The sequence below is a fragment of the Mesoplodon densirostris genome, chromosome 2 (assembly GCF_025265405.1).
Source record: "Mesoplodon densirostris isolate mMesDen1 chromosome 2, mMesDen1 primary haplotype, whole genome shotgun sequence".
Lineage (NCBI taxonomy): Eukaryota > Metazoa > Chordata > Mammalia > Artiodactyla > Ziphiidae > Mesoplodon > Mesoplodon densirostris.
Genome location: NC_082662.1, coordinates 49053236 through 49194744, shown reverse-complemented (window position 1 = coordinate 49194744; position 141509 = coordinate 49053236). Strand labels below are relative to the sequence as shown.

Below are 141509 nucleotides of genomic sequence, written 5' to 3'. Positions count from 1 at the left end.
TCATATCAAATTTCTTTCCATTCTGTGTACACACCAAGCTATAGTAAGCCTCTGTACTCATTCTCCATTGTTCTCATTGTCTGGAACTTCTTTAGTCCTTGGTACTCTCAATCACAGTCTGCCTAACAGACATAGTTTCAAAATTCACCTCCTCTATGCAGGCTTTCTTCAAACTCCCAGATGCATTTGACCACTTGCATGTAATAATGCTGCGTAAATTACACTTAATTAGATCCATCACTGTACTTATCTATTTATGTCTGGGTCACCATTTGACTATTAAGTCCTTGAGAGCAGGCACTGTGAACATAGTAGGCATGAGTAACAAATGAATGAAATCTCAGTTCAGGCATAACTTTATCTCAATTTACCTATCCCCTCCTAGGCAGCACTAAAGGCTTCTTTTGGTTTATTCCTATAAGGCCCTCTGTCACTTCCGTTCTAGCACTATATTGTGATATAATACTGTATTTGTTCTGTGGGATTGTTTTTTCTCCCTTTTTGAGAGAGAAAAACATTTCTCCCTGCCTGAAATATTCAAGGGCATGGGTTTTATCCTGTTTATCTTTGTATCCCAAGCACCTAGGTTCTCAATAAATGTTTTAAGAATGTATTACTTAATAATTAAAGAGCTATCTTACCTTTTAAAGTCTTATATCATGTAATCATGCCCATCTTTTTCCACCTTCACAAAGAATTCCCTAATCACTCTTGGCTAGAATTAATCTTTTGCTCTGGCATCCTATTAAACTGTAGCTATATCTCTTCTGTGTAATTATCACTTTCTAGGATATTATTGATATACAGTATCTACGAAAGCCGAACAAGAAAACTTTTATTCTTCATTGTATGCCCATACGTTGTGATTCTCAACTCTTCTGTGTACTGCTGCACTTGGGTAGCACACACCCCTACCAATTCCTAGAGTACTTGGTATAATTCTACCCTTTCCCACTGGAGAGGAATGTAAATCACTCTTGAATCTGATATGGTTTATTTTGTTCAAATAAACAATTATTCTACTGCATTTACACTGTCATTAGTAACTATTTATGATTATCTTTTGCTCCACTGAGGCTTACACATTGTAGGTATTCTTTAAATAATTGCTGAATGAATAAAAGAAGGAAGGAAGGAGCATTATTTCTACTACCAAGTTCAGATGGAATTCAGACTTTGTCTTTTATACAAAATAAGTCCACTCATTTAATCTATTACTATTTAGAGCCAGAAATAATTATTTGTGCAGGTTAGAGGAAGAAAATAATGTCCTTCATAAACTAGATTCTCAAGAAAATAATAGTTTTAAAAATGATGCTTCTTTCCCCAGGTCATGCTAGTCTTGGAAACAAGTAGAAATGTTTCAGGAACTGAGTTTACCCTGAGGTTTTATTGAGTTCTGACCCCTATTCTCTGTGGAACCCATGTGACCCACACTCATTTCCATCTCCCAGTGATCTTCAAAACTGTTTGTCCATCTGGCGCCCTCTGCTGCCATCCTGATTCTCAAAATTAAGGAGGAAGGATTTTTATTTTCTCCTCACGGTGACGACTCTAACAATTGACGAGGTGATTTTGTTCTTTTAGTCCACAGCCCCTGACAATGAAGAGCTTGCAACAGATTTCTCAGGGAAAGGACTCAGCAACATACTAAGGACATCATCCACAAGTAGTCATAAGCAGTATCCCTGCAAGCCATAACTGAATAGCCCAAGTCAACTGTACCTGTCTTTTCTGCTTTCTTCTACCACTTGGGTTACCTTCGCAGGGAACATCTACTTTTCCAAAGATTAGAGGCAGCTTTTATTTCCCCCACTTTGTTTTTTTTCTTTTTCTGTCATCATCCTAGTGCCCCAGAAGGCTTCTCCTGTTACTGAGATAAAGAGAGAAGGGAGAACAAGCCATGTCGTGAGGAGGACCCTGTGCAAATTTGACACTTTGGTGCCCTTGCCAGAATTCGGAAAGTGAGCATGTGGTTGGCATCTCCACAGTGATCCTTCTCCTTTACTCTTTCATTACTTGATCTACCTGATATCTCACATAGATTATGTAATAAGTTGTGTAGAATTTCAGGCGTACTTCGCTACAGACATAGGGAAATGCTAACAATTATGATGTATAATGAAAAACTTATCACAACATTTCTCATGAGTTGTTCCAGGAAAAAAAAAAAAAGAATTCAAAGCTATCTTTAACTATATTCTTAGAAATAGGGCTTTAAGGTTTTCCTCCTAAGGAATTTTTTAAAAAAGCACCTTAAGTATCTTCCTCTCATTTTATAAAGTACATGTCAAGCCTTCTACAAACTTTCAAAGGCCGTTTGAGGAACAATTAATTTTTTTAAATTGGAGGCACTTTTTTAGCTGATCTAATTCACTTTTCTCAAATTTACAACTACTTTTAAATGACTTTTTTTCAGTTAGTTATTATTTGGCTTATTATAAAGTTGAATCATTAGAGGAATTTTTGGAGTAAGTTAAATGCTAATTTTTCAGAGTAGGATTCAAGCCTCTAGGATATTTTAATGCCTACTGTGCTAGATACAAAAGAAGTATATCATGAACAATGCCCTGAAGGCTCTTACCTTCTCAAGGAGAAGACTTATACCCAGGAAACAATTTAAAGACAAGTTACTTATCTTTTAACTCGGGGATGACAATGGCGGCTCATTATATTTCTTTCACCAAACTCTCTTTAGTTACTTAAGAAAGAAGTTACCCGATTTTTTGTTACCTACTTTCATTGGATTTAACATAAATACACTTAGAAACATAGACCTGTAAAAAGAGAGAGAGAGAGAGAGAGAGAGAGAGAGAGAGAGAGAGAGAGAGAGACTGTGATTATACATTTTTTCCACCCTTTTCTTTACTTCTTCATTCTAAAATCTAATGATGTTTTTATGATGCCCACAGGACAAAAACTAAGTGGTATGGTGATTGCTTAGTGAAAACAAGCTGGAAGGCAAAGAGGTTTTGTTTCCTTGTTTTTGTTTTTTGAGACAGAATTAATCAAATCTGTCTGTAATAAATCTTCTAAATCCTGACATTGATTATGTTCCTTGAATCCAAAATTCAGCTTCAACTCTGAGTTCTTGCTGGCAGTGCTCTCTGCATTGGTCGTAAATATGTGCTCACCAGCTCACCAGTGGTTCCTTACTTTCCCTCTTAGTTTGCCAGTTAATTTTACATTTTTGATGTTTACACTTGTTTTCCATTCCTGTTCCATCCACAGTCTAAAGGTCTCAAAAACATCTGGCTCATCCTCACAGGTCCAAAATTCATTCTAAAAATTTTGGGCAGCCCCTAGCAAGCTCCAGGCTTTTGCCTGAGTAAAAGGTTGCCATAGTATCAAGTAAACCAGTAACATGCCAATCTGGCAAGTTTTTTGTCACACCAAGTAATCCCCAACCTTGTCACTCACTAGAATTCATCAACTTTGAAAAGGGATTTTTTTTTCTCTTCCTGAGCTTGATTTAAGAAGTCAAGCATATTGAGTGGTATCAGATGAGGAAATGTTTGGATTGGTAGAAGGAATTAATAGCTTTTATAAATTGGAGAAATAAATTCTCAGTTTGGTTAAAAGTACATTCAACACCTTGTTTCCTGTTCAATAAATGGAGCATTTTCGTGGGAATAAGCCAAAGGTTTTATGAATAGCTCCTTACTTTTTCCCATCTGTTAGAAATATTTTTAAAATATAAATTAAGAAATAAATCCCTACAAGAATTTGTACATGCTCATTCCTTTGCTGTTGGAAGCTCTGTATCATAGGTTTATGTCATGAGTCTTAGCTGAGTCTGTATTTGATAGCATCCTTAGAATAGAATCAATCATCAAGTAAAAACAACAATCTTATTGTATTGCTAATATTTCTCAGCAGTCAGCAAAGATTTTGAGATTTCAAATATTAACTATTTTTAATGACTTTAGTATTCCTGCCATGATATGTCTAAGCTCCAAAGTTAAAATTTTCTTCTGAATATTCCTTATACATCTGATATTTCATGGGGCAAGCTGGCTTTGCTCTGTGCTTTGGATTATTCATTTAGTCTCTAAACCGTTATTCACATTTTAACCTATAAGGAAAAATAAAAAATCCCAAGGTCACTTGAACTGAGAAATCATCCCTCTGAGAGCTCAAAAGTTTTGTCATGAGCAATTCAGTTTTCCACAGTAAGATGATATGCATTTGTAAAAATCAAGAGCAAATTCTGTTTCCTTTTCTGTAGCTACATTGAAATATTTTCTACTCTTGCCACATACGTAGTCTATCAAAAACCAGCCACAGAATTGGAAAGTTGTGGGGAACTGTAAAGATGATATCTCTATATTATTTCTTGATGACTTGCAAAGATGCAATTTTTTATGAACTTAATTTGAAAATACTTCAGTGTGAAGTTTAAAAATACACAATTGAGCCAAGTGAGTTTAACAATAATTTTATAGAAATTGAAAAGTTTATTATTTGTGTTGAATAGTAATAGAAACCAGTTGGCATTCTGCTATTTCCATTTTCATTTCTTTTGAATTATCATAGCTTTCTCATTCCTTTATTATTTTCTGATATTTACTGTGAAGGCACTGCATTATACAATGAATTTGAAATCTTTTTAACCGTGCTAGTATGGTAATAGTCCTTCTGAAAGGCTCATGACTATATAATGTGACTCTCTGAAAGTTTTCCCAGTAAGCAAATCACAAAAGAAATAAATGTGGCAAGAACTCAGTTCAAGAACTGATATTCATTAATATATAGTGAATACCCTAAAGATATTTCCTAAATGTATAAAAACACAGATGTCTTTCTCTGTCTCACACACACACTCACACACACCCAGGTGCACACATGTGCATTCACAAAGCTTATCTGCAGGAACACACTTGAGGTATATCAAACAAAGCATGTTCAACTTATTTTATTTAAAATAACCTCACTGACTGAGCTCTGCCCACCAGAGCAACAGCCAGCTCTACCCACCACCAGTCCCTCCCATCAGGAAGCTTGCACAAGCCTCTTAGATAGCCTCATCCACCAGAGGGCAGACAGCAGAAGCAAGAAGAACTACAATCCTGCAGTCTGTGGAACAAAAACCACATTCAAAGAAAGAGAGACAAAATGAAAAGGCAGAGGACTATGTACCAGATGAAGGAACAAGATAAAACCACAGGAAAACAATTGAATGAAGTGGAGATAGGTAACCTTCCAGAAAAAGAATTCAGAATAATGATAGTGATGATGATCCAGGACCTTGGAAAAAGAATGGAGGCAAAGATCGAGAAGATGCAAGAAATGTTTAACAAACACCTAGAAGAATTAAAGAACAAAGACCTAGAAGAATTAAAGAACAAACAAACAGAGATGAACAATACAATAACTGAAATGAAAAATATACTAGAAGGAATCAATAGCAGAATAACTGAGGAAGAAGAATGGGTAAGTGACCTGGAAGACAGAGTGATGGAATTCACTGCCACAGAACAGAATAAAGAAAAAAGAATGAAAAGAAATGTGAAGACAGAATAAGAGACCTCTGGGACAACATTAAACACACCAACATTTGCATTATAGGGGTCCCAGAGGGAGAAGAGAGAGGGAAAACACCTGAGAAAATATTTGAAGAGAGTATAGTCAAAAACTTCCCTAACCTGGGAAAGGAAATAGTCACCCAACTCCAGGAAGTGCAGAGAGTCCCAAGCAGGATAAACCCAAGGAGGAACATGCCGAGACACATAGTAATCAAATTGACAAAAATTGATGACAAAGAAAAATTATTAAAAGCAGCAAGGGAAAAGTGACAAATAACATACAAGGGAACTCCCATAAGGTTAACAGCTGATTTCTCAGCAGAAACTCTGCAAGCCAGAAGGGAGTGGCATAATATATTTAATTTATATATTATTATATATATTTATTTATATATTACTCTACCCAGCAAGGATCTCATTCAGATTCGACAGAGAAATTAAACACTTTACAGACAAGAAAAAGCTAAGAGAATTCAGCGCCACCAAACCAGCTATACAACAAATGCTAAAGGAACTTCTCTAAGTGGGGAACACAAAAGAAAAGGATCTACAAAAACAAATCCAGAACAATTAAGAAAATGGTAATAGGAACATACAAAATTATAATTACCTTAAATGTGAATGGATTAAGTGCTCCAACCAAAAGACACAGGCTCACTGAAAGGATACAAAAACAAGACCTATCTATATGCTGTCTACAAGAGACCCACTTCAGACCTAGGGACACATGCAGACTGAAAGTGAGGGGATGGAAAAAGATATTTCATGCAAATGGAAATCAAAAGAAAGCTAGAGTAGCAATACTCATATCAGATAAAAGAGATTTTAAAATAAAGAATGTTATAAGAGACAAGGAAGGACACTACATAATGATCAAGGGACAAATCCAAGAAGAATATATAACAGTTATAATATATAGGCACCCAATATATGAGCACATCAATACACAAGGCAAATGCTAACAGCTATAAAAGAGGATATTGATAGTAACACAATAATAGTGGGGGACTTTAACACTTCACTAACACCAATGGACAGATCATCCAGACAGAAAATTAAAAAGGAAACACAAGCTTTAAATGACACAACAGACCAGATAGATTTAATTGATATTTATAGGACATTCCATCTGAAAACAGCAGATTACACTTTCTTCTCAAGTGCACATGGAACATTCTCCAGGATAGATCACATCTTGGGTCACAAATCAAGCCTGGGTAAATTTAAGAAAATTGAAATCATATCAAGCATCTTTTCCAACCACAACGCTATGAGATTAGAAATCAGTTACAGGGAAAAAATGTACAGAACACAAACACATGGAGACTAAACAATACATTACTAAATAACCAAGAGATCACTGAAGAAATCAAAGAGGAAATCAAAAAATACCTAGAGACAAATGACGATGAAAAACACGATCCAAAACCTACAGGATGCAGCCAAAGCAGTTCTAAGAGGGAAGTTTATAGCAATACAAGCATACCTCAAGAAATAAGAAAAATCTCAAGTAAACATTCTAACCTTACACCTAAAAGAACTAGAGGAAGAAGAACAAACAAAACCCAAAGTTAGCAGAAGGAAAGAAATCATAAAGATCAGAGCAGAAATAAATGAAATAGAAACAAAGAAAACATTAACAAAGATCAATCAAACTAAAAGCTGGTTCTTTGAGAAGATAAACAAAATTGATAAACCTTTAGCCAGACTCATCAAGAAAAAGAGGGAGAGGACTTAAATCAGTAAAGTTAGAAATGAAAAAGGAGAAGTTACAACGGACACCGCAGAAATACAAAGCATCATAAGAGACTACTACAAGCAATTCTATGCCAATAAAATGGACAACCTGGAAAAAATGGACAAATTCTTAGAAAGGTATAAGCTTCCAAGCCTGAACCAGGAAGAAATAGAAAGCATGAACAGACAAAGCACAAGTAATGAAATTGAAACTGTGATTAAAAATCTTCCAACAAACAAAAGTCCAGGACCAGATGGCTTCACAGGTGAATTCTATCAAACATTTAGAATAGAGCTAACACCCATCCTTCTCAAACTCTTCCCAAAAATTGCAGAGGAAGGAACACTCCCAAACTCATTCTACGAGGCCACCATCACTCTGATAACAAAACCAGACAAAGATACTACAAAAAAAGATAATTAGAGACCAATATCACTGATGAATATAGATGCAAAAATCCTCAACAGAATACTAGCAAACAGGGCTTCTCTGGTGGCACAGTGGTTAAGAATCTGCCTGTCAATGCAGGGGACACGGGTTTGAGCCCTGGTCTTGGAAGACCCCACATGCTGTGGAGCAACTAAGCCTGTGTGCCACAACTACAGGAGCCTGCCCTCTAGAGCCCACAAGCCACAACTACTGAGCCCGCATGCCACAACTACTGAAGCCTGCGTGCCTAGAGACTGTGCTCTGCCATAAGAGAAGCCACCACAATGAGAAGCCTGCTCACTGCAAGAAAGAGTATCCTCCACTCGCTGCAACTAGATAAAGCCTGCACCCAACAACGAAGACTCAAAAATAAATAAATAAAATAAATACAATTTAAAAAATACTAGCAAACAGAATCCACATTAAAGGGATCATACACCATGATCAACTGGGATTTATCCCAGGGATGCAAGGTTTCTTTAATATACACAAATCAATCAATGTGATACACCATATTAACAAATTGAAGAGCAAAAACAATATGATCATCTCAATAGATGCAGAGAAAGCTTTCGACAAAATTCAACACCCATTTATGATAAAAACTCTCCAGAAAGTGGGCATAGAGGGAACCTACCTCAACATAATAAAGGCCATATACGACAAACCCACAGCAAACATCATTCTCAATGGTGAAAACTGAAAGCATTTCCTCTAAGATCAGGAACAAGACAAGGATGTCTGCTCTCGCCACTATTATTCAACATAGTTTTGGAAGTCTTAGCCACAGCAATCAGAGAAGAAAGAGAAATAAAAGGAATACAAATTGGAAAAGAAGACGTAAAACTGTCACTGTTTGCAGATGACATGCTACTATACATAGATAACCCTAAAGATGCCACCAGAAAACTACTAGAGTTAATCAATGAATTTGGTAAAGTTGCAGGATACAAAATTAATGCACAGAAATCTCTTGTGTTCCTATATACTAAAAACGAAAAATCAGAAAGAGAAATTAAGGGAACAATCCCATTCACCATTGCAACAAGAAAGAATAAAATACCTAGGAATAAACCTACCTAAGGAGACAAAAGACCTGGACTCAGAAAACTATAAGACACTGATGAAAGAAATCAAAGATGACACAAACAGATGGAGAGATATACCATGTTCTTGCATTAGAAGAATCAATATTGTGAAAATGACTATACTACTCAAAGCAATCTACAGATTCAATACAATCCCTATCAAATTACCAATGGCAGTTTTTACAGAACTAGAAAAAAAAATCTTAAAATTTGTATGGAGACACAAAAGACCCCAAATAGCCAAAGTAATCTTGAGGGAAAAAACGGAGCTGGTGGAATCAGACTCCCTGACTTCAGAGTATACTACAAAGCTACGGTAATCAAGACAGTATGGTCCTGGCACAAAAACAGAAATATAGATCAATGGAACAGAATAGAAATCCCAGAGATAAACCCACACACCTATTGTCAACTAATCTATGACAAAGGAGGCAAGGATATACAATGGAGAAAAGACAGTTTCTTCAATAAGTGGTGCTGGCGAAACTGGACAGCTACATGTTAAAGAATAAAATTAGAACACTCCCTAACACCATACACAAAAATAAACTCAAAATGGATCAAAGACCTAAATGTAAGACCAGACACTATAAAACTCTTAGAGGAAAACATAGGAAGAACACTCTTTGACATAAATCACAGCAAGATCTTTTTTGACCCACCTCCTAGAGTAATGGAAATAGAAACAAAAATAAACAAGTGGGGCCTAATGAAACTTAAAAGCTTTTGCATAGCAAAGGAAACTATAAACAAGATGAGAAAACAACCCTCAGAATGGGAGAAAATATTTGCAAATGAATCAATGGACAAAAGATTAACCTCCAAAATATATAAACAGCGCATGAAGTTCAATATTAAGAAAACAAACAACCCATTCAAAAAATGGGCAGAAGACCTAAATCAACATTTCTCCAAAGAAGACATACAGATGGCTAAGAGGCACATGAAAAGCTGCTCAGAATCACTAATTATTAGAGAAATGTAAATCAACACTACAGTGAGTAATCACCTCATACCAGTTAGAATGGGCATCATCAGAAAATCTATAAACAGCAAATGCTGGAGAGGGTGTGGAGAAAAGGGAGCCCTCTTGCACTGTGGGTGGAATGTAAACTGATACAGCCACTGTGGAGAACAGTATGGAGGGTTCTTTAAAAACTAAAAATCGAATTACCATATGATCCAGCAATCCCACTACTGGGCATATACCCTGAGAAAACCATAATTCAAAAAGTCACATGCACCCCAATGTTCATTGCAGCACTATTTACAGTAACTAGGTCATGGAAGCAACCTAAATACCCATCAACAGATGAATGGATAAAGAAGATGTGGTATATATATACAGTGGAATATTACTCAGCCATAAAAAGGAACGAAATTGGGTCATTTGTAGAGACGTGGTTGAATCTACAGACTGTCATACAGAGTGAAGTAAGTCAGAAAGAGAAAAACAAGTATCCTATATTAACACATATATGTGGAATCTAGAAAAATGGTACAGATGAATCAGTTTGCAGGGCAGAAATAGAGACACAGATGTAGAGAACGAACATATGGACACCAAGGAGGGAAAGCGGGGGTGGAGGGGTGGGCGTGGTGGTGGGATGAATTGGGAGATTGGGATTGACATATATACAGTAATATGTATAAAATTGATAACTAATAAGAACCTGCTTATTAAAAATAAATAAAATTAAATTTAAGAAATAAATAAATAAAAGGAAAAGAGAAAAAATAAAGTAAAATAAAATAACCTCACTGAGGGAAGGAAACATGAAAAGTCCCAGTAGAAAAAAAAATGGGGAGTAGAAAAGCAAATATGTTAGTTCTCCCATGTCAGAAAATATAAATAACTTCACACTTAAAGAAAGAAACAATAGAACAATGTTTTCTGGGTTATGTGTGCATGGATTCGTTTAGTCATTCAATAAACAGTCATTGAGTGCTTACTCTGTGCCAGGGATTTTACTCAGCCTCGGGTATACAAAGATAATGAGTAGTGCTCCTGTCTTAGAAATGAACAATCAGAAAGCACAGTGATAAGCAACATGATAGAGGTAAGCACAGGTGCAAAGGAAGCCCCAAAGAGGAATGAACGTGTTTTGTTTTGTACTTTCTTAGATTTAATTAATGTATCGGACTTTATTCTCTCAACTTCCACTCTGGCTCCCAAACAATAATGTCCTTGGTAAGTAGCTGTTCAAAGAAATATTAAACTTTTACTTACATTTGCAATGATTTTTTAGTATTTAACTCTTTTTGTAACTCAGGGATATGACAACTTTATAATCGGTAGTCATGATAGAGAGTGTTAATATTAACTCTCCAATCCCCCTTCCCTCACAATGGGAGGAATGTACTTCCCCAGGGACTTAGCCATGTGACTTGCTTCGGCCAATGGAACGTAGGCAGATGTGACATACACCCCTTCTTTACAGAGGTGTTAAATATGCTTGCACAATTTGACAAGGCCTCTTGAGCTTCTGACCTCTGCCAAAAGAAGAGATTTCCTCAGATAGTCCTAGACTGAGAAAACGCACAGAGCCCATCAAAGCTGTAGGCAACTCACAGACCTATGAGTATGAAGTAAACCTTTATTAGTATAAGCCACTGCAATTTGAGGTTGTTTGTTACTGCAGCAAATAAGATTAATATGAGTCAAACTTATGAGCACACATATGTGAAAATAAAAGGCAAGATATCTGAAGTGATTTTCAACACAAAAAAACAAGCTAATGTTATACACAGATTGTGGAATATGCTCCATTTGATCACCCTTAACAGAATGTCAACTTTTTAGTACCAAAGTGTATGTAAGTATTAGGATGCAAATATTCGGAGCCAGGCAATAATCTACAGGTATGTCTATATATCTGTATGATTGTATAAATAATTAATAGCTATGTATCTGTCACGATTCTCCTTAGATTATAAAATTCAAAAGGACAGTGATTCATTTTTACAATAAAGTTTATTGCCATTAATCTAATGCAATGCAGAAAATTACATGAGGTAAGGGAGCTTCACTGTAATAAAATAGAACTTTAGGCTTATTAAATGGTTCAGACGGTTTTCATTATCCACCAATGACCACAGGAAACAAAATTTAAAGACCATGTTTATGAATACAATGCCATACAACTATACACTCGAATATGTGTGATAATAAAAATAATAATCATACCAAACACGAGCAATTTCCTCATTTGTAGCAAGGTTGTAGTTCTAACACTAAGAAAGACTTCTTGTTCAATGCTGTGCATTAGCAATACATCACAAAACTTGAAAATCATCTACAACTAACACTCATTTATATTTCTGCTATTCTCACTACAAAGTATTTGTGATTCTTAGTTATGTGGCTATCTCAGAACAACCTCAGAATTCCAAAATTAATTATAATGTTGAAGATTTGTATGTGTGAATGGAGGGAATGTAACCATATAAAACATAGTGATATTATGCCATTTCCAGTATGAGTATTTTTATATCCTCTAAAATCATATTTTTATAAATTGAGAAATGTTTTATAAGCACAAGTGGGATATAAACTTCCTTCACAAAGACATGTATTGGCTCGTTCCTGAGCTATCTGGTATTTTTCATTGAAATGTGTATTATTTTTACAGCTGATTTTTGCAGTAGTTTTTCATTGTACCCTGCAGATGTATTAATGTGTTTTTATCATGATGACATCTTATTATAAACAAATCCATTTTATGTTAAGCTTATGGTGTTTCCCCCATGCTTATATTAAGAGGAAGTGGGAGACTAGTTTCAATCCAAAGAAGTATCTGTAATAGTCCCTCCAGGAGTCCATAGTCCCTGTAGACCCTTACCAGCTTGAGGCTGATTTTATTTTTTGGAGTGGGGCAGGGTGGGAATTGAACACAATTATCTAAAATACAAACAAATGTGTATTTTCCCAAAGTTCCTTGGATCAGAAAGAAAAAATATGTTTGGGATACACTACACAGATTTATTTGAATTCCTTTGCTTATTCCAAGTGAACCCACAGACAAATAAATGAAGCTTATGGTTGCACAGCTGGAGACTTATTACTTCTTCATTTTATAAAAATAAAGCCAAAGGTGATTGTGTACCAGTTGGTCTGAATTTGTACATGTAGCAAATAGGTAATGAATTACTTTCTCCACTTTCTCTAGGTACCGAATAGAAGAATTTGTCATAAATAAGTCATATACTGGATGTAGGAGACTTTTTGAGTGGATATATTGTCCATTCATTCCTTGATTTGTTCCTTTGTCCTTTTCTTCATTTACTTATTCATTCATTTAAAAAATAATTATTGAACTCTTCCTGTGAAGTAGGCACTGTGGGAAGTTCTGGGAATACAGTGGTAAGTAGATAAACACAGGAGGAGCCAAAAGACAATTCTAGATCCTTCTCAAATTCACTCATCCATTTATTCACGTTTATTTCAAACGCACAGTACAATGGAAAGAGTCAAACAAACATGGATTTAACTTGCACTTCACAGCCGGGTGATCTCGGGCAAGTTGTTTAAATTCTCAGAGCCTCATCTTTCATATCTGCTATCTACCTCACAGAATAAGAGAGTGGATTACAAACGTAACATATAAAACTGCATTTAATTTTTAATTAAAACTGGCATTTAATTCTCCCCCACCGCCACCCCAAATCTCACCTGTTCCCCACATGTTAGGTCCTAGGGAAATAAAATGGATGGATGCATTTACTATGTGCTTAGCTGTAGCTAAGAATATAGAGAAATATAAAACATGGTCCCTGCCTTTTGGAAAATTACATTTAGAATAATAATGAGTAACATTCATCAACAAAACAAAAAGACATCCTACAGATTGGGAGAAAATATTTGCAAAGGATGTGACTGACAAGGGCTTAATTTCCAAAATATACAAAGAGCTCATACAGCTCAATATCAAAACAACAGGGCTTCCCTGGTGGCGCGGTGGTTGAGAGTCCGCCTGCCGATGCAGGGGACACGGGTTCGTGCCCCGGTCTGGGAAGATCCCACATGCCGCGGAGCGGCTGGGCCGGTGAGCCATGGCCGCTGAACCTGCGCGTCCAGAGCCTGTACTCCGCAACGGGAGAGGCCACGACAGTGAGAGGCCCGCGTACGGCAACAAAAAACCAAACAAAAATAACCCAAACAAACAACCCAATCAAAAAAATGGCCAGAAGGCCTAAATAGACATTTCTCCAAAGAAGGTATACAGATGGCCAAACACGCATATGAAAAGACGCCAAACATCGCTAATTATTAGAGAAATGCAAATCAAAACCACAATGAAGTATCACCTCACATTGATCAGAAAGTCTACAAATCATGCTGGAGAGGGTGTGGAGAAAAGGGAACCCTCCTACACTGTTGGTGGGAATGTAAATTGGTGCAGCCACTATGGGAAACAGTATGGAAGTTCCTTAAAAAACTAAAAATGGAGCTGCCATGTGACCCAACGATCTTACTGCTAGACATATATCCAAAAAAGACAAAAACTCGAATTCAAAAAGATACATGCACCCCAATGTTCCTAGCCGCATTATTTACAATAGCCAAGATATGGAAGCAATCCAAATGTCCATCCACAGATGAATGAATAAATACGATGTGGTATATATACACAATAGAATTTTACTCAGCCATAAAAAAGAATGAAATAATGCTATTTGCAGCAACATGGATGGACCTAGAGATTATCATACTGCTTCTCAAGGGGAGGCTACTGATATAAGAAAATAGATGATAAGCATCTTATGAGTGGTTTAAGCAGTAAGTGCATGAGGGGAGAGAAGTCAGGGGTATATGGTTCAGGACTGTAAAAATTAATAACATTTTAACAGAAATGTGGGTAGTGATAGATAATACAAGACATTTCAGGAAGGTTTTATTTTATCCCTTGAGTATATGATTCTTCTATACATCTAACCCAAATATATTATGCTGGAACATAAACCATTATATTCAGTGGTAATGGAAAACATATATTTAGAAACATGTCATAAAATTTGTATTGTTTCTGATTTATAAAATAATATATGCTAAGCATAGAAAAACTAATAAAATAGCAAAGAATAAAGAGATGCACTTTAAAAACCACTTTGAGATTCACCAACCAAAAAGATAATCATTTTAATATTCAAGAATATTTCCTTTGATTCTATTTTCTATACATATTTTAAAAATATATTTTTACAAAATAGGCAATGTACTTACATGCAGTTTTCAGTCCTGCTCTTTCCACCTAATATATTATCCTAAGCAACAAATGTTGTTTTTTCTTTGATGCCCCAATAGTACCTAACCTCCCTTCCTGCTTTACTAATTCTGTAACACTATTTACATGCTGCACTTCTTTTACTTCTTTATTTTGTGTATCTATCTTCTATTTCTCCCCTCCCCTGCTTCTTATACACATGAGAAAGTAATCGCCATGAGGGTAAGAATATATTTATCCTATTCTCTACTATATCCCCAGTGCCTAGAATAGTGTCTGGCACACAGTGGGTCCTCTCTCTGTGGAATGAATAATGCAAGGAGGAAGGTGAAACAGCACCATCACAGAAGATAATTCCTTGATTTAAAAGTTGGTCAGATACTGTGACGATGAAAACAAATATCCACAATGCATAGTGAATCATTCTTACCTCATATCAGGTGCCCATTTCTAGTTATTCAGGCTAACAAATGTGGGTAGTTGGATGGACAATTCTTCATGAATAATGAATTAGATGGTTGCAGCTTACATGTAGTTTTGTTCTCATAAGGAGTTCTCAAATCTCTTGTTTTTTCAGGCTTTTCTCTTAAATCATCTTCTTTGTCCTGTCTTTTTGTTGTGCCTCATGCATTCCCTGTAATTCTGTGTCCCTAATTTAACAGTTTTCTGGTTTGTTTTCATAGATAACTGGCAATATGTCAGGCATATATACTTTCTCTTTCACCTTGATTTCACTTTAATTGATGTTTTATTGGTTTGTTCAGCTAGCTAAGGCTTGTAATACATACCTATACCTTCAATTAACTTAATCAGTTCCCTACATTACCTAGATATTAGGTGGTCAGGCGTGGGCTCATATGAACTCCTATCTTCCTATCTAATTAAAACCTGGTCATTAGATATGTTTGTATTCAATAGCTCTTTTTCTCATTTTTATCAGTAATGTTTGTTTTTTTCCTAGTCTTTTACATATGTACATAACAAGATACATATAAATAGCATTGACATTTTAACTCGACTAAATGAGATAATGTATATGAAAGTGCTCGATAAGCTTTTAAGTGCTGTACAAAAAATACCCCAATACAATCACCTTGAATTCATATTATCTCAGACTATGTAGTATGTCACATAAACACACCATTCTCTGTGTGAAAACCCTTCATATGCCAGAAGACCATTATCAAATCCTCATTCTAATTTTTAGACTCAATAGCCAAGTTTGCTTAAAATTTCCTCTCACAAGTTCTTTCTCAAACTTTCAATTATCTTTGTACTTTGTGACTTTGATCTCTCAACTGTCTTATTTTTGTTACCCTGATAATCTTACAATTGAACCTCACTTTATGAAATACAGCCATGTGAAAATAATTTTTTTATAAATTGTGTCATTTTACAAATGCACTAAGAATGCTTAAGTTACTTCAAGACCCTTTGTAGAGGGAAAGGGGGAAGTTAGAAAAGGACTTGTGTTTACTGAGCATCTGCCCCACTGCTTTTCTGTAACGTGACCTTGTCACTTAGCTACTGTATGCCCTGGTTTCCTCATCTGAAAAGTGGGGACTCACGGTCAACCCCTCCTGCAGTGGTACCTTTGAAAGCGTGTGGGAGTGTTTTCAGTCCTCACAATAACTGGGGTTGGTTATTGCTATTTAGTGAGGAGGTGGGGTGGAGGCAGAGACACAAATATTCCTAAATGCCTGGGGTGGCCCCTCATAACTGGAAATTGTCCTGCCACAAAATGCTGGGAGTGCCGCCTCTGGGAAACAGATAAGCAACTCCTTACAAATTTCCCTCTGATAAGCTAGTGAACGCTAGATGGCAGGACAGAGTGCTTTACGATTAAAGGGGGGAAAAGTCAGCCTTCAGAATCCATAAGACTCTTTTGTCCTATTAAGATAACAATTTTAAAGTTGTTTTCTGCCCAATGCAAATCTGAAATCCTCCTGCTACGTTGAAAGCGTCTTAAAAATCTCTAGTCAGCTCATCATCCGGATTAGAGGACTTTACCATGACTTTAGAAACAGACTAGTTGATTTGCATTTTTGTCTGTGTTTCTAAAGAATTAGGTGAGGTTAGGGACTCCCTGGTGGTCCAGTGGCAAAGTATCCGCCTTACAATGCAGGGGACGCTGGTTGGATCCCTGGTCAGGGAACTAAGATCCCACATGCCATGGGGCAACTAAGCCCATGTGCCACAACTACTGAGCTCGCGTGCCTCAACTAGAGAGCCCACGCTCCCTGGAGGCTGCGTACCACAACTAGAGAAGAGAAAGTGTGCACGCCACAACCAGAGAGAAGCCCGCACGCTGCAGCGAAAGATCCCACGTGCCACAACTTAGACCCGACTCAGCCAAAAATAAAAATATTAAATAAATAAAATAAATAAATAATAAATAAATCTTAAAAAAATCAAGTATTAGGTGAGTTTAGTCAAATCAAGGAAGCCATATTCCCAGTTGTAAGTTGTATCACATACTTCTTTGGATGTACTTGTCTCTTATTCTAGCTGCTATGGGACCAACCAGGTCTGCATGGGCTCTGACAAACTTCACACAGGCCCAGGTTGAAAGCACTTCACCTCCTGGCCCTGCCTGGTGCCTCTCTCTTCCCATCCCAGGGTTTCTTTGTGTTACAGTCCCTTCTGGACCCTACTAGAGTGCAGACATCCAGACATATAAGACCTGGAAGCACAGGGGGTGAACCAAGGATCTCACAGACTATAGCCAATGGCTAAAATCTTCCTCTCTTCTGCTGCATTCTTTCCTAAGAGGGCAGTCCTGAGAAACACTGCGTCCTGACTCTTAAGAGCACAGTCTTTGGGACCCAGCCAACAATCAGGCTTGGCAACAACTAACATATAGCATCCTTACTTTGGCTTTCGTGCCTTCCTCGCTCCACTCTGCCTGCCCTTTACTCTTCTTCCCTGGGATTGTACTCCTTAACAAAATAAGAGCACCTAAGCCCTCTGCTTCAGGCTCTGCTCCTGGAAGATCCAGGCTAGGACATAAATAAAGTGGAAAATTGAAACCATCATCTGGTTAATTCAGACCAAACTCTTGCAGAGATCAATTTGGATTAATTTTACAAGCTAGGAAGTTAAATTGAGAAGAACAGTAATGTTGCCAATTGACAAGCAAAATGAGCTGTCAGCACCATCCAACCATAAGGCTACATTTCTCTCATAAGCTCATTTTCATATTCTCTGAGATATCTATTTCACAGAATCTCTACCTTCCAACTTCCTATCCCCGTTGCTATCACCTTCAACTGATAACCTCTCTTCATATTGAATGGGGAAAATAGAAACCATCAGATGGGCACTCTGTCATAATCTTATCACTAAGTCAACAAACCCTGCCCACATCTCCTCCTTCTCTCCTATTTCATCTGATGAAGTGCCCTTTCTCCTGTTGGCAGCCAGTTCCTCAATACAGATCTGATTCCCTCTGGCCTTCTCCCAAGCTTGGTTCCTTGTTATTTCTCCCTCCTCCTTGCAACCATCATCTCTCTCACTCGACTGCATTCAAAATGCTCTCCCATCTTCCAAAGACATCCCCTTACTGCACGTAGTCATTTACTACTTCTGTACTTCGTTTCTCAGTCTACAGGGAAAGCTGTCTCCACTCTCTCACCTGCTATCCACCCCTCAACTCACTTTAATTGGGCTTCCACGTCTACCACTTCACTAAAACTGCCCTTATAAAGGTTACCTAGGACTTCTCTGTTGCTCAATCTAATGATCTTTATTGATGGCTTCATTTTAACTCAGCCTCAAGCAGCGGTCAACACAACTCAGCATTCTCTCCTTTAAACACTCTCTTTCCCTGGCCTCCTTTTAACCCCACTTACACGCTGTCATTTTTCTATTACATTTGTGTGCTCCTCCTCCTCTTTCTGGCTGTTAATGCTGTGGGTCCTCAGGACTTGGCCTAGGCCTCTCTCCTCCTCATTACATACTTAGGCATTCTCATATACACACCTGATTTCAAATTATGTTATTTGCAGATGACTCACAAGTATATCTCATCAACCAAGAACTCTCCTCTGACCCTTATTTCCATTTTGTGCTTACTATCTTATCTTGGAATCTCAAATGCACTGCAGGCTCAGTATGTCCAAAAAACCAACTCACTATTTCCAGCCCACCTCCCGCTCTGCCCAACCTGGTTGTCTTTTGGTGTTCTCTGTTTCAATGATTGGTGTGACTGACCACCAAGTCATATAAGCAGAAACGTGGTTAAGGGGGAAGTACCCCCTTAACCAGTCCATCACTAAGGGTGTCTATTTGTAGAGTTTTAAAGTATTTTAATTAATTTAATTGCCATTAAATCTATTTAAAAATACTTCTTGAATCTGTATACTTTGCCACCACCACTGCTACCAGTCTGGTATCTCTTGCCTGGTTTACTCCAGTTCTTGTTGACCCAGCAGCCAGAATAATGTTTCAAATTTCCAAATCTGATTGTCACCCGGTTGCTTAAAATCTTTAAATTGTTTCTATATATTTTAGAATAAAGCAAGGAATCCATAATCTAGCCTACAAATTCTGCATGCTCTAGCCTCTACCTACCTCTTCAGTTTATTTTATTTTGCTCTTTGTGCTTCTCACTCATTGGTTTTCTTTCAGTTCCTCACAATCTTTATGCGCCCTCCTACCACACTACCTTAGGATATGCTTTTCCCTCTGCCTAGAATGCCCTTTCTCTAGTTAATGTCTGTTCAGTCTTCAGGTATAATTTTAGAAATCATCTTTTTAATGCAAGCATTCTCCGACTTTCCAACTAAGTCAAATTCCTACTGTACACTCCATCCTAGGCACCAAGACACCAATAATATGATGTAAGAGAGAACATGTCCAAACAGTTTACAAGGGTTTGAATTAAAGCAGTGGCTTTAGGGATTCAAAGTCAGAACCCAATTTGAAACCTCCCTGGAAAGCAAAATTATTTTAATTTTATACCTATTTTGATGGTGGCAGGGAATAAAAGGAAGGTTGGAGGAAATTTCCAAAAGTCTGACTTGTTCGACTAGATAGAGAGAGGTTATTTGTGGGAAGATGGTAAATTAAAGAGCAGAAATGGATTTCATGGCAAATTAAAGAATGAATGCCAGTTAATATCTTGCAAAATTACATATGTATTTGCTCTTCGACTTGGCAGTTATGCTTCTAAGACTCTATCCTAAAGATAAACTGATGACAAAGTACTGAAAACAACCCAGTGTCATCAACAGGGAATTAGATGAGCATGCTATAGCACATTCATATAATAGAGTACCAAGCAAATGTAAAAAAAAAAGGAATAAAGACATATATTACTATGGCATTACCTTCAGGATATAGTGTTAAGTGTAAAAAGCAAGGAGGAGAAAACATAGTATGTTACCACTTATCTAAAAATGGGAGGAGAGGATTCAGCTATATATATTAGTATTTGCTTATATGAAAAAACAAAATTGCAAACCATATATATCTTGAATAGTTACCATCAAAGCAAGGGCATAAGACTGAAATGCAGAGCTGACAAAGTCTTAGTCAATCCAATGAGGAGCTCTAGAGCAAAGATTCAGGGTTCTGGTTGGACATAAATGGCCAGGCTGTAGTATATTGACTTAGTCTGCTCAGGCTGTCATAACAAAAGGCCATTAGACTGGGTGACTTAAACAACAGACATTTATTTTCTCATAGTTCTGGAGGTTGGGAAGCCCAAGATCAAAGTTGGACAGGGTTCAGTCCCTGGTGAGAGCTCTCTTTCTGGCTTGCAGATTGCTGCCTTCTCTCAACATCCTCACATGTCCTTTTAGTTTCTTTTTCTTAGAAGGGCACAAATCACACCATCAGGGCCCCACTCTCATGACCTAATCTAACCTTAATTAACTTCAAAGTCCCCATCTCCAAGTACCATCTGTCTTAGTCTGTTCTGGCTGCTCTAACAAAATACCACAGAATGGGTAGCTTGTAAATAACAGGAATTTATTTCTCACAGTTCTGGAGGATGGAAGTCTTGAGGCCAGGGTGCCAGCATGGTTGCTTGAGGGCCCACTTCCGTGTCATAGACTTTGTGCTGTGTCCTCACATGGCAGGAGGGGCTAGTGAAATCTTTTATAAGAACACTAATCTTCAGAGTACTGAAGAACCTCTCCTTTTTGACCAAAGCATCTGCCAGAGGCCCCACCTACTAATATCATCACCCTGGGCATTAGTATTTCAACATATGAATTTGGGAGGCACACAAACATTCAGACCATAGCATAATCACATTGAAGGTTAGGGCTTCAACATATGAATTGGTAGAAGGGAGACATGAACATTTAGTCCATAACACACCTTCATTGTGTTTAGTCATTGGCTTGGTGTCACCTGGAAAGAGGAAGTTCTCAGTTCAAAACCCAAAATGAATCCTGAAGGCACTGAACCTGGAAGCTGTCAACTGACTTCACTCTTTACACCTGTAGTTGGACAACAAGCTCCTTCTTGAAGGGAGAGCTAAGTGGTGCACCACTATGACCACTACAGTCCACCTCTTGTGTCATGCAGTCCCTAGGAATATCTCCTCCAGGGTTCTTTGGATGTTTGGGATACCCAGTTATGCAGTTTACTTGTGAGCTTTGGTTCTGCTTATGCTTCATCTCAGATGTAACACTTTCATTTTATGATGGATTACTATTGGGATTGCCCAAATGTATAACTTGGTGGGTCTGACAGAGCCCAGGTCATGAGAGGCAGCTCTGAACACCTGGTCCTTAAGTCCTTAGTGACCTAAGTCATTCCACATCTACCAGGAGCTAGTAACACGTCGGGAACTGTTTTTCAAAAGGCACATAATTCTTTGCTATGAATAGAGTATCTTTGTTCCAGAAGCCCTAGGGCCTACATTGTGAATCTACAACTAGAGATTTCCACAAACTCTACAGGGAAATTTTTTCCACCACTATTTCCAACACATAGGATCTACCAAATGTCTGACCCAAGTGGCAGAACTGCTTGTCCTACAGCCTGGATCTGCTGCAAAGCCCTTTCGTATTCCAGGCCCAACTCAAGGCTGACAGACTTTCGTGACACCAACATAGGGGTGGTATTCCTAGGTGTGGAGTGTACTACCTTCAGAACCTAAAGACCTACCAGGCATTGTGCTTCCATCTTTATAGAAAGGTGCAAGATGCATCAATTTGTCTTTTGCTCTGGAAGAGTTGTTCTGGCAAGTACCTGACCACTGGAGCTTTAAAGACTTTACCGAGGGCTTCCCTGGTGGTGCAGTGGTTGAGAATCTGCCTGCTAATGCAGGGAACATGGGTTCGAGCCCTGGTCTGGGAGAATCCCACATGCCATGGAGCAACTAGGCCTGTGAGCCACAACTACTGAGCCTGTGCAGCTGGAGCCTGTGCTCCACAACAAAAGAGGCCGTGATAGTGAGAGGCCTGCGCACCGTGATGAAGAGTGGCCCCCGCTTGCCACAACTAGAGAAAGCCCTCGCACAGAAACGAAGACCCAACACAGCCATAAATAAATAAATAAACTCCTACCCCCCAACATCTTCTAAAAAAAAAAAAAAAAAAAAAACTTTACCGAAATAGCAGGCCCCTTCATTATCATGGGATATATCTCCCACCTCCTGAAGAACATGAATAACTAGTGTGCTAGCTACTTCTTATTCATCCTGCCAAATCAGCATGAAGTCATCACTGCAATCGATCAATGTGATGTTTTGTGGAACATCCGGAAAGGAAAGCCCTTATCTCTTTTAACTATATTAATGTCAGAAAGCAGAAGAGGTAAGGTAACTCTGGGGGACAAAATTGTGAATGTACGTAATTGTCCATTCCATGTGAACTGATTCTGGTCGTTTTTCTTGATTGGAATAGAAAAGAATACATCCTTCAAGTTAATGATCACATACCATACACCTAAGGCCATAATTAATGTGCTCTTATAAAGGTTTATGTCCAGTCTGTTAGTTGAAATTAGGGTTATTACTTGGTTGAGCTCATAGTAGTCATTCTCTAGAATCTATCATCTGGTTTCTGCAGAGGCCAGACTGGCTGGACACCTGGAGATACCATAGGGATCACCACCCCCGCATCCTTGAGCTCCTTAAGAGTGGTACTAATCCACTCCATCCTCCCTGGGATACCATGTTGTTTCTATCTTGATTAAAGGGTGGGGATGGGGCAGCTTCAGAGGCTTCCACTTGGCCTTCCCTACCTTTGTATCCCTTACCCCACAGGCTGAGGGTTATTCCAAATGCCAAGTATGTCAATCTCAATTATACATTCAAGGATGGGGGGAATAACCACAGGGTGGGTGCACAGGCCTAGTATACAGCTTTTAAGTCAGACTTTGGCCAAGAATCCACTTACTGCTTGGCTCACTCTTCTTTTTTTACTTTTTTTTTTTTTTTTTTTTGCGGTACGTGGGCCTCTCACCGTTGTGGCCCCTCCTGTTGCGGAGCACAGGCTCCGGACGTGCAGGCTCAGCGGCCATGAATCACGGGCCCAGCCGCTCCACGGCATGTGGGATCTTCCTGGACTGGGGCACGAACCCGTGTTCCCTGCATCGGCAGGTGGACTCTCAACCACTGCGCCACCAGGGGAGCCCATGCTTGGCTCACTCTTGCATCCACTGTACAGAAGTTTAGGATGACATTGGGTTTCTAGGTATGTATATTAGCCTGGTTTTTCCAGAGAAACAAAACCAATACGGGGTGTGTGTGTGTGTGTGTGTGTGTGTGTGTGTGTGTGTGTGTGTGTATGTTTACGGAGAGAAAGAGAGATTTGAAGGAATTGGTTCATGTGATTATAGGGACTGGTAAGTCTGAATCCTGCAAGGTAGGCTGGCAGGCTGGCAGGCTGGACATCCAAGCAAGGGTTGCTATGGTAGCTCAAGTCCAAAGGCAGTCTAGAGGAAGAATTACCTTTTCCTACGGAGGACCTATCTTTTTATTCTTAAGGCCTAAGCTGATTGGATGAGGCCCATTCAGACTTTGGAGTGTAATCTGCTTTGCTCAAAGTCTTCTAATTTGAATGTTAGTCACATCTGAAAAATGCCTTCACGGCAACATCTAGACTAGTATTTGACCAAACATCTGGGCACCACAGCCGAGCCAAACTGACACATAAAGTTAACCATCACAATATCGATGTCAAAAGTCAGACCCTTTTCCAATAGTTTAAAAAATGTATTGGTATTTCTCTTTTCCCAAGCAAATGGCCCTAGGTCCCTTTGGGAAAGGTCTGGGGAATCTGAGTATACACTTAGTGTGGTATTTCAGGATCCTTCTTCCTGAAGACAATCACCTCTTTATTCAGTGGTGTACTCGTTATCAACTTATTACCTTCCAGCTTTAAATTTACACATTAATACGTACTCTATGAAAATGGATGGAATCCTTCCTTTTCAGCATTTGTTCTTTACAGTGAGCAAAATGCTAAGCTTTCTCAGTAGAGAGCGCTAGAGAGACATTGCTGGAGGAAAGGGCTTCTTTGACTATTTCTGGCTGCTCAGTGCCATCCTCTGCCCCAGCCTCGCTCCATTTACCAAGGCCATCATGTATACACTGGTGAGAGAGGCACCTGCATCACTAAGATGAATGAACCACCCCAGCCTAGCTTGAGGATCTTCCCATAGCCCTCTCCACACAGACATTGTGCCCTCAGAGCCTACTGCCTACACCAGCATCCCACCTCCTGCTGGCCTCCACCACTTCCCCCAGAGGTTTTTCTTCTACATCCCCGGCTTTCCTGATACAGATGCTGTGCTCTCCAGACATGGCACCCTGACTCCCCCTGCAGGCCATCCTCACTCCCAAAGGGTTGTCTCCCTACTTGCCCAGAAACTGGTCCAGCCCTGGCCTGGGAAAATCAGCACATGTCCCTGCCAGTCAGTGTGTCGCAGCTATACCTTTTCCAACAAGATCTGAATCAGTATTCAGGAGAGACCTCTCACTTTACACGTTGTCTTTTCTTGGGTACCTTCCCTCAGCCTTAGGGTACTAATGTCTTATACTTATTCTTTTATCATAGCTTAATTATTCTTCATATGGAACTTTCCCTCTTCAAATTATGGTGTGGTTTCTGTCTCTTAATTGGACTTAGACTGATATAGAATGGGAATGGTCCCAGAAATTTAGGATTGGGGGATTGGGTAGATCATGGGCTTGAGTGCAGTGCTGAGCATGCTGGTAATGGGAAATAGGATGCTAGTAACCCATGACATACAATGGCATCACAATGAATCCAGCTGTGGTTGTTTGTGATGAAATGCCAGATGGAGCATGTGCCTTGGAAACTTGAGTGTCTACTGTGTTTGACCACTCTGACCGTCAGGTGACTATAAGGACTGTGGTATGGCATGGATTCTTTTGAGCGCACTTCAGCACATACAGAGAAAAAAATGACAAACTCAGGCTAACTCTCAGCTCCCTTATTCAGGGAAGTAGCTTTCTCCTACAACCTGGGCATGCCAACTGGTTTCGGCTTGCCTATGTTCCAGAGGGTTGTCTCCTGCTTTCCCAGCAACTGTGGACCAGCTGTGATCTGGGAAATCAGAGAATTTTTCATCATCTAGTGGACTGCAGCTACACATTCTCCAGTGAGGTCTGAACTCCTGTACTTGTTTGTCCTTTCTTGGTTACTCTCCCTCAGCCCCAAGGTATATTTATATCTTATACTTACTCTTTTATCATTGCTTGATAATTTTTATATTGAACTTCCCTTGTTTAAATCACAGTGTGGTTTCTATCTCCTGGTTGGACCCAGACTGAAAAAATTGGACTCCACGTTTGGTATCTGCCACAGGTCAGAGACTGATCAAGGAATCATCAACTTTTATTGAGGCCACTGTTTCCAGCTCCCTGTTTATCTATTCTTGCTTTGTTTTTATTAGAGGCATAAAGCAGTACCTTTTTTCGACTGCCCATCTGTTTTGCCTCCAGGGACACTGAGTTCTATTAACCATCTCTACAATTCTGTGGGTCAGTATCTTAGATGCTACATCAACTTTGCCCATTATTATGATCATTGTGAGCCTTTGACTTCTGGTGGTTAAACACTACCTGTTGGCCTCATCCCCTTTCCTAACAATGAGCTAAGTTCTCATACCTCTCTTACTTTCAGACCTGCCCTTTAGAGGAAAGCCACCACTAAACTTCTTAGTGATGCAGGTGCCTCTCTCCCTGGTGTATACCTGATGGCCTTGGTAAATTACATGATCTTTGGGACCGCCATGGAACAAAGTCTTCTGGTGGGTCTTTTAGCCTTACATGGTATGCCTACCCAAGCGGGTCCATTGCCTGAACTTTTTATCCTCTCTGCCCACCATATACACAGAAATTCAAGCATTTCTACTTATCTTGGCATAAGCCATTACTTCCTGCAGCCACCCTTGCCGTGAGTTTGCACTGTCGCTTGAGTGTCTTAGAAGGGTGTTACATCCAATATCTCAAGAGAGTTACAGCCAGTATCTCAAGAGAGTTCCCACCAAGTCCATAAACTCTCCCTTATTCAGGTTTATGTTCCTTTGATAAAATGTTCTAAAATGCAGTACCACAGGTAACCCCTGGCTCCACCTGGAACAGGCTTATGAATTCTCACAGTGCCTTTGGAGTACTAAACGTATCCTCTCTTACCAGGCTCAACATGAACTCAGCTGGCTTATGCTATTACTCTGTGGAGCAACTGGCTTGGCAGCTGGGTCCAGGTGCACTGTCAAGGAGAGATCCCTCAAGTGTCTTCCTCTATGAAGAGCATGCTGGCTCTAAGTGAGGAACAGTAGGCCACCTCTGTAGGTTCTCAGGGTTTAGATAAGTCTGGGGAGCAAAAATCTTCAGGGGATATGCAGTTATCTCTATTCCATGGGTCAGGATCCTAGGCTTTCCCAACCAGGGCACTGACATGGGTATGATGGACCTTCCTCGGTTATGTGTTCAATTGTCTTTGAAGTTAGGAACCCTCTCTAGTTCTTTTTGGTCTTAACTTTTTCTGCTTCTCACTGCAGGTGATGTAGGACTCTTTCTAAGATACCACAAAGGATCTCTGGTCTTCACAATTAATTTTCCATTGTTAATTGCCCTCAGCTTTTCATTATCCCTCTGTAGGAGGGAGAACCTGTAAGATACAACTTAGTAACAACTAGCCAATTACGTTATCTTTGTATGCATTGCCTCCCACTCCCATGCTTGAATCATTACACCAACCAAAGAATCCCCTTCACCAGAACATTCTTTCAAGTTACCACCTATGGGTTTTAGCAATTGGGCACAACCTTGGATCAGGGACAATCCATGCCCCAATCCACTGAGATGAGTTTCCTTTAGCCTGAAGAACTTCCTTTATTATTTCTTGTAGTGCAGGTCTGTTGGCAATAAATTTCATGTTCTTGTCTGGAAGAATCTATATTTCACTTTCATTGTTAAAGGATATTTTTCCTGGGTATATAATTCCAGATTGACATCTCCTTCCCAAGAAACTTTCAGTATATTTTTATATGTTTTTCTGGCTAGAATTTTTTCTGACAATGTCTCATATGTGTAATATGTCTATTTTCCTCTGGTTGCATTTAGATTTTCTTTTTACACTGGTGCTCAGTAATTTGTTTATGATGTGCCTTTGTTGTGTGTGTGTGTGTGTGTATTCTGCTTCTTATTTGTTGGATTTCGTGGATCTGTGGATTTATAGTTTTCATCAAATTTGGAGATTTTTCAGCCTTTATTCCTCTTCTGGGATTCAAATTACATATATATTACATGGCAAATAGGCATATTTCTGAGATACTGTAGATTCGGTTCCAGACCACTGCAATAAAGTATTGAAATAAAGTGAGTCACACAATTTTTTTGGTTTCCCAGTGCATATAAAAGTTATGTTTACACTATACTGTAGCCTACTAAATGTGCAATCACATTATGTCTAAAAACACAATATCTATATCTTAATTAAAAATACTTTATTGCTAAAAATTGTCAAAACAACTACAAAAGTAATATCAAAGATGAATGATCACAGATTACCATGACAAATATAATAATAATGAAAAAGTTTGAAATACTGGGAGAATTGCCAAAATGTGACACAGAGACACAAAGTGAGCAAATGCTGTTGGGAAGATGGCACCAATAGGTGCAGGGTTGCCACAAACCTTCAATTTGTAAAATATGCATATCTGCAAAACACAATAAAGCAAAGTGCAATAAAACGAGATATGCCTGTGTTATCCCACAAGCCATTGTAACTGCTCATTCTTTTCCAGTCTTTTTTCTCTGTGCTTCACTTAGCGATATTTCAGTTTATTATGTCTTCAGATTCACTCATCTTTTCTTCTGTAGTACCTACGCTGTTAAATCCATTCAGTGAATTTTAAAAATTTGGGATATTGTATTTTTCAACTGTAGAATTTCCATTCTACTCTTTTTCAGATTTTTAATTTCCTCTGCATTGTATTTATATTTTCCTTTAAATTTTTGAACTGTTTTAAAGCTCCTGCCTACATCTGTCATTTCTGGGTTGTTTATATTATTTTTCTCCTAGTTATGGGTCACATTTTCCTGCTTCTTTGCATGTTTCTTTGCTTCTTTGCAACTTTTCACTGGAATCTAGACGTTGTGATGTTATGGTGCCAGGTATCAATTTTGATGTCTTTTTTAAAAGAGTGCCAAGTTATTTTAGCACTACTACTAAAAAATATCATCCTATGTTTCTAAATATCTCTGATTGAAAACCACATGTATAAGAGTTATGGATTAGGAGGTAGAGGAATAAGTATATGAATGTAAAGTCTCTTTTCCCCTCAATTTCTTTGGTGAAACAGAATCCTTTACATGTACAATAAAACAAAACAGGAACAAAATCAATGTGGTGTGGTGAAAAATGCACAGGACTAGGAATGAGAAGATCTGGGATTTTCTAAAAATTCAATTCATTTAAAATGAAAAACAAGAACAAAAAAACAGAAGAACAATAAACAGATCACCCCAAATCTGGGATCTTGGTCTTTCTCTATTTTAAGCAAGTTCCTTAGTCTTCCTAAAATAACTTCCTGCTTATAAAATGAGGTCCAAACGACAACTAAGAGTTCTTATGGCTCTAAAATTTGATGATGTTTATGCATTAAAGAATTAATTCTGCTGAGATACCTTATTTCCGTGGCAAAGGTGGTCACAGACCAGTTTTGCAACTTGTAAATTGCAGAGGGGAGGAGTGTAGATTTATCACCCTTCTTCCTACTTAGATACAATCAAATAATCTAGAGGTCAGATGACAAAAACTAGGAAGAATTTCAACAGCCTCCCAGGCTTTTTCAGGGGAAGATTTTTATTGGTCTACATGAACTCACAGTCTTGTTTTCCTCCTTAGCTCTCTTTCTGTTTTGATGACTCTGTTTGCCTGGTTTAGAATACTAAGTTTCCTTTCTCATTTGTCTATACATTTTAGAAATGTGAGCATTTCAGTTAGTTACCGAATGTGAAGCATTAATCCTTCATGACAGAATGTAGTTTCTAGGGAGTCCTCCCATTACACTGCTGAAATATAAAACACTTACTGTGAATTGAGCATGTTATTTGGGACTTTATATACATTCTTTATTTAGTCTGCCCAGGAACACTTCAAAGCAGAGCTAGTCTCCTCATTCTACAGATCAGGAAACTCTAGGGACAGAGAGCTGAAGTCAATTGCCCATGGTCACACGTGCTAGTAAATACTTCATCCTGACTCTGTACTAACATAATATCGAGTTTAATCAAATGAATCATTTAGGTAATTCAAGGAAGACATCCATTATCCTCCAAATTAAAAAAAAATTCAGAAACATGCCTATTAAGGGTTAAGGCACTTCCTCAAACAGTCCTAATATTTTCTCCTGTTTTCTGTTTCCTACCCTATCTTAAGAGAGAGTATCTGTATCAAATCTTGAAACCTGAATAACTACTGATTATCCCAGAAGAATGACCTAGAAAGAATACTCAAGGAAAGAACACAAACTTTTATGTGTGTTTACCTTGAGGCAGTGACCTTTACCTTTACTCCAACTCACAGATTAGGGAAATAGACAAAATACTTTGCCCAGATTCAACTATAAGATAATATATTCTTTATGACTATATTACCAACTGAGTTAAAAAATGGAAAATTTGAATTTAAATAATACTGTAAAAAAAAGACTTTTTTAAAAAAAAAGATCAACAGGCTTATCATTCTTATAAAAGATTGAGTGACAAGTCCCTTTGTGTTAACCCTTTCTTTTTGTTACTGTGGGACCACCTTTAATATTGTTAAACTTTCTCAGTGAGGTCACTGGGATCCCAAGCCCCCAAGTGGCTGCCTTTCCCATGGGGTCCTGGATGAAGTTTTCTTCCTGGTGCTACAGCTACTTCAGGTCTCCCTGCTTCGCTGACACTTGCTGGGCTCATTCCAAAACTGCTGCTGCTTCCCTTCCTGGTATCACTGGGAATGGAAAAGGGTCTTTCCCTTCCAGAATTCATAGCTCTGAATTTGGCTCACAAAGGACTTAATAAGTTTTCCCCATTGGCTGGAATGAAACATATTTGACAGTGATTCAATGTCTTGCTTAAAACAATTCCTCTTGTCAAACGATCATATTGACCCCAAGCTGTCTTAAGTCTTTCTTACCTCAAGAAGATTTTACCCCATAAAAATTAAAGATGGGCTTTATCTCCCCTCCACCTTTTTTCCTTGAGGCTTAAACATCTGTAAATTATAAATATATCTCTGAAAATATCCACAGAATTTATCTGGTGCTCCATTCTAAGGCTCTCCATGCTTTTTAACCACATGGCTGACTACCAGGACTGCTATGCTATCTATACAAGACCAGGGGCCTTCATATATGTCCACGTGGATGGAGATCCTAAAATTGTGTAGCCACGTGTTGTGGCCCTAACATTTCATACATTTCCAAAATCTTTATGGACATATTTCTCTGTCCCCTTATTTGAAAATTACAAAACATGCCTCTTTAGTAAAATCCCTATCAAATCTTAGCATTAGGGCCTCCCTGGTGGCGCAAGTGGGAGTCCGCCTGCCGATGCAGGGGATACGGGTTCGTGCCCCGGTCTGGGAGGATCCCATATGCCGCGGAGCGGCTTGGCCCGTGAGCCATGGCCGCTGAGCCTGCGCGTCCGGAGCCTGCGCGTCCAGAGCCTGTGCTCCGCAACGGGGGAGGCCACAACAGTGAGAGGCCCGCATACCGAAAAATAACAAAAAAAACAAAAACAAAAACAAATCTTAGCATTAAACTAGGAGTCAGCTAACCTATTCCATTGAAGAATTATGATCCTTTTAACAGTAAAAATAATGTAATAATAGTATATCTTCTCAGAAGTTAATTTTTTTTAAAGATGATCTTTTTAATATGGTCATTTCAGTCCGCAAAGAATTTCCACATCAATTATCTCATTGTATTCCCACATCAGCCCAGAATATAAGGTCTGCAATTCTCGCTTTCTCAAACTGGGAACTGAGGCTTAAGAAGAGACAGCAACTTGCCCAAAGTCACACAGCTACTTAGTGTCTGATTGGAATTCAAATTGTTGATTCTATTTGCTGTGATATTTCCATTATGCTACTTTTTTCAAAAATTAGAAATATCTTGCCTGTGCCAGAGATAATTCCAGTGATCTCATAGGTATATATAAAATCAAAGGGGGTTTAATGATATTACATAAAAACTCAAAAAGAGAAGAAAAACTATCCACAGATGTCAGAACAGTCTTCCTGGGAAATTTTATTTATTTTATATTAAATGTTTTTTATTTATTTTATTTTATTTATTTTATTTTGGGCTGTGTTGGGTCTTCGTTGTTGTGCGTGGGTTTTTCTCTAGTTGCAGTGAGCGGGCGCTAGTCTTTGTTGCGGTTTGCAGGCTTCTCATTGTGGTGGCTTCTCTTGTTGTGGAGCACGGGCTCTAGGCATGCGGGCTTCAGTAGTTGTGGCATGGGGGCTCAGTAGGTGTGGCTTGTGGGTTCTAGAGCACAGGCTCAGTAGCTCAGTACTTGTGGTGCACAGGCTTAGTTGCTCTGCGGCATGTGGGATCTTCCCAGCCCAGGGCTTGAACCCGTGTCCCCTGCACTAGCAGGCGGATTCTTAACCACTGCACCACCAGGGAAGCCCCTGTATATTAAATGTTTTAAATTTTATTTTTTTATAGTTGGTTGATTGACTCGCTCATTAATTCAGTATACATTTTTGGGGTGTCTGTTATTGACAAGGCAATGAACTGAACACTATGAGAACTGTAAAAATGTGTATGACACAATCGCTGACCTAATGAAATGTACAATCTCCTAGTACACAAATAACTATAATAGCAGACAAAATGTTACAGATGCTACCATAGCTGTGAGTACAGTGTTACAGGACATTAGCAAAGGAGTCTGTTGCAACTGCCTGCTGGTCTCTGCCACCACAGGCACTTTGTATACACCCCAGTCGTTGCTGCTGTACTCCTCCCTGGCCTGAGTGAAGTGATGAACAGCAGCCTCCCCCCTCCCAGGAGAACTTCCAAGACCAGCAGGTATCAGGGAGAGTAGAAAACATCACTCAAGGATTTTACATTCTCTTCTGGGAAACAGAAGCAGTACAACAAACAACTATTCAAGAACAAGATATCACTGGGAGAATTTAATATAGTGCCATGTGGCTGACAGGGTCTTGGTGCTCTGGCCAGGTGTCAAGCCTGAGCCTCTGAGGTGGGAGAGCCGAGTTCAGGACATTGGTCCACCAGAGACCTCCTGGCCCCATGTAATATCAATTGACAAGAGCTCTCCCAGAGATCTTCATCTCAACACCAAGACCCTGTTACACTCAAGAACCAGCAAGCTCCAGTGCTGGACACCCCATGCCAAACAACTAGCAAGACAAGAACATAACCCCACCAATTAGCAGAGAGCCTGCCTAAAATCATACTAAATTCACAGACACCCCAAAACACACCACCGGACACGGTCCACCCCACCAGAAAGACAAGATCCAGCCTCATCCACCAGAACACAGACACAAGTCCCATCCACCAGGAAGCCTACACAAACCACTGAACCAAACTCAACCATTGGGGGCAGACACCAAAAACAATGGGAACTACGAACCTGCAGCCTGGGAAAAGGAGACCTCAAACACAGTAAGTTAAGCAAAATGAGAAGACAGAGAAATACGCAGCAGATGAAGGAGCAAGGTAAAAACCCACCATAACAAACAAATGAAGAGCAAATAGGCAGTCTACCTGAAAAAGAATTCAGAGTAATGATAGTAAAGATGATCCAGAATCTTGGAAGTAGAATGGAGAAAATACAAGAAACATTTAACAAGGACCTAAAAGAACTAAAGAGCAAACAAACAATGATGAACAATACAATAAATGAAATTAAAAATTCTCTAGAAGGAATCAATAGCAGAATAATGGAGGCAGAAGAACGGATAAGTGAGCTTGAAGATAAAATAGTGGAAATAACTACCACAGAGCAAATAAAGAAAAAAGAATGGAAAAAATTGAGGACAGTCCCAGACACCTCTGGGACAACGTTAAATGCACCAACATTCGAATTATAGGGGTCCCAGAAGAAGAAGAGAAAAAGAAAGGGACTGAGAAAATATTTGAAGAAATTATACATGAAAACTTCCCTAACATGGGAAAGGAAATAGTCAGTCAAGTCCAGGAGGCACAGAGAGTCCCATACAGGATAAATCCAAGGAGAAACACATCAAGACACAAATTAATCAAACTATCAAAAATCAAATACAAACAAAAAATATTAAAAGCAGCAAGGGAAAAGCAACAAATAATATACAAGGGAATCCCCATAAGGTTAACAGCTGAACTTTCAGCAGAAACTCTGTAATCCAGAAGGGAGTGGCAGGACATATTTAAAGTGATGAAAGGGAAAAACCTAAAACCAAGATTACTCTACCCAGCAAGGATCTCATTCAGATTTGAGAGAGAAATTAAAAACTTTACAGACAAGAAAAAGCTAAGAGAATGCAGCACCACCAAACCAGCTTTACAGCAAATGCTAAAGGAATTTCTCTAGGCAGGAGACACAAGAAAAAGAAAAGACGTACCATAACAAACCCAAAACAATTAAGAAAATGGTAATAGGAACATACGTATTCATAATTACCTTAAATGTAAATGGATTAAATGCTCCAACCAGAAGACATAGACTGGCTGAATGGATACAAAAACAAGACCCGTATATATGCTGTCTACAAGAGACCCACTTCAGACCTAGGGACACATACAGACTGAAAGTGAGGGGATGGAAAAAGATATTCCATGCAAATGCAAATCAAAAGAAAGCTGGAGTAACAATACTCATATCAGATAAAATAGACTTTAAAGAATGTTACAAGAGACAAGGAAGGATACTACATAATGATCAAGGGATCAATCCAAGAAGAAGAGATAACAATTATAAATATATATGCACCCAACATAGGAGCACCTCAATACATAAGGCAACTGCTAACAGCTATAAAAGAGGAAATCATCTTGCACACCCCCCCCATTATTTTAAAATTTATTTTTGGCTGCGCCGGGTCTTCATTGCTGCATGCGGGCTTTCTCTAGTTGTGGCGAGCAGGGGCTACTCTTCGCTGCGGAGCATGGGGCCTAGGTGTCTGGGCTTCAGTAGTTGTGGCACATGGGCTTAGTTGTTCTGCGGCAATGTGGGATCTTCCCTAACCGGGGATGGATCCCGTGTCCCCTGCTTTGGCAGGTGGATTGTTAACCACTGGACCACCAGGGAAGTCCAACCTCCCATTTTAAAGTTGAAGAAATTGAAGCACAAACAAATGAAGATACTTTCCCAAAGTTCCGTAATCAATTGCAATAGGGACAGAACTAACATTCTTGTCTCCACACCCTATGCTACTTTCACTGATTCACTGGCAGTATGTAGAATACTGTCAGAGGCATAAACAGAGTTAGATTATCTTTATTGGATATCTACAGGTGTGTCTTAAACATCTAGGCATTTACTAATTGTTCACTGAATGAGTAAAACATTAAATTAGTGGTATGTTATTTGATGTTACAAGGACAAATAAAATGATATCTATAATATACATCTGTCTACTTGACATCCTGAACTAATAGATATTTCAAATTTTCCATGTCCAATACTGAACTGCTGATCTTCCCTCCCCATACCTGCTTCCCTCTCAGTTCTTCTTACCTCTAGGGATGGCAACTCCATCCTTCTAGTTACCCAGGTTGAAAGCCTCCAAGTCATCTTTGACGTCTCTCTTTTTCTCCTACCACACGTCCATTTTGTCAGCAAATCCTGTTGGTTCTACCTTCAAAATATCTCCAGAATCTGACCTCTGTCATCACCTTCTTTACCACCACTGCCTTAAATTGACCCACAACTGTCTTTCTCTTGGATTACTGCAATAGTCCCTAAACTAGACGTCCTGCTTTTACCTTTGCCCACATCCAGTCTACTCTCAAAACATCCAGAATGATTCTTTTAAAAGTCAAGTCAGATCATCACTCTTCTGACCCCAGCTCTGAAATAGACTTCCATTTCATTCTGAGTGAAGGCTAAAGTCCCTCAGTGGAAGAAATGTTTAGAGCAGCTTTAGTCATAAAAACCAAGAAGTGGAAGCAACCCAAATGTCACCCAATGGGTGTATAAACAAAAAATGTGGTGTACCCATACAGTGGAATAATGCTTGGTAAGAAAAAAAAAGTGAAGTACTAATATATGCTACAACTTGGATGAACCTTGAAAACATTACCCAAGTGAAAGAAGCCAGTCAAAAAAGACCATATATTATACAACTCCATTTATATGAAATATCCAGAATAAGCAAATCCACAGAGACAGAAAATAGGTTAGTGACTATTTAGCACTGGAGGGATTGGAGGAAATAGGGAGGTGACTGCTAATAGGTACAGGTTTCTTTTTTTTAATTTTATCTTACTGAACTACTGTTGATTTACAATGTTGTGTTAATTTATGCTGTACAGCAAAGTGATTCCGTTTTACATATATATATATATATATATATATATATATATATATATATATATTCTTTTTTTCAGGTTTATTTTGAGGATGATAAAAGTGTTCTAAAATTGATTATATATATATATACATATACATATATATTTCTTCAGCTTTCTTTTGAGGATGATAAAATGTTCTAAAATTGATTGTGGTCATGGTTGCTCGTCTCTGAATATACTAAAACCATTGAATTGTACACTTTAAATGGGCATATTTTTTGGTGTGGGAATTACATCTTTATAAAGCTGTTAAAAAATGGAAGGTAATAGAAGGGAGGAAAGAACATAATAAGAGGAGCAGTGTATGTAAAGACTCCAAATTGGGAAGGAACTTAGTATCTTTGAGGAATACAGGGAAAACCAGTGTCCCCAGAGTGTATGAACAAGGTGGGAAATAAGCTGGAGAGTTAGTTAAGGGGCACATTATGAAGGATTTTAAATTTTATCATAAGCCTCAAAGTTTAAAAAGGATTTAAGGGCTTCCCTGGTGGCACAACGGTTGAGAGTCCGCCTGCTGATGCAGGGGACACGGGTTCGTGCCCCGGTCTGGGAAGATCCCACACACCGCGGAGCAGCTGGGCCTGTGAGCCATGGCCGCTGGGCCTGCGCGTCCGGAGCCTGTGCTCTGCAGCGGGAGAGGCCACACAGTGAAAGGCCTGCATACTGCAAAAAAAAAAAAAAAAAAAAAAAGAATTTAAGCAGGTAAGTGACATAATCAAATTCCCATTTCAAAAATCATTCTGGCTGTTGTGTGGAGAGTTACAAATGGGCAAATGTAGAACCAGAGCAATTAAAAGTTTATTTCAGTAGATAAGGAAGAAAGAATGGTTGATGTTGAGGCAGAGATAAGAGATAGAGTTTGTGATCTACTTTGGAGGGAGAAGCAATGAAAGTTGATGACTGGTTGGATAGAGGGCATGAAGGATATTGGTAGATGGAGATTCTATTTACTTAGGTGGAGACCCCTAGAGGAAGAGTGGTTTGGGATAGTATATTTCTGGACATGCTAAATTTGAGATGCATCTGAAAACAACAAAGCGTCTATGTACATAGGTAGTTTGATACAGAGTCTAAATTGGGTTCAAATATTGGCTCTGCCATTTGCTAGCTCTGTGACATTGAGTAAAATTATTATTTTTCCTGATTCCTTCATCAGGAGATAGCAATACCCCCTAATAGTCAAATAATAGCCTACTGGGTTATTACAGCTTGTTGGTTAAGAGCACAGACTTTGGACCCCAACTGTCTGTTTTGGATCCTGGCTCCACCATGACTATTGTTGTGTGACCTTGGGCAAGTTACTTAACCTCTTTGAATCTCATTAATAAGAGCACCTATCTCCTAGAGGCATTAAATAGTACATGCATTAGATCAGGGATCCCCAACCCCTGGGCCGCGGACTGGTATTGGTCCATGGTCTCTTAGGAACCGGGCTGCACAGCAGGAGGTGACCGGCGAAGCTTCATCTGCCGCTCCCCATCGTTTGCATTACCGCCTGAATCATCCCCCCAACCCCGTCCATTGAAAAATTGTCTTCCACGAAACCGGTCCCTGGTGCCAAAAAGTTGGGGACTGCTGCATTAAATAATACAAGCGAAGTGCTTTGGGCTTGGCATATAAGCCTGATATAAGTGGTAACTATTACTATTATCTCACAGGGTTAACATGAAGAGATGATATAATATACATGAAAGACACCAGTGTATAATAGATGTTCAAAGAATGGGACTAAAATTTCTTTCCTTATTTTTCCACCTGAATTTTGTCTTAATCAAACTTTTAGCTTTTATCCAGATTAGATTAACCTGAGACACCCTCTCCTACTGGAAAGCCCACTATACTGCCCAACAATGTAAGATGGGAGATAAAGCCCGGTTAACATTGCTGAAGAGGGGACAAAGGAAAAAGGAATGTCTAAGAGAGGAGGCACAGTCCAGGCTGGGAAGATAGAATGCAATTAGCAAATTTGGAATTCAGCTTAAACAGTGAAGCAGACACTATAGTTCCTGAGAAAAGGAGAGTTGGGTTGGTCTGGGACACTGGCTGCTAAGAGATGAAACTCCACAGCTGGGTCTTTTATCTGATGAATATCATCAATAAAGCAGACCTCCTCCCATGAGGACTCTGACTTGACAATATCTAAACTTATCATTAACTCTTCCTGAAGTGTTGGTGTGTGCCATCCCAGCTGGTCATTCATTCATTCACTCACTTGTTTGATTATTTAGTAATTCAATTAGTTACTAAGTTGACTATTTACTAATTCAACAAATATTTGCTAAGTGCCAGGCGCTAAGGATACACAAGGTGAAAAAAGACAAAAGTTCTTATTCTAATAGAGTTTGAAGTCTGGTGGAGGAAGACAGGAAAGAAACAAACAAGTAAGATGCATAAATTCTATGGAGAAAAATAAATTAATGGCATCAGGAGAGATGTGGACATGGTGAATAAAGGGCTGAAGGAGGCGAACATTACAACAGAGGGAACATTCAGTGCAAAGGTCCTGCATCTTCCTATCTTTACCCTCTGTATCCCATTTCCCGATCCTCTAACGTTTAAAGAAAGAAAGAAAAGTTTTTGTTGGACTGAAGAAAATAATATACTCAGTAACGCAAGGTATTAGTTTCTTAGGGCTTCTGCATGTCAATTTCTTTTTTTCAACATTATGCCTGATTCATCCATGTTCCTCTGTGTAGATGCAGGTTATTCTTTTTCACTGCTGTATAGTATTCCATTGTATGATATATCCTAATTTATTTAGTCATTCTATTTTTTTTTTTTTTCCGGTATGCGGGCCTCTCACTGCTGTGGCCTCCCCCGCTGTGGAGCACAGGCTCCGGACGCGCAGGCTCCGGACGCGCAGGCTCAGCGGCCATGGCTCACGGGCCCAGCCGCTCCGCGGCATATGGGATCCTCCCAGACCGGGGCACGAACCCGTATCCCCTGCATCGGCAGGCGGACTCTCAACCACTTGCGCCACCAGGGAGGCCCTAGTCATTCTATTTTTGATGGGCATTTGTGTTGCTTCCATTTGTGAGCTAACATGAATAAAGTTGCTTTGAACCTTCTTGTACAAGTCTTTTGATAGACATATGCCTTTATCTTTTTTTGTTTTTGTTTGTTTTTGTTTTGTTTTTTTGCGGTACACAGGCCTCTCACTGTTGTGGCCTCTCCCGTTGTGGAGCACAGGCTCCGGATACACAGGCTCAGCAGCCATGGCTCACGGGCCCAGCCGCTCCGCAGCATGTGGGATCTTCCCAGACCGGGGCACGAACCCGTGTCCCCTGCATCGGCAGGCGGACTCTCAACCACTGCGCCACCAGGGAAGCCCATGCCTTTATCTTTGTTGGGCGTATCCATAGGAGTGGGACTGCTGGGTCATAGGATATGCATATGTTTAATTTTAGTAGTTATTGCCAAAGAATTTTTCAAAGCAACTATACCAGTTCTCACTCCTGTTGGTCCACATCCTCATCAACACTTGATATTGTTAGGATTTTTAATTGTAGCCATTCTGATAGATATACAGTGGTTTTAATTTGCATTTCCCTAATGTCTAATTATGTTGAGCACCTTGTCCTATGCTTATTGGTCATTCATATATCCTCTTTCATGAAGTGCCTATTCAAGACTTGCTCCTCTCCCCTGAACCTTTAAAAATTTGGAGGGTTGTCTGTATTTTTGATTGATTTGTAGTTCCTTATACATTCTGGATATAAATCCTGTTTGCAGATATACATCTTTTCCTAATCTGTCCTAATTGCCTTTTCACTTTCTTACTTGTGTATTTTGGCTGTCATCAAACTTTTTCCGAAAAGGGTCAGATAGAAAATATTTTAGACTTTGTAGGTCATGTGATCTCTGTTGCAACTACTCAACTCTGCCTTTGTAGCCCAAAAGCAGCTGTAGATAGCAATACAATTAAATGAATAAGCATGGCTGCATTCCAATAAAACTTTATTTATGGGCACCAAAATTTTGCATTTCATATACATTTCACATATCATGAAATGTTCTTCTTTAGAGTTTTTTCAACCATGTGAAAGTGTAAAAACCATTTTGAGCTCACAGGCTGTACAAAGTGTGTAGTGGGCTGAATTTAACCTACAGGCCATAGTTTGGTGACCTCGGATGTACTTCATAAATATAAGTTCTTAATTTTAAAATATTTCAATTTGTATCTCTTCTTTTGTCATTATTGTTTTTTATTCCCATATAGGAAATCTTTGCCTACCCCACAGTCATGAATAGGTTCTCCTTTGCTCGATTCTAAAAGCTGTATTTTATCATTCATGTTTATATCAATGATCCTTCTGGGATTAAGTTTTATGAATGGTTTAACTCTCTTGTTTCTATGTACTCAAGTTATTACATGTCTTTTCCAGCCTTATTATGCAGCCCTGCCTTATCTGCTTTGTGAAACTTTCCCTGGCGGCCCTATGTGGAACTTATAACTCTCTGCTAGCCTTTTATTCAACAACTACTTTTTGACAACTTATTATGTACCATGCTAGCCACAAAGGTTTGGCTTTTGTCTGAAGAGTACAGGCTTTTGAAGAAACCAATTAAGTCTTTATAATAAAATGTGATGAGAGTCAGGATAATATTGTAAGTACTTGGTTATGCTTTTCTCCTACTAAAAATGAGTCATTTGAGGAAAGGGACCATAAGCTTTTCATTTGATTATCTCTAGCATCTAGCATGAATTCTAGTGTAGAACAGGTGCTCATGAAAATGTGTGAGTGATTAAACGAATGAATAAACACCCATATATATACAGTGAATAAATACACACATAATGTATGTGAATAGATATACAGAATATGTATACATATGAATTCAGTAAATGCACATAAATGTATATGTATGTGTATACCCACACACAAACACAAAACTGTTCACATCTTCTACTCTTCTTCCCAGACACACACAGCTAAAGTGCCACTTGGAGAAACCACTGATCTTTCCCTTGTGTACCTTAGACAGAGGACAAATTTATTCAGTGTGGATTAATGATTAAAGTCTCAATGGCTCTTGTATCAGACGGCCCAGGTTCAAATCCAGGCTTTACCACTTAGTAACCTCATAATCTTAGACTAGTTTCTTAACTTCCCTGTGCCCCAGTAACCTCATATGTAAAATGGCAAAACCTTCCTCATAGAGTTGTTTAATGAGTCCATACATATGAGATAATTAGAGACCTAATTATCGGTCCTCAATGAGGACAGTAATTCTTGTCTGCTTTGTTCATTGCCATATCCCTAGGTCCTAAAATTGTTTGGTACATATCAGATACTCAATATATACCTGTCACATGAATGATAAATACTGGATCAGGAAAATATCAAAAACTCTGGGCTATTATTATCTCACATATGATATAAAAATTCGGAATTCCCATTACAACCATTCCCCATCCCCCAACCATGATAATTTTCACTTTGGGAGTCCTAGCATTTTTATACAGTGACACAAGGTGGCAGCACCAGTCTCCTTTTGAGCTGTCAGCCATGCTCCAGTTTTACCCATTCTGGAGACAAACTGCCACATCTTTATTTGCAAATTCCTCTGTCCATTCTAGGTTGCTTTTTTTTTTTTTTTTTTAATTTAATGAACAGCATTCACTCTTTGAATTATCATAAAGTTAGCTCTTAACTGCTATAATTTCTAGCTAAAGAAAAGATGACTGCTTGTAGAAAGGTAAACATATTGACATGAATTGAGGCTGCTCTACAGTAATACTACTGTTTCGTGTTCTCAAGCTCCCTCTTTGTAACAAATAACTGCTTGACAAACAATGAACCCAATTCTTGCTTTTCAGTGACAGAAGGTGCAACAAGGTTGTTCCTTTCCAAGTCTATAAGAAAATACAAAATAACATAAAACTTCTCGTCTTTTTAGTAAAGACGCGAAGCTAATTCTGCAGTCCCTCTAAATTACTCTGTGAAATCATGGTTGAGCAGCAGAAATTTCTGAGCACCTTTGAAGTTGTAAAGAAAAGAATTTTAGTTTAGAAATTAAGAGATCTGGAATTCTAGTCCTTCAGGAATCTCCTTACCTCCAATTTTAAGCAAATGTCTTATCTTTCAAAAATTCAGTACCTTCATTTCTAAAACGAAGATAATAATCACTGCCTTATCTACCTGAAATGAGATCAGTGAATGCAAGTGCCTTTATAAACTGTGAAGGGTTCTATTTTACTCCACATGAGCTAATGTTAGAATCATTTTCATTTTACCTTCGAGGAAAACCATTTCTATCCAGTTAAATGGGCTTGCCTCAGTTTTGTCATCTATAAAATGGGCTAATGATAGCAACCCGCCCCCCCTACTTTGGTGAACTGTAAGAATAAAATAATAGGTGTGAAAGTGCCTTTAAAATGAAAGTACTCCCACTTGTACAAGATTATTAGTTTAAGCAACTAGCTTTTTTTGAGTTTCACAAACAATCCTGAAGAAAATAATGTGTAACTAAATTGTCTAAAAGAAATAAGCTTGTTTGATTCAATACCTTGAGAATTCTCAAGAAATTGCACATTTCAAAAAAAGATAGATATAGAGATGCTGAAGGTGTTTTTGCATCTAGGGAAAAATGAATAAAATTAAATGGTACATTCAGAGTTAGTACTGGATAAACACCTTTTAAGATCTCTGCCACATCTTTATTTGCAACCTAGGCAGTCTGATACAAGAACCACCAAGACTTTAATCCTTAATCTATACTGAATAACTTTTAATATCTGTGTTTAAAACAGGTATATTGTAGAAATAAAGTGCTCATCTAAAATATTAACATTCAATTAACATTTGTCAACTACCTATTGTGTACTAGGTATTTTCCAATGTATTATTTCATTATTAATGTTTTAGTCCCCAGAACCAGAGAAAAATGTCAGTCCCACTTAAAAGTTGAGGAAATTCAGGTTCAGAGAGGTTGTTGAGCATATCTCAGATTAAACAGCACATCAAGATGTTCAGGCCTCAAAGCTTCTGCTCCTTCCTGCCTTTTCTCCAGTGTTACTCTGGAGGCCTCTATTCAGTCCAGTGGGAGCACGCGTGATATTGAATCCAACACTTAGAGCAGCAAGCCAACAAGTTTTGTTTAGTAAAAACCAGAGATGGAATGTAACACTTTTAAAGAACTTGGATAAATGGGTACTTGTTAGCCAAAACTTAGGTTTCTTTAAGTGAATTTCAATGGCTTGGGAAACTTGGGCTCTGACCTTTTGACTACACAATTTTAAGTAAAGGAACTCAGTTACCTTTCCCTTAAGTATTTCCAGAGCCAATTCATGCCTTTTCAAAAAATAAAAAATGATTAATTATTAAATGTTAGGGGTTAAAAAGAGAGAGAAATAAAATTATGAGGTAACGAGAGATCTTAGAAATGAAGGCCATTTAAATCTCTTGGGAGGTATCAGTTATGTAACAATGATGTGCTGTGGTTGCCACACATAATAAGTTAATCTTAAAAAGGCATTTATCCCCGCTGATGTTATAGTTTTCATACAGACTAGTTTAGTGAACTGGATGTCATTTTCAGGTGTGCATTCTGGTGGGCTATGTTTACCAGGAATTTAAATTATGTAATTACTTTGAAATGACACCATTCTAAACTATCCAGTCTGTTCTGTTGCATTTTACTTGCTAATTGGACTCTTCAATTTTAGGATTTAAAGCAAAGAGGCCTTCAGATGTATCTGGGGAGGCTGTTTTATTTCCTATTACATAAAGAATGATATTGACACTATATTTATGACTAGTTCAAGTCCATTTTAATGAGTATCTGTAGTGTTCTGTTCCCTTGAAGAGTTATCCAAATGTAATAATTGTTTGCACCCGACTACATGCATCAATTAACACTATGATCTTTTTGTTATGAAAAAAATAGCCCACAGAGCCTCGTAAATGGAAATATAAAGCTCTTATTTAAACATCCATTTATGTTCCCTTTTATTCGCTCCTGGAATAACAGATTTTTATCTTTCTTAATAAGTAGCTGAATTTAATCCAGGGAACCTTTGAAGCCAGAAAGGTTCCTAGTATTCAATCCAGTGCCAGCTGAAGTCTACCATTAATCTTACCCAGTAACTTTAAAGAGACCAACAGTGACTGCTGAGTTATAACACCATTTAACTACAGTAAAAGTCTGGCTTTTTAAAATGTCTGTTCTTAAATTAATAAAAGTCATTTCACAGAGAAGGAAAAACAGACAGGAAATGTAAAGGGAGGTGACTATAAAATTCAAATAATAGAACAGAGGACTCTACAGTGGAATATTAGTGGCTGTCAGTGGCACAGATGCCCTAGGACTTTTGAAACTCAAAGGAGGGAAAGATCAGAGTGGGCTGCTGAAGTTTCAGGGGTTTGCTCTTACTTTTCGTTTGGGATTCCAAAGATGTGGCTTGGTGACTTAGAACTTCAAGGGTGATTATCATAACAAGCAGTGCTGAGTGGGCAAGGGAATACACCAGGGTCCCAGAGTTCCTTTCAGAATGTCAGTAATGGTGAAATCGGTTTTGTATTGTTTCTGCTTTTTTAACATGTCACGAGAAGGTATTTCTCATGGTAAAGCCGTCTAAGGAATTTGTTCTTCTAGTTTCCCTGGCTTTGACTTGCTGCTATTTGTTTGAGAATGCTGTGTCTGATCTGCAGCTAGATACCGCAGCTCCAAAACTGTCTCAGAGATTCAATTACTCTTGCTTCCGGAAGACAGCGATTTTGCCTTTCTTTGCCAGCCCAACGGTTGCTGTGCAGTCTGGACTTAAGCTTAATTCTGCAGGCGTCAGACTCTGTGCGAGGTACCTGGGAGATGCTTTGGAGCTGATAATCTGTAGAGTGGACTAGTCTTTACTAAGTATAACGCCAAATCAGACTGTGATGAGTGCCACAAGAGTGTTATAAATAAAGTGTTGAAAGTGAAGTTAATTCTGTCTAGAGATCAAGAAAGGGCTCAGAGAGAAGGTGACATTTCAGAGTACTCTAAAGCAAGAGAAGCATTTTGGTAGTTAGAGAAGGGATGGATGTGCATTACAGGCAGAGGGAAAAGGAGGACGGGGTGTGGAGTGGGAAAGGACTATTGGAGAAAGGTCAAGTAGGCTGGTGGTGGCTGGATATAGGGTTACTGAACCCCATAACAAGTCAGAATAAAAAAAGAACATGAACAATACAACATATTAAAAAGCTACAACTATTTCTATCTCTGGATGTACAAAAAGAGACATCTGGAAGAAATGCCTGTTTATTGTACTGTGTGCCCAGTTTTCTGCTAGGCACTACAGAAGACAGAAGGAAAGGCCCTTGCCTTGGAAATGATAATAGTCTACCTGGAAGAAAAAATAATTCACATAAAATAATTAATTTAAAAGCATATGACAGCCTCTAAGGCAAAGCATTAGATTGCCCCAAAAACTACCCCCCGTAGTTGTACAAGCAGGCTGGGGGCCAGCTGAACTAGCAGGGAGTTGTAGGGCTTGGGACTCGTTCACCCTGGAAACAGGAGTAAAAGTCATAGTTAACACCTATATACCTGGCACTCTTCTAGGCGTTATATGGGTTAGCTATTTAAGTCTTCACAATTACTCTATTTAGGAGAAACAGTTATTATCTCCAGTTTACATATGGGGAAACCAAGGCACAGAGCCACGGCCAAGATTCCAGTCCACAGGGTCTAGCTCCAGAGTCGTGCAGTCCTTTTCCTGTTCGTATCCTCAGAATTTACCCCAGTACCCCGTGCTGGGTGTTAAGATCTTAAAAATTATTTTTTTTCTTTGAGTATTTTCGGGATAATATGATTCAAATCAAAACAAAGACTTGAAAGCCCCAAATGTGTCAGGGAGGGGAAATGCTTTTGAGCTGCACAGCCTCAACTTTTGCCTGACCCAAGGCCGGCAAGAAAATGTTTCTTTTTATTTATTTATTTATTTATTTATTTATTTATTTATTTATTTATTTTTCCTTTTGTGACAATTTAGTGTTTCTGAACGCTAGGGGCTCCCGGATTCTCTGGTTTGAGAGTAACTTTTCCTTTTAGGATTTTTTTTTTTTTTTTTGAAAGGGGTGGGGGAAAATGTGGCCTTAATTATCCTACGTCTTCGGCTGCTTAAGGAAGGGGCTGTGCTTTCGGAATCTCTTCTGAGCCAAGTAAGGAGGTCCCTCTCTCTTTTTAAAGGACCTCTTGAAATAAAACTGCCGAAAACAAATCCAGGCGATCACAGCGGCAGCTGCGGCGGCAGCAGCAGCGGCAGCAGGAGGAGGAAAAGTTGGAGTTGCGGCAGCGCTTCGGCGTGGCTGGACTCCGCGCAGCTGGACTCCGCGCAGCTCCCATTCATTAAGCAATCAGCCGCGGAGGAAGGTGGTCGAGCGCCCGCGCTGCCCGCTCGCTGCTTTGCACACAGACACGGGAGCCCGGCGCGTCCGGGGCAGCGCGGCGCTGCAGAAGTTTCTGCTCAGGAGTTGTCTCTCTCCCTCCTGGACTTTCGAACGATTCGGGATTGAGGCAGGAAAAGCAGAGGAGCCCCAGGGAGCAGAAAGCACCACCGCCTGCCGTTGGAAGCGAGCAGCGGGGCCGCACTCTCCCGCCGCGCCCCGAGCAGCCTCGGCCGGGAGGCGACCCGGGCGTCTGGGTGTGTGACTGCTGTCGCGGGGCGTCTTGACCAGCGCCATGCAAAACTACAAGTACGACAAGGCGATCGTCGCGGAGAGCAAGAACGGCGGCAGCCCGGCGCTCAACAACAACCCGAGGAAGGGCGGCAGCAAGCGGGTGCTGCTCATCTGCCTGGACCTCTTCTGCCTCTTCATGGGTGAGCCCAGCCCCGTTGTCCCTCCGGCCCTCGGCGCCCGGCGCGCGTCCCAGCCCGACCGGGGCTGCGCGCCGGGCCGCGTCTCCCGGCTGCGCCGCGCAGTCCGCCCCGGGGGCCGCCCGCAGGCTTCTCGCGGAGCCTTCGCGCCGCTGCCGGCCCCCAGGTCCCCGCCCTCCCCGTTCCCGCCGCCTCACCGGCCTATAAAGGAGTGTCGGGAGCGCTGTAGGCTTTCGTGGGCCACTTGGACACGGAATCCTAAAAGCCGACCTCCGGTTGGAAGTCGGGCCAGAATCCCACGAAAGGCGTGGGCTCGGCCTGTTAGGATAGGGGAAATCGGTGGAACCAGGACCCGGAGCCGCCGTAGAGCTGGTTGCCCTCCATCCAAGTAAGATGGATCTCCTGGAGCGCTGCGCTCCCGCCTGGAGAGCGCTGCCTTCCCCCGGCCGAATGTAAACATCCAGCCCTTCCGCCGGGGCTGCCTGGGCCTTTTCTCTTGCCGCTATCCTGAACGCCCCCCCAGGGGTTGGGAGGGTGCTCTCGAGGGGCGTGATGCGGGGTACCGATCCAGCAGTCACTTTTTAGGCGCCTACTGCGTGCCAGGGAGTACTGCCTCTCTCTGACTCGGTGCAATACAGGCGAGGAGGTCCATTTCACCGATGAGGCAACTGAGGCACTGGGAAAGCTAGCCACGGTTCATGCATCGGGACCACAATTAATTGTACTCCCAGAAAGCTGAGGCTGTAGCCCGCTTCTGTTTTCCAAACTAGTTGGAAGGCACAGCTGGAAGAGCTGGAGTAAATGGAATGGAGTGGGAGGGTAAGGAGGATTTATGAACTCGCCCCCGGGGCAGGGGGTGGCTATTGACAAGAATCTACAGGAGTTCCAAGATTGAAGTAAGTGTAGATTTTGTTTTTTTAAAGCGAATCATGGTGTTATGGGAAGCGTAGCGTGCAGGACTTGTCATCAGGACACCGCCACTCTGCCACTTGCCGGGGGTGCCACCTAACTGCCTCTCTGGCCTCAGTTTCCTCATCAGTTGAGTGAGTGGGTTGAACTAGATGCTCTCTAAGGCCCCTTCCTGCATTAAGAACTCGGATTTGGTCCAGGAGCTGTTCTGCCAACTCTGCTAACTGAAGAAACATCTGTGTTCCCTGTTCAGTTCCCTTAAAATAGAACTCCTGCACGGAAGCTCAAGTCCCGTTTGAAATGGAGTTGTCCATGCAGAGTGTGCAAACCAGAGACTTCTTGGGCTGGAGTCCAATGACCCTGTGTTCATGACTCTGTAGCAGGATCCTTACTGAGGTCCATCTGTCCTTGGCTTGACTGGCCATAGTAAATTTTCAGAGTCAAAGAAAGAAGGGACTCTTGGAGTTTAAGAATGGCCCCCTTTAGATATGCAGAGACAGCTGAAGGTCAAATTGTGCTCTGCGGAAGGGAAGAAAGGTGACTGTAGTTCAGGTGGCAAATCCCCTTCCCACCTCTTCGTATCAATTCAGCATTAAAATGTTATGTAAAGGAATTGTCACTGGGGGGCCTACCTTCCTGGAGGCCACTGGCTTCTTATGCACAGTGGGGAGATGAGTACTTAAAGTCTCCTTGCCAAGCTATTGAATTTTTAAGAGACCTTCCCTGGTCCTGGGGGAGTACCAGGAACACAAACACATTGAAGCTGTTTGCTGTAAACTTGTCTGGGGCTTCCCAGTGTTCACTGATGTGTTTTGTTCCCTGGTGGTAGGGTGAATTCTTTCTAGACTGTCTGTTCCCTGTACCCTCCTACCTCCTACTTGGTGATTAGGAAAGCAGAGCTAGAACACACTTGACAGCCTTCAGACAGTTTTATTGTACTCCCCTCCTCTTTCCACGCTTCTGATTTCAGAAGGCAGTCCCACGAGATGGTGTATCTTATCAAAGGAAAAAGTGTGAAGGAATTTGCAAAAAGACACACCTATCAGCTATAGGTTAGCGGGGGACACAGAAATCCCGAGATGCTGTTGTACATTGAAGGTGTTAAGTAAGGTGTATGTTTGCACATTTCAGCTCTTCATCTGCCCCAACTCTCCCTGTGTCCCCTTCAAAGCTAATATTCTATACCTAGCTGTTTGTTAAGTTTACTCACTATTGGCCTCTTCGATCAAATGATTTTTGTTTACTGAAAAAAAAAAAAAGTTAATAAGATACCAGGACCTTGTATTTTACCATAAGGAGCACATAGCTACCCGTTTTAAGGTGTGTGCCTTGCCATTAACATAATGTCAACCAAGTCATTTTCAAAGTGTCTCCCCTATGCATAGGCCAAATTACAATATCACTAATTTAATGCCTCTCGACCACCCTTAATAGGAAACACTGTAAGGTAAACATTTACTTGAGAAATTTATGCAGGAGAACTCTATTTGGCTTCTAAAAGAAAATTATTAACACAACATGTGATTTTAATATTCCACACATCACAGTCCTAAAAAATTGTTTCTACTTGGTTCACTTTTTGCCTGGGACTGTCAGTATGATTTAATTTTTATATAGTGTATTGATCATATGGTCTGGATTACAAGGCCCTAATATATGAAAAAGGGAGACATTTTTCTGTTTATTCTCTCACAGGAATATATACCAAGCTTCCTCTCCTTGTGTCTGGAAAAAATAAAAGCTGATGTGCAATATACATGTTATGTAAGTGGAAATATGCAAGCAGTTTAACTTGTTTCACATACCTTTTTGGAATGTTAAATTCTTGGTGAAAAAACAGAAGTCCACTCTCCTTTGAGGACCAAAGGAATCTGGTGTCAGAGAATCACCAATGGGGGTTTATGCCTCAGAAAATAGGTATCTTTGCCGATTATTGCTTTTATAAACACAATTATGAATCTTTGCATAGTAGTAGTTTTTCTGAAATCGATTTTGTTTTCCTTTCAGTTGCATAAAAGTATGGCCTTCTTTTTTTTTATGCACTCCTTCTGCTCTACCAGGTGACAAGAGAGCAACAGACAATATTCCCAGGCAAGGAGGAATGAGCATCTACTGTCTTTCTAAGCTCTGTTAGCCTCTTTTTCAGATGAATTAGCTTATGTACTTTTCACTTCAACTCTGATGAAGAGATTATCTCCATCTTATAGATGAGAAAACTGAGATTCACACTGAAGTCAATTTGAGTTGATCTCTAATCCTCAGTGAGCATGACTGGAGTCCATCCCCCTTTTCTTCCCTCATCTGAAGAACCCTGAAACTCAGATCATTAGAAAATTCTAAAGCTCGGTTTGCAGAAAGTCCTGCCTCTCCACATTTTCCAGTTAGTCCTTTGCACCAAAGCAGATGGATAAAGGTGGTTCAACTCTTCTGGTCAGTGATACGGTCTCGTCGCCCCAAGGTATCGTTTTGATTTGGGATCGTTCTAACACTAAGTAATTCCCAAATTTTGAGGGTGCCTTTTTACCCCATGAGACAGTGGTTCCAAAGAAAGCACAAATGGCAGTGCACGGCTGTAGCACAAATGCAGGGATTTGGTAAATCCATGTGGAGCTTCTCTGCTCTGGCTCCTGTCTCTTCCTTGTCCCCCTCCCCAGATATTTACTGAGTGCCTCCTTCCAACCCATGCAGAGTCAGCCCTGCTGACTCTTCCAGGATGGTTGAAAACCTGTATTGTCTGGATTGGCTAGTTTCTTTTGTTTTTCATTTTTTTTCTCCTTAGCTCTTCCATCCCTTTCTCTTATACTTGAGATATACCATAGGGGTATAGCTGCCTCTGTGGGAGACTGTTAAAGCCAGAGTTGGTGGCCTTTTCCACTTTTAGCCCTTTTGACTTCCTGTCAATTTGAGATTCTTTCTTTCCCCCTTCCTGTGCAGTTGTTTGGGCTGGCAAGCCCTGTTCATAGCATGATGCTAATGATACCATAGTTGAGGGCTTCTTCCCCGTGTAGGCAGTTATATTTATGGAGACACCCTGCCCTAGGTGTCATTTCAACCTGGTACACATTATTTGAGGAGTGATAATTTGGGGGATGCCTACTGTGTCAGTACTTTGCCAACTCGGCTAATAAGGAGACCCATCTGGTGTGACATGCAGATTCTCAGGCTCCTTCCCAGGAGATTCAAATTCACTAGGCTCTGGACCAGGGCCTAGGATTCTGTGTTTTATAAAAGCTTCTGGTGATTCTTATCAGGCCAATTGGAGAATCACTGTGTTGTTTAATAGCTAATGTCTTAAAGGCAGTTGAGGGAGGGCAGTTGGTTTATATAGAGGGATCGCATATTCGGGCACTTTCTGAATTGTTAGGTTGTCTGTACTTCTCTTTCTGTTTGTGGCCAGTACACCTGTCTTTTCCAGTAAAGATATTCAAGATACCTAGAGATTATCAGACTAAGTGAAGTCAGACAGAGAAAGACAGATATCATATCAAATATCAAAGACAAATACCACATATCTCTCATATGTGAAATCTAATTTAAAAAATGATATAAATGAACTTATTTACAAAACAGAAACAGATTTGCAGCTATGGAAAACAAACTTATGGTTACCAAAGGGGAAATGCGGAGGGGAGGGATAAATCAGGAGCTTGGGATAACCATACACACACTACTGTATATAAGATAGATAACCAACAAGGACATACTGTATAGCATAGGGAACTCAACTCAATGTTCTGTGATAACCTATATGAGAAAAGAATATAAAAAGAATGTGAATATAGGTATATGTGTAACCGAATCACTTTACACCTGAAACTAACACAACATTGTAAATCAACTATACTCCAATTAAAAAAAAAATTAAGATTGTTAGAATCCTTTCAAAAGGAAAAATTACCTCTGGGTGCTGGCCTGAAGGTCTGATTTTTAGTGCAAGGACTTGCTGGTGTCTCCTAACTGCTAAGAGGCTGGGATTTTTATTTATTTTTAAACTGAGTTCTCTGTAGTGTTGTAGGCCAAGTGACCACTTTGGATAAATGAAGTGTTAACTCTATAAATATTTTCTTTTGAGATATTGAAGTTTGTATATGAGTAAACAGTGAAATGAATGAATTAGACCTCTAAAGAGAGCCTTTAAAAGATCAAAGTTAGCTTGGCAAAGTATTGTAGCAGCAACACAAGCTTCGGATTCACCCAGGTCTGGGTTTGAATCCTGACATAAAGTCATCTACACATGTGACTTGGGCAAAAATTATTTAACCTTTCAGGCCTCAGTTTCCTCATCTGTAAAATACAAAAGGAAACCTGTGACACTCGTATATGGTGAAGCTCAGATGAGATCACAAATCTGAAAGCACTTCGAAGAGTTAAAAAACACTAAATCATTATCGGGTATTATGTGGCTATTATTATTCACAGTAATAGTAGAATTTTCCTTTCCTTCCCAGTGTTCTTACTCCTCGATGTTTCTATGAATTTAATATTTTGGCAGAAAAGTAGCCTGAAATATATTAGGGAAAACAATTGTGAAGAGAATCCCAAGAAAAAACCAGACAGAGGGAACACAAATGTTTTCTCTTAGCCAGAGAAAAGCAGTGGCAGGTTTGGGAAAAGTCACAGTGAGGGAACCTCAAGAGTCTTTGGTGGTTACCTTCTTCCCCTCTGGAAGGGACATGGCTATATCATCTTAAGGGAAAGACAAATACACCTTTGTCGGGGAGGGAATTTGGACAAATGGACTATTTTAGTGTCAACTCTTTTTTTTTTTTTTTTTGCTGTACTCGGGCCTCTCACTGCTGTGGCCTCTCCCATTGCGGAGCACAGGCTCCGGACGCACAGGCTCAGCTGCCATGGCTCACGGGCCCAGCCGCTCCACGGCACGTGGGATCTTCCCGGACCGGGGCACGAACCCATGTCCCCTGAATCGGCAGGCGGACTCTCAACCACTGCGCCACCAGGGAAGCCCAGTGTCAACTCTTATATGTGTCTTTTGAAAGCCCAGAGGAAGAAAAAATAACTAAAAAGAGCAACATGATTGAAAATAATCAAAATGCTTGTCATCCAGGGCACTCTCCATATCTCTTGAGGAAGGGAATAACTGGTAGTGAACATATTTGTTCAGGCCAACCATGTAATATAGATATTAGATTCCTTTTAGAGAGGAGGAAACTGCAGTTCAGAGAAGTTAAGTAACTTGCACAATGGTGCCCAGCTAGTAAGCAGTCACTAAATTTTCCAGAACTCTTGTCAGCTTACCTTGCTGCCCACTTTTCACTGCAGTTAATGCAATGAAGACTCCCTCTTTTCTATTCCATTCCATTTCATTTATTTCCATTTTTTTGAGTCCAAGTATGTACAAATATGTTCTGCAGGGCCCAATATAAATAGTTGCAGAACAGCTTGGAGTGTGCTGACTGAGCCTCTCGGTGGACGTAATAAAGAAAATTCCATCGGAGCAATTCTTTAGTGCCTAGATTCATGGATGCTTTAGAATTTGAAAGTACCTTGGGGATTTCATTATGAGCAATACCAAGTCATTTTTTATCTCAGTCAGAAAAATAGGCCTCTTTGAACAGAGGACAGGTGGGAGGTCCAAGGGGGAAGCACAGGCTTTGGAGACAGATAGGTGGGAGTTTGCTTAGGGTTATTAGCTGTACGTGGTTAGGCAAGTTGTGACTGTCTCTGACGCCTCGGTTTTCTCATTTGTAAAATGGGATAATATGTGTTGTGAAGTTGTGAGGCGATGCCTGGTATAGTGTGTGGCGCTGTGTACTCACCAGCTGCTGTTGTCATTGTCACCACGTCCTAGTCAGTGCCCTTGATTCACATAGGAAGACTTGGATGCTTGGACTGGTTAGTAATTGTCTGGTGATAGTGAAAGGGCAGGACCTAGAACCAAGGTCTTGCCTTTATACCATTTTGCTTTTCTGGTATGTACTTGTCAGTTCGAAACTTGATTATCATTTATGAGGTAGTTCTCCAGAGAGCCCTATTCTCATTTTTCTCTTTCCTGGGTCAATTAAAAGAGGAACAAGACAAACAGGTTTAACTTTTAACCCAAATCAGAGGATGATAGTTTAGTGAGGGCAGAGACACATGGGGCAAATTTGAAGGACTAGGCAGTTTTTTTGATATATCACTTTTCTTCCAACTGGCCCTTGTTCTAGAAGGTGCTTATTACCAAAGATCACTGCTGACTGATTTGAACTTGAACAGGCACCATCTTTTTCAAATGACGTGTCCCAGGAGAGAAGAAAGAGAAGTCCATGTTTTCGAAGTGTTTGTTTTTGACTGAGGAGGAAACTGAGTCTCAGATGAAATAATTTTCTCAAGGTCGTGCATGAGTTGGTGGTCCCAACATTCAAAAGAAGGCTAGGTCAGTTTCTGAAACATCCTTGTGAAGCTAATCTTCCTTTAGGTCCAGGTTAAATTATAAATTATGATCTGCATTAAAATTCCCAAATTTAAACCAAACCAAACCAAACAACACACATAAGATCCAGTTGGCAACTTATGAAAGGAACTTGATGATTTCTGTGTGCTTTGAGAATATACACTGCAATCAGAGTATTGGTGGGAAGTGTGTTTTTGAGGTTTGTCACAAATTAACAAAATTATATGCTTAGAGAGTTTTACAGAGAAATGCAAATCAGTGTAAGCGCCTTGTCATAATAAGCAGTATGCTTTGGTTCCTGTTTATGTATCCCTAAAGCATATAATACACATGATTATGTTGACACGAAGGAAGCTGCTCTCACTGATGGTTTCTTTATATCTGGCCCCCAAATTAGCATCAATCAGTATAATTTCTAGAGAGCCTATTTAATTAAGTCTGTGTTTGTACCTGTCTTTCATGTATGTCTTGTCTTCTGCAGTTGTTTCTTGAGCATCTACTATGTGCAACACCCCTTAGTCCCTTCTTCCCTTGGGGTGGGGTTGGTGGGTGGGGTTCCTTGTGCTTTATGAATTCCCACATTGGGAAAGGGTAACAGACTTTTGCCTAATTTTACACACTTAGTGCTGCTGATTTGGGCATGGTAAGGGAGGGGCTATAGCTGCACAGTGAAAAGCAATGAGTTTGCCTGAGGGCTTGGAGCTGGATCTTGTTAGAGAAATAATAGCCTACATTACACGGAGTGGGAAAGGGTATTGCAGCAGAGGGAGCAACGGATGCTGAGACTTAGAAACAAGAACGTTTTTGGGAAGGGTGAGTGGTTGGAGGCTGGAGTGTGAGTGCTGTGTATTTGCATTGAGTTGGTGGGAAAAGAGGATGTTGGGGATGAGGCTGGAGAGATAGTTAGGAGCCAGATTAAAAAGGGGAGCTATAAATGGCAGGCCGCTAAGGGACTTAAACTTTAATTTGGAGGACCAGTGAATGAGGTTGTATTTTCATTTTTATTTTTATTTTTATTATGGAAAATTTCATACAGAAACCAAACACAGTATACACCTAGGAGTGGAATTGCTGGGTCATATGGTAACTCCATGTTTAACTTTCTAAGGACCTGCCAAACTGTTTTTCCATAGCAGCTGCACCATTTTAGAAGTACCGTAAGGTTAGTTAAAATGTGTAAGGAAAAAAAATTACAAAAGTTTTACAGGCAACGTTTGGCATTAACATACTCATGAGCAGTTTTTAAGAGGGGATTAATTTAATCTGATTTGCGTTTGAGGGGAGGGAAATTGGAGGCCAAGGAGGGAGATCAGTTGGGAGGCAGATTAGAGATGAACCTGAGGTACTGAGGACAGAGAGGAGAAGGATGGGTGACAAGGAGATTAAAGGAGATTTGGGGGGTGAGGGGGATGGTGGTCGGGGGGGTGGTTCCTGATCTCCTGGTTGGGAGCCTCTGAACCATGGTGATGCCTCTCTATCCACAAACACTTTAAATGCAGTGTTTGTAGAAGACTTATGAAGCCTGTATTATAGGATTAGTAAATGCTTCTTTATGTTCATAGCCTTATTAGAAAGATGAGGCTATACGTTTTTTATATACATAAATTATTTATTTAAATTTTGCTCTGGAATTTTTAAATTTCTCAAAGCCCCTTAAAATAAATGTGCCATTGGAAATCCTCTTGGTTTAGAGAAACGGTTTTCCTTGAGTTATAATGGTATTTTTAAAACAGTTTTGCTGAGATCTAATTTATGTACCATAACATTCATTCATTTAAAGTGTTCAATTCACTGGCTTTTAGTATATTCACAGAGTTGAGCAACCATCACCACAATTAATTTTAGAACATTTTTATCACTGCAACAACAAAAAAACTGTACCCATTAACTGTCACTCCACATTTACCCTTCTCCTCCCCCCATCCCATGGCAACTACTGACCCACTTTCTGTTTCTTTGCCTTTCACTCAGCATAATATTTTCAAGGTTCATCCATATCGTAGCATGTATGTTCAGCATGTGTGTTCAGCAGGTATTAGTATTTCATTTACTTTTTTTTTTAACATCTTTATTGGAGCATAATTGCTTTGCAATGGTGTGTTAGTTTCTGCTTTATAACAAAGGGAATCAGCTATACATATACATATATCCCCATATCTCCTCCCTCTTGCGTCTCCCTCCCACCCTCCCTATCCCACCCCTCTAGGTGGACACAAAGCACCGAGCTGATCTCCCTGTGCTATTGGACATAGATTTTCAATTCTCATGGTTATATTTACCTAGGAGTGGAAATGCAGGACGATATGGTTACTGTGCTTGACTTTTTGAGGAACTGCCAGACTATTTTCCATAGTGCCTACACCATTTTGGAAGTATCTTAAGATTAATTAAAATATGTATGGAAAAAATACAAAAGGTTTACCGAAGACCTTTGGAATTAACATATTCATGAAACCACTCTAGTGCTGCTTTGTTTGTCAGAGAATATTTCACAAAGAAACAAAGTTTTCAGTCAGTTTAGCAGTGTCACTGGGTTTAAGATGAGTGAGCATAGAACAATAAAGCTGCCTGAGGAATAGATGCTGGGTGGTCAGCTAGACCCCCTCACCCGCTGAGTAACATACTTCCACAAACCAGGGTGTAAGCAGATTCCTGCTTCAGCAAAATGAAAAGCAGCCTTAGATCTTCAGAGTACCCTGAAAACAGTTAAAAGTACAAATATTAAAAATCTATATTCCTTGGGTTAGCTTTACGATATTTTTAAGACCATGAAATATAACTGTAGTTCCTGATAAGGTTGATTTTTTTTTTCCCATCCCCTTTCCCCCCTGGAGATATGGCTGTATACATGATTATCATCTCAAAAATTAAAATTACTGTGCATCTTTTAGATTCGTGTGCTGGATGCTGGGTGATATTAAAGAGTATAAGACACAAGCACAGATCTTTAGAAACTGGTTGGAGTGTCAAGTTGAAAATTACAGTGAAGATTAAGCTATGAGTGCGTGAAAAATTAAACCACATAGAATACAAGAAGGTGAGGAAAAGGCACTCAACCTTTATTATTAGGAGTTTTAGTTGATATCTCACTTAATCTTTCCAATAACAGAATAAGGTAGATGTCAGTAACCGGTTTTGCAACTCAGAGAGGGTAAATGATTTGCTCAGGTTCACACAGCTAATATGTGTTAGGCCTGGGGTTTGGACTCAAGCAAGCCTGACTAAATAATGACAATTGCTAACATTTATTGAGTGCAAGTATGTACCTCTCACTGGGCAAAACAGTGTGCATGCGTTCTCTTATTTAATTCTCCCAATGAGCCTATGAAGTCTTTATTACTATTATCTCCATTGACAGAACTGAGGTTCAGAGACATTAAAAAATAACTCACCAGAAGTTACGCAGCAGGTGAGTTTGAGTTGGGGTCAGACCCGAAAAGTCTGTCTCATGAGGCCATTCTTTTTTTTTTTTTTAACATCTTTATTGGGGTATAATTGCTTTACAATGTTGTGTTAGTTTCTGCTGTATAACGAAGTGAATCAGTTATATGTATACATATATTCCCATACCCCCTCCCTCTTGCTTTGAGGTCATTCTTAACTGCTAGGCTCTCCTGCTTTTGTTCTGCAAGTGTTTCTGAAGCCCAAGTTTTCCCCACTATTCCCTGCCAGCTTTCACATCAGCAACACGTGATGAATTGTCCAAAATGAGTTAGACTCATGATTCTCACCCTGGGTTCTCTGGACCTGCCAAGGTCTGTTAGGGCAATCACAGGGCATCTCGTGCTCTTTTTAGGACTTCAAAAATACCTAACGTGTACTGCACATTTTTCAATGATTAACTTGCCTAGACTGAGAACATCAGCCTCTGCCAGGACTGGTCAAAGCACTGACGTTCTGTGCTTTTGATCTGAATGTGGAATGACACTGGCAGATCACTCTGGTCTTGCTGGTTATTTCCACTCATCAGGGGATGTGATTGATACTTCCCATGCTTTGATTAACAGAAGTGGAGAAATGATTTAAATATAGTTTACCTGGTAAATAAAGACATCTTCTAGATGTCACAGAGGGTCAAGAAGGAACTGCAAGGCATTTTTTTTTTTTTTTTTTTTTTTTTTTGCGGTACGCGGGCCTCTCACTGTTGTGGCCTCTCCCGTTGCAGAGCACAGGCTCCGGACGCGCAGGCTCAGCGGCCATGGCTCACGGGCCCAGCCGCTCCGCGGCATGTGGGATCTTCCCGGACCGGGGCACGAACCCATGTCCCCTGCATCGGCAGGCGGACTCTCAACCACTGCGCCACCAGGGAAGCCCTGCAAGGCATCTTTGATGGTGAAAAGGTTGGACATTCTAGAATGGACAAGCAGCTCTGTGGATTTAGGGCAGAGGAAGCCCGCTGGATCCTGGGAAGGCTTCTTAAAGGAAGGAGAGACTTGAACAAGGCTTTGTCACTCCTATCAGGGAGCACTAATGGGCCTCTCTGTTAGTGACCCTGTTTGTCCCGTGGGCTCTGTCTGCTGTCTTGGTGGTTTGGTGTAACCTTTGGGTCACACTGAGAAATTGTGAGCTTCTCTGGTTAGTGGCTGTGGATGCGGCATCTTCATTAAATGCAGTAAATAGAACTTCCCCCAGTAGCCTCTTCCCCACAAATGACCCACATTGTTGTAAAGTTAGCAACCACTGACAGGAAGTGGCAGAAGTGCTTCCAGCCACACAGTGGATTTCATTAGACATTGGCCCAAAGTAGCTGTTTTGGTCATTTTGGCTTTCGTAGGCTTCTAGGGAGGAGTGGCCTAATACATTCTTTCTCATCCTTGCATGTGTCTTGCTGTCATCTTCGCCGTACTGGATATTTTGATTAAATGCCTGGTGTCTTCTTTTGAAGGAGCCATGTGTATCGCAATCAAAGGGAGGAACTTCTGGCAGGCTGAGATTTTAAAATATTTCCAAAGGTGTCACCAACTTACAGTAGTCCTCCCTTATCTGCTGTTGCCCTTTCCATGTTCTCAGTTACCCTCAGTCCAAAAATATTAAATGGAAAATTCCAGAAATAAACAATTCATAAGTTTTAACTTGCATGCTGTCTGAGTAGCGTGATCAGATCTCTCACTAGGATCCCCAGCTGGTGACATGGTCAGCTACTGACGTCCAACCGTCCACATTGTTATGACTTGATGATGCAGGATCACCCGATACAGATGGTCCTCCTGATGTATCATCAGAAGGTCAGTAGTAGCCTAATGCTGTGTCACAATACCTACGTCATTACTTCACTTTATCTCATCATGTAGGCATTTTATCATCTTGCATCATCACAAGAAGAAGGGAGACTACAGTACAAGCAGATATTTTGAGAGAGAGAGAGACAACATTCACATAACTTTTATTACAGTTTATTATCGTAATTCTATTTTATTAGTCATGGTTGTTAATCTCTTCCTGTGCGTAATTTAAATTAAACTTTATCATAACGATGTATGTACAGGAAAATTCATGGTACGTGTAGGGTTCGGTACTGCCCACAGTTTCAGACATCCACTGGAGCTCTTGTAAGTATCCCCTGAAAATAAGGTGGGGGGCTATTATACTTGAATCTTTTGTATAGCAGTTTTCTCATTTAAATCTGTTTGAAGAGAGTTGCTCCAATGCCATGGCAGGAGGGATGATGGGTCCCACTCACCCTAGTAAACTTTTGCTTTGGACGGTCTGTACTGTAGGCATTGTGTGAATGCAGAATTCTCTGGGGCTGGCTGGGAAATTAAAGTATACATCTTGAGTCAAAGTATTCAAAATACAGGGCTTTCAATCCCAGGGGAAAATAAGCCCTCTTGATCTTAGGGTTTAATTTTCCGAAGGCCACTGACGGAGTTGAAGACCCTTTAATTATAATTTTGCTTTAAATTGGTTGTTTGCGGTTGTGTTGACCCCAGCTGTGAAATCCAAACATTTATTATTAATTAATAATCCCTTTCATTGAACAGTTCTACCAAATGATAGCATATGCATCTGAGAATTTGAACGTAAATATTCTTCTTGCCTCAATTCATTTTTCTCATTCTAGCTCTTTCTTCAGCTCCCCAGCCCTGAAAAGCCCGCAAAACAAAAAACCCAAACCACCCTACCCAGGATATCGTTCTCCAAATGTCAACAGGAAAAAGTCTGGGAAAGGAACATTTTTGAACCCTTGCACTATAGTCAGGCACATTCACGCATCTCATCAAAGCCTACACCTGTGGAGGGGAGATATTGCTGTAACTGATTTTACAGATGCGGCAGTTGCCCTTGGGAAAGGTCGAGGAACTTGCCGGGGATCCTGCATCTGGAAAATGGTGGAATGCCTGAGACAAGAACCAGCCAGCACCTATGTCTCCTCTCTCCTCCCACAGTGAAGACTCGCATTGAAATTTGCACTGACTGCTATTTTCAATAATAAGCATATGAAGCAAGCAAGCCAGCCAGAAATTTTTAAAATGAAATGACCAGACCTTGTAAAGTGTTCAAGTGTGATTTGGGGGTTAAAGCCTTTTGCCCGTTTTAGTATTGCCTGTTTCTTTGTAAATTCCTAGAAGATAGAGATTAGACTCAAAACCTCTGGGCTGGAAGGGGGAAGGGCATGAACTTTGCTGTACATCCCTGGCAGGCAGTCATGCAAGGGGCTTGTTAACTGGCTTGAATTTCACAACAACCTATGGAGGAGGAGGGGGTTGGAGTTCATTTCAGTTTTCTCAGAGCCTGGTCGGCTCTGCCTGTCTCAACTCTTTTTGGTGGGTGGCATAACACATTGTATTAATAATTCAGCTACCTCATCACTAGCAGAGACTGTTTACTAAGATTCCAGGGGAACTGCTTTGCTAGAATCTATTTGGAGCTGGTAGCTTGGACCATGCATCCACTTTGATTGAAAATACGTCACAGAGCATCCCAACTCCAATTCTGTAGAGCCTGAGAAGAAAAGGGCAGAAAACCATGGCAGGAGACTACTTTGCCGATTTCGTACAGAAATGGAATGACTTTGGGGGATAGCAACTTCGGATTGTATTGTTAATTCTTCCTATCGGTTTTCTCCAAAGGAGTTAAAAAGGCAGGGAAATGCAACAATTTGAGTGAAGCAGCCTACACTTGGGTTTAGGCTCTGTGTATTTCCCAGGCTATTGCAGGACTCCTATTCAGCTGGGATTTGAATGGGAGTGTGATTTGCATGAGAGCAAGTGTATAAAGTAGGTCTTTTTTCCCCTTTCCTCAAAGAAGTTTTGTGGCATTTCTTTTTCTGACAGAGTTGGCATGAAGCTTTGACAAACACAGACCGATGGAAAAGTTAAACAGGCCTGAGAGCAAGCCCATTTTGTCCAGATCCTTCACACTTAGAATGCAGAGCAGCTGGCAGGAGGCAGCTTAGATCACAGGAGTCATGGCAAGCGCTGTTCCTCCACTGTGGACTGGTGATGAATGGGAAATGCTCACAGAAGCAAGGGGAAAATGGATCATTGCCTATTTATCATTCTCTGTGGTGGGGGAAACTACAGATGAGAACAGTCCTGGGACTCAGCTGTCCATCTTATCTGTCCTTCGGTATTTATTGAGATAAATACAAAGAGATAACAAAGAAATACTAGAGGCAGATCCTGCCCTCAAAGTGTAGGAGAGAAGATGAGAAGATAGACACACATTCATTCTTGGAGAAAACATGGCCAGGTGTCTTGAGCTGATCATTAAATGAAATTTTAAAGAGTCTTAGAAAGTCTAAGAGGCAGCTCCACACTGATCCTGGGCTGTGTTCCCAACTTTGCTGTATTAGCTGGGTGATCCCTGGCATATCACTGCCACTTTAGGAATGGTAAAATGGAGATGATGATTCATTCCCTGCCTACCTCATAGAGCTACTGAGACCAAGGGTATGGTATCACAAATATATAGGAAAATGCATTGAAACTGTAAAGTCATATTTGTACAATGTATATATATATGTATATATATATATAGAGAGAGAGAGAGTTCTGAATCTGCTCTCTTCCATTCTCCCTATTTCTATCCCATTTTAAGTGCATGCTCATACACCTAGATCTGAAAACATTCCTTTACAGATCTTATTTTTAGGGGGATAGTGTCCCCCCATATATTATTTATGCATTAACTATACAGGAATCGTTTCTCAAAACTGTAATTTGCATCACATAGGCCCTTCTCTTCATGATTTTTATGACCCCTCGTGGACTACAGAATAAAACTTATTAGTATATTTGAGACCCTTCAGAATCTGGCCCCAACCAACCCTTTCTGCTCCCCATTCCCTTCCCATCCCCCTCCACTTCTCCCCTTTATGCCCTTGTCCCATTCTGTCCCATCTCCATTCTGTGGCTCTTCCAGGAACTTTCCCACCAAATCATTTCTCTGCTTGATACGTGTTACTCACCTCTTATAATCAATTCAAGTGCCACCCCCTCTGTGAAGACTTTTCTGATTTCCTCTGGGCAGAATTAGCCCTTCTTTGGGCTATCATAGCACTTTGTATTGACCTTTCTTGTGTCAAATTTTTTGGCTTGTTTTATGGTTTTGTACAGTCCCATCTTAATAGATTATGATTCCCTTGTATATAACAGGTGCTTGAAAAATTTTATTAAAGTCAAGACATTGAAGAAAATGTCAATAAAATGTTATTTTAGTAAATATAGACAAGAAGCAAAAAGAAAAATAAAATTTTTGTTGCTTATCCTACCATAGTACTAAGGTAGCCATGGGCACAGTATCTCTTCTTTCTATAAACAGCTGAATTATTATTAAGTATAATTATAAAGCTAAACACTGGATGCTTAAGACATACTTCCTGCAAATCAGTGCGATGGAATGGAAAAAAGCCTTCGTTTTCTAGAGTTTATAACAGCCCATAATAAAGTATTAACTAACCTGAGAGATTGGGACTATGTTGCTAACTAAAGGCAGCTAGATATTTTAAGTTCAGTTTTGCATTCATGCAGTGTTTTGAACTTGGTCAACAGACTGAATTTGTACTAACCATAATAGCTTCCATTCAAAAAAAAATTGAACTTACCCTAAAAGCCAGGGCTGTATTTTAGGATGAGTGATTTTTCTCATCCTAGTCGTGCCTTAAGGAGAGGCTCTGAATGAGGAGAGCAGACGCCTCCTGTTGGGGAAAGATGCCCAAGCGGAGAGTTACGAAATCTAGGTTTATGTCTTAACTTTCTTTTTTTTTTTTTTTTTTACATCCTTATTGGAGTATAATTGCTTTACAATGGTGTGTTAGTTCCTGCTTTATAACAAAGTGAATCAGTTATACATATACATATGTTCCCATATCTCTTCCCTCTTGCATCTCCCTCCCTCCCACCCTCCCTATCCCACCCCTCTAGGTGGTCACAAAGCACCCAGTTGATCTCCCTGTGCTATGCAGCTGCTTCCCACTAGCTATCTATTTTACATTTGGTAGTGTATATATGTCCATGCCACTCTCTCGCTTTGTCACAGCTTACCCTTCCCCCTCCCCATTTCCTCAAGTCCATTCTCTAGTAGGTCTGTGTCTTTATTCCTGTCTTACCCCTAGGTTCTTCATGAGATTTTTTTTTTCTTAAATTCCATATATATGTGTTAGCATACGGTATTTGTCTTTCTCTTTCTGAGTTACTTCACTCTGTATGACAGACTCTAGGTCTATCCACCTCATTACAGATAGCTCAATTTTGTTTCTTTTTATGTCTGAGTAATATTCCATTGTATATATGTGCCACATCTTCTTTATCCATTCATCCGATGATGGACACTTAGGTTGTTTCCATCTCCGGGCTATTGTAAATAGAGCTGCAGTGAACATTTTGGTACATGACTCTTTTTGAATTATGGTTTTCTCAGGGTATATGCCCAGTAGTGGGATTGCTGGGTCATATGGTAGTTCTATTTGTAGTTTTTTAAGGAACATCCATACTGTTCTCCATAGTGGCTGTACCAATTCACATTCCCACTAGCAGTGCAAGAGTGCTCCCTTTTCTCCACACCCTCTCCGGCATTTATTGTTTCTAGATTTTTTGATGATGGCCATTCTAACCGGTGTGAGATGATATCTCATTGTAGTTTTGACTTGCATTTCTCTAATGATTAATGATGTTGAGCATTCTTTCATGTGTTTGTTGGCAATCTGTATATCTTCTTTGGAGAAATGTCTATTTAGGTCTTCTGCCCATGTTTGGATTGGGTTGTTTGTTTTTTTGTTATTGAGCTGCATGAGCTGCTTGTAAATTTTGGAGATTAATCCTTTGTCAGTTGCTTCATTTGCAAATATTTTCTCCCATTCTGAGGGTTGTCTTTTGGTCTTGTTTATGGTTTCCTTTGCTGTGCAAAAGCTTTGAAGTTTCATTAGGTCCCATTTGTTTATTTTTGTTTTTATTTCCATTTCTCTAGGACGTAGGTCAAAAAGGATCTTGCTGTGATTTATGTCATAGAGTGTTCTGCCTATGTTTTCCTCTAAGAGTTTGATAGTGTCTGGCCTTACATTTAGGTCTTTAATCCATTTTGAGCTTATTTTTGTGTATGGTGTTAGGGAGTGATCTAATCTCATACTTTTACATGTACCTGTCCAGTTTTCCCAGCACCACTTATTGAAGAGGCTGTCCTTTCTCCACTGTACATTCCTGCCTCCTTTATCAAAGATAAGGTGACCATATGTGCATGGGTTTACCTCTGGGCTTTCTATCCTGTTCCATTGATCTATAATTCTGTTTTTGTGCCAGTACCATACTGCCTTGATTACTGTAGCTTTGTAGTATAGTCTGAAGTCAGGAAGCCTGATTCCTCCAGCTCCATTTTTCGTTCTCAAGATTGCTTTGGCTATTCGGGGTCTTTTGTGGTTTCCATACAAATTGTGAAGTTTTTTGTTCTAGTTCTGTGAAAAATGCCATTGGTAGTTTGATAGGGATTGCATTGAATCTGTAGATTTCTTTGGGTAGTAGAGTCATTTTCTCAATGTTGACTCTTCCAATCCAAGAACATGGTATATCTCTCCATCTGTCTTAACTTTCTTATTAACTTACTGGGTCACTTTAGCCAAGGAACTTTTCCTCTCTGTGACTCTGTTGTCTCATCTGTGAAATGGGATAGTTAAATCTTCCAGCATGGAGAATTCTCTTGTTCTTTTGTCCAACTTGGCATTTCCTCTGAAATCTCTAACTCCGTTCCTTAAAATATTATAAAGTTCACATTGAAGGAGGGAGGGAAGGATTTTCTACTTTCAAATCTTTTCTGTTTTATCATATTGCTGTACTTTTTCTTAATTCTGTCCCTTCAAAAGTATTTGGTTCATAGCATTTACCATTGGAAAAACTTAAAAACAATCCCCTTGTATACTAGGACACTGCACATTTGTATGTTTACCTTTTTAGGTATTAATCTGGGTTAATCTTGATTTTCATAATGTTGAGAGGGCTGAGATTGTAGTACCAACATGTCTGATTCAGAAGAGAAAGGAACTAACAATACAGAGCACCTAACGTGTTTTATTCGATCCCTGTGATATCCTTGTGGAATGGGTGGATTACTCCAATTTTATAAATGATAAAACTGAGGCATGAAGAGGTTAGTTACTAGGAATTAACCCCAGATCTGTGTATCTTATTTCAAAACTCAGGCTTCAAGACTATTTAATCAATCTTCCCACTTTCACCCGCATCTGGGGCAATCCCTCTAAACCATCTTTTCTTGGTTAGTGTCAAGGCTCTGCTTAATAATTTCAGTGATGGTAAATTTTATAGCAGTTCTAATTGTTCAGAATATTATGTTAATATAAAATCTACCTTTCTATCAATTTAAGCCAGCATTGGCTATGTTTGGTACTCTGCTGGTAAGTCGTTATTAACATTAATAATCATATCAGTCAGTTTCATAATTAAAAGCTCCTGAATAAATGGTGGTGATATGTCACTTCAAGCAATATTCATTGAGTACCTTTTTTTTTTTTTTTACGGTACGCAGGCCTCTCACTGTTGTGGCCTCTCCCGTTGCAGAGCACAGGCTCCGGATGCGCAGGCTCAGTGGCCATGGCTAACGGGCCCAGCCGCTCCTCGGCATGTGGGATCCTCCTGGACCGGGGCACGAACCCGTGTCCCCTGCATCGGCAGGCGGACTCTCAACCACTGCGCCACCAGGGAAGCCCTGTTGAGCACCTTTCATGTACCAAGTACTGTGCTTGCTGTTGGGGTCTAATGATGAATTGGATGTAGTTCTTCTAGGGTCTTCTAGAGGAGACACTGGTCAGATGCAGCTCTAGAAATACAACACAGACACAGTACAGAGGTAACAGGATCGAACTGGGGGGCCTGGGGGCAGTCTCGTCACAGCTGTTTGGATGGGCAACTCAGGAGAATGCTCTTAGGCACCATTGTCAAAGAAGGCATTGCACTGAAGATCTTTCTTGAGCAGAGTGGTTCCTCTGCCTCAGCTCTAACCATTGGCACAAGGACCACACTTTAGAATAATCTTAGAATGCAGGAGTGGAGGGGCCTAAGCATCAGTCGTTTACCCCTGCCCACTGCCATTGAATAGATGGGAAAATTAGGCTCAGAGAAGCTTAGTCTCTTAGAAAATGAGTAAAATCCAGAGCAGATAAAACCCTTACCTTGTGCAGGTTCCAGTTTAAATCCAATATATGCCATATTTTAAAGTATCCCTTTATGGTGTGGATTTGGTTATTCTGCAAATCAGATAATGACCCCATGTGTCATAAAGCCTTTTAAACCTTAACATAACATCCCAAAGCACAGCAATATGCTCTTATAGTAAAAAATATTCCAAAAATATGATTATGTTAAAAGTGGATAACCCTCCCACCATCCCTCCAAATTCCACTCCCCAGAGGCAGCTACTTTTAACAGTTTGTAGTTCCTGCCAGCCTTATTTTGAATACACAGTTCTTCTCATTGGCATCCACCTTCATCCATACTGGTTGTTTCCTGGACACACCCCACAGATGTCTGCCTTCTGGCCTTGGATCATGCCTTTGCTCTTCAGAGCACCCTCCCCTTCTTCTCTGCCTATGGGAAAGACTATTCATCTCTAGTCTGGTTTCTGCTCATCCCGTACCCTCACTACCCCAACCCTGGGGAACTTTCACCTCCTCATTTCAAGTCCTTCCAGCTGTGACACTAGGTAGCGACCTTCAACCACTTACTTTCTGTTGGGTTAACTTTCCTTCCCTAAATAATGGGGCAGTTGCGTTAGATGATCTTTAAGCTCTGCTGAGGTCATCAAATATAAAAGACTCCACACTTAGGACACTGCTTCACAGTTAGATGTCTTGATCCGTGTTGAATTGCTGAATCCTGTACAGGGTTGCGACATAAGAGGAGAGATAAAGAGATTCACCCTAAGAAGTTCCCACAGTTTAAGCTCAAGAGTTAGAAAGTTTTAAACTTTCAGAGGCCATATGGCACAATGGAAAGAGGATGTGTCCTGGGGGACAGTTCTGGACTCAAATCTTGGCTCCACCATTTGCTAGCTTACAACCCGAGGCCAGGGTTGTAACCTTTCTGAACTTCAGTTTCCTCATCTGTAAAATAAGGACAACAGTTCCTATCTGACAGAGTATCCCAAGATTGGGAGATGCAGACAGTAGGCTCTTCCACACTAATCTCTACCCTACTCTCTAAAACCTTTTTGTTTAGAAACTGTTTTCTGTCACAGTTGGCAAGCTTCACGAGGCATAAGAGAGAGTGCTACCTGGATTGATAGGATGTGCAGTGTACAGAGTATGGATTAGATGCAGTTTACCTGATCTGCCAAAAGTAACTTTGGAGTCCTTCCAGGGAATCATCAAGCAGCTGTACAGATGTAGCTACCTTTCTGTCTGCGCTTGCTGAAGGAAGGTGTTTTCCAATTTGGAGAGAACATGTTGGAAATTTGTCTTTAATACATTCCGGTGTTCTGAGGCAAAACTTGCCCAAGAGATTGAGCAGAGCCTGTGAACCAATATCATTTAAAGTTCATTAAAACTGTCTTTTTTTTTTTTTTTTTTTTCTTTTTTTTGCGGTACACGGGCCTCTCACTGCTGCAGCCTCTTCCGTTGCGGAGCACAGGCTCCGGATGCGCAGGCCCAGCGGCCATGGCTCACGGGCCCAGCCGCTCTGCGGCATGCGGGATCCTCCCGAACCGCGCACGAACCCGCGTCCCCTGCATCGGCAGGCGTACTCCAAACCACTGCGCCACCAGGGAAGCCCTAAAACTGTCATCTTAATTGAATGCAATGGAACAAGAAGTTCTCAGTCTTCTAGTAGCAATTAAAGACTAAAGAGTCAATTTGCAGTTGTTTTTGCAACTCTTAAAATAATACTGTCTCTGCCCCTCCTCTCATGAAAAGAGTTTTTAACTATAGACATACCCTCACATTGAGGATTTTGAAAGCTGTGAGGACCACAGACCTGCTGGCAAAGGCTTCTGCTGCCAAGGCATCAGAGTTCTCAAAAGCAAGATGGTTCAAACTCAGGATGCGCTGATTTGGAAATAGAGTCCAAACAAAGGGCCTTTTGAAGCAGGAAACTGGGCTTTGGCTTCAGCACAGAGCAGTGTGGGATTGGAAAAGTGCCCTGGGACTCGCTGAGGAGAGGAGGCACTATGCGACCGATGGGAGGAAGTATAAAGTTTCTCCATACAGTGAGACTTTCTTTCCAAAGCCTCGAAAGTTGGTTTCGGAAGCTGTTATCTTTCCTCTGTCTGCTTCATCGGCATGCCTCTAAAATGTGGACTTAACAACATGGTATGTCTTCGAGTAGAAAAGGAAAATGAGCCTCCAAGGTACATGTGGACGTTCCCATTCTAGCAAGATGCCTGACCTGAAGACCAGTGGTTTTCTTTCAAGACCCAAAGCAACCACATTCATGAATTCATTCATTCGCTCACTTAATGGCAATATTTACTGATGACCTGCTACGTGCTAGCTTGATGGAGCTATCAAGTTAAACAACACAATTCCTGCTCAAGGAGCTCAACATTTAGTGAACCAAAACTTGAAGGACTTCCCAATGTGTTCACGCACACATGACTTTCCTGTCCTCCATCATGCACACAGGATTTTACATTTGACCTTCCCTGAAGTGAAACTTCTAATACTCACCTTTACAGATATTCTAAACAGCAGCACACTGACCAACGGAAGGAGTCCAGTTCAGGTAGAGAAGGGCTGTAAGCACGGGGGAAGGCTCAGTGATGGAGCTTAAGGAAGAGAAAATAATTTAAATTCTGATGGATTCTATTCTTCATTTATTTTTTCCTGTTCTTTTATTATTTTTTTCTTTTTCCTGTTCCTTTTTCTTTTTTCTGGCCATGCGGCTTGTGGGATCTTAGTTCCTGACCTGGGATTGAACCTGGGCCCTGGCAGTGAACCGAGTCATCACCACTGGACCACCAGGGAATTCCCTGTTCTTCATTTTGATATATCTAAACTTCACCTATTAAGCACAAACTTCCATGACCAGAAAAGACCCACTTCCTGTCAAATGCTTGGTGAGACGGAGCGAGGGGAGTGGAAACACAGGAGTAGGAACAACAGAAGGAAAAGGGTGGGTTTGGCAGAACCACTGGCAAGAGAACTTACGCTGGAGAGCCTGGGAGCTGGAACCCATCACCGGAGAAGAAGCGTGGTGGCTTTGGGTTGTACATTTGGAAAACTGATTTTTCTGGAACAGAAAGGGCTCAAAGATGTGAGGCAAAAAGGGACAACCTGGGCTTCCCTGGTGGCGCAGTGGTTGAGAGTCTGCCTGCCGATGCGGGGGACACAGGTTCGTGCCCCGGTCCGGGAAGATCCCACATGCCGCGGAGCAGCTGGGCCCGTGAGCCATGGCCGCTGAGCATGCGCGTCCGGAGCCTGTGCTCCGCAACGGGAGAGGCCGCAACAGTGAGAGGCAAAAAGGGACAACCTTTCATGTATTAGTGATCTTAAATGTTTGCTCTGTGCCCCAAATGTGTATCGATCATGTAGCCCATGTGTTCGTGTCTTCCAAGAGTCAAGAATCCAAGCTTACTCAGTCTCTGCCTTGTAGCGTTATTTATGTGCCAGTTTACTATTGATTGTTCCTACACAGTAGTTTTACAGACATAGGCTTGATCAACCAATGCAAACATTCTTGAATTCAGAGGTGCCAGGGCCTTGGATCTGCATACAGCTTCCCCTAATATTAGTTGGATGTTGTCATCAGATGTAGGGATGTCTTGATTCCCACTGAAGGTGGTGTTTTTGATGACAGGACTTAATCAGAGAAGTGACAATGTCTGATTGGTTGATTGAACAACATTTAGAAGAAAACTTTCTGGTGTGTTTACAGATACCAGACCACACACATAGCTTTCTCTTGCTCTTTGTTTTTTGTTTTTCTCTCTTGCTCTTTGAATTAGAGTATATTTGTATGGTAGATTAAAATTTGGGGAAAATACTGTATTCCTATGTATATTTGGAGAGGTATAGAAAATAAGTGAGGATTTATGTGGAACCTTGACAGTGAAATCTGAGGCAGGGACCTTCTATTTTTCCTTCTCTATTTCTTTCTTTCTTTTTTTTTTTTTTTTGACTGCACTGGGTCTTCATTGCTGCGCGCCGGCTTTTCTCTACTTGCGGTGAGCGGGGGCTACTCTTCGTTGCGGTGCATGGGCTTCTCACTGCAGTGGCTTCTCTTGTGGTGCAGCACAGGCTCTGGGCACGTGGGCTCAGTAGTTGTGGCATGCAGACTCAGTCGTTGTGCCTCGTTGGCTGTAGAGCACAGGCTCAGTAGTTGTGGTGCACGGGCTTAGTTGCTCTGCAGCATGTGGGAATCTTCCCGGATCAGGGCTCAAACCTGTGTCCCCTGCATTGGCAGGAGGATTCTTAACCACTGCGCCATCAGGGAAGTCCTACATACAATTTTCTATTTTTAAATATTTTATTTATTTAATTAATTATTTGTTTTTGACTGCACTGGGTCTTCATTGCTGCGCGCCGGCTTTTCTCTAGTTGTGGTGAGTGGGGGCTACTCTTCGTTGTTGTGTGTGGGCTTCTCATTGTCGTGGCTTCTCTTGTTGCAGAGCATGGGCTCTAGGTGTGTGGGCTTCAGTAGTAGCGGCACGCGGGCTCAGTAGTTGTGGCTTGCAGGCTCTAGAGCGCAGGCTCAGTAGTCGTGGCGCATGGGCTTAGTTGCTCCGTGGCATGTGGGATCTTCCCAGACCAGGGCTCGAACCCGTGTCCCCTGCGTTGGCAGGCAGATTCTTAACCACTGTGCCACCAGGGAAGTCCTACATACAATTTTCTGTGTTGCTAATAGTCACCATAATGAAAATTATTTTGTCTTTGCTTGACCGTATGACCCTTTATGATCATTCAGAATTAAGCATCACCCTTCAATCACACATAGATTTCTCTTTCACTCCCTTTCTCTTCTCTTCACCCTGGGAATGGTACTATTGCCCCTGTTTTTCTTGGATGGCTGTGCCAGTACCATAGACTGGATAGCTTAAAGAGCAGAAATGTATTGTCTCAGAGCTATGGAGATAGAAGCCTGAAGTCAAGGTGATGCAGGGCGATTCCTCCTGTGGGCTGTGGGGCAAGGATCTGTTCCTGACCACTCTCTTTGGCTTTTAGATGGCCGTCTTCATGTTCTTATGGCGTTCTCCCTGTCTGCCCTGTATGCGTGTCTCTCTGTCCAAATATCCCCTTTGCAGCAGGTCACCAGCCATATTGGATTAGGAACGACCCTAATGTCATCACTGTAATTCGATTACTACTGTAAAGACCCCACTTCCAAATAAGGTCATACTCGGAGGTCCTGGGGGTTAGAACTCCAATATATGAAATTTTTGAGGTGGGGCATAATTCAATCCTTAACACCCCCCATTTATATATGAGGAAATTGAGACCCAATCCAAGTAACTGGAGATTTTAATTTTGGCCTGAGTGGATCTAGAATGATGCATTATCGTCACATCCTGTCTTCTCCCCATGACTTGAAAATACCATGAACCAAGGGAAAAAAAATTCTTTGATCTGAATTTAATTAGCATGAGACAATGTTTGATGGTTATTAACTGCTAAATTTAACTGAGTTTGACTATTTGAAACCTGTGTAAATCATGTTATTTAAAAATGAAGTTAAGTACAGCACACTATGCTTAGTTAAAATGTTTTATTGCTCTAAAGCATTTGCTAAGCCTGTTGCACAGACTCTTCCATTCTTTTTTTTTTTTTTTTCTTTTTGCGGTATGTGGGCCTCTCACTGTTGTGGCCTCTCCCGTTGCGGAGCACAGGCTCCGGATGCGCAGGCCCAGCGGCCATGGCTCACGGGCCCAGCCACTCCGCGGCATATGGGATCCTCCCAGACCGGGGCACGAACCCGTATCCCCTGCATCGGCAGGCGGACTCTCAACCACTGCGCCACCAGGGAGGCCCAACTCTTCCATTCTTATCTGAAAGTACCAGATAAGTACTGGTATTTATAATACAGTGACCTGTAGGCTTTATAGCATCCCATCAATTCCCTGGCAACTGGATCACACTTTATAACAAAACCAATCAATATTAGATATTGGTCACCAATTTTTATCTTGTTTGTCTATCTTTTTTGTAGATTCCTTTTAGTTCTTCATTTTCCTTCTCCTGCATTAGTGATTATGGCAAGCCACACACAAACATTCACACGTACACACACACACTTGCACACACACATACTCATACCCCATATATATATATATATATATATATATGTATGTATATGTACACACACACACACACACACACACACACACCATTAGGCCCCAGGGAAGGCTAGAACCAGCATAACAATAACCGGCTAATGTAGCCAGTCCTGGTGCAGTTGTACAGCTCATGGATACCTGTACTTGTGTCTCTTTGTCACTGAGTGCACTTGGGCAAGTCACTACTCTTCTTAATTTCCTCACATGAATTAAAAAAGAAAACTATTTGACTATGATCACTGCATCTCCCCAGTTGCTCTTACATGTGTGCTTTGTTCATTGTAGGTGCATAATAAATATCTATTGGACAAAAATGAATGAAAAGAAAGTGAACACATAGTCTCCATAGTGTGACGTGAACTAAGGAAGATCCAAGTGACATTCCATTCAAACCAACATGAAGTGCTGAGAAAATCCCTAGTTATTTTCCTTTAGCTGGAAATAATCAAACATTGAAAAGACGTTGGAATTTTAGGAAACGCTACATATACTGATGCCCTTGCTTGCTTTAAAGGAAAGGAAGAACTGCCACGTGGGGACATAGGGCTACCCTAGTCATCTTTCTTCATTCTGATGTATTTTATGGGGAAACCATGAGCCATAACCATAGCTTCATGAATTGAGTGCACTCTGTATAGGGTACTGTACCTCTAAACTTCATAGTAACCCCTCCACTGGCCCCATGCTACAGATGGCCTGGAGAGGTTAGCAGCTTACCCAATGTCACAGGACTAAAAAGAGGCAGATCCAAACTTCAAAAGCAAATCCATTTAATCCCCAAAGCCCGTGCTTTTCTTGATAGTCTGTATTGTCAGTCACCCACTCCCATCTCATAAAAAACCCAAAGGCTTGGTGACGTTCATGATACATATTCAGTAACTCTTTGTGAAGTACATAGTAGATTTCTTTATTGGCCAAGATAACACTTGTCCCTCTCCTTCGTACAGAAGACACACCATCCCATATTCATTATAGCAGTAACACCAATCGAGCATTTCAGTGTGCTAGGCATTGTATGAAACATTTTCTCACACAGTATCTTTTTTGTGTCATAGCCCTATGAGAAGTGAACTGGCATGTTTAAGGTGGAGACAGGACCCAGGTGTGTCTGACTCCAGAATACACACACGTGGAGCTATACCATGCTACTCTTTGCCATGTGCTTCAGTAGCCAACAGATGGATTGCCACCCCCTTTAGACTCATACTTCTTGTCTACACCTAGTAATGCTTTTGAATAGTGCTGTGCGTTAAGATAACCTGAGAGAGTCTGAGACTGTCAATGAATTTCAGAGAGGTGTAGGAAGCAAGGAGGGGAACAGCCCCAGCCTCTCTTGGAGAGCAGGCAGTGTTTATTTGAGTTGTGCTGTCTGGGACCTAGCTTGGCGTCCAGGCTGTGAGAGGCTTTCATACATCTTATTCAGGGCAGATGGGGATGTGTCTAGAGAATGCAGAAGGTTTTTCCTTGGGAAGATGCTTGTCACGTGTCAGTGAGCAGGGAGCTTTAGATGTAAAGTCCTGTTCTCCAGTCCCTCTTCCCATGGCCACCAGGGTGCTCTTTCTCAAACACAACTTGGCCATACTGTCTACCCCACACGTATTTCTTTATTTTGAGTGTCTGCTGTACACCCAGCAATGTGTAGAGGATGAATAAGAAACACCATTCCTGCTGGCTAGGAAATCAGTCTTGTTGGAAAGCCATACCGTCAAAACATAATTTTGGAGCTGGTTAGAGACCATTTAGGCTAGCTTTTCTTAGCAAGGGCTCTGGAGAAATGTGATTCTTCTAGGTTGTACATCTCCCTGTTGAAACTCAAAAGTAAACTCTGATGAAGTCTCCAGGGAGAACAGTTTGTGCCAAATATGCTCTGGGATATAACTGAGTAGTGCAGGCTCCTCTCTTTAATAGATAAGGGGGCTTGGCGAGGAAAAGGGACTTTCTGAAGTCACCGAAGAATCCAATGTTGGGCTCCAAGACCCAGCCCTGGGCTTATTCTGCTGCACAGAGGCCCCCTAATGTTACTCCCCACTCTGCTTCTATCTCAGACCAGGCAGTCCTAAACCACATATTTTCTCCTGTATCTTGAAACCATATGTTTCGTAGGTTTTTTTTCTCCCCTTCTAAGATAGGCCTCTGATGTTTGGTGTCTGAAATCATTCTGTTTCTTTTTCAGAGCTGTTTTGGCAAAAACATTAGAAAGCTAGGTTCACATCGAGGCAGAAGAGAAAGTGAGAGGAGGCTTGCAGGTGTGGAGCCGTAGTAGGAAAGACGGGGTTGCTATGGGAATGTTACCAGCCCCCTAAATAGGGAGCTCTTTGAGGGCAGGAGCCCTGTTTTATTCATCTCAGTATTTGCCAGTCCCAGCACAAACTAGACGCTCAGTAAACCTTTGATATTCAATATGCTTTAAAATTTTGTTTATTTGGTGTATGCATATAAAAATTCCATTGTAAAACCCCTTGAATTCAAACATGAAATGGTCTTTACTTTTTAGAGTAGTGATTCCCAGATCGCCTTGGGATAGAGTCATCTCAAGATCTTACTATAAAAGGAGAATTCTCAGGCCCTCACCGCAGAACTTCTGATTGAGTTATTGAGTGGGTTCTGGGCAGTGCCTGGAATGTGTTTTTTAATAAGTGCCCCTGATGGTTTGGATGATTGGCCAGATCTGAGAGTCAGTATCCAGAGGATAACATTGTTCGATCCCCCATGTCACCCTTAAAGACAGACATGAAAATAAGCACTGGCCTTCAGGCCTGGAACCTTAAAACAAACACACACACAAAGAGCTGTGTGCAAAGGAATACAGAAAGGCTATATGCAGAACAATTGGCCAGTATAGCCTGGGTCAGATGGAGAGGGGCGATGGATAGAAATGATTTGCAAGCCTAATTAGACCTCCTCCCCAGTGCTCAAACCTGCAGCTCTAAGCCTCCTGCTAATTGGCAGTCCCTTAATAGATTAGGACCTGGCATCAGGTTTGCATGTTATTATAAACCACACACAGAAAAACCCAGTGGCTGAGGAACTCCTGCCAAACCCTGGCCTGGGTTTTTGTGAGGCTTTTGAAGCGCACTGCTCTTTCAGTATTTTGTATAGTCAGTGTACTAAAAGGCATCAAACCATTCCTTTGGATGGGATTTGTGAAGGGTGAGTTTGTTGAATAATTAATTCCCCAAGACCCATTCTGTCATCTTGATGGACAGGCTGGAGCCCATATATGCAGCTCTGCTTTCAGCAGTCCTTGGTGCATGATAGGAGAGATGATTTCTCATGGATCCTGTCCTATCCTTAGGAATCTGTCCCCCTCCCCTTGGTGCGCTTGCAGGGGAAGGAAGAAACGTTAAGGGCGCATCTGCTAGAGCTGGGCTGAGTGACACACCATCTCAGGAAATCCTCACAGCAGCCCTTCCAAACTCATGACATGTTTTGCCAATGAGGACGTGGAGGTCCTGAGAACTCACTAGTCCAGGGTCACACCACTACACCTGGTGGAGAGGGGAGGGACTCGTACCTGGGTCTGCTCGCTCCAAACTGCCACCGAACCAAACCAAAGCTGGAAGACCCTTTTTAATTTTTCCTGGTGCTCAGTTGATGCATCTGGGCAGTGTAAGAGTTTTTCTGAGACTCACATCCTGCGCGGGAATACTTGTTTGCATCCCTGGGTAATATATGTCCTGTAAGTGTTCCCCTCCCTCCTCAGATTACATAATAGGGTCCCTGCTCAGGGGTGAGGCTGCCATCACAGAGAGCCATGCTGTGCAGAGGGACCGAGCGGGGCCGCAGAAGGTGGCTTTGCAGGAGTGCGAAGGCCTCTGACTGGCTGCCAAAGGCACAGTCAGGCATGCCTGGGGCCTTTGAGCAATTCCAGGGGCCTTGCCCTCTGCTCTTGTCTGCCCAATTAGGTTCCACTGGGGCCTCCTTCCATTTTTTTCCGAGTCTATTTCCACAAAGGGAGAGCTGTAGTGGAGGCTGAGATTTCCATGAAAACCTTCCATTTTTCAGGCAGACATACCAGGCGGCTCTCATGGCGATACTATGGTGAAGGAGAATAATGTTATTTGGCATTTCGCCCTTTTAAGAAAGTATATGTGTGTGTCGGGGGTGGTGATGCGGGTGGACAGGCAGGAGAGGATAGGCAGAGAGAACAGTGCGGGCTTTGTAATTTACTGCAATAGAGAGGTCAGGTGGGCAGGGTCATGAGGAGGGGAGGGCTGCAGGGAAGGCCTCAAAGCCCCCTCCCTGGGCTTCAGTACCTTCTCCTCCCCCTTTTCCTGATTCATTGACTTTGAGAGGTTGCAAAGGGGATGTTGAGGAGTTTTTATTTGGAAGAAGGGCTCTAGACGTTCTGTCCCTCTGAGAGAAGCTGGCTCCTTGCTGCTTTGCAAGGATTAAGGGCCTGGCTTCCAGAACCATGGAAGAAACATCCCAGGAACTACCCTTTTCTCTCCACAGCTGAAAAATGCATCATGGAGCAGTGGCTTCCTGGAGAGTTCTGGCAAAAGAGTTTCCCTCTGGAACAATAGGGCTCCTATAGCAAACCACCTAGGAGTTCTTCCCTGCAGCCCGCTCTCCCACGTGCATCTGGATGAGCACATTTTGTTTCCCTGATCCTGGTGGGGAAGGGGCGGGGCCCTCTGCCAGAGCCACCAAGGGCGGCCCCAGAGCACAAGGCTTTCTATCTCGGGAGGGCTGACCCATTTATGAGAAGTACCCCTTCTGAGGTCCAGTCAAAGGCACCTAAATGTAGGAAATGTGATGGCCGCAGGGCACTGTGCAAAGCCAGCCTGACCCGGCAGCGTTTCTGCTCTGCTGCTCTGTGACCTTATTTCTCATCTCCCGTTCTGGCCTTTGCAAAATCGAGCTGGTACTGCTTACTGGAAAGGATTATTGGGAGGGGTAAATGAGAGCCAGCTCAAAGTGCCTAGAAGAGTATCCAGTGTGCAGGAGTAACTGATGCTAATTCCCCCCTGCCTCTAACCCACACGGCAGTATTGCTGATAGATTCCTACTTCTTTGAGCCAAGAGCTGCCATTCATGAATTTGGTTTGTATCTGAAGGTTTGCAGATTTGGGGATGTTTTCTGGGGCTATTCTTTATAAATGAGCATCTTTGAACCCTGGAAGGCTTTGCTTGACCAGGCTACCTTCACAGACTTAAAGTAGCCTGCTCCACAGTTACCCCAGCTGGGATAGTGGGCAGGAGGTGATGCCCATCTGCTCTGTAAAGATGCCATGGAAAGAAAGCCTTCAGTTTGTTCAGAAGATGCCCTGCACTCCTTGGATAAAGGTGAAAACTTTGGAAGGTTCATAAGACACCTGTTAAGACCACCTCTTTCATTTTGCACATGAAGAAATAGAGCCCAAGAGAGCAAAAGTACAATGATATAGTTAGTTATCAGCAGAGTTAATGCTGATGAATACAAGTTTTTATTATCAGTTACCATTGGTTAGTGTTTGTTTTTAAGGTGGCCTTGGCTAGAGAAACTTTGACTAAATTTGCCAGACTCACTTGTGCTATCTTATTGCTACCAGGCATTACTTCACTGAATCAAAAACTAGTGTGGAGATCATTTTCCTTCCAGAATTTTGGCTGAGCTGACCCAGCTCAGACTACTTGAGGCTCTTTCTTGCTCAGTAGGTGAAAGGTTGGCTAATTTATTAGAACAGACACAAAGTAGAATGACCCCAATATATCTATCTGCCTTCAACTTACTATAATTTATAGCGATCCTAGTGATTATTAAGTTAGAAACCCTTTTCCTCCAAGGAAGAAATTTATTCTGGATTGAATAACATTTCTACCTCTCAGTTTTTCCTTTTTAGCATCTTTCAACATCTGTGGTTTGGGAATTAGATAGGCTCCCTCAAACTACTTTTCTCATTTTGCCTCAAGAGTAAGAGGTGGGTAGGGGATGAGGGTGAAACCCTGAAGCAGTTTTTTGGGGGTGGGGGAGACTTCCCAGTTCTGGATCTTTCTTTTTGTTTTTTTGTATTGCTTTAAATACGTCATTAGCATTCAAATAACAGCAAGGAATCTTTGAAATGCATTTATTGAGCAACCGGTATTGCATACCTATTGGCTGCTGAGTCATGTGCTAAAGGGCATCTTCCACGCTCCCTGAATATTTTAGAAATGCCTCCGTGGAAGTTCCCGTCATGTGGCGTCATGGGCAGTTGTCCCCAGAGTATGCCTTCTTAGAGGGCAGGGACCACTTCTTATTAATTTTTGTAGCTTATAATTCTCTCAGTGAGGAGTTTCCTCCATCAAAGCAGGCTTTTTCTCCTTCACTTTCTTGCTACCCATTGCAATTTGGAGAACTCAGTGGGGCATGCACCAAGCCTCAGATGTCTGGGAGAGGACTTTGACTTGTACTTTAATCAGGTGTTCTGTAATGCCATTCACTCCCGGGATATGTCTAAAATGAAAATATAGCCTAGAAGGACAGCACAGAGAGAGGAAATAAACTACAAATTAAAAAGTGATTAGTGAGTATTTAGGCAGAAGGTCAAAGGGATTATTTTGGACTTCAAACTTTTCAGCTTTCAGGGCTTGTATTCAGTTACAAAATTACATCCCCGAATTATTTGTGCAGGTGGCAGCTGTCAGATTTGAAGAAGGTTTCTGTGTTTTACAAAAGGAACATTGACAGGGCTGGGAGTGGGGAGCCTGCTCCTGGGGTGAGGGCTGTCTTCTCCACCACGCACTGGAATTGCTCCAGTCTTGTGCAGCTCGAGTGACAGTCCTTGTCTGAGCTGACACAGCCGTGTCCAGGTTGGTCAGGCGACCTTCTTGAGGAAACTAGTCAAGCCGGTTGATTGGCATGGAAACAGGCGGAGAGTCGATTTTCAGACTGGGAGTGCAGGGAACGAACCTTTGTTAAATACCTACCATATGGTATTTCATCCTCACAGCTCTTCAGAGTGGCTCTTGGCGTCCTCTTTTTACAGTTGGGGCTCAGAAAAGTTAAGCAATTTGCTGAAGATTGCCTACATGATAAGTGGCAAACCTGGTTTTCAACTCCAGGTCTGTTGCTTTCTTGAAATCTGTGCTCTTCCTCTTACTGGGAACTTTCTTCATGGCAGAGATTCCCAAGAGGGTCACAGCAAATGGGTTAGGTCAGGGTGTGCTGAAAATGATCCTTTAGCCCCTGGCCTGTGAGGTAGGGTGGGTGTGGCAATGAATCACTGAGCAGCAGCCTCCTCAGTTTACCCCTTCCAAGTATTTTCTGATAGTTTCACTACCTAAATGTCTGGGGAACTCTGAAGATTAAGTGTCTTAAAGATCATCCAGTTCAACCACTCATCTGAGACTTGAAGCTGGTTGGGTTCTCCATAATTTACTCCTGGTGCAATTGTCTGCTCTTTGTGAGGGTATGTGGTACTGTGTTGCTTTGGGAGATTGTGTTAAAAAAAAACGGGATTTGGGGATATGAGAGAGATTAGATTAAATTCAGAAACAGGGGGAGGTGTTGGGGAGAATCTAAGGGGGGGTCATAGAGTGTATTGGGGGCGGAGCCATATCCTCGGAATTTTAGTCTGTTTCCTATACAATTATTCAGTACCCATGCGTTGAGCACCCACTAAGTGCCAGGAATTATTCTTTGTGCTGGGGATACAGAGATGAATAAAATATGGACCCTTTTCTGAAGAGACTGTCAGCTAGTGAGGAGACTTACCAGAAAAGATTCATTACAGTGCTAGGGGGTGGTGGGTCTCAGCCTTCCCATCAAGTAAATGGAATAAATGACACCTCAGATCTCTTGTAGTTCCAAAATTTTACCAGCATATAACTGAAATGTTCCTGACTCCACTAGAGTAAGGTTTGTAATACCAACAATTATCTGATGGATTTTAATTTGTAAATTCCTTCTCACTTGGCTTTGACTTTTTAGAATGAATGAGCTTCTATCAGAAAGAGGCTTTGTTTTCATTTTAATACTATTGCCTTAAAAAATAGAACACTCGGATACCTTTACTTAGTATCACATAGACGTGTATACGTTGGGTCCACTTCTTTCTCCTGAAGTATAACCATGTAATTTATTAACACGTCCACATTGTTTAACTGGCCAGTAAGGCAGATTCATTCTGGCCCTACCACCAGCCTCATGGAATAAACTTGCTAAGGCCTTTGTAGTTCAACAAGCCTTGGCTTCCAGCCCTCATTCATTTTTTTTTTTTAAACATCTTTGTTGGAGTATAATTGCTTTACAATGTTGTGTTAGTTTCTGCTTTATAGCAAAGTGAATCAGCTATACATATACATATATCCCCGTATCTCCTCCCTCTTGCGTCTCCCTCCCACCCTCCCTATTCTACCCCTCTAGGTGGTCACAAAGCACTGAGCTGATCTCCCTGTGCCATGCGGCTGCTATCCACTAGCTATCTATTTTACATTTGGTAGTGTATATATGTCCACGCCACTCTCTCACTTCGTCCCAGCTTACCGTTCCCCGTCCCCGTGTCCTCAAGTCCATTCTCTACGTCTGCGTCATTATTCCTGTCCTGCCCCTAGGTTCTTCAGAACCTTTTTTTTTTTTTTTTTTAGATTCCATATATATGTGTTAGCATACGATATTTGTTTTTCTTTTTCTGACTTATTTCACTCTAGGTCCATCCACCTCACTACAAATAACTCAGTTTCGTTTCTTTTTATGGCTGAGTAATATTCCATTGTATATATATGCCACATCTTCTTTATCCATTCATCTGTTGATGGACACTTAGGTTGCTTCCATGTCCTGGCTATTGTAAATAGAGCTGCAATGAACATTGTGATACATGACTCTTTTTGAATTATGGTTTTCTCAGGGTATATGCCCAGTAGTGGGATTGCTGGATCGTATGGTAGTTCTATTTTTAGTTTTTTAAGGAACCTCCATACTGTTCTCCATAGTAGCTGTATCAATCTACATTCCCACCAACAGTTCAAGAGCAACCCTCATTCATTTTACTAACTGTGAGATCTTTGGCAAGTCACATAGCTTCTGAGCCTCAGTTTCCTCATGTCTGAAAGGCAAATGTTATTAACTGCCTTGCAGTGATGACTTGACACAAGTTTTGGATCTGAAAACGTTGATAGGAGGCACAGTCTTTGGTTAAGTTTAAGACAGATGCACATATACATACTCATCCATACATGTCTAATGTAGCCATTACTTATCATGGAGGACATTGTTGAATCAAGAGTTCGTTATTTCTATTTTTATGGCTTCAGCCAAGGATTTTATGTTCTCTAGAGTAGGAATGGAAAAGCCAAACGTCTCCAGGGCCCAGGTAGTTAACATAAATGACTGAAGTAGACCAGGCATAGGAAGATTGACAGTACAAGCTCAATGGGAATAGAACGGAGACACAGCCTTGGTGTCAGGGACACAGTAGGACATGGCGGTGCCCTGGAGAATCTGTGCAGCCAGTTACCACTGCCTGCATTGATTGCCACGGGGTGGTAGAGCTGGCTTAGGAAGCTGAAATCTGAATGTTCTTTGAGACCTCTTGTCATTAAATGTTGACAACGAATTTTAAAAACCTTAAACACTGGGTGGGCCAAGCGGAACATCTCTGCAGGCCAGGTTCGCCCATGCACTGCCAATGTGTCACCTTCAACCTAGAACTTGGTAGGACCGTGTAGCCTGATGGGTTAACTTGGAATACCCTGATGGCCTTGGATTTCCTACCAGCATGACTTTGTCCTTGTAAGGCCTCCAGTAATGCTTCAGCTCTTCATTTTTGGCACTGTATCTGGCTCCGGTCTTGCCTTTTGACTATCTCGAACTTTGGCCCTCCCAGGTGTCTGATGTCCTGCCAGTCCCCATATTGTTTATTGTACCGCCACGTGAACCTGGTGTTTTGTGTACACCTGGATAGCATGGCTTGGATGGGAGCACACTGCTGACAAATGTATGTTTAACTGTTGGAAAAATAAGAAGAAGTGTTTTTTCACCCTTATTATAGACTTACCTCCCATTCAGCGTCCTGTGATCTTTGAGAATACGGGGCAGGGTTCCTGCTGTGATACTTCTTCTCTGTGTCAGGGTGCCAGGTCCTGCTAACCACTATCGAAGCCCCTACTGTTTACACAATCCCAAGAAGTCCCTGGAATTAAAGGATTTTATGAGCATGCTTTTCCCGTGGGATCAGATTGCACTGGGGAAGAGGCTGGTGGGCCCGTGGCTTTTGACAGAACTCTGATCACATCTTATCCCTGCTTAAAAGCTTTCCATGGCTTCCTGTCACATACAGAAGCGAGAATTAACATTTATGGAGCCCAGCGATTACTGGTTGTTTTATAAATTGTCCCAGTTAGTCCTTCCAGCCCACTCTTTATGTTGGGAACTATGACACAAATGCCTATTGCACAATGATGCAGGTGGAGTTAAGAGAGGTAAACTGACATGCCCGAGGTCACACAGTAAGCATGACAGGTGATAGGTGTCTGCCTGACTCCAAAGTTCCTGGTTAAATTGGGAAAAAGTAACTCTGCCAGAGTGGGTTACGTGGCTGAGTGACTCCTTTGTAGAAAAGATATTTATATTTAGGTCTTGAATCAGAGTCTGCCAGTGGTACTTTAATCCAGATGTTAAAAACATTACTTCCCAGAGTTGTCAGGAAGATCAGAGGTGATCATTTATGTAAGAGCTGTAAAACCCTCTGCAAGCATGTGATTCTTGCTTTGTACTAGTTCTGGGCAGTGTATTGCAAATGAACACATCTGGGTCATAAGGGAGACTGAGGCAGGAGAGTGGCCAGATCTGTACAAATCCATCTCATCATCTAAGGAGGAGCCTTGCTTTTTTATCCTTGTTCAAGATCAACCTACACTTTCCGGAGCTTTGTAGCTTTGTGAATAATCTGCATAGACAGGGTTCATGTATACTTAAGAATAAAGGCTAACTGGCCCTGTCTGTGAATGAACTTTAGAGTCAGAGTATTCTACTGCATACTCTGTTTACACCTCTTATCAGCATAGTGGGCACTGAGGCAAATAAATTATAATCTCTGACCCTCTGCTTTGGCTATATACTGATAATTAATTTAGAGTATTGTTTGGAGAGTTAAATCAGTTGATATATCCAAACCTCCTGGCACATAATAGGTGCCCAATGAATGTAAATTTACTCTCACCCTTTTAAAAGAGGTATCAAAAGAGAGGAAGGAGGTCTTGGGAAGTGACCCAGTTTTACCTGGAGCAGGGGAGTCGTTAGTCCTTCAGGCTCTAGTAGTTGTGTAGTAGTAGAAATAAAATATCTCGTTTGTGAAATACATAATGGCAACAAAAGAGGTCTGGAATTCTCTCAGTAAAAGGTATGAATCATGGGCTGTTGGTTGATTTTTTTTTTGGTGGATATGGCAGCCCTTTAAAAATCCAACTGCACAAGCCAAAACAGCCAGAGCTGGGGGTTTTAAGGTGGCTGATGTTATTTATTTTAAAGGATAAAATGTGTTTATTTTAAGCCCTTTCAAATAAGATAGATCATTCTAAGTCCTTTTTCATACCCACGATTAGACTAAAGACAGGTGTCTCTTTGTCATGGAATCTGAGATTTTTCCAAAGTTGAGGAACTCAAAAACAGTGCTCAAGGTTCTGTCCTGAGCACCTCACACGGTGCCCAGAAACTATACTCAGGAACTGTCTATACATGCTTGTGGAATCCAACTGAGACCAAGGACTTGGGCTCAGGAAACCCAGGGACCAGGATTGGATCTGCCATTCCTTTCTTCATTTCTACCATGTGGTTGCTTTGAGTTCTGACAGGCTTCTTTTTGTAAAGAAAGGGCCTGAACTTTCTAGTACCGAAGAACTGAGCATTTGTCAAAGAGAACCTCTAGACCCAGAATACTGCATGTTCACACCAGCTAACAGCAAGTGTTTTTCATGGCAGCCTCTTTCAAATGTGGGAAATGCCTTCATAGTAAACTTAGTTTTGTCTCATCTGGATTGTGGCCAGTCTAGAAATCTGGACAAATATCGTAAACCAAAGAAAGTTTGCACACTTCTAAGACAAGTAGCAATTAATTACTTTAAATAGAAACCTTGTCACTTACAAGCAACATAAATATTTGTATTTTGAACCTCTAAGTAGTAGCTGGGTTGACCATTCTGGCCTTAAGTGATTTAAAAAAATATCAGTTGGTCATATTTTAACAGGGAAGACATTTATAAAGAAAGGGAGGGTCAGGTCATGGAGTAAGAAAACATGAGCCAAAAGAAAGACAGACCTGCGTTCAAATCCCAGCAACCAATTGACTCCCTTGGGAACCTTGGCCACGTTACAAAACTACTGGTTTCAGTTTTCTGTTGGGTACAAATGAAAATAATGGCCTGTAACTTTTCAGAGCTGTTGTGGTGATGAAAATACATTAATTCCTAATTAGATTCTAAACTCCTTGAAATCAGAAGCCCGGTGCCGTCCATCTATGCTTCTAACATCTGGTCCAAATTGGTGCCATTTGCTTGCTTTGATTTCAGATGAGCTGCTTAAACTTTCTGAGCCTTAATTTTTCACTTGTAAAGTGAGTAAAACAGTAAAGTTGGTAGAACTCTATACCGTAGGTATGATGCATAAATTCCTGTCACAGAACCATTTGAGCAACTAGACTGTGCTTGATACCTACACACAGATTCTATATCCAGTATTATTTTGTGAGCAGATATGTAGGCTTTCTGCAGATATTAGTTCAATTATCACTCACACAGATGCTGAACTTGGCTTATTTTAAGGTGTCTACAGCTTGGGTGAAGTAGAAAGTTGGACAACTCTGGAAAAGGTACTTGAAGGACACGGTCCATAGGAGCGATGGGAAAATCTCTCCCCGATGGTCTGATTTCGGTCATGCAAAAGTGCAAAAATTTCTCATTCACTCTCCCACCCCCACTCTTTTCCTACCCTCACAAGAGCTTTCTAAAAAGCACTTTGAGAGCAGGAGGCTGTGTTTAATTTTGCACAAACTTGAAGCTGTGGCTGGAGGGAGCAGGGCTCTGGGGCTGGGTCACTTTGGTAACACTTCCCACATGACTTTATCAATGGGTGGGCCATGGAAACTTATCCCATGTTTTCTTACACCCCACCCCCAAACCGCCCAACCTGCCCAAGTGTTCCTTTTTCGAAGCCCAAGAACTTTCAAAGGCCTGAACCCAACACAGGGGCTTTTCTTTATGCTTTGATTTTCTGCCCATTAAGTGTTTGTCAGTGAGTTCGTATTTCACCTCCTCTGCAGCCTACACATCCCAAGAGGTCCCTGGAGGTTTAGGAAGTTAATTGATCCTTGATTAAAAGAAGGAGAAATGCTTGAGTTGAGGTCTAGAATCACCAGATGGGGTGTGTGTGTGTGTGTGTGTGTGTGTGTGTGTGTACATACATTTTGGTTCTGCTTTGCAGAAAGCTTGTAATGTATCTTTCATTATAGATAAATCTAAATTCCAGAATATTGGCTTCGGAGTCTTCATTATATTCAATACTGTTGTGTGTGGTGCACAGTGAATGTTCAGAGAGCAGGAACCAGTGCTGTTGCCTTGACTGTTCCAAACAAAGCATCTTCTTCAAAGCCCATGAGATTTGCTGGGCTTCAATTAATGTATTAAACTCATAGGTGCTTCCTTTCCTCTATTTTAAGTGACTCATTTACTTTAGAAAGCACCCAGGAGTCAGAGCATTTGAGCCCTGTCCACCACTACTGTGGACACAGGGACTATGGTAAGTCACTTTAATCCCTTTGAACCTTAGGGTGACTTAACGTGTCAGCTGTTATGACTGCTCCTCCTGTTGGCCTTTGGGCCACTGGAAGGTTGGGACTCCAACCCAGTAGCCCCATCAGTGCTGAGAACAGAACAGGCAGCAGGTCTGTCAGATTTGCCACAGTTTATGTGGGGCTCCTCGGTACCTTGTGTATCTCTCCCAGCTCTGTAGCCAAACTTAAAATTGTATTCTCGTGAGGGCAATGGCCATCAGTTTTGTTGATGGCCTATTGCGATCCCTGAACTACACTGTTTTTATGAGTGTATTTAGCCCCTGGACCCCAGAAACCTCCGACTCACGTAAGGGTCAAATTAAGTCTCCCATTCGGGCCATCTTTAGTCTCTAGTAGAGTGTTCTTTTGTGCTCTCACGGTACTCTATACATCCATCAGTCCTCACACTAAAAATATTTTAGTGCACTTGTTTTCATGACTTTCTTACAACACCATGTACCTCTTGAGGGCAGGTACTGTACTTTGATGTACTTACCCCTTGATTCCCAGTGGCTAGCCCTGGGAATTTTCTTAAAATGAAATGATCAGGGACTGCAGTGATTGGTAGTAAAGATGGTGCCCACGTTGGAAATGGAGATCCTGTTTTGGAAAAGAACGCCTCTTCTCTGTCGTGGAGAGGCAAGGCATGGTGTTATGTCTCTTGAGGACTGGCTGCCCCATTGTGGGGACATGTTCATGCTTTTCCCATCAACTGAAGGGGATCTGAGGTTATTCTTTTCCCGGAGCCAAGTCAAGATTTGACTGGCATCACCCCCAATCATACCACAAGTTTGTACGGGAGACAGAAAAGGCCACTGGGTTTTCTAAATGCTGTCTCCACGCCTTTCAAGAAAATAAAATGGACCATATTCTGCTCGAACTTCTTGTCTGTTTGTGGTCATCATCCACATAATTGGAACCGGAAACCCTCCCCAAGCCTTGGACAAGGAAGGAAGGAAAAGGATTTGGATTGTTCCCAGGTTAAGAGTACAGAGGAACTGACCAGACAGATTTTCTTTCCTAACCTTCTCTTTGGGACTTTCCCCTCCTTCTTCCTTTTAGCTTTTTTGAGTGTCCACAGTGTGTGCCAGACTCGGTGCTGACACTGCCCCGTGCTGTTGCCTGGTTTCTTCCAACTAAAGCAACTTCCTGTACTGGTTTTATTCCATGATATGTGTCTTCCCCTACTAGATTGTAAACTTCCTGAGGGCAGGGCTTGTGTCATCTTTGTAGTCCTTGTACTTAGTAGGCATATTTAAGACTCAATAAATAGTTGTTGAACGAATGAATGAATGAATACATTATTATATCCTCCCAGCAACCCCAAAGCAAGATTTTGTTTTTCCCATTGAGCAGATGAGAGGGGGGTTTTGGAGATGGAAAGTAACTTGCTCAAGTAGTAAGGAACAGAGCTGAGATCAGTAACCGAGTTCAGTCTGACTCCACAGCTCTTTTATATGTGTTTTATTGTCCTTCGGAACATATGTTTTACAGGCCTATCATGTGAACACTAGTAAAAATAGAAGCTGGGGGCCTTAGGAGCGGAGCACAAATGTAAGGAACTTAGGGTCTGTTCCCTTCCTTTTATTAGCAACGCTTTGGCTCCTTGGCACCACAGAGACTGTGACCGGGCTCAGATGTGAAGCTAACGGTGTTTATCACGACGTGTGGAACTTTAAAAGTGGACTATTAATATCATGCTGCTGGCTTCACAGCTCCTTTTCATAGCCAACTTGGCCACATTTCAAACTGTTTAGGCGGTGGAATGAAGATGCCTCAGGCCCACGTGATATCTTTTCTCTCCCAGCCCCCAACCCAAGAAGATCAGCTAACTGCACTTGCCATCTCGAAGCCAGAACATGGATTCCCTGTTTCCCTTTCTTCCTTTTCTCCATCGCAGAGACAGAGTTTCAAGAGCTAATAGTTGTTGCCTTCCAGGACCCCTCTGTGTTTACTCTCCGAAGGTCAGGCACAACGCTGTGGTGTGCGGCTGGGCTTTCTTTTCAAAGCACCAGTATGAATTTGATAAAGTAAATTGTTGTTCTAGCAGGAAGCAGTTGGGGGGGGGGTCACAAAATAAATAGCTGTAGAATTCAAATAAATCCAAAGAATAAAACCAAATAAATCCATGTGTGTATGCACAGTGATACATAAATACACTTTTTAGAAAGTGAGCATTTTTATCACTGCCAGTCTGGACCAAAGTCATTGAAAAACTGCGGAGTTCATGGTACATTTTTTTGTTTGTTTAAGAGGCCGTCCGGGCCTTCGAGCCACATGAGATGAGCTTAATTCTTTTTGAAAAACATGAAAATGGAATCTTATCTTTTATTTTTTTATTTTTTATTTTTTTATTTTTTGGAATCTTATCTTTTAAATGGCTGATTATCGTGGGTTTTTTTTTTTCACTCATGAAATTCATATATGGATGAAACCAATTTGCAAAGTTAAATTAGGGATTTAGGCACTTTGGGGTGGACTAAGAGACCCTGAGTGAGCTAAGCATTCTTTCTGAGCCTCTATTCTCTCTACTGGCAGATGAGTGATAGTAGTGCTTAAATGATTTTAAAATGACTCCTCAGGGTTGTTGGAAGAGTCAATGCAAAAATGGTTGCAAAATACCTCACACGTTGTTGGTGCACAGGAGTGGTGGGCTGTTATCATCAACAAGATGGTCTTCATGTTCTTCCTTAGTCCTGACATTCAGTGGCTTACCTTTTACTCACCATTTTTACTTTACCTTTACCTTTTACTTTACCTTTACCTTTTACTCACCATTGTGAGGTGGCCTTGGGGCTAGGTATTGGACTTGGATGTAGGGGAGGAAGTGTCTTTCCAGCCTAAAGAAGAGCATGAACCAAGACAGAGGCTCTGTGTCCTGTTTTGTTGGAGGGTGTATCAAGGCGGTTCAGGTCGTGGGGAACTCTGGAGGTCATACTTAGGGATGTCATCTTGTCCTGTGCAATGGGGAAACACTGAAGAAGCTTGAGTATGGCCATGACATACTTATGGTCAGGAAGCAAACTGGTGGATGTGGGTAAGAGGCACAGAAGGCCAGGAGACCAATTTGGAAGCTGCCGCCGTGTCCAAGAAAGAGATATTGTGGGCCTTCACTTTTTGATTCAGGCTTATGAGGGCCTTTCCTGGCAGGTGATGGAATCCATTTTCCATGACCTTTAAGAGAATGGCATCTGAGCTGGACATTGATAAACTAGCAGCAGCTGCAAGAGTGACTCGGTGCCCCTGATGCCCTTGGGCTCTGCTCCAGGTCTGTAAGCAGGAGGGCCCAGCTCAGTTCTGCTCAATCTCCTCAAAGACTCTTTGAACAGTGAAAGAAAAGCACTGGAAATGGCATTCACTAAGCAGCTACTATGTGCGAACACTGTACTAGGAGTTTTATGTGCTTTGTTTCCTATTCCCCTTTAGTCATCACCACAATTCATTTGTGGGGAAACTGAGGCTCAGGAAGATGGAGAGAGAACCAGAAGTCACATTGCTAGGAAGTGGTGGATCTGGGGTGCAAATTCAGGTTGCCTGATTCCAGAGTCTTCAGAATTCCAAGCCACAAAGTCTTGGGATGGGCTTCTCAAAGGGGAAATGATTGACTTAAGAGAGGAAGGCACTTGGAGGCATCATGAGACATCATTAGATCTGGGGCTTTGTTAGTAATAATTACAAATCGGGCTTTGATTTTTAGCAGGATGTTGTAGAGCGCTGGAAAAGCTCCTGCCCTGCCACTTCCACCGCCTCCCTCTGTGCTCTTGGATAAGACAAGAGGATCACACCACACCCTTCTTAGTGGCAACTAAAGGAGGGAAGGGGGTGAATAGAGAGAAGGCGCTCTGTAGGCTGTAGATCAAATGCAAGGAATTAACATTGCCGTCGATGTTGTTATCTGGGGTGGTCTTTGCTGTAGGTCATTCTTCTTCGGCCTCCTCGCACTGATGTTTTTCCTTCTCTCTTGTTTTTTTCTGGTATATGCGATGATGGTTCCATCTGGACCAGCGGGCCTGCCCTTCCTCATCATCGAGACAAGCACCATCAAGCCTTACCAGCGGGGGTTTTACTGCAATGACGAGAGCATCAAGTACCCACTGAAAACCGGTGAGACAATCAATGATGCTGTGCTCTGCGCCGTGGGGATTGTCATCGCCATCCTCGCGGTAAGCGCCCAGACCGCCGTGTGCAAAGCACATCGTGGACTATCCGAGCTAGTAGAGGTTTGGAAGATCAAGTAGAATTTCATTCGATTAACACTGTTTCATGCAGTTAATACTATTACTAAAAGTATTTTAAAATACTAAATATATATATATATACTATAAGTATTATAAAAGTATGCTAAGCAACCTTCTACAATGCTTTGCATACCTTATCCTTACAACAATCTAACAAAGTTTAGATATCGTTCTTATCTTTCTTCTACAAATTAAGAAGCTGAGGTCTGCAGAGTAAAAATAATTTGCCCAAGGTCACTTAGTTAATGAGTTGTTGAGTTGGGATTTGAACCTAGTTGTCCCTTACCCCAGAGTCTGAGCTCTTAGCCATTGTGCTATAAATCTGAGCCCCAGAGGACGGGGGTAATACCTTACCGAATATCTCAGGCCTTTTCTGTGTTCTTTCCACACTCTCGTGGTGCTGCTCTGACAGTGGTAATGCCACTGACATTCTCTGGCATACTGTTTAATTCTCTCATCCAGTGGCTGTAGCATCAAAGTGAAAATAGAATGAGACTTGCAATCCAAGGACCTAGGTTCTAGACCTGGCCCTCCACTGCCAAGCTGTACGTCTTTAAAATCAGGGGTGACCGTCTTGCTTCCAAACTTTGCAGTCAGAAGTAAAAGAGATCATGAATATTGAAGTAATTGGCAAACTCTTCATTGCTGACCAGGTTGCTCATACGCCGGTGTAAAATCTAGACTTACATCCAGATCTTCCCTTAGAGGATGAAGCCCTCACTGAAGATGCCAAAATGTACCACCGACTTGACAAGGTCCAGAATTACTTAGAGCAGTGGTAGCCTCATGGGAATCAGGGTGTGGTCTATCTGGGCTTTACTTAGAAGGTCACTGCCCTGTTTCAGATGTGTCCATTTAGGGCAGGGGAGGGGGAGAGTAACTGAGGGTAATCCAGTCTTATAATTTGTAGTTCATACATTTTCACAGCCATCCATTCCACACCTCCAGTATTTTCTAAAGTTTTATTTTGCCCTTGAGCCTCAGCCATATGGGCAAAGGGACAGGCATCACATCCACCAAGATCGAAAATCTTTGTTTCGAATCCTTGAGTCATCTTTGTATTCATCCTAGCCTGGAAGCTTATCTTTGGCCTGTAATAGCAAGTCAAGAAGGAAGGAGTTAATATTAAGAACCCTGCATGTGAAATAAGGGCTTAGTATCCCCCTCATTCAAATGGAAGATCAGAAGCTTGGAGGGGTTCAGTGACATGCTCAAAGTCTAAAGCAAGTAAAAATTCGAGCCTAAACCTGGCTTATTCCCAAACCCTCTGTCCATCTTGCAGGCTTGGTTTAGGCTTGGAGGTTGGCTATCCTATCCAGGTGCTCAGTGGCATGGGCAGTTGGCTACTGTTGCCTTCTCTGCATCAGATGTAAGCTGCTGATGGTCATGGAGCACAGTGCATGAAGTTTTTCTTTTGACTTCCCCACTCTGGGGATTGGTTATAACTTTGAGACCCCTCTTTGTTTTTTAATAACATCGTAAACGAGGCACGCAGTCAACAGTTTGACATTGGGGAGGGGGTAGGGGGGCTAGTAGAATGCTTTCCAACCTTTAAAAGAAAAACAGTCCATTTGGCAACTGCAGTAGTTTCTTAAAGGTGGACTAAGGATCTTTGTGTTCAGAAGCTGAGAAATATGAAATCTAATTTTACTCTTTGCTCCAAATTAACAGGGCGGGGTTGAGTTCTCTAGGAAGAATGGCTTTGCCTGGAAACAGCGTTTGAATACTTAACACAGTATCTTGTGCTGAGGTTTGAACAGGTGTCTTTTGACACTTGGGGGCTCAGTTAATTGAATGCTTTTAGACGCCGACTCTAACCCAGGAGGGGCTGAGATAAGAATAGCACAGTGACAGGGATGTTCTGTGATCTTCGTACTCTTTACGTGCGATTATCAGGGGCTTGCCTAGTGGGCTTCTCCTAGATGTGGCGCCATGGAGAGAGACACTCCTCAGAGGCCCGGGGCCCCTCTGGCTATGTGAATTAGGTGAATCCCTGGTTCTTCTAGGCCTCATTTTCCTCGTCTGTAAAATGAGGGTGCTGTTTGACTTCACTCCTGGGGATTGCTGTGGGGATCAAGTGCCATCCCTTCCGTGGGCACATGCTTGGCTGCAGTGGGCTGGGTGGACCCAAGGTGCTCAAGTAGCTTCTTGAGGTCCATGTGTCTCTTCCATCCTTCCTTCCTCAAGCAAAATTCCTGGTCAGCAGCTCTTCCCCTGCTGTTTGCCAAGAGCCCCTTCTTCCTCACGAGATGCTAGTGTTTCTAAGAAAAATCTGCTTTGAAGAGCTTAGTTGTGGCTGGCCTCTCTCCTCATGTCACGTGGATGTTTTAATTAAAATGCTCCCTGACCTCCCAGGTTTCCTGGAAATGGTCATGTGCTGTGGCCTTGGTTATATAGGATGGGCAGCAGCGATGTTTCTTCTCCCACACAGGGTTATTAGCAAAATAGGTTTGGTGGGGCTTCCCTCTGGTTCTGAAAAAGGCCAGCCAAGCAAATGCGGCAATAATTGGTGTCCTTGGGGCTTCCCTGGTGGCGCAGTGGTTGAGAATCTGCCTGCTAATGCAGGGGACACGGGTTCGAGCCCTGGTCTGGGAGGATCCCACATGCTGCGGAGCAACTAGGCCCGTGAGCCACAACTATGGAGCCTGCACGTCTGGAGCCTGTGCTCCTCAACAAGAGAGGCCGCCATAGTGAGAGGCCTGCGCACCGCGATGAAGAGTGGCCCCCGTTTGCCACAACTAGAGAAAGCCCTCGCACAGAAACGAAGACCCAACACAGCAAAAATAAATTAATAAACTCCTACCCCCAACATCTTCTTTAAAATAAATAAATAAATAAATAAATAAAAATAAAATAAAAAATTGGTGTACTTTGTCAGGGGCTACTGTTGTGCCATGGAAACCTGAGACCGTGTTCAAGCCTTTTGCCCTCGTAGAAACCCCGCCACCCTGACACGAGGTTTTCTGGTGTCTCAGTTTCTCATTGGGTTAAAGTCATAAGCCCTGGTTCATCCCTGAGCTCCTCTGCTATGGAACGTGTAGCAAATTAATGAACCTCACTGTGCTTCAGGGGGCTCATCTGTGAAATGGACATTATATGTCTACTTATGAAGGTTTTCAGAAATAAATGAGCTAAAGTATGGAAAGTAACTTAGAGCCTGACACAAGCAGTATAGTAGGTAAATGTTCACTATTTTTATTGTAAATGAGTAAACAGTCAAAAAGTCGTGAAGTGACTTAGCCAAGACCTTATACCCGGTATAAGTAGAATCAGGAAAGGACCTCCAGCCTTTGGACTCGTCACATCTCCCGCTCTTTCCTTGTAGTTTATTCATCAGAAACTGGGTCTCTCTCTCTTTTTTTTTTTTTTTTTTTTGCGGTACGCGGGCCTCTCACTGTTGTGGCCTCTCCCGTTGTGGAGCACAGGCTGCGGATGTGCAGGCTCAGTGGCCATGGCTCACGGGTCCAGCCGCTCCACGGCATGTGGGATCTTCCCGGACCAGGGCACGAACCTGTGTCCCCTGCATCGGCAGGCGGACTCTCAACCACTGCGCCACCAGGGAAGCCCGAAACCGGGTCTCTTGACTCTCGTTCCAGTGCTCTTTGCAAGAAAACTTTTACCTCCTAATCCAGCTGCCCCTGCATTTCAGCTGGAGGCATGTGTGAGAGGTGGGCTCCTCATGAGGTCTGCTTGCCTGCTCACCTGCCATTAAGGACCGGAGCACTCAGGGGAAAAAGAAAGGAAAAGCAAAGACCTTGGAGGAAAAGTGACTAATTCCCAGTAATATATATTCTCAATTCTGGAAAAGCTATACGACTTGAATTCAACAGCAATAGCAACCCCTCTCTCCCACTGTGACTGGCCAGAGAGCCTGGCTGGCCCCGACCAGAATCTGCTTCTGATCAGAGGGCGTGAATGACAGTCAGGGAGGGTCGAGGGGGACCCAGAGCTGGAAATCTAATCATCCTGCTACTTGCTGCCCCGGTCTCCTCCCACAGAATGTCAGGTTTGTTTAAAATAACACGAGAAGCCTTTACTGATTTGGATGCCCTTGTTCCAGTCTGAAGAGTCCCCACAACAAAGGAATTGCATGCCAGTGGGGTTTAGAGTGCGGTTTAGAGATGCACGTATCAGAAGTTATAGAGAAAGCAGACACCTTTCTGTGGCAGGAGATGTGGAAAAATCTAGTCATTTTGACCTCTTTTTCAGATGTATCACAGATTCTGGAATTATAGCATAATAGGAATTCCTTCCAAATCCACAAGGCAATGGTTCCTATCCCTGCCTTGTAAGGGTTTAATGACTCTACAGCAGTGAGATTAGGAGCGAAAGCAGTACATATCATCTCCTATCTAGCCTTCCCTCGATTTGCCTTGTACCGTGCTGTGAAGAGAATTATGGGCAAAGATCTTAATATGGAAAAATGCTTAGTATTCTTTTTAAATAAACATGAGCTCAGTGCTTGCCTTGGTCCGACCCTGAAAGGGGTTTAATAAGGATACTTAATATCTAAGAGTTGAAGCATGATGAATCGCAAGTGAATCCCCTTCTCCCTCTGGCCGTAAAAACACTACTTTTCCTCAGATCCCATTGATTTTGACCTCTGTCATGATATTCTTAGCTAGAGAAAAAGCTCAGGCTTTGGCATCATCTGACTGAGGTTCATGGCCTAACTTCTGAGCTTATCCATTCTGTGACTTGTTCTTCAACTTCGAGCAATCCATTGACCCCTTTGGAAAAGAGCTGTACCTTCCTTTACTGTAAATTGGTGACAATAGTTCACCAACTCCATAGGCTAGTTCTGGGAGTCAAATCAAGTGACATTATGTGTGTCATCAGTGAGAATCAGCCTTTTCTTTTCTGTAGTGTCATACTGTAGCCTTTGTACTGTGCATACAAAGTAGCCTTCGTATGCATATTCTTTTACTTGTACTTGGTAGTGATTCTAGGGGGTAGAGTGGTACAGCTGAGGCAACTGGGAATCAAGATATGAAGTGACTTTCCCATAGCTAATGAGTGGCAGGGCCAGACCAGTAGTCCTCTGGATTCTAAGGCAAGGCTTTTTAAAAAAAATAATGACACCACTTCTGCCTTCTAAAGGCTGCCTCCCCTTCCACAATTACTTATCAAGCCCCCAGGGCGTGGCAGGTGCTGGGGATGCAGTGTTGAACCTCAGCCCAACAATCTGTGTGTTGTCTCTTGTCACTAAACTGCCAGAAGCTGCGCCATCTCAAGCAGACAAATAGCACCTTCAATACACATCACCTTGTAATGTGTCCACATCTTGTCTTCCCAGTTAGATAATAGGTTCCTGCAAGGCAGAGATCAGGTCTTTTCCTCCTGCACATGGTAAGTGCTAAATAAACACCAAGCAAATATCACCTCTTCTCCAGGAAGCATCCCTTGGCTGCCTCCTCCCCCCACCTTCCAAAGGTCCCAGAGGTCCCCGGGCCCACCGCTATTGTTGCAGTCACTGTGTTGAACTGTCGTGTCTGTTTGATTGTCTATTTCCTCGTTATCCTGCTAGCTGCATCACAGTAGGGACCGGTCTGATTTGATTTTGTATTGCTAGTGCAAGGCACAGACTTGGGTGCTCAATATATATGTTTGTGAAAATCACAGAGGACTTCATGCATTTTGGGCAGAAACTCACAAGCATTAGGCCAAAAGATGTCAGAGGACCTAGGAAGCAGGCACAAGTGCCCTGTTTATCTCCGTAAAATCTTCACTATGGTCCCTGATGCATGTGGGGGCCTGCTCTCTACCACATGCACATTTCTAGCTGGAGAGACAAGAAGAAGAGCTTATAGCTCCGAGACTTGTTTATTCAGGATCAGGCTTCAGTTTGCCCACATCTGGACTTCATTACTTCCTCCCCACCCCACCCCCCCATCTCCCTTTATCTGAGAGAGCACTGCCAAGAAAACAAGGTTCCCCAAGATTGCTTCCTCATTAAAGGTTAGTCGAGTCTTCAACTCTGAAAAACATGAAGTCGAGCTGGCCCAGTGGTGCCTTGGTGGGAGACCCAGTTCCCCAGTTTACAATCCACTACATCTGTGCAATTACCAAGACCACCAACAGAGAGTGGCTGTGTTAATCCTTCAACTGTGTCATCCCGGATCAGACAGCTACAGAGTTCTTCTGAGACCTTCTTACCCCTGGGGGTGAGGTGGGGGGAGGGGCCCTATTTGCAATGTAACAAACACAGGCATTGAGATCAGGATTTAGGTTTCTCCCTTTCCCCTCCACGTCCCACACTCTGCAGAAATTCTTCCTTGGTTACTATCACTCTTAAGGGTTCAGGTTTATTTGGAATATGTATCTAATATGAAGGTGATGATATTCTCCACTTTAAGTGATAATGCTTAGGAGGCTGGGAAATCTGTTTGCGTGAGTCAGTGTTAGGGGATGGGGTGGAGGATTGGATACCACTGATGAACTATCTAGGGGGCCCGAAACTAATATGCCTTATCTTAAGTCCTCTTCCACAGCTACAGGGGGTAGGTATTATTTACCCCATTTTACAAATGAGGGAAGGTCCTGAGGCTTACAAGGGGGGTGTGGCTAGTGTGAGGTTACTCTGCTTAATAAATGGGGAGCGGGAATGAAAACCCAGGTCTGTCTGGCTTCAGAGCCAAGCGCGTGAACTGACATTGAAGACCCCCTCTGTGCTAGGGGCTACGCAGAGTGTTCTTTATTTAGTGAGCTAGAAAATCTTCAGTTCCTGGTGTAGAGAGCTCAATGTATAGAGGAAGACGAAACATCTAGACCGCCGGGCAGATGACTGCCCGAGATTGACAGTGTGGGATGGTGTTTTGTAGCAAGTGGTTTGTGCAGAATCTCTGGGTGAGACCTTCCTTAGAATAAGCAGGCAGCTTCTAGGTTTCCTCTTGGGCTAGAAGCTGATAGACAAGACATAGATACTGTCCTTGGAGCTTATGGTATAAAGGGGAAACAGGGCAAGTACAAGACTGACTGTACCATTAGATCCTCAAGGAGACTAAAGAATTGGTCTGAGAACTAGAAGAGAGTCAGGGCTGTGCAGGGTGGTGGGCCCCAGAGAGGTGAGAGCTTCAAGGACAAACAGGCCAAATGCTATACATGGTCTAAGGTGTAAATAAAGTGCTATGGGAGTTGAGAGGAAGATCACTGAAGGTTGTTTTCATTGGTGAAGGCTTCATCATCATCATCATCATCCTTCATGGAGCACTTGGCCCATTTAATATCACAACAACCCTTGAGCTCTTGGTACTGTCATCATATCATCCCCCTTTGTACACATAAGAGGGCTGAGAGTCATAGAGCTCAGTTGTCCAAGACTCCTGAGTAAAAGAGCCCAAACTCTAACCCAGTGCACTAGTGAGCCCTTGAGCTCTACTTTGAAGCAGAGGTGAGATTTTCATCAGAGATCCTGATAATCCAGGCAGAGGGGATGGCTTCATGACTGAAACAATAGGGTGTTTTCAAGAATAGTCGAGCCAGACCTGTTTGGCTGGAGAAATAGAGTGTAAGGGAGTGGACAAAGATAAAATAGGAAGAGATAACTGCAAGACTGTGAAACTCCTTGAGTGCTGAGGAGTTTTTACTCCAATTAATTGCCTAGAGATTGATGAAAGTATTTTTAGCCTACTGGGCCAATTTTCCAACCAAGGTTAAGGATGAGGCCTGAACCACAGTGGTGGTAATACAAGGGGAAGAGAGAGACAAGAATGGATGTGAGACACCTTGCAAACGTGAGATGAACAGAATTTGATGACCGCGGGGTAAAGGAGACGGAGGGGTCTAAGATTTCCTGTCTTTGCAGTTCTATGTTTGGTGGCATCTTGAGTAGAAATGAAGGGAAGAGAAGTGAGGTTTGGGGCAGAAGTTAGAATGAGTGTGACTTGGTCAGGTTGACATGCTGATAACATCGGCTTGATAACTAACTAGTTGGATGATTTGGCAGAAGATTGGAACAAGACTGATAAGGGTAAATGGTAAGCTGAAACTAGAGAGAGAAAGATGCCCTTTTGAAGGTCATCTTCTCAGAGGTAAGCATTGAAGCTATTGGAGCAGCTGAGATCACAGTGAAAAGGCAAGGATACAACCGTAAGGAAGACCTACCTTTATCTGGTAGAACACCAAAGTGGAGCCACTGGAAGAAGAAAGGTGTTTGAGAAATAGGAAGAAAAGCACAGTGGTGATACTAAGGACGTTAGGAAATTCAAGGTCAAAAGGAACGAGAGGTAGGCAATTGGCAATGCTACAGAGAGAACTCTCAGGAGACTCTTGCATGGATAGACAGAGCTGGTCATCTAGGAGACACACGGCTGTGAGTCCCTGACTTTGGAAAATACGATGCTTCACGCTTCAAACTGCCTTCCTTGTAAAGCTTGCGGGCTTAGGGCAGCCACTACTGATTTCAACCATTAATAGCTTCTATGGTGACCTCTCTCTGGCTTCTTTGCTGTCCATTATTCTAGATATTGGAGTTTTGACCTACCCATAAAGCCCAGAAACTCCACTGGTGGCCTTGGACAGATTTAGGTTCCCATTGCCTTCCCCGATCTGTCAGGCGCTGATCTCCTGCCAAGAGGTTGAAGACAACCTAGTGGGAGAAGATGGGATATTAAATTTCTCATCAGTTATTTCTCGTCACGAAAGATACTGCATTTTATGGTAGTAGATGGAGCATTCAGCTCAAAGAAAACACAGCTACATTTATCTACATCCTTAGAAGCAGGACCGAGATACGTTACATTTTTCCTTTCCCTTGGGACTGAGAAATAATGTGAAGAAAAGGATTCTCCATTATTCTCCATCATTTAATGTTTGTTGAATGAATGAATCTCTTCTGGGCTGAGAGAAGTTCATTAATCCACAGAGCTGAGATGGGAAGGGGGAGCTTGGTGCTCTGTGGCTGGCAGGGATCTAGATGTGCACGTGCCTGATAGGGTTACGTGACCTTCCCAGGTGCTCAAGGAACGTCTGTCTCCCTGGAGACATCCATCCTGCCACCACCTGCTAGGGCTTCTAAGAGAAAGCTAGCTTGATGCCATTGGACAGAACACGGGAGACCCAGGCTGCAGCCACAGCCCTGCCACTGCCCATTGCCTTGTACCTGAGGGTGATTCAATGGCCTCTCTGGCCTTCGTCATACTCACTTACAAAGTATGGATAATAATTTAGTAATCCGTAGGGTGTTGTGAGAAGCAGATAACACAGTGGATAGGGAAATGTTTTGTAAGCCGTAACAGGCTATGCAGATGTTATCATTCAAGCAGATCAGAATATAGGGAAGTTTGTCCTTCAAACTCAGCAGGGGAAGAAGATGAGTTCTCAGGCTCTGAAAGACGGATTGTTGGGACACTGTGTGCAAAAGTCTTTTCTTGGGAAAGTCTATAGAGTGGACTGTTGTAAATAGCCCTCGCTGCCTGGGATTTAGACTTCCCTTCTGCTTTGTTCCCCTGAAAAAGACATCCTAGATAAAATGGTCAAAACCAACATCTCCATACGTATTTTCTGGTTCTACCCTGGAGGGGTGGTACTTCCACATTCTTTAGTGTGGAATGTTCCTTTCCAAGGAGCTCTTAGAACTATCTTGGAAAAGATGTACTTGTATAAAAGTACAGGCATTTCCTAGAGATATTGCAGGTTCGGTTGCAGATCATCGCAATAAAGTGAATATTGCAACAAAGCGAGTCACACGAAATTTTGTTTCCCCAGTGCATGTAAAAGGTATGTTTACACTAAACTGTAGTCTATTAAGTGTGCAAGAGTATTGTCTCTAAAAATCAATGTATATGCCTGAATTAAAAAGCACTTCATTGCTAAAAAATGCTGACAATCATCTGAGGCTTGCGGGAGTCATAAGCTTTTTGCAATGGAAACAGTAAAGACCACTGATCACAGATCACAATAACAAATATAATAATAATGAAAAAATTGGAAATATTACGAGTATCACCAAAACGTAATACACAGAGACACAAGTTAAGCAAATGCTGTTGGAAAAATGGTGCCTATAGACTTGCTTAACGCAGGGCTGCCACAAACCTTCAGTTTGTAAAAAAAAAAAACAACAAAACAAACAACCAAAAAACCCCACAATATCTGCAAAGCACAATAAAATGAGGTATGCCTGTGTTAATTTTTTGTTTCTCTTTTTCCAAGGGCAGAAATAAAAAACAATGTTTGCATGGCTCTTCTGCTAGGTGCTAGGCATTTGATATACCACCTTCTTGAATCCCCTGGCAATCCTGCCAGGTAGAGATTACTCTTTTTTTTTTTTTTTTTGAGCTTTTTAAAAAAAATTTTTATTTTATATTGGAGCACAGTTGATTAACAATGTTGTATTAGTTTTAGGTGTACAGCAAAGTGATTCAGTTATTCATATACATGTATCTCTTCTTTTTCAAATTCTTTTCCCATTTAGGTTATTACAGAATATTGAGCAGAGTTCCCTGTGCTATACAGTAGGTCCTTGTTGGCTATCTATTTTAAATATAGTAGTGTGTACCTGGCAAGATATTACTCTTATTTCATAGACAAGGAGACCTAAGCCCAGAGAGGTGAAGTAACTTATCTAGGTCCAAGGTAAGAGATGGGATTCAGACCAAGGTTTTTCTGGCTCCAAAGTCAGTGCTTCTTTCACCACCATGTGCTCTCTTCTTTCCAAAATGTCTCTCCTAATGTTTTTCCAAATTTCCCCTCCGGAACAGTTCAGTATTTGTGAATATGTGGCCAGTTAAGCTCTTGTACACCAGAAAAGACAGGAAGAGGAGCTGTCGGAGAGCTGGAGACTCCCTCCCTCCAGACTGCGGCCATTCTCGGGCAAGGACTGATTGACTGATCCCTTTCTCTCCCCTCGTAGCTTAATTGCAATGCTTTCCCACTTTATTAGTTTCCAGATTCCGTGCCAAGTGCTTTAAAAGGCAGGTAGGGGAGAATTCTTCTCTGCTCGCTGGCAGCCTGCCATCACCCCCAGAATCTGTTGCTTGCTGTTTCAGAAAGGGATCGACATTGAAGGCATTTTTCTCAGCCGTGAAATTTACATATCACAACCTTGCTGACTGAAGCAGAAATGAGGGCTCCAGGGGCGGGACTATGGGCCCAGAGTGGGGACAGAGCCTTTGCAGGGGGGAGAGGGAGGGGGAGGGAAGAGCTTATTTTATTACCCGGGAATAAAAACATTGTGAGTAATGAATAAAGTCCGAAAGCAGTAAATCTGGAACTCCAGAGTTACGTGTGTAACGTGTTGGAGAACAATTTAAGCCCTCGCCTCTTCTGCAGAAGTGAGGTATTTGGGCAGCCCGAATTTCATTAAATGGTCTTTTAAGGGTTAGGATTACAAGAAGCCAAACCCGGCTGGTTCATAATGATGATTTATGGCTGTGTTGTCGACTCCCCGACCCTTCTGTACAAGGAGATGGAGAAAATACATAATTTGTTGCTCATTAACTCCAGGATCTGTCAGGGCTGCCCCAGAAGCCATGTGGTCCTGGAGTCATGTGTCTGCTAAATGGCTTCAGCCTGGTCCTGTCCTCGAAAATATGCAGTTGCCATTCTACAGTAGACATTGTTTTTAATAACAATAGAAATAATAAAATGATCTCAATGTATTTCTTCTGTGGGTCTTTCAACTTGAGAGTCAGAATATCTGGGCTCTGTTCTTAACACTGTAAGCTTACTAGCCTCACATCCTTCAGATAAGTCACTATTTCTCAGTGCCTTAGTATTCCCACCTGTAAACTGAGTATATTGTCTTCACAGGTTGCAGATTAAATGAAACTGTAAGTTGCTAAAGAAACATAAAAGATTGCTAGTATTATTAGGGTTGTTATGGGGAATTTGAGGGGCCATCAAATATTCTCTTTGTCATCTTCCCATGAGAGGAGGAAGCATTTTAATTAGCAGCTTGCTATTTGCAAGACTGTGGCACTGAAAACTGAAGTTTTAGAATGAAGGAATGTTAGAGCTGAAAACGGTCCTTGAGGTATATAATCAAACCCTTTCTCCCTAAGATGGCTGACACAGAGAGGTGACTCCCCTGAGATTCATCAATAAAATGACGTAAGAGATGCTGATATGCAGTGGGAACCCACATGTTCTTTTTCAGCATCAGATAGGAAATCACGCTCAGGCCATGCCAATTTAGAAACAGTTTCTCTTTTTTTTTTTTTTTTTTTTTTTATTTCTTTTTAAATTTATTTATTTATTTATTTATTTAGGGCTGTGTTGGGTCTTCGTTTCTGTGCGAGGGCTTTCTCTAGTTGTGGCAAGCGGGGGCCACTCTTCATCGCGGTGCACGGGCCTCTCACTGTCGCGGCCTCTCTCGTTGCGGAGCACAGGCTCCAGACGCGCAGGCTCAGCAATTGTGGCTCACGGGCCCAGTCGCTCCGCGGCACGTGGGATCTTCCCAGACCAGGGCTTGAACCCGTGTCCCCTGCATTGGCAGGCAGATTCTCAACCACTGCGCCACCAGGGAAGCCCTAGAAACAGTTTCTTAATCTGTGGCAGTGGATGGTTCAAGGAACTCAGGAGCAATCCAAGGGCAGGGATCATTCATGGGGCTTTGGTTCTGCTCCTTGCCTGTGGTGTGATCTCCGAGGAAATACCGTTCCTCTGCTACTGCTTATTACCTTTGTTTGGTTGGGAGGCTAGTGGTGGAGGTGGCACAGGAGAGCTGGGAATAAATGTCTTCGCAGTTATGAAGGAATGAATCACGGAGTCTAGCACCCTCATTTTGCAAATGGAGAAACTAAATTATCCCAAGTAACTCAGTGAGTAGGGACTTGAGCCCTGGCCCCTTGACTCCTAGATTAGTGCTTTTCCCCCCCTATGTCTAAGGTCACGTGGGCATGATTTATAAATAAAGAAGAATAAGAAAGAGAGAACATGATGGTGGTAACAAACATCTGGAATGTGTTAGCCTGTAAGGTTACATAGGGTAAAAGTATAAACAGGTTCAAAAGGGGGAATTAGACCATGAATGGTAGGAAAGAATGCTGGGTGGAGAGTTAGAACACCTGGGTCTAATCTTTAGATGTGAGTTCATTTGGACCTCAGTTTCTTCCATATATAATGGAGCCTTTCATTGATGACTGGCTAGGCTTCTCAGATTTTAATCTCTGCAGCATGTTGTCAAAGGGCTCTTAGTAATGTTTAGAGGACATTTCCAATTTTGCAATAAAACAACTGTGAGGACCACCATCCTGCTCCCTTTCATTCATTTGTTCATTCAACTGATCGTCCTGTTCTCCCAGGGAATGGCTAAGCCAGGATGCCAGACCGGACTGACCTTTGATCATCTCTCTCTAATATAGAGTCATATGATCTAGGAAACTCAATATGATCTAGGAAACCAAAGGGTAGCACTTAAAAATATCAAGTATTTATAAACACAGAATCACTGTATAAATGTTAGCAGTGCTGGTAGCTGTTCTCATGACTGCACCTGCTCGCCCCTGGGCCCAGCTGGCATTTCATGGCCATCCTCCCCACCAGACTTGGGAGCCCTGGACTTGGATCAGATCCCTAGCCTCGATGCCTTCCCCAGCTGTAAAAGAATGACAGGACACTTTGAGAAGGACTGCCCGGATGTGTCAGTCTATTGCTTCCCTTGTGGTTGTGAACATGCCCTGAAAGGGCAAGTGTGGCTCATCAGCCTTCCCTGTGAGGAAGTGTGAAAGGGACTTTGTGGTGAGTGGTGAGTTGAACATCGCTGTCCCTGGACCCTGGTTGCATCCAGGAAGTGGCCAGGGCTGTGCTGTGGAGTTAAGACAAGGGCAGCAGGCTGTGTGGTGGAGCATCAACAGCACAGAATTGGTCCTTGGCTGTGTAGGCAGCATAGGCGTTTGAGTCAGCTGCCCACCCCCCATTCTTAATGTAAAACCCGATAGTTTTGGTTAAGATGCTTTCCCTCCCCCAGCGTCAGTCCACCTCCTGGTGGTCCTGAGGAGTTCATAAAATAAAGTATATAAAAAATAAATACTGGTATGCAATAGATAATCAATAGTTGGTGGCCCCCTTTTTTAAAATTTTTTTCTTTTTAAAGTAGTGATAAATCACCCCTAAGCATTAAGGAGTAGGCACTGTGGGATGGAGGAAGGGTATGAAAACCCAGACTTGCTCACTGTCCTTCAGGATGGAGGAGACAATGAAGGTGGCCTTGGGCATTCACAAACTCTGAAGTAACTTGTATAAAAGTTTCTTGGTTTGTAGGCCAGTGCTCTTTTCATCATGCCCTACTTCTAAAGAGTAAAATGAAAGAATCACTTTCTATGACCCAGGGCATTTCCCATCCGTGTTACCACATTTCTGGCAGTAACTCTGCAGAGATTTAAGTTATTTCAGAAGGACGCCAGGTAGGTGGCAGAGCCTGGATTCAAACCCAGGACTGGGTCTGGGGGCATTCGCCCTTTCCCACAGAAACCTCGGCCGTGGCTCAACATGGCACAGACTGAGGCCCGGTGTAATGTTAGATCATTGTTGGTGATCCTTTACCCCAAATCCCAGAATTTGGAAATTTGCTTAGGCCCTCAGACCATGACCTTGATTCTTCAATAGCTAAGTCATTATTTGTCTCTCTCTTTGTTTTTAAATATATGCGTGTGTGTGTATATTTTTATATATTATATATTTTTATATATTATATATTTACATATAAATATATTCGATTGCATATTTTTCTTGTTACAAAAATACTATATGGCCATGTAGAACTTTTTAAAAAAAGGAAAAAATGACTGTGTTAGCACGTTAATCTTTTCTCCTATGCATATTTATGTCTGTATACTTCTTAAATAGAAAATTGGGATTTTCTAGATTATAACTTGCAGTTATGTACTGAATATCTCTTATGTCAGTAAATATCCTTTACAGCCTCACTTTTGTTGATGGGTCTTGATACTGCCTAACCCCCCATCCATTGTCTTTCAGATCATCACAGGGGAATTCTACCGCATCTATTACCTGAAGGAGAAGTCCCGGCCCACGATTCAGAATCCCTATGTGGCAGCCCTCTATAAGCAAGTGGGCTGCTTCCTCTTTGGCTGTGCCATCAGCCAGTCCTTCACAGACATTGCCAAAGTCTCCATAGGGCGCCTGCGTCCTCACTTCTTGAGCGTCTGCAACCCTGATTTCAGTCAAATCAACTGCTCTGAGGGCTACATTCAAAACTACAAATGCAGAGGCGACGACAGCAAAGTCCAGGAAGCCAGGTGAGACCCCACCTCCCGTGGCACTGTGTCCACGCCTTTGCTGTAGGCAGTTCAGTGAGCACCTACTTAGTAGGGTACCACGTTCAGAGCTGGGCCTCGGTTTAGATGGGTGAATAAAGCAGAGTCCACATTCTTAAGGAACTCACAGTCAGATGATTAAGACAGATTGTAAATAAACAATTACAATAGAGCATTGCTAAGTCCATTCATTCATTCATTCTTTCTTTGTTCCCTTTATTCACACATTCATGGGTGCCTGCTAGGTTCCAGGCAATCCACTACCAAGGATGCAAAAATGAACAAGGCAGTGCTGCTCTCGGGGTCACAGTCTAGGGAGGGAAGATGCACAGACGTGTATCGGGGATATGAATACGGCCCTTACACTGCCCTCTCTTGCTCTTACAGGAGGTCCTTCTTCTCCGGCCACGCCTCCTTCTCCATGTACACCATGCTGTATTTGGTGGTAAGTACTTTGATTCCAGTGGAGTCCAGCCCCAGCTTAAATCCTGTCTGTGCAAAGAGCCATCAGAATCGTTAGGGACAGACTTCGCTGAGAAATCTTTGAAAAAGAGGTTAGATAGAAGAATTAGCTTCTATTCTGAGCCCTGCCACTGACTTAGCAGAAGTTGTTTCACTTTCCAGACTTTTCCCATTTTTCAAATAAAAATAACATTTACCATGGCTGCTTGATAAGGATTGAGCACCCATTTTGGAATGATTAAGTGATAAAGACACTTGTATAACATTTTATGGTAATAAGCACCGTTTTCTGAAAATCCATGAACTCAGTTGATCCTTTCAGAAGCCTTATGTTATAAGTAATATTATCTCTACTGTGGGAAAGGATTACTAAGTAAGTCTTGGAGAATTAAAGCAAACTGCCAAAGTTTATGTAGACACCAGAACTATCGCTCAGATCCATGCCTTCTGCTCGAATTCCTCGTAATGTTCTCCGTGCCATTCCTCCCCCACCCTCTACTGATGGAAGGGCTTTAAATATCATTATGTGACTACGGAGTGATTTTGAGTTGTACAGAATCCTTCTGCATCCCTGAGCACACGTGACCTCATAATAGCACAGTGAAGTAGGAAATCCTTGACCCCATTGCCCAGATCCGGAGACCAAGGCCCAGGGAGGATCAGTAGTGTGTTGGAGGACCTTCAAATAGTGGTAGAGCCATGGTCTGAGGTCCCCTGTTGGCCTTGCCATGCCATGCTTCCTGGAGATGCCGGGATGGTGCAGGTGAAGCGCCTTGCTCCCCTCCAGCTGCCACACAGACAGACAGCCGCTGGTCTGTTTCTCTTTGTCAATTAAATATGGTCCCACTGCCTTTCCTTCCCCCTTGAATGAGGTCCGTGTGCCAAAGCACTTCCTGCTTTTGGCTGTTTTGATGGAGTTCAGAGCGAGAAGGCGCTGAAAGGTCAGATGTAGCTCAGAGGAGCATAAGCTGTTTGGAAAAAGAACATTTTGATTTCAACTTATTTGAAAAGCATAATTAGGAGTTGGAAAAACAGCAGAGAGGGTTTTTTTTGTTTTGTTTTGTTTTTTCCCCCAATCCTTTCCAAGTCTGGAGGCCTCCAGGCTTCCTGTTACCTAGGATACAGAGCTAAGAGGTAGGCCCCAACCTCTAAAAACATTAAATGTGGATTTTAAAAATTCACAGAGAGCCCTTCCCACCATTCTTCATTTTTTGTTGTTGTTGTTTTCGTTTTTGCTTTGCTCTTAGGAAGGACAATTTAGCAGCAATATTTTGTTTCCTGTTCCATTTATATTTTACTCAGGCCTGGAAGCAGTTTTACAGAATATAATTTCAGTGTTTTGTAAAGTAGAAGTGCTGACAGGTTTCTGGTACCTTCTATGTGCCAGGCACTGTGTCGCACTCATGCTATACCTTTCGATTCTCTCAATAACCCGGTGAGATGTGTTTTGATTACACTGTTTTCAGTTTCAAACAAACAAACAAACCTGAATCTAAGAGGTATTTGAAGGCTGGTCCTTATGACCCCAGCATCGTTGTATGTTCTTTTCATTGTGCTGCATGACAAAAAATAAAGCCAAACAAACCTCTGCAGGATAAACTTACAGAATATAAGCTCCAACCCTAATTTCAATGTTGCTTGAAGGTGACCTGCCTTTCTTCAGATCTGCTTTAATGGGTGAGATGCCCCCCTACCCCCAGCACCCATCACCTCCTGGAAGCTATGATTATAGCAGGAGCTCTCTGCGGGGGTGATGGGTGAGGAATAGATTGTGATTGAATGTTTATTTGCATCTTTGAGGGAGGAAAAATTATAGTGCCTGTATATTCCAGGAAGGAAGGAAGGGAGGGAGGGAGGAACGAAGAAGAAAGAAGAGAGCCTCCTTAATCCTTCATCTCTGAAGCATATTTTTACACACACTCCCCCATGCACACACCACACACTCTTCAGAGCTCTTGCAAACATACACACATTCACAACTCACAGACACCCACATATACAACCGTGCAAACCCAGGGCTCTCCTTTTAGCTCTAAGATTATCTTGTCTTAAAACAACCTCTGAAGGTAAGGGCTAAGAAGTAAGGAGGACGGTGCCCTTCGACAGGGCTCCTTTTTATGTGATACTACACAGAAATCTCAACTCTTTGAAAGTCCAATTTGCAAAGCTTTCTAAAGGAAGTTTGAAGAACACCGTTGCCTCCTGTCTGGGGAAGTGGGAAATCCTGCAGTCTGTCAGAGAAGCCCCTAGACTCCTCCCACAGGGCTTTTATATTGGGCTGCAGGAAGTGCAGGAGCTGCACTCGGCCTCCCACAGAGCCCCATGGGCTTTTATGAAGGCAGCCTGTGATCCGCAGCTTCTCTGGAACCTTGGGGAGAAGCCCGTTTGAACCAGCTGGGCATGGCATTGACAATGTTTGCCTTTAGAGTTGGACAGACCTGGGTGACTCTGGCCATGCCAATTAAATACTAGCTGTGGACCCGGGAGTTGATTACTTAGGTTTCGAACCTCAGTATACTCATCTGTCAAGGGGAGACAATTGTGTCTGTTTTTGCAGAGTTGTTGCCACTTTTCTTCTCTAGGCCCTGCTTTCCCCATCCGTCAAATGTAAGAGTGGAATTAGAAGGTGTCTTCTGATTTCTCGGTCTCTGTGGTTCTATTTAAAAGCAGTTTGGACTATGTGCTGAAAGAGATGATGGGATGCACTCAGACACAATTTTGCCCAGATTCCCATGGAGTTCAGAGAGTGGTGGACCAGAAGCGCCAGCCATCCCTTCACCAGGCCTTTCAGTACCAGCCACCATCTAGAGCCTCCCGTGGCTTTGGAGGGCGCTCCATATTAGGTTTTGATTTGTAAAATGGGTAGCTTGGAAAAACCATGCTCCAAACACCAAATTATCTCTGGGCATGGAAGCTTAAGCATGAGGTTAAGGCTTGTCAGAGATTAATGCAAATTCTAATCAGAGAAATCCCGCAGCCTATATACACATAAACGGTGCTTCCTACCCTTGAGCCCTGGTCTAAACTCCAGAGGATCACATCTGGATTGGCCCCGCACCTCCATGGTCAGGGATTGAGGATGGCCTGGCTGTCTGGATAAAATGGCAACACAGGAGCCAGGCACCAATTCACATAGCACACCTGGAGTTAACCTCTGTTGTACCAGACATGCTGCTGCCTTCTGGGGCTACTAGATGAATCAGACCTGGGCCCTGCCCTCAAGGAACTCACCTATGCTTTCAACATTCATCATTCGGCATGTATTTAGTGAGTGGCTATTATGCACCAGGCCCCATGCCAGGGGTGGGAATAGAGCGATTGGCAAGGCATGGGCATGGCCCTTGGGGAGTTCAGTCTAGAGGAACAGGTGGACAGTAACGGTAGTCTGGTCCGTGCTGCAGGAGGGCCCGGGGTGTATAGGTTATTATGGAAGCTCAGAATTGTGGCACCCTAGCTAAGCTGGAGTGAAGGGCAGAAGCCGGGGAAGGCTTCCCTTAGGGTGGTCACGGGCTGGTGGGAGGGTTGGAAGGACTGCCCGTGCACAGGTGGAAAGGAGGATGGTGACGTGGGATCTGCAGGTGTTCAGCTGAGTAGGGCTTTGATGGCCGGTAGGAAGCAGGGCGTGGAGGGTGCAGTGAGAGCCGAGAAGACCCTGGGGGTCCTCAGTCCCGGCTCCTCCTTTTGCAGCTCAGATCAGGCAGCAGCAAGCTCGAGTGAGGCCTTTCTTGGACTGCCGAGCTCCTCTCCTGGGAACCTGCACCTCGCCCCTCCCCTTCCTCAGGACACTTTGTCAGAGAAGCCTTCCCTGGACGCCCCCTCCTATACTCCCTAACTCCCTTGGCAACCTTATTTTTCCCCCCCAATTTCTCACCATCTGACATGCTCTTTGTGTATCTCCACCAGATAAATTATCAGCTTCATGAAGGAGAGGTTTTTGGTCTCTTGATTCACTGCAGTCTCTCACTTCCCCAGTGTATGATACTTAAGTATGCAATGAATGTTTGATGAACGAATGAATGGATGGATGGGTGAATCCCATGTCTTTTGACACTCCCAGGCCGTGCTCCTTTTCCATTCCAATCAGAATTTTGTTCATCTCCTCATCACTGACTTGGTAGATCACAAAGGGCCTGTGTGATGTAGGGAAGGCCTTTGCTGCCTCTTTGCTGAACTGTTTACCTTTGGACTCTTCACTGTGGTACCCGTGAAAGCTGTTCATGTGTCAGAGGGTTTGTTGGGTACCAGGGAAGTGGCTGTGCTCTGATAGCCACGTTCTCTGGCCTCTGGTTGTTAGTCATTGAGCTTTTGTTCAACATGTTTAGAATCCTGGAGCAGTGGGGTCTGGTATGCCTACGAGACATGCCCACAGATCCTGGGATGTCTGGTGAAACCCCTTCCGGGAACAAGATTGTTGTTTCCAAGGGGAAATAAACCACAGCACCAGATGTTTTTCCTCTTCTTCCTGCCTGCCTCATCCATCCATCCATCCATCCATCCAGCAGCTTCTGAGTACCTGTTCTGTGCCAGACCTTGTGTGAGCACCTGGGGACACCAAAAGAGCTCACATTTTGTGAGGAAAGCCTGAAAAATATTTAAATAGTTGCAAAGCAGTTGGCTAAGTTCTCTGATAGGGGTGGACTGAGGGATTGGAGCCCAGAGGAAAGGACTATTAACTCTGCTCTGAGTTAGTTCACAGGCTCTCCTGAGCTTAAGATCAGGTCAGAGACTCTTCTATTCTAACTCTTACAAAAGCTATATACCTGTGTTTGAGACGTGCGTGCTCTAAAAGTGTGTGACAGGTGAATTAGAGGAGTCTGAAGTTCCATATGTCCCATTCGGGTTGTCCTTTAGTCCATGACGCCTGTATAGTCCCCTCAGATTGCTTCTCCAGAGACAGAAGTCCAATACAAAAGACGAATACTTGACATGCAAAGCACTAATTCCCTAAGGAATCCAGGTGGTTCTGTGGTTAGAGCATGGACTTAAAAGAGGCAAATCTTACTCAGTGGAAATCATGGCCCATTGTTACCTTGAGCAGGTGACATGGCCTCTCTTGGCCTTGCTCTCTTCATCTGTAAAATGGGCACAGTGGTGTCTGCCTACCAGGATGGTTGTAACAATTGCCGGGGATATAACTTAAAGCACCTCACTCGGTGTCGAAGTGCAGCAAACCGGTAGTTTCTTTCTCTCCCCCTGATAGTGGCAGAAAACAAGATCCGATTCCCTTCTAAAGGAGGAGGAAAGTCCACTAAAAACTCCTCTTTGTCCTGAACATAGTTGAATAACTTCCCAGTTCTACACCACGTAGAGTCACCAGGCACGTGAACCTGAGCCATGGAGGAGATGGGAGAAGGGAGAAAGTTTCTCCCGTGGGTGTCAGCGATCTGGACAGACTTCCAGGAAGAAAGAGGGCAGGGACAGAGGAGGGACAAAAGCCTCCTTCTCACTCTTAGCAGAGAGCTCCCAAGAGCAATGGAAATGAAGCCAGAGGACAGTACAGACCTGTTTCACCGGTATGCAAATTGTGTAATGAAACACAAATGACTTAGCAAGAACCAGTGAGACTCACCCCCGTCTGACTTGCTGGTTCAGCCCCGAGCTGGCTTGAACACAGCCAGATCTTTCTAAGGAGGTTTTGTTGGAATTCCACAGGATCCCAGTTTTGAAGCTCGGACCAGGAAGGAGAGAGCTCCATTTCTGGAGTGAGTTCTGTGTGCCGAGGACTTTCATTTACATTGGGGGGCGGGGCGGGGAAAGACATACACCTTTCTATTGTAAACTCCATATCTACAATCAGCAGTTTTATTTTAGCAACTGGAAGAAAAATCTTAGTCCCAGAAAGGGGCTGAAAGATTATATTCTTTTTTTGTGAAGGAACTTATTTTATTCATGTCTGTGTCTTTCACAGAGTTTTGAACAGAATAGATGCTCACAATATATTTTTTTTAAGTGAACAAATCTCCTTATGTTACATACGGGAAAGCAGAAATCCAGAGAAGCATAGTGCCTTGTCCAGGGTCAGACAGCTGGTGTGTAGCAGAGAAAAGATTCAAATCCAGTTGCTCTGTTTGCAAGTCAGGCACTTTCTGTGGCATCACACTGATGTACAGGAAGTGGATTCTCTGAACCCAGAGGCCTTCACACAGGTGGGGAATTAAAGACAGAGAGGACAGGACCTCAGGGCTGCAGATGCCCAGGAGAGGTCTAGCTGATTCAGGCTTTCTGGTTTTGTCCAGCTGTGCTCACCCCTTTCTTAACCACCCTGTTCAGGGTGCCTGGGACTTTGCTGAAGCCCCTGCAGGAGCTTTGATTCTGTGAGAGACTCCTTGCTATTTGGTCTAGGACAGGGCATTACATCCTTGGGGCCACAAGGTTTGACTCCCTCTCCTGAGTAAGGGTTACATGCCCCTATGGAGTGGGAATGAATGGAGCCTCCTGACCCACATAGTATCCCCAGGTCAGGTTTCCAAGGGAGCAGGGTGTTCCAGAATGTACTCACTGATTCTGGTGAGGCCCGAACCTCTGGCCTGGAGTGAGGGACTCTTGTGAACTGGGCTTTCAACTGGCAAAATCCAATCCATTCAGCACTTAGATTGGGGTGGGGCAGAGGGTGTTATCAGATCCTTTGATCAACCTCAAAGCCTGTTGCCCGTCAGCTGACTTTTCAAATCTAAAGTAGCCCTTGGGTGAAAGGTCATTGTGCAATCCCTTTCTTTAGTAATTCGCTTGTTTTGGTGAAATCAACAGAGTCACTGAGTCAATCTCATCTATCAAAGCGAAAGGGTGACATCGATTTCTATAAAGAATGCCTTGAGCCCCTGTCTCATGCCAGGCAGGGTCCTGTGATGTCTCATTCGATCCTGGCAACCCTGAGAGGGAGATGTTGTCCTGCCTGTTTCACAGAGAAAGAGACTGAGGCTTAGAGAAGTTAGTAAGTGGTAGAGTTGGGACTGGAATCAGGGCTGTCTCACCCAAAAATTCACTTTGCTACTGCTGTGCCCCAGCTGGACACCAGGATCCACCCTGAGATCTTGAGACATTTCTCAATATATGTGTCAGTTACTGATGGATTTGGGGGCGCGAGCTTCCGTCTGCCCACTCATTCCATGCCTGACTGCTTCCCGAAGGGATTCTTTCCCCCAAGATGGCCCCTCACTTCTTTCTTATTCCTGAGCACTCCCTTTCTGAAGCTATTCTGATGACAAGTCTCTTCCTCCCTCCTTAAGTTCCTCTCATGTATTTTCTTTTTTCTTTTTTCTTTTTTTTTTTTGCGGTATACAAGCCTCTTACTGTTGTGGCCTCTCCCGCTGCGGAGCACAGGCTCTGGACGCGCAGGCTCAGCGGCCATGGCTCACGGGCCCAGCCACTCCGCGGCATGTGGGATCTTCCCGGACTGGGACACGAACCCGCGTCCCCTGCATCGGCAGGCGGACTCTCAACCACTGCGCCACCAGGGAAGCCCTGCTTTTTTCTTATATTAAGCTCCAGCCTTCAGTATCTGAGTCAGTGGAAGGGGAGATGTGTGCCTCGTCTGGTTGGGAAGCCCACCCTTCCTCTGTCCCACCCTGATCTCCAGGGCCCGTGACCTAAAGTCTACATGGAGGGGGCAGGGAGAGATGGAGGATTTTGAACAATCATTTTTTGAGGACCTGCAGATTTTTAAATTGAGGGAAACGAGAAAACCTTGAGGTTATTAGGTCCAAATTAAGAGAAAAAAAAACCATGGTTAGAGAATAAAAGCATCTGTTTTTTGAGCAGTACGTGGTGCCAGGCACTTAGCACCAATCTGTGCTACAGCCTGTAAGATCGTGGTTGTTACACTTGTTTTACATGGGCGAAAACTGAGGCTCAATATGGTTTTTCTTTTTCTTTTTTGGGTGGGGGGGCTGCACCCTGTGGCTTGAGGGATCTTAGTTTCCAGACCAGGGATGCAACCCACACCCTCAGCAGTGAAAGCATGGAGTCCTAACCACTGGACCACCAGGGAAGTCCCCAATGAGGTTTTTCTGGTGAAAACCTGTGCCCTTTCCGTTACCCACCCCGCCCCGTCCATTGCCAAGACTGGCTGGAGGAAGGCCAGACCATGGTGGTCACACTGCCTATGGACTAGTCCTTCTTCCCTGAACTTGCTGTTGTCCTAAAGACCGGGTTGAGTTGGAGCTGTCAACATCATCCCCATTCTCATTCTCAAAAAGGAAGAGATTTCTTTGATTCATGATTGTAGAATCTGCTGTTTGTTGGGTCATTTCAGCAGAAATGAGGGAGTAGCCTTTGACCTGCAGATTATTTTTTTCTGGTACTGAGTACCTTGTTTAAAATCATTTTACACCATGGCTTACAGCACCATTTCCCAATTGTGATTTATTAGGTAGATACTCTGTAAAAATAATGTCTTGTAAGTGATGAAAACAAGGATTTAGTATTTACCAATCTTTTTTAAAAAGACCCTTAGTATCCCATGGAGTATGGTTTGGGAAAGACTGACCTACTAAATAAAGGCCACGTTCATTAGTTTGACCTCCAGTGCCCTTCATGAACTGCCTGTGCTTGCCTCTGTAGCCCTGTGTTTCACCCCATCCCCTGCCCCATACACCCTTTTCTGCTATTACAGAACTTCAAGAAGTTCTCTGCAGCTCTGATTGCTGGCATAATTATAAGCCTTTGCTCTGCCTGGAATACACACCCCCTCAGTACCATCCCCTTAACTCCTAGCAAATACCTATTCATGTTTAGGATTCAAGTCAAGTATACCTTCCCCTTAGTAACTGACCTTGGTCCCCCCAACTTCTTTCATAGTTTCTATAAAGCCCATAAGTACACTTACATGTTTTCATATGTTCCCCCAACTGTATGCTCGTAGGGCAGGAATTATAACTTCTCATTTCTGTGTCCTTAGCACCTATCATAGTGCCTGTGTGTGTGTGTGTGTGTGTGTGTGTATTTATTGGCTAGTTCCACAGGTTTGGCCTTTTAGGTTAATTTTAGAATAATTTTTTAAGGTTTTTTTCTCCAAACCTTTTTAGGATGTTCCTAGGGATCTGATTAAGTTTACATATTAACTTTTGAGTTTATAAGTTGAGGGTTCTTATAAATGGGTGTTCTTATAAATAAAAATCCTAGCAATCTATTCAAATTGTCCTTTATGTCCTTGGCTTCATAAAGGCTTTATGCAGTTCTTGGTAAGCTAATAACTATTTATATCATCATCTTGGCCATTATGATGATTTTTTTTTTTTTTTTTTTTTGAGGTACGCGGGCCTCTCACTGTTGTGGCCTCTCCCGTTGCGAAAGAACAGGCTCCGGATGCGCAGGCTCAGTGGCCATGGCTCACGGGCCCAGCTGCTCTGCGGCATGTGGGATCTTCCTGGACCGGGGCACGAACCCGTGTCCCCTGCATCGGCAGGCGGACTCTCAACCGCTGAGCCACCAGGGAAGCCCCAATATGATGATTTTACCTCTTCTTTTAGATTTTTAACTGGGTATTTTTTATTTTTGCAAAACGATTGGCTTTTATCACTTGTTAGTGGCCAACATCATCAGTACATTCTCTTTATTATTTTTTATTTGTTGTTCTTACATTTCCCAACAATACATTTATATAATTTCGCAGTGATTATAAAGTTGCCTGCTGTTTTCCAGGCCTGGGGTTTTTTTTGCAATTGTCTTCCAAGTCGTTGAGGTTTCAGCGCTAGAAGTTCTTCCTACGCGGGCAAGAGTGACTCTGGAAACTTCCACTCTTCTAACTCCTCAGGTTTGCTGCTGGCTTGTCTTTCCTGACCACCCAAAGGAAGGTGTCCATTTGTCTCAGGAAGGGCAGAGTCACTCCCTTGCCACCGTCCAGGTCTATCTTTAGGCTGTCAGCCCCTCCCCTCTGCTTTCTTCCCCTCTCTCTGGTCTCCCAGTGCCTTGCTTTGATTTGTAGTCGGAAGTTCCCCTCGTCCCGTTGTGTCTTCCCCCTCACTTCCCAAGTTCCCACAGGAACCTGAGAAGTCTGCTGTGCCCAGAGGTTAGAACGGAAACTGCAGCAAGATAACTCCAAGGGACAATGCCCAGTTGACGTCACTGCAACTTCTTTGCCTCGGCCAAAGCGGCTTTTTGGTGTTTTTCTTCCATTTTTCTTCAGGTTACTCTTCTACCCCACCCAGTCCAGTCTCTGTCAACCTCTCTTGAAAGCTCTCTGGCATTGTCTGGTTGGTTTATGTGTTTCCTCATATTCTAATGCAAAATCCCTAGTTCCAAGTGGTGACATAGAAGCTTGTTCTTTGATAGAATTGCTTTCTTTTGAAGCAGAAGCATTCCCTTGTGACTATCATAATAAATCCCTCCCCCCCACCGTCATCATGCTTGTGTTTCCATGACACTCCTGAGAGGCAGGTAGTGTAGGGATTGTATAGCCGTCATCTCCAGGAAAACACACATGTGCATTGAATGGGTTGTCATCAGTTGAACAAAAGAAACCTTTACTAACCCCAGTTACTATTCTTTAATTGGTTTCCATCAAGAAGATGATAAGAGGAAACTCAAGTTTCTGGAGGGTCTAGTACACGCCAGGCAACGTGCTAAGGCCATTCTCATGAATTCTTTTCCCTGGCTCTTACTAGCTTACCTCCCTGGAAAAGCTCCATTTTTCTTAGTGTTTACTAGAGGAACTAGGCTCAAGGTTTAAAAACATGGGCTTGGGCTTCCCTGGTGGCGCAGTGGTTGAGAGTCCGCCTGCCGATGCAGGGGACACGGGTTCGTGCCCCGGTCCGGGAGGATCCCACGTGCCACGGAGCGGCTGGGCCCGTGAGCCATGGCCGCTGGGCCTGCGCGTCCGGAGCCTGTGCTCCGCAACGGGAGAGGCCCCAACAGTGAGAGGCCCGCGTACCGCAAAAAAAAAAAATAAAAATAAAAACATGGGCTTGAGGTCAAGTCCCAGTTGAACGCTCTTTCTTCCAGATGGTTCCACGTGTGGGAATGTCATGTGTGTCAACCTGGGGCTAGAATGCAGGTGAGCGGCCAGTCACTCAGTGTCTGTTCGTTTTGTCTCCTCCCTCCAGCTGTACCTGCAGGCCCGCTTCACTTGGCGAGGGGCCCGCCTGCTCCGGCCCCTCCTGCAGTTCACCCTGATCATGATGGCCTTTTACACAGGACTGTCCCGCGTGTCTGACCACAAGCACCATCCCAGTGATGTCCTGGCGGGGTTTGCTCAAGGAGCCCTGGTGGCCTGCTGCATAGTAAGTAGCCTCTTGTCCTCAGCACACAAGCAGGGCCCTGGATGGCTTGCTTGTTAAATGTTTCAAGCTCAGTGACCAAAGCCAGGGAGCTCTGAGTCCTCTTCTCTGCTTGGTGTCTGAGGAGCCATCCTGCCCCAGGAGCCCTTCAGTGAAATGAGGATAATTCCTGCTTCTTGCCAGCCTGGGAGTTTTAATCCAACAGATTCTGTGAACCCTTTTCTCCAGAAATACGGAAGGTTCGTGCTCATAGTTGCAATAGCAAGAGGTCTTAGATATTATTCTGCTCACTCACTCTTGAAGGCAGTCAGGGTTCAAGAGGGGAAGAAACTTGCCTCAGGTCACACTCAGTCAAGAGTCTAAGTCTCTGACTCATATGTTGCTCACTTGCTGCTTTGGTGATCACTTGCTATTCAGAAGCCCTTCCCAGCTTCTTGGAAAACATCTGCCCTTCCCACTGTGACCTTTACAGGACTTGGTCAGACCCTAAACTAGGTGTTGGCTGGGGAGGTGGGAGTTTGGTGAAGGCTAAGCCCTCTCCTAGCCTGAGGGCTTTATACAATCAAGTCACAGAGCTTCCTAGAGAATGGCCTTGGGATGGACCACATTCTGATTGGCCTCAAATGACCTACCGCTTCACGTACTTCCTCCCTGACTCCCAGTGAGGCGGGATGAGGCATTCCACCTCTGAGGCTCTATCTCTTCAGGAATCTCTACTTTTTTTTTTGCCTGCTAAGTTTTTTGGTGTTTTTAAGAGTCAAAAAGAGAAACTTTTTTTTTTTTTTTAATCTGTACAACATTACATTTCATGCTAAAATTTTGAGGGGTTTATTCAGCAAACACAACTGAACACCTCCTCTGACATTGTGCCTTCCTGGGTCCTACTCAGGGGCACTCACCCTGGTCCAGCAGGAATCCCAGAACAGTACTGGCTGGGTGTTTGAATGCCACAAATGCAGCTTGTATTGTTAGTTTAACCCTTGCTCATTCCCGGTAAGAATCATGAAGTGAGATCTAGGCCAGCCCCTGGTCCTTTCCTGGTTTTTCAGCCTGGCTGCAGCCCTGTGTCTTCCTGCAATAACCTCCCTGCTTTCCTGCATTTGTCACCCTGTGTTGAAGTTGTGGACATGTGTCTCCCTTTCGATTGTTTCTCAGGGACAGGGACCCTAGTTAACATATATGTTATTCTCCCTGTGTCACCAAGGCCGCTCGGAGTAAGTGAATGTGTGTGTAATCAACACAAAGTTGTACTCTTGAGAACATTCTCTTGAAGGCAGAGGGATGGGTAAGGCACAGCCCTTACTTCCAAAACAATCCCAGTCTAGTTGCTCACAGCCAGGCTAAGCACAGGAGCTACAGTACAACGAGGGCCTGTCACGGGGACCAGCCAGGGCACTTCAGCAGGCAGGCGGGGCAAGAAGAGGGGCAGGGAGTTGGGGTGATCAGAGTGGACGCCACAAAGAAAGTAGCATCTGAGCTGCCGGCCGGCCTCATCCCAGGAACCCTAGTCTAAGGACTTGCTGTTTTGAGGGCTTTATTCATTGCTTTCTTTCGTTTTTCTTTTCAGTCAAGGCTAGAAGGGAGAGAAATTGGGGGAGCAGACCGTTAATGAGAGCAGCTGTCACTGTGGGCTCGTTCTCTGAAGCTTGGCCCTTTAATGTGAAGTGGCAGTGGAGGATGGGTGTTTGCACGACAGGGTAACCCTTTGCTGACCGTTCCCTCTGGGCTTTGCTCTAGGCAGGAGGTCAGCCCACGGGGGCCTGCTGTGGTGTTTCCTTGTCGGCGCCACTGCCCTAATTAAAGTCTCCTGCATCCCCAATTAAAAAAATTGAAAGGGGGCTTCCCTGGTGGTGCAGTGGTTGAGAGTCCGCCTGCCGATGCAGGGGACGCGGGTTCGTGCCCCGGTCTGGGAAGATCCCACATGCCGCGGAGCGGCTGGGCCCGTGAGCCTTGGCTGCTGATCCTGCGCGTCCGGAGCCTGTGCTCCGCAACAGGAGAGGCCACAACAGTGAGAGGCCCGCGTACCGCAAAAAAAAAAAAAAAAAAAATTGAAATGTTGGTGGGGGGTCCTTCACAGCCTTCCTCTCTTTTATAGAGCACTCTCTACGCACAATGAGACAAAGTGTCCGGGAAGACCGTGGTTTATTTTCGAGAAGGGAAATGAGGGGTCTGACTTCTATCCTGTTTGGCTCGGGTGCGCTGGAGCACTGGAGCACTGGATAGGAATTCGGTCCTAGCGTTTGTCAAGCATCTACTCTATGCTAGCTCTGTTCTGGGTCCTTTACTCGTCGGCTCCTTTTAGGGACACGAAGCCATTGTATACTGCGGGCATTTTACAGATGAGGTCACTGAGGCTCAGAGAGATGACTCTAGTCATCTGAGGTCAGAGCTAGTCGACAGCAGCTCCCGGGATGATCACTGACTCCAAAGCTTTGCCCTCTGTGCTTGGCAAGGAGGCATGGTCACTGGAGCTGAAGCGGCCAGAGTCACCCGAGGCATAAGCAGCATAGGCAGCTGCTTACAGAGCAGAATTTAAGGGTGTCAGGGGCCTTCCCAACCCTTCGGGCTGACCCAGTGGCTGCTTTCAGTTTGAAAGCCTGTTTTACAGTGTCAAGATGACTTAGAAAAGGGTAATAAACATCTTTCCCTGTCCCACTTAGCTGTGAACACATGAGAGTAGGGACTCGATATTTATCATTTTTCTCCCAGCGCCTGACTTCCAGCCTGGTCCTCAGGAGCGCATGGTCCTGGCTGGCTCAGCACTCCAGCACTGAGTGAGCCATTTCATTTAAGCCACCTGAGAGGCCAGGGCAAGACACTGGAGTCAGCCTAGGAGCTTGAGGAATGCTCAGCTTGGGGAAGAGAAGGCAGTGGGTCATTAATTTTCTTAGAGTTCTTGAGTTCTGAATTCCAAAATAGGTCTCAACGGGCTAAAATCAAGGTGTTGGTAGGGCTGCGTTCCTTCCGGAGGCTCTAGAGGGAGCCTGTTTCTTTGACATTTCCAGCTTCCAGAGGCTGCCGGCATTCTTTGGCTCGTGGCCCCTTCCTCCGTCTTCAAAACCAGCAGCGTAGCATCTTCATCTCTCTTTCTTTCATTCTCTCTGACCTCTGCTTACATCTTCACATCTCCTTCTGTGATTCTGACTCTCCTGCCTCCCTCTTACGAGGACCCCTGTGATTACATTGGGACCACCTGGATGATCCAGGATACTCTCCCCATCTCGAAATGTTTAACTTAATCACATCTACAAAGTCCATTTTGCCATGTAAGGTAACATATTCACAGGTCCTGGGGATTAGGATGTGGGCATCTTTGGGGGGCTATTGTTTAGTCTAGCATACCTTCTCTTCTGTCTTTTCTGATGACAGATTGCCTAACTGTCTTGTAATGCTCCCATAGTCCTTTGCATGTTTTTCCTGCTGTGACATTCAGGCTGGTTCTGTCGTAATTGTTCACATGTCTGTCTCCCCAACTAGACTCTGGGTGCCGTAATAGCAGAATCCATGGCTTAACCCTCTGGTTGTTCATTATCAGTGCCTGGTACAGTGGCTGACACACAATAGCTACTTGATAAGCATTGGCTAACGAATGAGTGATGAATTAGCCTGTGACCCCAGGCAAGACACTTCCTCTTGAGCCTAGTTTCCTCATCTGAATTGATCTTGGAGGCCCTCAGCTCCATGACCTTCTCCCACAGAGATTACGAGGCACAGCCGACTTTGGACTCTGTAGTAACTGAGCTGGACCTGCCTTCTCAGATGGAACTGTCTCCAGGCAATGCCCATGTAGGTGGCCTCTAGTTGGGGATCATGACATGTCTTTAAGTCCCCAGGGGGTACAGTGCATCACTCCAGAATGTTGGCTCAGCCACTGCAGAGCCTTGGGCAACAGGCCATGACAGCCAAGCACTTTTACCCGGGTCTGTTGAGAGTAAGTCCTGTCACAGCAAAAAGGCGTGTCTAGACAAAAATCACATGCCAAACAGGAGAGGGTTTGGTCCCCTCCCTCACTGCTTACTAGCTGAATGCTTTCCAAAGGAGGAGGGCAATGGCAGCCAACACAGACAAAAAACCTACACAGTGTCGTGAACTCAACACAGAGACACGGACACGCAGGGGCAGAAGGGGAGGCACACTGATGTCCGTCTTCACACATGCGGACGGAGGTGCACAGGACAGAGCCACAGGGACAGACCCAGTTGTACCCAGACATCCATCCTCTTTCTGTCACCAGCACTCAGAATCACAGATACACAGACAGGCCAAGGCAAACACAGGCACATGCTCACCCTCGCAGTCTCCTCTCTCACAAACACACACACACACACACACACACAGCCACCCCTCCCAAGATGTGAACTCTACAGCTGGGCTCACCATTCCCACCCCTGGCGTAACCCAGGGACCTGGACGAAGCGACAGACATTGGTTCATTTCCTATCTGGTGACAACTTGACTATCTGGCCACCTCCTCCCTGACCCTCCCACAGATGGCAAATTATGGGGCCCTGGGAGGGGTCAGGGCAGGGCCAGGCCGCCATTGCTGTGGGTGCAGCAGAGGAAGCAGCTGCTCGTGAATTTCATAAACATGCAGCAGAGTCTTTCCTGGTTTTCCTCTTGCAGGGTGTGTGGCTCAGCCAGCAGTTGCTCTTTTGTGTGCTGCTATCTTCCTCCAGGATGTAGGGAAGGGCGAGGATGTTCTTTGTCTCTGCCACAGTTAGGTGACCCTGGGAGAAGGGACAAGTGAGAATGTGAATGGAAGAAGGGTTCAGTGATGACAGCCCCCCAGGGGAAAATGGGGCACAGAGAGAGGATGGGACACACCCAAGGACACATGGTGGCAGAGTAGGAACCAGATCTCGGCTCTCTTGATCCTATCTCAAAGGATTAAACTAGTAAACGCCAAACACGTGTAGTCTATGCCCTGAATTTGTGAGATCTTCTGTAACAGGAGATTTCCATCTATTTCCACTGGATTCATTCCACTACTGCCTGGGCACAGGGGAATCGATGAAATGACCTCTCGAATCATCTCTTGCCCTGCAAAAGCCTAGCTCTTTGCCCAGAAGCCCTGGGGCTGACCTTGTCATCCTGGGCCTCTACTCTCAGGTGGGCAGGGGTGCCAGGAACCCCTGGGTGTGGGAGAGAGAAGGAAGCAGAGGCAGGGGTAAACTTTGCCCCCCGATAGATAATGACAATTTGCACAGTTCTTCTAAAATCTCCTTTCTCATTCCCCTGCTGAGATGAATGGGGTAGATGATGAGGCAGAGACTCAGATGGGGGAGTTGTATTCCTGCCACTTAGGCATATTGGGCAAGTCACTTCCTCTCAGCTGCCTTTTCCCACCCCACAATGTAGGGATGATACGTCTTAACATCACCTGATCTTTGGATTGAGGATTCAATGAATTAAAGGTGCGTCATGCTTGACAAATGCAATGCATTGATCGGATGTGTATTGCATGTTAAGTATGGTGCCTTGTTTTAAATATTCACAGCTGAAAAGAATTGGTCTTTAAAGAGCTTAGAGTGCAGTAGTTTCCCAGCCATGATCCATAATAAGAAATACCTTATAACCCAATAGAGGTACCCACACATAACTAAAATATTTCACAAAATAAGACTTATGCTTACTGTATGTGATACATTCTAACATTTTAAATTTAACCCTTAAGAATGCTGGTAGCAACTGCCCAGTAAATTGATTTTAAAGTTACTAATGACTTGTGACATGCAGTTTGAAAAACACTGGTCTATTGGGGACAGGCACGTAAACACACAAGTGCAGTAGAAGGGCACAGCCATTAGGATGGGATCCTGTCCTGGGGACAGTGGGGGCTTGAGAGAGGGGAGAGCTCATTCTTCTTGAGGGTGCTGGAAGCCTAGAAGAATTCCTGGAGGAGGAGAATCTCGAGCAATGAATGGATATTTTCTGAGATACAAAAGATAAGGAAGGGCATTTCATGCAGAAGGAATAACACAAAGACATGGAGATGGATGGGAACATGGTACGTCTTGTGACCCTAAAAAGTTCAGAATGATGGGACTTGTGGAATATTTGGGAGAAGTCAATAATAGTAGCTCTCTTGACCCTTTCAGCTTCAAAAAGTGGGATTTCTAGAAGTAGGTCCCTGCCTTCCTCTAGCCTCTGTTATTCTTGGGTACCATGTTCCTGAACTGTAGCTGATACTGGATCTAGCATCTTAGGGACCACCATCAGCCCTCTGGGTCCTCCTTACCAGAAACCCTCCTTTGTATTAGCCAAGAAGTGCCTTCCTGTGAGACTCCTTACAGGGCTCAGACGCCTGTTCTTCAGAATTGCCCACGACTTTTCCTCTGCTGCTCCAAACCCTCCTTTGTACGGGACCAGCTCCCTTCGTGACCCTCAGTAGCAGTGATGGTCATGAATGATGGTAACTGAGGGAGGATTTGAAGAGCTCTTTATAGGTATGAAGTGTTTTCATGTGAATTCTTCCATTTAAGCCTTACAGAAACTGTGAGAAGGTATATTTTTAAATAATGGTAGCACACAAATGCAGGGCAGACCCATCCTCTGAAATTATAAACCTCTTCATTTTGCATAAATGCAAGTCTAGACAAGAGTGTGACTTGGCCTGGGTCATACAGCTGTAGCAATTTGGGGACTAGATCCTGCTGCCTGACTCCTCGTATGACACTTTCTACCTCATCAAGTTCCCTTTCAGATATACTAGGAAATTACTCAGTTCGGACACTGACAAGTTCCCATGCCAGAAAATCACTGAAAGGCCTCTACTGAGGTCAAAAAATACTTATTGCAATCAAGTAACTCCCATTTAGTCAAAAGACAGGGCTGCCAAAGATGACTTTTCTTTAGACAGCACTTATTATACTTAGGGCATGAGAGTGAGCTGAGGCCCAAGGCAAAGAAAATTATTCCTTAGTCAATGAGATTGTTTATTACGGTAGAGCAGGATGCCCAAAGGATATCCCAAGACCAGGGCATCACGGTGTATGCAACAGGGGCAGCCCATGGTTTCTATCCTCACAAGGGGGGTGGACTAGATTTATTGAGGCTACGCTTGCTGGGCTCTGAGCACATTCGCTTGAGTATCTCATTGTCTAAAGGGGAAGCATGACATAGCATTTATAGCATTATGTCTGCACTTGAGCCTATAGGCCTCATGCTAAGACGGAAGTTCATTAGAAGTTCAGTGTGGGTACCAAAGAGAGCAGATTCGAGCAGCTTAAGGAAGGGCTCATGGAGCCCAGGGTATAGATAAGGGAGCTGCTCTCAGAGGGATTACAAGATGTCTAAGACACACAGCCAGTGAGTGGCAGGTCTATGACTTGAGCCCATCTGTTCATCTCCATGGACTGTCCACTAATGGCTCTCCTCACTTGAGTCTACATAACAAACACCACTAGTGTTTGTTCAATGCAGATTCTAGGCAACGCTTCTAGCAGGTCTGGGTGGGCCCAGGAATCCGCTTTTTCAAGAAGCACCCTGCTGATTCGGAAATAGACCATCTGAAGATTACACTTTGAGAAACACTGGAATAGACAACTCTGTTTTCTTCTGACTCTGAGATTCCAAAATTCTTCCACTTTTATGTTTATTTGCTCTGTGTTGGCATCGAAGATCAACGAGGGCTTATAAAAATGTCGATATATAAGGATGTGGTGCCTGTCTTCAAGGAGTTCTCTTACGCACTCTCAAGACTTGAAACACTCAGGGACTCCAGAAATATTTAAAGGACAATTTTGTTGTCATAATCTGCCCTTAACAAATGACACTCAGGGCTTGCTGACTCAGCAATTTGCAGCAATGGGAGTGGAAACCATGGCTGCAGACGAGACTTTTTGTTTCTGGCCAGTGGTTCTTGGTGAGCTCCAGGCAGGCAGCACCTAGGCCAGGCTGGGATGTGTGCTCTGGGCACTGGCATCTCCAGAGCTGGTGAATGCTGGTAACGAGACATTGGAAGCATCTTCCTTTTTGATTGTGCTGACTCATTCCCCAAAATAGCCCCAGAAATTATTGGACTTCGAGAGCATATCCTATCTGCCCTGTGGAAAACTCCCATCTCATATGGTCTTCATGTCTGGCTTGAATCTATACAGGCTTTCACCTATTTGTCCATATTCTCAATCATTTCAATTTTCCCCTCTCTAATTTTCCTTGCTTCTGGTTCCTTCTCCTGTTTCTTTTCTTTCCACCCAAGGGGCAGGGGAAGAGACATGACTTGCTGTGGGTAGGCACTGAACATACAAGCCAGTGATCATTGCTCTGTTTATTAACAAGCCCCACTTGCTCATTTTGTGACATCATATAATCCTTTGAGTAAACCTCTGAGGTAGGCATTGTATCCCTCATTTAGGTATTTTGCTGAAAATGGCAAAACTTGGATTTAAAGACATGTCTGTTCTACAACCAAGAGCAAAGCCTGTCATCAGTGCTACATGTGTAGGATGGAGAGTGGGAGATGGTGACCCAATGGCACAGTAACAAGAGTCGCCATTTAGAAGGAGACTCCTGTACATTTCTCATCTCATTACCGCAAACAGGATTCCTCCAGCCAGGAGTTGCCTTGTTTGTGTGTAGTCTTGCTCTTGGTGGAAGGGCTTCATTGTCTTGAGTGCTTGTCTGAATCAGATTACTACACCCTCAGATCACAGAAAAGCTTGCCTTTCTGACTCAAGAGAAGGTCAGAACCACTTTCCCAAGCAAATATTAGAGAGAGCCAGAATATGAGAAGGCAGAGGAAAGCAGAGCTGTAATTTTTTCCCTAGCATAGTTACCCAAACTTTAAGAGTTTCGTTGGGAACAAGTGAGAGATTTCTAGAGTTGAAAACAAACCTAGAAATAAAAGCATTATGTCCCCCTGCACACATAAGTGCCGCCTCCATCAACGGCAGTTGTGTCCTCAACGTTTCAAAAACCCATCTCTTCTTTGTCTTCACTGCATGGTGATCTTACAGGACTCATCCTCTCCTAGATTCTGCAACAGTGTCCTGACCGGGACCCCTGCCTTCAGGCCCTCTGCTCGCTTTCTGACGCCTTCTCCTTCTTAGATAATCATGATCTTAATTCAAGTCTTCCCAACGTGCTGCTTCCCTGTTTCAGCCTTGACAGTGGCTCCTTGGGCTGTGCTATACCCCTTCTCAGGATCTGGCTCCCCCTCCAGCCTCACTGACCGCTCAGCCCTCCCTATACTGAGCTTCCTGCGGCTCCTGAACGAGCTGGGCTCCCTCACTCCTGTGCCTTTGCACGCGCTTCTCCCTTTGCCTAGAATAACATTCCTGGCATTCACCACCTGGCTTACTCCTACTTATCCTTCAAAGCTGAGCTCAAATATACCTCCTTTGGGGGAAACCTTCTAAGGCCCTCTCCCCTCCCCTTCAGCCTGGGTTAGATGCCACATTCTCTGTGTTGCTTTAACACCCCGGCTTCCCCCTGTCATAATCCTCAGAACACTATTGTACTGCCCTATTTACCCGGCTCTCTCCCTCATTGCCCTGTGAGCTCTTGGAGGGCGAAGAACTTTCTTCTGTATATTTATCATCTCAGGCACGGAGCAGATGTTCAATAAGTGTTTACTGATTGCACTTTTCAAAAAAGCAATTTGTGAAGGTAAAGGAGAACAGAAATGGAATTGAAAGCATATGCTCAGGGTAGGAGAACTTAAAACTCTCCCTGGTGCTTCGCGCATAGGTTTCGTGTTTGCCAAGACTGTCGTCTGATGGGCTCTTTCACACCACAGAGGAGGTCTGTGCAGTGGGGCTGTGGGCTGGGAGGGGGTTTGTCCCTCAGACCTGGGGTAGCCACCTAATTCGTGTAAACCCTTCCCAGCCTGGGCCTCTGGGTTTTCTTTCCAGGTGGAAATCATCTTCTGCAGGAAATAGAACTGGCCTTGCCTAGTCCTTTTTGTATTCTGCTGTTCAAGCATGAAGACGGAGCCCTGTTTGAGTCTTGACAGGATCGTGTTTCATGATCCCCCAAAAAGTGTTTGCGTAACCTCAGGCCACGCTGAAGGCAAAATACAGCTTAAGCGGGGGATCCTGCTGGACCCGACTCCACTTTTTATCTTGCCGCTGGGGTGTGTGCATGTGACGTGGGAGGGTGTGGTCCCCCTGACATCCTAGGCTTTCTCCGTGCCGATAAGATCCAAGGCCAGAGTGCTTGCTTCCAGTGGAAAGAAGTGGAGGAATTCAACAGCAAACATTTTATAAGCTCCTGGTGTGTGCAAGGCTCAATGCAAAGGGCTGTGGGTGATGTGGGATGATTAGGGCTGGGCTCCATCCTCAGGAAGCCTCTCATTAGGAAGAAAGACGGATGGGCAAAATTTTGGAGACACGAGAGGACGTGGCTCACTCTAGGCCCAGACACAACCTTGGTACCCACACAAGGAACGTCTTTTATTGAACTATGTGCCAGCTACAGGTTTAGTTCTTATCAAGTACATTCTTGCCTTTAACCTTCATTTCATTCCTATCTTGCAGTTCGGAAACGGAAACTCTTAACATGTAGTGGATATGAGCTCAGGAAATTAAATTGGGAAGTAAGCCAGTAGATGGAGGTGGTGTCGGGATCTTGAAGGGAGGGATGTTTGTGTGAGGGTGTCCCCTGCTGTCTTTGCCCTCAGCACATGGCACAGGGGCTGGGAGAAAGACCTCTAAGAAATGAGATCCGTAAGAACCCTTATTTGGTGGTGCTCGCTGCTAGGCTGGAGAAAGTGGAGTTCAGAGCCAGCGATGGAGAGATTGACCGAAATCTCTTCCTCGGGGACAAAGTGAAGGAGGAAGGGGAAGGTAATTTCCAGGTAGAGATGAGGACATGGGCTCTCCACCTGTCAGAGAAGAGTTGAAAAGTTTAATGATCTCCTAGAACTTTAATCATGTTTGTTCAGATTTCTTTATACTGGGGGCACCTGAAACCCCCCTTCCCCACCTGTTTGTAAAGGGTTCCCGTGCAGGGGAGCCTAGGGCCTCCTGGCAGGGTTGGATACAAACCTTTTCTCTCCTGGTTCTCAAGCTTGCCCTGGCTACGAGACAAAACTTACTGTGCCACGGTTCTCACTGTTCACACCTCCTTAGAAAAGAAAGAGGCCAAAGGCTTAATTTTTTCCTTTGCAAAATGGTACATTCAATAGCACTCAGGCTGCAAATGTCTTAAAATGTTCCATTTCTTGGCTAATATTTCACTTTCTTGCTGTAGGATAGAAATTGCCTAGCCTTCTTTCTGTATATATATATATATATATATATATATATATTTTTTTTTTTAACCAAAAACTAGTAATGAAATGTTTAAGTAATATATAATAATAATATATATAATGGGTACAAAAATTCAAAACATACAATACAAAGGATTTTATGGTGGCCAGTAAATAAGCCTCTGCTTCCCATTTGCCTTCTAGTCACCCCATTCTCCTGGGGTGACCAGCATCACCCATGTCTTGCTGTGATTTTGATTGCACTTTGCTGATGGTTGTATCACTACAGAGAGAACACTGTGGAAATTGGTTCAGCAAAGGATCCAAGTCACTTCTGTGGCCAGGCCCTGGCTGCAGAGCCTTGGTATTGGTGCAGTCTTATTAAGAACTTCATTTTCTTGCCTATAATGTGCCCTGAATGAAGTCACAGGGGCACATGACCATCTGCAGGACAAAGACTCTTCCATCCAGAAAGCCGTTAGCCATAGGAACTTTGAAGTGTTTTAGCCACTAAAACACTCGTGGCTAAACTCAGCCATGTGTTTCCTATTAAATTACATGACTGACAGCTGCCTCTTATGGCTACTTCATACAAACGCCTGCTGCTTAATGGCTCAAATGGATATCTGTGTATTTATTTTGCCACCTAATACAAAGCATAAATTTTTCTTACTCGGGTAACTTAGCACGTTCTGGAATCTTTCATCATAAGCTAATTGAGACCGGAACTCTGCCTGAGCCATCCTTATACCCTTGTGGATAAGCGTTCAAGTAAACGTTTCTCAGCGATTCTAAGAACGACTTCGTGAGGGCACATGCTCAGGAGAAGGAAGGAGGTTGGGAATAAGCGATAGGAGAGTTTTTGTTGACCTTTCCACCGGGTTAGTTGCTGACTCCTTCAGCCAAGAGACCCTGGCTTCTTGACCCCCATCAAACTGTTGACATCACTGTGCTTTCAGGAAAAAGTGATCACGACTGCTTCCTTGCTCCAGAGCCTGCTGATAGGAATTCATACCGATCTCTTTTGGTTACACCCTAGATTCCTTTGTGAGGAAAGGGAAAGTATCACAGACTAATGACGGTGACTAATTATGACCTGCTTCCTTTGTTTGAGAACTTATCTTTCACTGCTACTCATTTACCTTGAGAAATAAGGAAGTGGGGCTTGCAGATAGGGAGCACTGGACTGAGAGCCCATGGAAGTGAGGTCTGTCCCTACCATGGCTGTGCACCCTCGGGCGTGTCACTGCATTTCTCTGGGCCTCAGTTTCCCTCTCTGTACAAGAAGAATTGGACTCTGTGGGTCTCCTTGGTCCTTCCGTATTCAAAGATCTACAGTTTGGGGGCCCCTTTCTCTAAAAATCTATGCTCCTATGGTCTTCCCTTTGCCTTTGCCTCTCCCCAGGGCTCAGATGTCAGTGACTGATTGGGATCTCTGATTTTGTGCTTCTAGGTTTTCTTCGTGTCTGACCTCTTCAAGACCAAGACGACACTCTCCCTGCCTCCTCCTGCTATCAGGAAGGACATCCTCTCACCTGTGGACATTATCGACAGGAACAATCACCACAACATGGTGTAGGTGCTACCCACCTCCTGAGCTGTTTTTGGAAAATGACTGCTGACAGCAAGTTTTTGCTGCTCTCCTATCTCATCAGACAGTAGAATGTAGGGAAAAACTTTTTGCCCGACTGATTTTTAAAAAGGAAAAAAAAAGTCTTATCTTGTGGCCTTCCAAAATAGGTAGTGTTCACCTATATGGAAATAACAGCAAACTAACAGCAAGTGCGGGAATCCTGGATGTGCAGTTGGTTTAAGTGTTCATGTTCTAGTGAACACAGGCTTGTTCTGGAACAAACACTAAGATGATTTGAGTAGAGCCTGCCGGTCACCTTTGTGACCTGAGGAATCCCAGGCCTGTTGGAAAAGCTCAAATTCACCTTGTAGCACACGACGCCAGAAATAGCACTGAATCAAGAAAATAGCCATTGGGGGCTCCCCTGTTGTGTCTCTCTGTCCACACCACTCGATTCTCCACTGTGACTTTGGTTCAGGAATCTTGTTTGTTTGTTTGTTTTTGTTTTTAAATATAAGAAAAGAGCAGGTTTGCTCAGTCAAGCGATCAGATCCTGAATCCAAATTCCCAGTTGTGAAGCCTTATCACTCACTTCCTCAGCCCGTAGGCCAGCAACCACAGTCCCTCACTTTAGTGATTAGGTGACTCTTTGTGGATACGTGAATTTCACAAATAGCACAATTTCAGAAGAGCTTGAGGGCAGAGGCCCTCCTGTGTCTTCTCTTGATGCACCAGCCTGTGATGCTGAAATGTCGATTACAGGATGCTGATGTTGTGTACATCAATCACCAGGGCACTGCCACGCTCAAGTAGTGATGGTTAGCTTCGGTTACTGCTTTCTTCCTGGAAACCCTTCCTGGGTGCCCACCGGGATTGCCTGGGAGCGCCCGGAGACGAGCAAAGATGTGGTCTGCCATCAGCTGATGGAAAGCAGCCTTCCATGCAAGAGATGGAGGAGTGGAGGGAGCAGAATGAATAGTGAAGCAACCCTTTGGCTACTCAAAGTCGGAATGAGCCAGAGTAGCAGACAGTCTCACATCCCAGAGGCTGCCCTTCCAGATAAAGGGTGGGGGGGGGTCTCTGGGGGAGCTGCTCTTGCTAAGCTGTGTAAAGCACTATTGTCTTGGGGTTGATCTCTAGGGCAGTTCTTGGTAGGTTCTGCTGGGCAGAACACGTGGGTTAAATCTCCGTAGAGTTTCCTCATCCTCTGTCCGTAAGTGTCCTTCCAAGCAAGGTCTCAGTCGAGGCAGCAGACAGGGACCGCTTCTACTGAACCTTTGAGGAAAGGGGGAAGGAAGAAATGCTTTCAGATCTCGGATGCAAACCTTTCAAAGGGCTAAATGTAACCACATGGGTCAACCACATGCACATCCTTACAACAGAAGCCGTCCTTTCATTTCAACTTATAGCAAGCTATGATTTTTATATATAAATATTATATAAATAATGTATAAAACATTAAAAGTTAACTATGTAAAATATTATTTCTGAAACAATTTTAGCTATATCCACTATGACTATAAACTGTGTCTCGACCTGTGTTATTTACATTAGCTGCTTACAAAAGCATGGAGTTCATTTTTTTTAATATCAACTAAAATATTGTAGTTCTGTGCTAGACATTGTTTTTACAATGAAAGAAATAACTGCAACTAGAGAAAACTGTATAAAAACATTAAATTGTCAGTATTTTTGTAAGGTTCCATTTTGTAAAGAGAATAATATTCAAAGACTTTTGTAGAATACAAAGTGAAAACTTGTATCTGCGAAACTATACTTGTATTAAAGGTGCTTTTTAAATAAAAGCTCATAACAACTAAGGAGGGAGTTGGAAGCTCGGAATGATTGGGGGGGGTTGGTCTTGGGTGGGTGGGAGGAGGGGGACTTGAAGGCTGTGCTCCTCGAGGGCCCTCGCCTCCCCTCAGGGCATCACCGTGGGATTCTCTCAATGGAAAATATGGTGGCCGTGGTACTGTCGATAGGGATGCCCCAAGCTCTTTCATCTCTGAGAGCCTGTTTGCAGGGTGAACAGAGAGAGCTCTGGTCCTGCTCTCCTCTCAGGCTCTTCTAAAGAGCTTTTGTATTCAAAAGGGGAGTTTCCTCGGGGCAGGGGGAGCTGTGGATCCCCCAAAAGCAGATAAGGAGTAGGCTGTAGATAAGGTGTGCTTCGGGAGGTCACAAAGGGAGTCCTTTACCCAGCCAGCGACATCAAAGGAAGGGGGCTGTACCGCTAAGAATGGCATTTGCCCCCTGCTTTCCTTCCCTGTGTCTCCCCAGCCTGGAAGGAGAGGGGAAGCTGGATGTTCACTCACATTGTTTAAGCACCTGCGTGCCAGGCGCTGTGGCTGATTTGTTGCTTTTGATCCTTCCAGCAGTTCTTATTTTGAGAAATAAGGACTACTAAGGAACGCAAAGATGATGTTTAAGGTCGTAGAGGAGTAAACTGCAGGCCAGAGCTTGGGTTCATTTCCTATTTTGCTGCTGTCACAAATTACCACCAACTTGTGGCTTAAAACAACACAAATGTACTATCTTCTCTTTCTGGAGTCTTTATAGGCTCCATTTCCTGGCCTCTTCCAGCTTCTAGAGGCCATATGCTTTCTTTGGTTTGTTTCCTCTCTCTTCAAAGCCAGCGACGTCGGGTCGAGTCCTTCTCATTCTGTCGTCTTTCTGGTTCTCCTCTTCTGCCACTGCTTCTACATTTAGGGCCCTGATGATGGTATTGGATCCACTCAGATAGTCCAGGATAATCTACCTATGTTACAGTCAGCTGGTTAGCAACCTTAATTCCATCTGCTACCTTAATTCCTTAATTCCCCTTTTGCCATGTCATAAAACATATTCACAGGTTCCAGGGATTAGGACATGGATATCTTTGAGGGGACCATTATTCTGCCTACCTCTGGCCACCAAAGATTCACATCCAGCCCACATGCAAAGTACATTCACCCTATCCCAACATTCACCAAAGTCTCAACACATTATAGCATCAATTCAAAATCTCAAATCTCATTATCAAACTACATCATCTAAATAAGGTAAGGATGAGGTTCTGGGTTTAATCCATCCTGAGGCACAATTGCTCTCCATCTATGAATCCGTGAAACTTAAGAAATAAGTTATCTGCTCCCAAAATTCTATGATGGGACAGGCATAGAATAACAGTTATAGACATTCCTAGTCAAAAGAGAAAATGGAAGGAAAGAGGGAATCATTGATCTCAAGCAATTTTAAAATGTAGCCAGGCAAACTCCATTTGATTTCAGGGCCTGGGAATAAACCCATGTGGCTTGTGGCTTCCTTTCTGCCACCAAGGTCAGCCTGCTCTTTGCTGCTACACAAGCCTCACTCAGGTCCCTGTCCTAACTCAGCATTTTCTCTGCATTTTCCTGTAAGTGGAGTTGTAACTTTGGACCCATGATGCAGCGAGGGAGATTTAAGGCCAGAGTTCAAAGTTTGTCCTTCAAATCTAGGGGAACAAAGTTCCAGATAGATAAAATAACTTCCTGGCAGGAGGAGGGGGATACACAGCAAGTTAGTGGGGGAGCTGAGGAGACAAAATCAAGTCATTCCTTACTGCTTGTCTCCCTGTCTTCCCATTATACCTTTCCAGTAACACTTGGTGAATTAAACTAGTCTCAAGGAGAGAGAATGCCATTTCATGGGCACTTAAGGAAAGATGGGGCTGTGCCATAGTATGGCGCAGCTCTGGGATTCAGATCCAAATTATTTCAGTTATTTGTTGATTAATACTAATTAAGTACTCTGTACCGGGCACTGGTAAACACATGAGGTAGGACAGTGGATAAAAGGGATGGGATCTCAGCTTCAAGGGAATTATGGGCTAGAGAAGAATGCAAAAAATCAAATAATCACACAACTAGGTAATTAAGAAGTGAGAAGAGTGTTATGAAGAAAGAATACAGGAAGCTATGAGAGATGTCATTTGGAGGACCTGTCCTATCTGATGGTGGTTTTCCTGAGATCTACCAAGGGCCAAAGCCTGTTTATATCACTTATCCACACCAATGACATGAATGAAAAGAGCTCTGCCAGATGTAGGTCTAGGAGAAGAGACAAGTAATTACGGTAGTGTGATAAGGGGAAGAGGAGCACTCGGGAGGTGTTGCAGGAGCCTAAGTAGAATGAGTTAGACTTTGACGTCCTCCATGTGGACCCTCTCCCTATCTCTGGTAAACATCCCTTCTAGGACATCCAACCCTGAAAAAACATTCCAGCTTCTGCATGAACCAACCCTTCCAATGACGATAATTGTGCCTTCAACAGCCCTTTGCAGTTTTCTGAAAACTTGAGTGCACACATCACATTTGGATTCTCCTCACCTCCTTAGGAGAAAAGATGAGGCATGAATGGCCCCAGATGTCAGAGATGAATGTAGGCTCAGGGAGGCTTTGGTAGTTTTCTTTTGATACCAAAACAGTTTGTAAATAATAATGAATAAGAAAAAGAGAGACAACATATTTTTAAAACTTTCTAAGAGAGGATATACAAATGGTAGATAAACATAGAAGTGTGCTCAGCTTTATTAGTCATGGGGGAATGCAAATTAAAATCACAGTGAGATATCACTACATACTGTGACATCCTTGTCTAACTTAACAAAAAAACTGATAGTACAAATGTTGGTGAAGAGGTGAAATAACTGAACTTTCATTCACTGCAAATGGGGATATAAATTGGTACAGCCATTTTGGAAACTTTGGCAGTATCTACTAAAGCCAATAATAGGCATACCCCATCCCCCAGAAATTCCACTCCTAAATATGCACCCAACAGAGGGATGTATGTATTCTCACCAAAACTGGAAACAACTCAAATCCCCATCAACAACTGAGTTAAAAAGTGAAAATTAAATATTAAAAAGATCATTAAAAAGTGAAATTAAATATTCACATGAGGAATACCACTTAGCAATGAAAATGAACAAACCCCTGCAATGCACAACAATATGAGTGAATTTCACAGAAAGAATATTGAGTGAATGGAACCAGGAACAACAGAATACATACTGTGTGAGTTCATTTTTATGAAGTTCAAAACAGGCAAACTCGGGCTTCCCTGGTGGCGCAGTGGTTGAGAGTCCGCCTGCTGATGCAGGGGACAAGGGTTCGTGCCCCGGTCCGGGAAGATCCCACATGCCATTGAGCGGCAAGGCCTGTGAGCCATGGCCGCTGAGCCTGCGCATCCGGAGCCTGTGCTCCACAACGGGAGAGGCCACAACAGTGAGAGGCCTGCGTACCGCAAAAAAAACAAAACCAAAAAAACAGGCAAACTCACAGCAAAAGAAACAATTAACAAAATGAAAAGACAACCTACTGAATGGGAAAAATCTGCAAACCTTATATCTGATAATGAGTTAATATCCCCAAATGTAAAGAACTCATACAACTCAATAGCAAAAAACAAATAACCCAATGTAAAAATGGACCTGAATAGACTTTTTTCCAAAGAAGTATATGAATGGCCAACAGGTACATGAAAAGATGTTCTACATCACTAATCATTAGGAAAGTGCAAATCAAGACCACAATGAGATATCACCTCATGCCTGTTAGAATGACTAACATCAAAAAGACAAGATATAACAATTGCTGGTGCAGCTGTGAAGTAAAGGGAACCCTTGTGTGCGGCTGGCGGCATGGTAAACTGGGACAGCCACCGTGGAAAAACAGTATGGAAGTTCCTCAAAAAAATAAAAGTAGAACTATTATATGATCCAGCCATTCCACCTCTGGGTACATATCTGAAGGGAATGAAAATCCTGTGTTGAGATATCTGCACCCCATGTTTATAGTAGCATTATTTACAATAGCCAAGACATGGAAATAACCTAAGTGTCCATCAACAGATGAATGGATAAAGAAGTTGTGGAATATAGATACAATGGAATATTATTCCACTATAAAAAGGAAGAAATTCTGACACTGGCAACAACATGGATGGAACTGAATGGGCATTATGCTAAATGAAATAAGCCAGACAGAAAAAGACAAATACTGTATGATCTCACTTATATGTGAAATGTAAAAATAACAAAAAGAAAAAGAAAAACCAAACTCATAGAAAAAGTCATCAGATTTGTGGTTACCAGAGGCAGGGGTTGTGGAGAAGTGGAACTGGATGAAGGTGGTCAAAAGGTACAGACTTCCAGTTACAAGATAAGAACTAGGGGTGTAATGTACAACATGATGATGTAGTTAGCACTGCTGTATGGCATATAGGAAAGTGGTTAAGAGAATAAATCCTGAGTTTTTTGCTCCACAAGGAGCAAATATTTTTCTTAATATATATTTTTTGTATTATAAGAGATGACGAATACTAACTAAACTTATTGTGGTAATCATTTCACAATATATGGAAGTCAAACATACTGTGCACCTGAAACTGAATACAGTGCTGTATGTCAATTATATCTCAATAAAACTGGAAAAAAAAGAAACAACCCAAAACAAGCAAGCAAAAACAATACATTTCAAGGAGTTCAGTAAGAACAGAAAATTCCAGAGCAATGATTATACCTTGGTCAGAAAAACACACTTGAACCAAAATAAATATTTTTACCACTTGATTCCTAGCATTGAATTGGGCCTGGTAGGAAACCAAGGAAATTATTTGACTGTCATAATGATACTCAACCTTGTTTACCTCTACTCATCTCCTATCACAGATTCTAAGAAAGGGGATCACTGACTTTCCCAGCCCCCATTCAGCTGATCATGTTCTATGTATTTGAGAAAACAGGAAAGCACTTGAGATGCCTCATTAGCCTGGTTATTGCTGCTTCCTTCCTTCGACATTGTGCTGTGAGGGTATGATGTCTGGGGCTCTGGCAGGTACCTTGCCAGCCATAAGGAAAAAGCCAGAACCTCACAGAGCAGTTGACCAGTGCCCTAGGTGGATCAGCTCTGGAACCACCTGCATCTAGACATCTCATTATGTGTGATAATTATTATTTTTTTTATGATATTTCACAACCCAGTGGGATTTATTCCAGAATTAGAAGGATAGTTTTTTTTTAATATATATATTTTTTATTAGTTTCTGCTTTATAACAAAGTGAATCAGTCATACATATACATCTGTTCCCACATCCCTTCCCTCATGCATCTCCCTCCCTCCCACCCTCCCCGTCCCACCCCTCCAGGCGGTCACAAAGCACCGAGCTGATCTCCCTGATGTGTGATAATTAAATGCCTCTGTTATTTCAATAAATTCAATTCAACATTAAAAAAATTAGAAAAAGCTCATTTATAGTGATAGAAGTCAGATTTGTGATTACCTTTAGGGGGCATATCGACTGGGAGAGGACTTAATGTGGGTGGTAGTCACTTTGTGAAAATTTATTAAGCAGTACATTTTGATTCATGTATTTGTCTATTGCTATGTCACACTTCAACTGAAAAAGGGAACAGAAGGAAATTTGTTCAATACCAAAGGAAAATAAAAAGATTGACAAGATATTGGCAATTTTTACTTCCTAATAGCTTTCAAACTCATCCCTTCCCTTTATTCCCTTTATTTATGTGAGGCCTCATTAACTCTTTTTTAACCAACTGCAATAGCCTCTTTACCAGTTATCACTGCCTCAGTCTACATTCTTGTAAGAATTCCTCCATACAGTGGCCAAAGGGAACCTTCTAAACATAAATCTGACCATGTCACTTACCTGCTCAGGGAATAAAATCCTTCACATGGTATTTATTCTTCTTTTAAATTTTGAATTTATTTCAAAAAATGTAGTATAATACAGAGAATAACACAAGAACCGTGTGCCTTCCACTCAACTATAAGAGATTAGCATATTGCCCTATTTGTTCCAGATCAAATATTGTTGTTGTTAAGAAAGAAGCGGTTAAGATACAATTTTAGTCCCTTCATTCCACACAGTCTCTCCGCCAGGTAACTATTATCCTGAATTTGGTGCGTGCCCTTTCAAATCAGGTTTTCTTACTTGACCCAACATTTGTATGCATCCATGAGCCCTATATAGAATTGTTTTGTGAGTTTTAAATAAGCATATATATTAATAGTATCAAAGTAGTATGTTTTTTATAATCTGCTCTAATCACTCAACATCGTGTTTTTGCGATTCATACATGATGGCACACAGATCCGTAATGTTCATTTAACACTGTAGCATCACTGTATGGGTAAACCATACCTTATTAGTCCATTATAAAGTTGATGGACATTTAGACTGTTTCCAGTTTTTTGTTATTGCAGACAGTGCAGAAATAAACTCCTTTATGTATTTCTCCTTTTAGTCCCAATACACAAAGAAATGGAATTGCTAGATGGTAGAGTATATGCATCACCACTTTAGCAGATATTATTGCCAAAATGCTCTCAGAAGTAGTTGTATCAAATTTATACTATTACTAGCAGCATATGTAATTTATATTTGATTTCCATCTTCAACAACTGGTACTGTTGGACTTTAAAATTTTAACAATCTGATAAGTGTGAATAAGTAAAATCCCTCTGAATTTTTATTTTCATCTTGCACACTAAATAGGTTGAGTTTGTGTGGTTTATAATTTTTTATTATGAGCTTATCTATAGCAGGGTTTCTGTTGTCTATGGGAGTTCCATGCATCCTGGTCTCTAAAAAGCAGTTTTGTGTTTGCTGCTGCCAGGAAAGAATCCCAGGGGGTTCATAGACTCTGGGCTATGCAATCAAATTATGCTATTCTCTTTTTTTCTTTTTTTTTTTTTGCAGTATGTGGGCCTCTCACTGTTGTGGCCTCTCCTGTTGCGGAGCACAGGCTCTGGACGCGCAGGCTCAGCGGCCATGGCTCACGGGCCCAGCCACTCTGCAGCATGTGGGATCTTCCTGGACCGGGGCATGAACCCATGTCCCCTGCATCAGCAGGTGGACTCTCAACCACTGCGCCACCAGGGAAGCCCTATTCTCTTTTTAAACTTTCTAAAGAAGGATTTCAGAAAATAGTTCAGTCCTATTAGATGGATATATAAGACAGTGTGATTTGGCTTTTATGTGCCCCTCCAACTTCAACTTCAGCCAGAAGCTATTACCTTGGTTTTATACTCTCCTTTTATTTCTGATACATGGAATGTCTTTTGATCTGGTCCATGTATTAATAGGGGAAGGGAACTATATTCAGTGGAGAGAACTGTTATATTTTATTCAGTATTTCTATGTGTTTTTTCTGGGAAAGGTAGTTCTACATTAATGAAGTCTGCCATGTCGCTAGATTTGGAATTTCAGCATGGGATTCCTTTCATGATCTGAGATCTCCCTATCCCTCAACCCCTATTTCTTGTGATACACCTACCTTTCCCCTTGTCCCCTAAAATCCAGCTATGCTGAATTGCTTGCAATTCTCCCAAACTCATATCACTTCGCTTTTGCATATGTAGCTACCTCTTCCTAGTTATTGTCAACAATCAGACCTGCCTCCACCTACCTGGGAAAACTGAGCCCAGAGGTTGTGTTGGATGGCTTTGCTGGCCTTCCACTGTCCTCTTGCTCTGCAATTGACTAGATGTCCAACTATCTCACCTATTGACTGTGAACTCCTTGCAGGCAATGGCAATCTCTTATCCTTCATTTCCTTAGGATGGAGCACAGTGGCTAGCACAGAGTAAGTACTCGATTAAATATTTTTGATTGAATAGATGACTAGAGAGTCCCTTCTTTAGTATATGTTTGGAAGTGTGTGTGTGTGTGTGTGTGTGTGTGTGAGAATTATATATGCAAGGATGTACATGTATTTGCCAATACATGATTGTGTATCTCTGGGCATGCATGCAAGTGTGTGTGTGTGTGTGTGTGTGTGTGTGTGTGTGTCCAAGTATATGCACGTACATGAATGTTCGCTCTGCTTCTTCTGAGTGGGTGACCCAAACCCTTAGGTAGCATTTGTGGGGATGCTATGATGTTTGCGGTGACAGCGGAGAGGGGAAATAAAGGATAATTGCCACTTTGGTGCCCAAACTGTGGAATATGTGGTCCAAGCAGCTCTCAGAAACTCACCCCATGGAAGGTGCCTCTTATGGGGGGTGGGGGGGTGGAATCCATTGTACCTAAGTAAGCACCGCACTGCCCTTGAATTCAGGGTGTTGGAACGAGGGGCTGGAAGGAGTTTTGACATCAGTGGTACAGCCTCAGTGGACAATGACTCCTGTGGACCTGATCTCTTTAACTCCAATAGAAGCTATGTGCCAAGTTTTCACTTTTCATTTTCTTTTTAATCCTTTAAGGCCAGTTCCTGCCTCACACTGGGGCCTCTTTCCATCCCATTAAGCCTCTGCCTTCTATTTCTGTGTTTCCTTCCCTCTCATTACTCTGGCATGTGTGGGCAAACAGAAAATTTCTACCGGCACTCTCACTCGACATCTTTCTCTTTCTGCCTGATTCACGGGAGGCTGTCTGGGGGTCCACCTTGATTGGCAGGGGAGTTCCACAACCATGATGTCACCTCTGCTCAGTTGGAGGACCCCAGCATGAATCAAGACATCAGAGGAAATGAGTGGTGATCCCCCAAGGAGACAAGCTCATAAAGTCATCATCAGTGACAGCAAAGGAAATTAAGGAAAACTGAGGTCAGAGTTATAAGAGTACAACCAGTGTTTGTTTATTCATTCCTCATCCATTCAGTGAATGTTCACTGAGCCCCTACACTTTGAATAAGACATAGTTCTTGCCCTCAAGGAATTTACAGTCTAACGAGGGAGACTAATGGATGGACAAACAGAAAGACAAAAGTAAGCCTGTGATGCTCTGGAAACCCAAAAAAGAGGAATCTAAATGACAGGAAGATCAGAGAGGAAGCAAATTGTAAAGAACGTGGGTTCAGAGTCAGATAGACTTGGGTTTAAATCTCCAGTCTGCCACTTAACTACATAAGCCCCTCACTTCTTGAACCTCTGTTTCTTCAGTTGGATGTTGGAGATAACATAATACTTATGCAAAATGGTTATAATGATTAAATGAAATGATATTTTAATATAGAGCCCAACTCACCACAAGTATTTAAATTGAAGATTTTTTCTATCTTATATAGATGTT

At 42.6% G+C, this 141509-nt stretch overlaps 1 protein-coding gene across 1 annotated transcript; it reads left to right on the top strand.

The window, feature by feature from the left end:
- The first annotated feature begins 46132 nt into the window (after nucleotides 1–46132).
- PLPP3 (phospholipid phosphatase 3) lies at nucleotides 46133–132243 on the top strand. Its single transcript, XM_060084004.1, has 6 exons — nucleotides 46133–46820; nucleotides 90564–90721; nucleotides 105716–105996; nucleotides 106402–106459; nucleotides 117516–117692; nucleotides 130337–132243. Exons 1-6 carry the CDS (start codon nucleotides 46682–46684, stop codon nucleotides 130460–130462), a joined length of 939 nt encoding a protein of 312 aa, XP_059939987.1. The 5' UTR covers nucleotides 46133–46681; the 3' UTR covers nucleotides 130463–132243.
- The last annotated feature ends 9266 nt before the right edge of the window (nucleotides 132244–141509 follow it).

Coding starts and splice junctions, on each gene's coding strand:
- PLPP3 (XM_060084004.1), top strand. CDS start 46,682: ATGCAAAACTACAAGTACGACAAGGCGATCGTCGCGGAGAGCAAGAAC. Junction 106,460..117,515: donor ACACCATGCTGTATTTGGTG/GTAAGTACTTTG, acceptor TCCTCCCTCCAG/CTGTACCTGCAGGCCCGCTT. Junction 117,693..130,336: donor CCCTGGTGGCCTGCTGCATA/GTAAGTAGCCTC, acceptor TTGTGCTTCTAG/GTTTTCTTCGTGTCTGACCT.